Source organism: Conger conger, chromosome 5 (assembly GCF_963514075.1).
Source record: "Conger conger chromosome 5, fConCon1.1, whole genome shotgun sequence".
Taxonomy (NCBI): domain Eukaryota; kingdom Metazoa; phylum Chordata; class Actinopteri; order Anguilliformes; family Congridae; genus Conger; species Conger conger.
Window position 1 is genome coordinate 35,966,868 of NC_083764.1, and position 126,464 is coordinate 36,093,331.

The 126,464-nt window shown below is 39.5% G+C and overlaps 3 protein-coding genes across 7 annotated transcripts; 1 reads left to right on the top strand and 2 right to left on the bottom strand.

Annotated features, from left to right (window-relative positions):
- Positions 1 to 19,161: 19,161 nt before the first annotated feature.
- On the top strand, positions 19,162 to 37,987 carry si:ch211-225h24.2 (uncharacterized protein LOC564539 homolog). Its single transcript, XM_061242472.1, has 4 exons — positions 19,162 to 19,543; positions 26,626 to 26,673; positions 34,680 to 34,795; positions 35,714 to 37,987. Exons 1-4 carry the CDS (start codon positions 19,457 to 19,459, stop codon positions 36,075 to 36,077), a joined length of 615 nt encoding a protein of 204 aa, XP_061098456.1. The 5' UTR covers positions 19,162 to 19,456; the 3' UTR covers positions 36,078 to 37,987.
- Positions 37,988 to 38,148: 161 nt separating this feature from the next.
- Positions 38,149 to 61,940, bottom strand: fbxo25 (F-box protein 25). Of its 5 annotated transcripts, none has more exons than XM_061242475.1 (11): positions 61,851 to 61,940; positions 61,205 to 61,343; positions 54,149 to 54,255; positions 53,961 to 54,010; positions 53,575 to 53,667; positions 53,112 to 53,205; positions 50,976 to 51,160; positions 48,814 to 48,996; positions 45,177 to 45,320; positions 39,305 to 39,331; positions 38,149 to 38,937 (listed from the first exon to the last, which is right to left on the bottom strand). In XM_061242475.1, the coding sequence occupies exons 2-11, from the start codon at positions 61,330 to 61,332 to the stop codon at positions 38,848 to 38,850; spliced, it is 1,101 nt and encodes a 366-aa protein (XP_061098459.1). In that variant the 5' UTR covers positions 61,333 to 61,343; positions 61,851 to 61,940; the 3' UTR covers positions 38,149 to 38,847. The 5 variants fall into 5 exon arrangements, with proteins under 5 accessions (XP_061098459.1, XP_061098460.1, XP_061098458.1 ...); XM_061242476.1 differs by having other exon boundaries at positions 54,149 to 54,252; positions 61,205 to 61,339; positions 61,851 to 61,931; XM_061242474.1 differs by having other exon boundaries at positions 61,205 to 61,339; positions 61,851 to 61,931.
- A 10,885-nt stretch (positions 61,941 to 72,825) lies between these two features.
- fam110c (family with sequence similarity 110 member C) lies at positions 72,826 to 74,908 on the bottom strand. Its single transcript, XM_061243682.1, has one exon. It carries the CDS (start codon positions 74,786 to 74,788, stop codon positions 73,799 to 73,801), a length of 990 nt encoding a protein of 329 aa, XP_061099666.1. The 5' UTR covers positions 74,789 to 74,908; the 3' UTR covers positions 72,826 to 73,798.
- Positions 74,909 to 126,464: the final 51,556 nt, after the last annotated feature.

Sequence of the window (126,464 nt, forward strand, 5' to 3'; positions counted from 1 at the left end):
GCCATTTTTATGTCAACACTCTCATCTTCATCTTGCACTCTCTAGTAGTACTAATATTTTAATATATTTTTCTTTCTGCAGCTGCCGTATTTATACCTCAAAGTGTTGCATCTATACAGTAACCTGTATTTAATGTGGGAAGTGATTAGGGTATTCATTGCTTCATTGTTTGTGCACGTCTTTACAATTTCATGATTTCAGTTTTATTTATTTAAGTGTCACTATTGTCACAGCCCACAGACTTGAAACTCTTGCCTCAATCCAATTGTTTATTTTCCTCTTTTTTCTTTTCTTCCTCAACCAGAAATCATTTGAGGCCCGCCATCTTTAAGATCTTTATTCCAACCCTGTAATTGTTACTTCTAGGAGCAAGGGAACATTTTTTTGGAAAGGCTGATGTATAAATGAACGCCCTGTGGATCCACCTCACACCATTTGTAACTGACAAGGCTTCGAACTGATGTTTGAAAGAGCAAGGACATTCCAATTTCCTGATTCACATTTTCTCGATTTCCCTGTCTTCATTTATTTTCCTTGCCTCTTTTTCTCGCCTCTCCCGATGGGTGGAGCTAGGAGTAGACTCCACTCTGACCCTTCCTCACCAGTGGCTGATGGGCTGGTTTTCATACCTAGCTCTCCCCCAGGTGAGAAACTGTCACAATCTCTCACAAAACAGAGTAGGAAAACCACTTCTCTCAGACACACATAGCCTACTGAAACAAGCCATATCTAAAGCACATGGCTCATTACACCAAAAGGGGCTAGGTGAGAGTTGAAAGTCATACACGGTAATACAGAAAGTCAACAAAGTAATCAATACAATATCCACAATTCACATGCAATGGTTCACAGAGCTAGTCTACCCAGATCAATGCAAATGGCGGCCTTTTCAAATAGAAGAAGCGGAAGCAGAAATTGCCCATCTAGGGCAAGCCAGAAGTAAAGCAAATATAGTCCAGCACAGAGCAAAGATACACCACAGCAAAACACAATGATTGGTTCAAACCTGTGAGTCATTTCCTTGAAATGACATGGTTTTGTCAAGCCTCACTGTCCCATTACTAACATATACTATAGGCCACAATCATGCATTTAATCAGTCATGTATACTGCTGTACTGTAGGGCAATCTCACAGGAAGAAACAGATGGCTTGGCTTGGCTTTAGTGGATAAAGGTCCCAAGTTCACTGGTTAGTTTTATTACTCTCCTCGAATGCCAAAGTTCAAATTCAGTTCTTTGTTGGGGGCTGCTGGAGCAGGTAACCAGAATCTTGTTGCTAGTAGACTTTGAGAAGGATACACAATGAGTCAGTGTGTGTCTCTCTCCCCCATAGCCAAATAATAACCTGATCCACTGCAGTGGGCCTCATGGAAACAGTGGGCACTCATGAAATCCCACTGAAAATGTGATCTTGACTGAGCTTGCATTTGACGGAGACAATTATATCGCAGAAGAAGCTGTGCTGTCAAAGGCAAAAACTGAAAGAGAATGTGTTCCACTTGTGCCAGGAATTGTTCTTTGAATATCTCCCCAGAAACATTTTATATTAAGCTTCTGCAGTAATCAATTCTTATTTTTAAGCAATGTAGTAGGTCCTAGCAGAAATAATGCATTCTGTACAAATGTATTTTGAAAACATACACACCCATTTGGCCATTGTATACAGTGGGGTGCAAAAATGTGGGCACTCCTGGTTTAAATGTCTGTTAAAATGAATCTGTAATCTGTGATTGAAAGCAAACCTCTAAATGCGTTCAACAGGATACCTTTCTGCAGATTTTAAAGCAAGATTGCTTTTTATTTTAACTTTGTACTCTTTATAAATTATAAATATTGTGCGAGTGGTAGGAAGAATGGATTCCATCAAATATTCAGAGGGTAAAGTTCAAAGGTCAGTCCAAACATTGAAGTTGAAGAGAGGTTGGGTATTCTGGCAAGACAATGATCCAAAGCATTCCTCAAAAACTATCTCCAGGAAATCATCCTCAATGTGTCATGGTGGGAGGTAGTACCCGGTGGGTCCACCAGAGGGCTGAGGATCATTAGTTCCACCTGTTCCTCATTAACTCCTGGGGAATTACCTTCCCCAAGAGTATTTAAAGCCAGTGCTGACTCCCTTCAGTGCTTTTGTGTTCAACGTTTGCACGTGCACAAAGCCGGTAAGACACCAGGTAGACGCTGTACTGGTAGAGTCAGGTACGGTGTTGGTTATTTATCAAAAATCTCTGAGACTACCAAAAAATAGGTAAGGAAGGCGCTCGGTTGTGGTGTTTGTTCACCGACGCCTTCCTGAAAGGTTTTCATTTCTTCCTTTTTGTTTGGGGCTCGTATGAGCCGGTGGTAGAGGGACGTTGTCCCCGGTATTGTATTTTAGTTTGTGTTTTTCTTCCTGAGCTGCGCCTCATGGGTTTTTGTTTTGTGCCTAGCGGTTTTTGCTAGGTTGTACTTTTATTTGGGGAATTCACTATTATTACTCAGTGCTCACTTCCCAGCACTATATCTGGTTTGTGTATTTGCCCTGTTTTCTGAGGGTTGTTTTTATTTTCTACAGCCGTTTTTTGGGCTTAATTTCTGTTCTTTCCAATTACCGCCTACGGGTTCGTTTCTGTTCCTCCCTGTGTCCTGGGAGAAGGTCTTATTGTTGTATCCCACTTTCTTTATTGTGAGTTCGCCTTCAAGGGTCGAACCTCAGTCGCTACTGGCCCTCCACCCTGCCCCTACCCTACACAATGGATGATTCCCCAGTCCCCAGACTTGAATATTATTGAAAATTTGGAGAGATTTCAAACATGCCATATGTGCAAGGAGGCCGAAGAATATTTCTGAGCAATAGGTGCCAGGAAGAATGGGGTAAAATTCCAAAAGCGAGAATTGAAAGATTCTTAGCTGGCTACAGGAAGCATTTACAAGTTGTTATAGTTGCTTGAGGAGGAGTTACAAAGTCCTAACTGACAGGGTTCTCAAACTTTTGCTCAGGGCCTTTTTCCTTTTTATTATTATTTTGAAACTCTAACATTGTTTTATAAAAAGTAATTTAGGGATTTTATTTGTCTGTCATCTGCAGTTGTCTTATTTGGCTGAATTATTATAACGTGCTTAGGTATGTGGCACACAGGTACTTTATGTAGCCTGTATAAACAAGTAGGGTAATTAGCAACAAACTATGGTTAGATGTTAATTTGGCACATTAACATCTTATGAGAATCTCCAACAGTGACGGTGACGGCGAGTCTAGCTCTTTATGCTTCTCCTGCAGGACAATCAGCTTAACAGAATAAACAACAAACAATAATCGCAAACAACTGTTAAAGTAGTTACAAAGTAGCTGGAGCACACACAGTCATATAATGATTTAAAAATCATGTATAGGCAACATAGCATTTTAAAGCAATGTTCTTTCATCTTTTCTCAGTTATCTCTTTAAATTGTCTGAAACATAATTCCATGGTCCTTATAAGATATTTCCTGTGCACACACTTTTTTGGTCATAACTGATCATTATTTATCAGCATGCATGCATGGATATGAAGAAAAAATAAATAAATTCACACATAAATGTACGAAAATATTGATAAATAAGGCCCATTGGACCGCAGTTTGTTTCAGAGGAATTCCACGCTTTCGCAAAGAAAAATGGAATCAAACACTTCACATCTGAGCCACACCATCCCACGACCAATGGCCTAGAGGAAAGATTTGTACAGAGCTTTAAAAAAGCAATCGAAGCGATGACATATCACTGCAACACAAAATAGATCATTTCCTTTTCGGAATGCAGTGCACACAACTGTCAGATTTCGTGTTTCCACTGTTTAGTTTTTTGTCTATGTGCGTTGCATTTCCGTGTCTTAGTACCCTCTGTGCACACCGTAGTCACCATGGCAGTTTGTTCATTAATTGTTATGCGTTTCACCTGTGTTTTCACTTCCTGATTGTTTCCCACACCTGATTGCCATTCCCTCTTGTTATATGTCTTATATAAGCCCCTCTGTTTGTTCAGTACATTGCCAGATTGTTATGTGTTTAGACCTTACCTTCCAGTGTTTATACCTGATTGATTCCTGTTACGACCCGTTTTGTCTCCGACTTCTGCATTCTGATTTACCTGTCTGTCTTGTTTTGAACCGCAGTTTTCGGACTTTGGATTATCTTCACTGTTCCTGTTTGGTAAATGGTAAATGGTTGGCATTTATATAGTGCCTTTATAAAGCGCTGTACAATTGATGCTTCTCATTCACCCATTCACACCCAAATGGCGATTGGCTGCCATGCAAGGCACCAACCAGCTCGTCGGAAGCATCAGCGGTTAGGTGTCTTGCTCACGGATACTTTGACACACCCAGGGCGGGAATCGAATTGGCAACCCTCTGACTGCCAGACGACTGCTCTTACCACCTGAGCCAATGTCGCCCCATTGCATGTTTACTGGTGTATTGACCCATTGCTTGAACATTTAACCACGGACTGCCTTATCCCTGCTGATTCTGTTTGCTGGCTACTGACCCACGCTTGTGTGACTCGTCTTCATTATAATGAAGACTCTGAAAGAACGTCTGTTTGCTGGATTACTGTGACTAGGTTCAGTTGTTCTAAACCCCTGATAGCAGCTACAAATCACACTCCAGCGATGATGTATCTAAAAAGGAACTTGAGATCTCTCTTGGACCTCCTTGGTCCTAATATTAGATAAGATGTGGATAACAATCCGTACAAACATTTTAATCAGAAGTCAACTAGAAGCTTCAGTGTGGGACAAGACGTTCTTGTGACTAATGATTGACAATCAGGGTCAATACCCACCATAACTGATGCACACTGTGGATGTAGGAGACAGGAGATTGCATCACCATATTGATCAGGTCATTGACAATCAGGTGAAGAGCAAACCAACACTGACCCACCTTACTTGAGAAATTATCCCCCCATATCAGTGTCAGTATCAGCTCTGGCCATGTTACTGACTTACCTGATGGAAAACTTTCCAAAGAGACACTACCTTGAGAGGCCAAGGGCACCTCCAATGAGATTTGGACTGTAAAAAAAAGATAGTAATGTTACAACTGTTGATTGTTTGAAATGGTTGGAATGTTATGGTAATAACTGTTATACTGCAAGCAAAGAAACATTAATACAGGTTATTGGATACCCGCTATGTAAGTGCAAATACATTTCTGAGGAGCTATTACACATTAACCCCTCAAGTATCATCCCTTTCCTTGACACAAGCTTGAAAATGTACCTTTAGTTAACTTTCAGAATACACTGGGATTATGCCTGTAGTCAAAAGAATAGGAACTATTTTACTATTCTTTTGACTATAGGCATAATCCCAGTGTCTTCTGAAAGGTAACATTTAGCAGTTTGTTTTCCATTAGTTTTCCACAAGTATTACTAAAAAAAGTTTCAGAAGCTCAAACACAGATTGTTTCTCACTGAAAATATTTTCTGTTTTTGAGAGGATACAGTAACTGGCGTGCTTTGAAATACAATAGAGATACAGCCAAAACACTGAAAAAGGCCTCTTTCAAATGTGATGACAATATCTCCAAAAACAAGCATTCTGCATGGTTTTTTTAAACTATGTCTATGCAGTTTTCCAAAAAGGGCATTTGGAGGCTCCAAAAGAACACATGGAAACGAAATGATATTGTGGATTTCATGACATGTAGAATACTGTATTTTGCTTACTAAAGCATACAACACTTTATCCTGAAAAAAAGTGTTTGCACTTTGCCCCACCTGTCACCTTCCCCGACCACTCCCTCTCCTTGTGCTTTCCTCAGACAGCAACAGGTCGATTAGTTAGTGCAATAATCACAATAATAATATCTTGTATACTAATATATTGACTGAGGTCCATTGATTGAAGTTGTTGTCAAATTTTTTGTCAAAAACATCCATCAACAAGTCAAACACCTTCCTGTCACGGTGGAGTACCTCTTTGGACCACTGGAGGGTGGTGTGGTCGGTTGACTGCCTTTTCAGCAGCTCAAGCTGGTAATGCTGTCGTTGGTTCACTGAGATAAGTGTTTGTGGGAGTCTAACTCTCCCTTTGTTAGACTACTCTTCTATTTTCACTGAAAATAGTGTTTGTCGGAGTCTAACTCTGTTAGAGTATTAGTTTATTTTCACAAAGAGAAGAGTTTGATTCCCCTTTGTTAGTTTATTTGTTGTTTGTATTTTCACCTGTCTCTTTGATCCCGTCTCTGTACTGGGGTTCAGTTTATTTGCCAGGTTGTCTTTCGGCCCGTTTTGGATAGATTTAAGTTTGGCCTCTTGATACTTCCCTTTGAGAGAAGTGTTTTGCCCGGTGGGGTAGTTTTTTTTCTGCCCATTTGGGTAGCTTTCAGTTTACAGGTAATTCTTATTTTTATTCTTTCATTTTCCTGTCCCTTTAGTCTGCTTTGCAGATCTAGTGGTTGTTTGCTTGCGAATAGCTTTTAGAAACCCTGATGTCTACGTGTAGCCTTATACCTCACGTCCCACCTCACAATTACACAATTTCACATGCTATTTATTATTCAAAAGCAGGCTTGTTCCTTATATATAAACATACTGAATAATAATAATACTGAAAATGCCAATCTGTATTGGAGCCAAAGGTGTTTTCACAGTCTTCCTCAGAAATATTCACTCGACGACACTCGAGATGAGAGATTCCTTGGAAGTACTCCAGAAGAAGTCCTCTCTCGGCATTGAAAGGCTGCTTTTTAACTACATAGTGATTGTTTTATTCCAACTGTTAGTTTGCTGGCGTACAGAGCAAAAACAAGAACACATGTGCCACTGTCCAAATATTAATGGACTGCACTGTAAGAAATAACAATAAAAAACTAAAATTCAGTTAAATTAATTGGCCTACTTCCATTATTTAAAATCAGTTTTTTACTTGATGGTCTTACAGGCCTGGTATGTGGCCTTCATGCCCTCAAAAAATTGGCCCCACCAAAGGCCAAGTGGCCTCGGATTATCGTTTTGAAACTGCTTTGCCTACTACACTCCTGTTTGCCAGCAGTCGTCCATCGCCTGTCTAACCTGCCCAAAATTCAAAAAATAATTTCTGTGAGTTCGCTATTGGGTTCATTATTCTGAAGCCTGCCAGAACAAGTCTGAACCCAGCGAACCGACCCAGACCCAAGAAGCCCTGTGACTCCAGGGACAGAGTCCGAGCTCCGATCCTTGAACTAAAATCTGGCAAACCTACACAGTAAGATGGCTACTCTGGCAGATTCCGTGGCATGCACCCAAGCTACTCACTCCCAGACTGTCCCTGCTCCCGAGACTGTCCACGCCCATCCGGAACCCCGTCTGCCCCCACCTGAGTGCTACACTGGAGAACCCGACTCGTCAAATCTTTCCTGTCACAATGTTCCCTCATCTTCAAGCTGCAAGCATCATCCTTCCCAACTGAGCGGTCCCGAGTTGCCTATGCCATCACCCTGCTGGCTGGGAGAGCGCGAGAGTGTGGGACAGCGTTATGGGAGTCGGGCGCTTCTGAGTGCAACAGTTTTTCCCTCTTTGCATCAGCCTGATCCCGAGAAGCAGTTCACCCTCAAGGTAGACGCCTCCGACACCGGTGTCGGAGCGGTACTTTTCCAAAGAAAAGATACATCCCTGCGCATTCTTCTCTCGCCGCCTCACACCCACGGAGAGAAATTTCTCCCGTCAAGTTGCTGTTTGAAGAGTGCCGCAACCTGTTTGAAGGGACAGCTGTCCCGTTTATTGTCTGGACTGACCACCGTAATTTTGAGCACCTATGGTCGGCCAAGAGTGTTAACCCCCACCAGGCCCGGTGGTCCCTGTTTCTTAACAGGTTTTATTTTTTTTAAAGATATTTTTTAGGCCTTTTCCAGCTTTATTGGACAGTAGTATAAAGGGAAAGACAAATGTCAGATGGTCGGATTCGAACCGCCGACGTCGCGGCCCACAATGAGCATGCGGTCAGTGCTCTACAGGCTGCGCCACCGAGACACCCCTTCTTAACAGTTTTAATTTTAACCTTCCAGCTCCAAGAACGTCAAGCCTGACACACTTCCGGCCCTGCTCCAAGAACGTCAAGCCTGACACACTCTCCTGTCTGTACTCACCTTCCAAAGCTGATGAAGAGCCAGCTACTATCCTGCCTCCCGGTTCCCTGGTCGCCGCTACCCAACTGGACATCGTCAGCACGGTGGAGGAAGCCTTGAGGTTCTGTCCAGCCCCTGATGACACGCCTGCTGACCGCATGTTTGTGCCGGAGGCTGTGCGGTTTCAGGTACTGGAGTGGGCTCACTCTTCCCCTCTCGCCTGCTACCCTGGGGTCAGCCGCATGCTGGCTCTCCTGGGCCGCCATTTCTGGTGGCCGTCTGCCAAAGAAGATGTAGCTGAGTTTGTTGCTGTGTGCCCTGAGTGTCTTCCAGTGTCCTCTGTTCCTCTTTAGCCCTGGTCTCAAATGTCTGTTTAACCTGCCCAAAATTCAATAAAGACTTTTATTGGAATTACTGTGAGTTCGTAATTAGGTTCTGTTATGATTATGCCGGAAAAGGATCCAATTGCAGACCAGAAATGGAGCGCCAAAAACAGGGTTTATTAAGTCTTCAAAAATAGACAATGCTCAAAGGCCAACCACCGGAAAAAGGGTAAAACACAAAAATCCAAAGCTCAGAAGTTACAGGGAACGTGGAACCAAAATATTCTCCAAAATTCAGAACAAAAAAAAAAAATCACCGAACAGAACGGCGAAAAGGTAAGCAGAGCAAAAAGTTTAGACAGCGTTTCTCACCAGGCTTACAGGCAGATACTGGTACAATCTGACAAAGAACACCAAACAAAGGGGAGCTTAAATACCCAGAGGAGGCAACTAAAAGGCAGAGAAAACGAGGAACAGGGGGAACCAATCAGGGCAATGATTATATAAATTAACTGAGGGGAGTGGCAGACAGAGGTAGGTGAGGGCGGGGTCAGGACAAGGAAAACAAGAGCACATGGTGAGGCAGACAATCACAGGCAAACTAAGACATACATACCATGAAACATAAATATGAAAAATAATGAATTACAAAAAAATAAAGGATAATAAACAATGAAATAAACTCACAAAACACAGATCATGACAGTACCCCCCCCTTAACGGACGCCTCCAGGCGTCTCTTTGGATGGATGCCGGCGACGGAAGTCCCTGATGAGTGTTGGATCCAGGATGTGCCGAGCCGGGACCCAGCACCTCTCCTCGGGGCCATAGCCCTCCCAGTCCACGAGGTACTGAAGTCCTCGGCCCCGGCGCCGAACATCCAGCAGTTGCCGGACGGAGTACGCCTCTGAACCATCAATGAGGCGTGGGGGTGGGGGGGATTTAGGGCCAGGGTGTAAGGAGCTACGGATGACTGGCTTGATTCTGGAGACATGGAAAGTGGGGTGAATACGGCGGAGGGGGGCAGGGAGCTTGAGGCGGACTGCGGTGGGGCTGATGACTTTAGTAATGGGAAAGGGGCCAATAAAACGGGGGGAGAGCTTACAGGATTCGGTCTTGAGGGGCAGGTCATTAGTGGAGAGCCAGACCCGTTGTCCTGGGCGATAACGCGGTGGTCGAGAGCAGTGTTTGTCCGCTTGAGCCATCATTCTGGCTGAAGCGCGAAGGAGGGCTGAACGTGTGCGTCTCCATGTCCGGCGGCAACGACAAATGAATGCCTCGGCCGATGGCATGCCCACCTCCTTCTCCTGGTCTGGAAAGAGAGGCGGCTGGTAGCCCAGTGAGCACTCGAACGGAGACCGACCTGTAGAGGACGAAATATGGGCGTTGATGGCATATTCGGCCCATGGCAACTGCTGGCTCCAGGTGGTGGGGTTCTGCGCCATGCAGCGCAGCACTGTCTCCAACTGTTGGTTCGCCCTCTCTGTCTGGCCATTAGTCTGTGGATGGAACCCAGAAGACAAACAGACAGAAGCCCCAAGCAATCTGCAGAACGCCCTCCAGAAGGTGGACGTAAACTGTGGCCCTCTATCGGAGACTACTTCCACAGGTAGGCCATGTAGTCTAAATACATGTTGGACCATTAACAGGGCTGTGGCTTTGGCAATGGGAGGTTCGGTAGGGGAATGAAGTGGACGGATTTGGAAAACCGATCAACAACTGTGAGGATAGTGGTGTTACCATCGGATGGGGGTAGGCCAGTGACGAAGTCCAGGGAAATATGGGACCAGGGTCTTTTAGGGACAGATGACAGCCGGCCGGCAGGTGGTCGGGTGGACGTTTTGTTTTGGGCGCAGACAGAACAGGCTTGAACGTACTCCCTGATGTCCCTCTCCATGGTCGGCCACCAGAACCGTCAACCAATGAAGGCCTGAGTCCGGCTGATTCCAGGGTGACCGGAGAGTTGGGACGAATGACCCCACTGCAGAACCTGTGAGCGAATAGAGCTGGGGACATACAGACGGTTAGTGGGCATTACATTGGGGACATACATTGGCTGGGCCCAGCCTCACTGGCCTGGGCTGCGACGACAACGGACTCGATTTCAAATAGTGCTGCTCCTACAATACAATGTGGGGGAAGGATGGTGTCCGGGAGCTGGGGTCGGCCTGTTGGTTTGAATCTGCGCGATAGTGCGTCCGGCTTCTGATTCTTGTGGCCAGGGAGGTAGGACAGGGTGAAACTGAATCTAGAAAAGAACATAGACCAACGAGCCTGACGGGGATTGAGTCTTTTGGCAGTGCGGATATATTCTAAGTTCTTGTGGTCAGTCCAGACTAGGAAGGGCACCGTGGCCCCCTCTAACCAATGCCTCCACTCCGAGGGCCAGCTTCACGGGCAATAATTCTCTATCGCCCACATCATAATTTCGTTCAGCAGGGGTGAGGCGGTGGGAGTAGAAGGCGCATGGATGGACCTTGTTGTCTTTGGGAGAACGTTGAGACAGGACTGCCCCGACACCGACATCGGAGGCATCAACCTCCACTATAAATTGCCGCTTGGGGTCTGGCTGGGTGAGGATAGGGGCTGAGGTGAACCGCTGTTTTAAGGTGTGAAATGCCTCCTCGGCAGCGGGAGACCAGGTGAATTTAACGGAGGGTGAAGTTAGGGCAGTGAGGGGAGCCGCCAACGCGCTATAGCTTAGAACAAAGCGGCGGTAGAAGTTGGCAAAGCCAAGAAAGCGCTGTAGCTCCCGCCGGTTAGCGGGCGCCGGCCACTCAGCCACAGCTTGGACCTTACCTTGGTCCATTTGGATGGCTCCAGGTGAGATCACGTACCCCAGGAATGAGACCGTGTTCTGATGGAAAGCGCACTTCTCCGCCTTTACGAACAGCTGGTTCTCCAGGAGGCGCTGCAGGACTCTACGGACATGGGAGATATGCTCGGGAAGGGACTTGGAAAAAATTTGTATGTCATCCAGGTATACAAAGACAAAGTGATTAAGCATGTCCCTGAGTACATCATTTACAAGGGCCTAGAAAACTGCTGGAGCATTGGTTAGACCAAAGGGCATGACAAGGTACTCATAATGACCAGAGGCGGTATTAAAGGCGGTCTTCCACTCGTCCCCCTCGCGGATACGGACCAGGTGGTAGGCGTTCCGAAGGTCGAGCTTGGTGAAGACGGATGCCTCCTGAAGCATATCGAAGGCGGAGGACATGAGAGGAAGAGGGTAACGATTCTTGAGGGTTATGTCGTTGAGGCCCCGGTAGTCAATACAGGGGCGCAAGGAACCGTCCTTCTTTTTAACAAAGAAGAAGCCGGCTCCTGCAGGGGAGAAGGATGGGCAGATTAAACCAGCTGCCAGGGAGTCTTGAATGTAGTTACCCATGGCCTCGGTTTCAGGTCGGGACAGAGAATACAGGCGACCCTTAGGGGGAGATGTGCCCGGCAGGAGGTCTATGGCACAATCATAGGGGCGATGCGGCGGTAATGAGGAAGCCCTGGACTTACTAAAAACTGCCTGGAGATCCCCATAGTCCGGAGGGACACCCGATAGATCCGGAAGCTCCTCTGCGGGTCTGGCGGCCGAGGGTGATGGAGTCTGAGCTTGGAGGAAACAGTTAGAGTGGCAGAAAGGGCTCCAACCCACAATTCTCTTATTAGTCCAGTCTATGTGTGGGTTGTGTCTCATTAACCAGGGGTGACCAAGAACCAAAGGAGCATGTGTGGAATCAATTACGTGAAAGGTTATTTGTTCGTGATGATCGCCCGACAGGCATAGACTCACCGGAACACTGGCTTGAGTAATGTGGGCCAGCCGCTGGCCGTTCAAGGCGTTGGCCACTAGGGGGGTCTTGAGGCCTCTAGTCGGCAAGTCCCAGTGGGCCACAACGCCGGAGTCAATAAAATTCTCCTCAGCCACAGAGTCTATGAATGCCACCACCTCCTGTCGTTGGTCTCCCCACTCTAGAATGGCAGAGAGGAGAGGGCGTTGTCTTGGAAAGGGTGTTAGTGATGTTCCGCTCACCAGTACCCCTCTCCTCACTGGTGAGCGTTGGCTTTTGCCGGACAGGTGGCGATGAAGTGGCCTGGCTGTCCGCAGTACAGGCAGGAACGTGAATGGATTCTATGCTGACGCTCCGCCGGGGTTAACCGGGTGCGACCTATCTGCATAGGCTCCGTCTTGGGAAACTCAGGGACGGCCGGGGCAGCGTGTTGGAAGGCTGGGGGTTCGGAGGTCCCTCGACGTGGGCTCCCCATGGCTCGCAGGCGCCGGCGCTGCTGGTGTCAATTCGGATGGCCAGCTTGATCAGCTCCTCGCAGGTGGAGGGCAGGTTTTTTGAAAACGATTAGCTCGCTTTGAGCAACCATAAACTGTGCAGAAATTAATCATAATGAACATGTGTTATCACTGTATTTATATGCGTTGTCGTTGACGTGAGATTTAAAAAAACTATATTTTTTGGCAAAACAATACATTGAGTTTTAAGGGCAGATTGTCCTCCAACATAGCAGATGAGTCAATGTCACATAGTTTGTGAAACGTATTAAGAACAATCCATATTTTTACTGGACGTTAGATATATCCCGCCTTAAAAGTGAATGGATTTCGATTATGGACATGTCGAGCTCCAATCATGTTAAAGATTTTGAGTGATGGCATAAGATTAGGCAGCAAATAACAATGCTGAATCCTTCTGCGCTAATTTACATAGCAGCTGTACACCCAGATTGTGCTGTTTCACTCACAGTGGGCAAGTGAAATCGATGATGATTCAGACAATATATAAATTAACGATTTATATTTATTTATATTTATATTTATATTAATCTTATTGGACTTTTGATGTTTATGGAAGGTGTGACAGAAATTTTTGTGCCGTTGACTGTAAAGGAATGCTTTCATTTGTATCATTTGACTGATCATTTACCGATGTGACAGATTGGGTAAACTGAATAAATATTTAATTCAGAAAGCCACTACATACTGTATGGTGTTAGTCATGAAATACAGACATGAAATTATTATTGTTATTATCAATATAATAATTAAATTTGACCTGTACATTTATAAAAACACATCTGCTCTAGTGGTTACTTAATTGCACATTGTTGCAAACTCAAGTCTGTTGACTACCCCTCACTGTTTCACAATAGTTGTGAACATTTCAGAGACTTCAATCTTTGCACAACAAGAACCTAAACAAAAGGCGAATAAACTATATGTTGACTGAAGGGAGTTTCTAAAAAAAGCTTTCTTTGGGGTTGGGGGGAAAGGTTAAATGAGGATCAAAACTGAAGTTGCCCCCTGTCGAGAGGAAGAGGGATTGATTGTCTTGCCGACTGCAGCTGATCCTGAGCAGTTGAGGTTTGGCCATTTCACAGTTGCAAGTATGAAAGCAATAGATTGCTTAAGACAGCTGATCTCCTGCACTACAGCTGCCAAACAAGGCCAGTGAGGGCTGACTTGACCTTAGTGCTGTAAAACCAAGGGATTTATCTAAACTGCTGTCTTTATCAATCTGTTCTGTTGCTGTGCTGGCAAAAATAGAACAGTACTCACAGACATTCAGGATTATCCTCTACCAGGATGCCCATCAGTGACTCAGTATGCCCATCAGTGACTCAGTATTCTCTGGGTATACACTCAGTGAGCACTTTATTAGGTATTTATAAAAATTTTTTTGACTTATTAAGTCTTCTGCTGCTGTAGTCTAACCACTAAGAGGTTTGACACGTTCAGTGTTCAGAGATGCTCTTCTGCATACCACTGTTGTAATGTGTGGTTATTTGGGTCACTGTCACCTTCCTGTCAGCTTTGACCAGTCTGGCCCTTCTCCTCTGACCTCTCTCATTAACAAGGCATTTCAGTAAAAGCTTGCAGTTTTTCCGGTTGGTCACATGAAGCTCAGTTAACAAGACTAAAAGTGGAAATATTTGCGAGCTATTGAGTTTGCTGTTGCAGACCTTAGGTTTAGGTTTTATCTGAGAAGGCATTTAATATAGCCTAACGTCAACGTTATCTTCAATAATTCACTAGTTTGGATTCCATGTTACCTGGGTAGCTATAGCTCAGTTAAACTGGGTAACGTTAGCTTAATAGGGTAGGCAGTAAGCAAATACCTAGGCTAGCTAATGTAAATATTAAGTGCATTTTATGTAGAATTTTACACTGATTGGTCAGGATCTTACAACACAGTGCAGGTTCTGATTTCATCAAATAGCTAGGTAACATGAGACTGCAAAAAAGCATAACAATTTTTTATTAGTTCGGTGAATTCAATTAAGAGCTAATGTATATTATATTAATGGCATTTTGGCAAACCAGAGTAATGTACAGTTGATTAGACTAAGCAGAAGACAATCCCCCCTGAAGCAATGCAGGGTTAAGGGCCCAACAGCTGTGTGGATGTTATTGTGGCTACACCGGGGATTGAACCACCGACCTTGCGGGTCCCAGTCATGTACCTTAACCACTACGCTACAGGCCCTGTACTAATGTAGCTAGAAGAACACCGTCTGCTGAGATCTGAATATTTCAACCCAATGTGAGATACCAAATTGGTGTGTAATCAGTGTAGTTATCATGGACACATCTATGGAAACACCTAGTACCACCAATTCATTAATTCCCATTCATTACCTCGAACTTAAAGCCCCAGACGAACTTACTAAATTGGCATTGTTTATATATACAGATGGCCGTACGTCTTACCTTTCCTGACTTTGCTTTCTGACCGTAGTCAGTGGCAGGGACGTTTCAACTAATGTAGAAACTCCAGGTTTAGAAGGCATGCCTAGTCGAATTCTGAGGTTACAAACTGTGTTGATTCCATGAAGCAGATGGATTTATTTGGTGACTTGTTTGCTTCCACAGTATTCCTGTTATAGCTAATAGAATCATTACATTAAAAACCATATGTAGCGGCAACTTGTCCTCTGCCACGGCAATCTCAAAGCCCAAGTGCCCTATTGCAACCAAATCCACAATGTAATGCCACAAAATAAGTTTTCTAACATTGTGTAATAAAAGTAGCCTCCTGAGATGGAAATGATCAATGCTCAATTCAAATGCAAGGAGTTTTAGTATTATTGGATGTCGGTAGGTCACAGACATCAGGAAGTCATGGCATGCAACAAAATACTAAACATGACTACTTTCATTCACATAACATTGCTGTGTCCCTAACATTATGGTACTATGTATAAACACTGCTGTAATTTCTACATGGTGAGACCAAAATATATCCCTTCATCCCTTTATAAATGCACTTAACTACATGTAATTTGCTCATCTTCTCATTATTTTATATTTTAGACTGTTTTTAATATCAGGCTGAGCTTGTCCAGCTCAATTATTTTTCTTATACTTTGTTATAAGAAAAGAATATATTGAACAAATGTTTACAAAACATAAATTCTATTTTTGGAAAGCATGAGAGATTTTCTTTTTTAAGTTGCGACAGATGGTTTCTGCTTAGTAGGGACCTACGGCCATTATTAGACATTTTCTTCAACCCAGTAATATTAAACTCCATCTCACTTTTTACCATGAAAGAGCATAACACCTGTTGCCGTTACTTGACAGTTATTATAATTTTCATCAATGATTACATATTGCTTGTAGCACACAAGTTGTAATTCATTAGCTTTCACTTGGAATTAATTGATTGTTGATTGTCTCATCAACTCTGTTACATTATGGATTTGTGTTATTTTCACAATAATAAAAAATATTTTTGGTTCCCAATACTGTATTACATCTGAACCCCTAACAACCATCTCATCTGGAGTCAGTCACTTAGTGTAGGCTACTTGCGGCATTGCTGACAGTCCTTGGTCACCACCTGTTTTCCACTTCAACATATTATTACTACCTCATTGTCCTCTAGAATTGCTCTGCCCTTTATTAACATTGATTAAGATTACTTTGAAGTTCATCTGAAAATTAGTCGCTGAAAGGTAAGGACAAAGCTCATTGTGGTTAACCTGAATGATAGCCTTGTTGACATACATCCATATTATACATTTTAACACAAACAAGATTATGTGCTCCCTGTTTTGTCTTCACCTCTTGTTTGGGCTACAAATGTTCTTCAACACACTGGTGCCATATGTTATATAATCAAACAGAGACAAAAGAAACACAAATAGTTATCAATAGACTAAATTCTCAATAGAGCTTTCCAAGAACCAATTTCTCCTTTAGAGTGGGCATTTCCTTTGAAAGGTGAGTGATTAATATGAAACATAGAGGTGCTGTAAACTGTACATATTAATGAAAGACTGAAAGTTAACTGTCCTGAGCATTATTTGGCAAGAAATGTTGATTAATTTAACAACCATGAAATGTTGTATCAAAATATTTGTCATTTTGTGAGGCAACAAAGACCTGGGATGTACATTATCCAGCAGAATTTCAACCTATCAACTTGGGTCCTGCGCAAAATGCTGGTTCCTAACAGTCACAAATGCAAATATTGTAAGCAACTGAAGAAGATTTCTAAGATTTACCTAAAAATGATTTGTTTATGCAGACATGCTGCCACCCATTCCAAAGCAATAGTGATAAGCTACAAATGCAGACCCAAGTTTTCCTAATCAACAGAGATCAATTATTCAAGAACTCCATGATTAGGTATTATTAGCAAGCCTGGTGTAGAGGGTTCTTTGTTGACATGATTAGAGGTAGAATTCAAGAATGGCACAGCTTCAGTTGTCATATTGCACCTCACTTGTTGTTTTTTATTTCCCACTCAAAATCAAGTAAAATATATTAAACGCTATCTGGATGGGATTGACCATTACACTGTAAATACCTGCTATTAACTGAAAAAAGAACCTGTAAACAACACTGCATTTTTCAACTTTTAAGTTCCATAATTGGTTGGACAGCACCAGTGCATTTGAAACAAAATGAGGGAAGATAATCCCTCTAGGGCTTTATAAAAGAAAAGAATTACATCAATGGGCTCCACAGATGTAACTATTTCAGTTGTCACTGCTTTAGAATAGGTAGAAATAAAATGTACATTTCAAAATTTAAACAATTGAATAACACTGACAAAGCTTTATGTAGCTACCTGTAATATTACATTTTCAAGGAGTATACTCATTCATCAGAATTAGTGCACTTGGACAAATACATGAAAACAATGATTATTCATGACTTTGCACTGCAGGACTACTTAAGTGTTTGTACATTAAAGGACACATTTTTTTTTAATGCTCAGTCTGTTTGGTCCATGTTATATTACATTGTTTCCATCAGCCACAAAACTGTCTTATCCCAACATACTAGAATCTGATGAGTCCTGTCTCCCATTTACAAAACCATTGATGATGTCAAGGTTTGTAATTGATACAACACTAATTCAAACTAGGCTAATAAGGAAATTCTCACACAGCACGTAAAATGTGCGATACTTTACTTTTTTTTTGTATTGTGTACTTACCAATGACTACATTATAATGTACTTTCTGTTACTAAATATGCTCTTTGGATTATTCAGATAGTGAATAATGTGTAGAATATTACTGTTTTAGAAATCTCACAATTCCTTGTCATATGTAATGACAATGAAAGGTACAGGAGCTGTTCTCTGGCAAACAATGTCATAACTCAACCCTGTTGGTTATACTGCACCTACTCTGAATTTATGATGATTAACAGGTGATTAAGACAATATCCATGAATAGTGTATTAGGAGGTAACATCCATGGAAATGACAGGTACAATAATCCTATACTGTGACTTACACACTGTTATAAAAAATATTAAATTTGAATCATTCAATTTAATCATTGAATCATTTGTGAAATATATTATGTGAGGTTTCACCATTTAATAACAAACAACATCAGTGACTTGCTGAACTGTACACTAAATCACGAAGATATACAATATCATGAAAGGGAGCCAGTGGGACTGGAGCAGTTTCATGCTGTTTACAGACAACATTCAGTAGGATATCTTCAGATCTCGTTCTGTTTTGGAATCAAGGAACCATAATAATTTCAAATGAACAACTGGTGCTGCAACAGTTTTCAAGGAGAAATCAGCATTTCAATACACTTAAAATATTCACAGAACAATACGTAATTTGTTGGTCTGATGGCTATGTTTTCTGTGTTACAGAAATTGGATGTAAGTCAAAACCTCAGGTTAAATTGGTATTACTATGGGGCTACTCTCAGACACTGAGGCCATAGGTATGCAACTCCTCTCTCACTTAATCAAATGATCTTGGTGATGTTACCTCAATATCCATCCAATACCATTTGTGGTCTTATGGATACTTTTTTTAAAATATATTGACATAATAAAATAGAATACAACTGCCATCATTTTCTGTAACTGAACTGCATACTGCATAGTTGTGTCTATTAAAACGGACAGTGCTAATACGTGGGCGATCATTCTAAACCGCACTGTCAAATGAGCAATCTTAATTTTATTTTCACATTATGAATATTTTTGGCTATGCTCAACTTTAACAATTACAAAATTGAAGCCACAAAAATAAACAATAAAAGAGTGTCAAAGTTAAGGGTAACGTAACTGCCTTTTACGTCACGGTATTGATTGCAGAAAATGTTTTAGCTAAAGACAATTGTTATACCCCTCTCAAAAATTGACAAGAAAGTAACAGCCCTCTGCAACTTACCATGGCAACCATAAAACTGGGGTTGTTTGGCAACACGGTAAGAGGGGGAGAACCGCGAGAGAAATGGGAGGGGCGATTTTTAAAGGACCAGGTGTTGGTTACAATTCCACAGTCAAACATCACATAAACTAATTAATTTCGCTCTGTCTGTGGAACACAGTCACCAAAGCGCCTCCGCTCAAAGCGTGTAAGGGGGGAAATTATTTTTGCAGAAACTTTCCGAGATCTTCTACAGCAAGCAAGCACTTTCGTTAGGTGGTGCTTCATTGCGATCTCTCCTGAAACTAATCTCCCTCCCCCTACCCTAGATGCTGCCAAGTTGACAGCACTCAGCCTGTTAAACATTCTTTTACCAGCGAAAATAGACTCGAAGGTGCAAAACGGATAAAAACAAAAATGTTTAAGAAGAGCAGGGGTAAAGTGTTAGTAGAATACGCATCGGAGGAGGACGACATGTCATGGCATCACCGACACACGTATAAGGTAAGATATTCGCTAGCTACTGTATGGCGATAACTAACAAAGAAAGTAGTCTGCATAGTGTAATTAAAATTTCTAGATTTTTCTGAGCAATATAAATACTAACTGGCCGTTTTGAATCATTGTGTATGAATTGTATAACTTGATGGATGCAAATTACATAAAGGGAGGTATGTTTGCATTTCGGTTACTAGTTTCTGTTCTAAACTAAAAGTTATGGTACATTGACTCACGGCAATGAACAATGGTTAACCCCTAAGAAGTGCCTGTGTGGCCAAAGAGCAATCAGGTTCTGTAGGTTAGCATACAGCCATGTCATACTTCACTGCTAACAGGAAAACGGTTGTTGACTAGATTTGGTGCGATACGGTTCAGTTAGCTAGTAGGTTTACGTTTCAATGGGAAAGCACAATGCATTTATTTTTAGTTCACAAGTGGTGTTCAAACTCATTTTGAAACTCATTTTTGAACCTCTACCACTATGTAATCACGAATTGTTTGCGCAAAAAGTTGAAAGAAGGATGAAACCGGTAAATTGCTTTGTCGGATGTCGATGGGTGTAGTAGCCTACGTAGTAATATGAACGTCATTTTGTGGGCATTTCATTGCATTTCAACCACAATTCTCTGTCTTTAGAATGTTTAAATATAACGTGTCATGGCAGTATACCAGGGGTTAAGATTATTTTTATTGGCAAAACTGGAAATCTTTCTTTTGCTGACGGCTCTAATCTTCGGTTAATCCCCAGTGAATTCCAACGTGTTGATGAGTAGTCCAGTCAATTGCCATGTTTCACATTACAGTCTTAGTTCAAACATCATCTTAGATGTGGGGGGGAAATGGAACCCATTTCATGGAACCAATAGCAATGGGAAAATCTTGCAGGTTCTGCCTGCAAAAAGAGGACAGTTCATTCTTTCAACTCTTTCAGTTCACTCAATTTGTGTCAATTCGCAGATTCCTCATTTGCAGGTGTAGATTCTGCTTCAGGAATGACCACTCACAGGATTAGCCTGATTGAATTGAGTTGTAACCGAACACATTCTTACCATGGCTGCAACCTTAGACCTCCTGGGCCACAGTTGGCCAGTACCCCAATCAAGCGCTTGATACAGAAGTATTATGTTTTATGTTAGGCCAATCCAAGCATATTTGTCATTATTTGTAATTTACAGCAGTGACCTGAAGAAACTAGCTAAGGCAGGGGTGTCAAACTCCAGTCCTGGAGGGCTGCAGTGTCTGCTGGTTTTTGGTGTGCATCAGCATGAGAGATGAATTTGAAGTCTTTCATTGGCTAAAGAGTCCACACACCTTGTTCTCAAGGCCTTAATTGGCTGCTGATTGAAAGGAAACCAGAAATACTAGCAGACACTGCAGCCCTCCAGGACTGGAGTTCGACACCCCTGAGCTAAGGTAAGGAACGTAAAGATTACATGGGAAAAACTCTCATTGAGCACTTACCTTGTCAAGAAGAGTTTAGTCAAGAGGCCTGTTACCATTAAAATGTCTGTTTCAGTATTTGTAGAGACAAAATAATTACTTCATTCTCATTTATCCAGTAAGCGGTTGGAATGGCAGATATGCTTTCTAGGGAAACAGAAGGCATGCTTCATATTTTAATGCTCCTCTTAGACAGATCCAAAAGTCAGCTGTCCAGCCAGTACAGCAGTGTCATGGTTTACTTGATCCATGCTCCATAAAAACAAATATTGCGTCTCTTTCCTCGGCCAAAGGGCCAAGCAAATTTGGTGATTTGCATCCAAAGCCTTTCCTACATCAAATGGATTTTTCTTTAAAATTGGAATGTTGTGTTGTTGCCATTTTATTCATAAATATAATGTTTTATGTACCTAGTAGGATGTATTCTGAGGCTATATTGGGTATGCTTATGGGATTATTTGGTATGCTTATACTGGCAAAAGAATGTCAGGAAGATGGCCACCAACAAAAAAACCCACAAAGAAAACCACACATGATGTTGACAAATTGTTGTACTGATGACCTTTGCATGCTCCCACCATGTCCAGTCAATATAGACAAACACATGAAGATAAACTAAACTGAAAAAACACTTATGTCGATCATGGACCTGGCTTTTTTTTCTATAGAAATCTGTCTTATGTAAAAAGTTGGTGAAGTAACCTATTCAAGTGTGGTGATACTGTAACTCCTATCCTGGAGTAAAATTAAAAGGGCATGTCAAGGCTGGTCCTCATTTTTCATAAATGGTTCCTAATCTGCTCCTTAGTGTGAAAGTCTAAAAAAAGTAGAAATGAGTGCACTTTTCATTTCCATCTAAATCCATCCATGTCCAACAAAAACATAGTTCCAAGACTATAACTAAAACCAAGTGATTCGTTTCATAGAAATAATTTGACACCAGTTTAGTTAACTAACCTGAAAACTCACTGAACTCTTGTAAGAGAGGCAACAATTCTGTTGTCAGTGCTGGGTGGGAGTGAGTTTGGTGGCTTCCTGGCCTTTGATCTTCTGTGGCAGCAGCTGAAGTAGGCACTGCATAGACGGTTCTTAAACCTCTTCGATTTGCCTTAGCTGAAGTGTGCACTGCACAGACACATCTCGGACTTCTTCGATTTACCCTCGCTGAAGTGAGCATAGATGCATCTTAAACATCTTCAGTTGGTCATAGCTGAATGTTCACTGCACAGACATGTCTTAGACCTCATGATTTGCCTTCGCTGAAACGAGCACGACTCATGTCTCAGACTTTAACCTTTTTAAAATGATTTTTCACATGGCACAACTGAGCTTGTCTGACGGCACAACGGTTGGGAAACACTGGATAAACTTTGTGACTCTTTTCTTTGCGCTTAATCACTGATACCTTTGGAGGCTATGTTGTCAATATTTTTGGTAAAGAACAAAATGGAGACTCATGTCCCAACATGAATAACAATTGCACAAGTCATTATTTTGTCTCTTCCTGACAGGGATCAACTAAAACTCAAAAGATTGAGTGTTTGTGTTGCAACTATAACTTCAAATTAAAACACACATCTCTTGAAACACGATCACATAAGAGTAATTGAAGTAATAGCAATGTAACTGGTTTTATGCTTCAATGAAAATAATATGAAAAATTCTCCCCTGTGAACCAATTTGAACATGGTGAAGGTAAAATTATGCTGATCTTGTTTTTCTTGCTTCCACATTGGGGGATTTTTGCTTTTGTCCTAGAAAAAGTGATATTGTACATGTGAATATGACTTTCGGCATTGATGGTGTGTATTACTATAATTCTACTGCTTAGAATTGCCATTTAATTCAAAAGAATCCCTTTATGAACAAAGTGTCTGTGGTCCATGTATGCTAATGCCAGCTCCTATCCCAGATTGCAGAAAATCAGTAGGTATCCAAACTTACCATATGGACAGAGTAACCAGAAGAATGGTGTTAAATGGTTAATGTCCTGATTGGGATGTCATAATGCTCTTTTTGTTGGGGAATTATTTTCCCTGCATGCTTAGCTAGAACTTTCCAACTCTATGTAGATCTGTGTAGGGCGAAGGCAGTATTATTACTCGTTTACCTCAAGTAATAAATCTGGTCCTGCTTTAGTTTCCTCATTAGACACTCATATCTAATGGATGCGATTCATTAATTTATTTAGAAATGTCTACGTCCATCTATATCTCTCTATATCTATATTAATGATTTGGAGCTTCTGCGGAAGGGGTCTGATTTGAGTTTGTCTTATAGGGATTTAAGTAAACTAACAAATAATAAGCCACATTTAATAAGACAACTTAAAGTGAATGGAATAAAGGACTCAATGGATTATTTTTTCATCAGAGAGGTGGATGAAGCCTAATACATAAACGAACAAATTCTAAGACCAAAGTTTTTAATCTAGATTTGTTAAACAACTTTGAACATATCACCTTTTTTATTAGGCCACCAAATTTTTAGGTGAGCAAAGGTATTGGAACATGTGACTGACTGGTGCTTCCTGTTGCCCAGATGTGTCCTGTTAGATTGATTGGTTAAACAATAAATAGTTCTGAATGTCTGCTCTTGGTTTTAGCCTTGGGATTTGCCTGTAAAGACTGCATTTATGTTAGAAAAGATAAATCAACATGAAAACTTAGGGAGAAAAGGAAGCCATTTTTAGAAAAGAGGGTTTATCGATCAGAGCCAAGCATTTGAGATAGTACGACTTGGAATGTCTTGAAAAATAAATAAACTGCTTGTGCATCAGACAGGTTGACCAAGGAAAACAACAGCAGTTGATGACTGAAACATTGTGAGAGATGTGAATAAAAACCCCAAAACATCAGTCAGTCATCACAAACAATCTCCACAGGGCAGGGGTGAAGGTATCTCAAATGGCTGATTCTGGAGTGGCCTCACTAATATTTATTGATAATGTCACTTATGGTGGTAGCAGCAGAATTAATTCAGAAGTCTGCAAAAACTTTCTGCCAACTTACGGAGAAATGCGTCCAAACTAATTTTGGACAAACTTTATCATGCAGCAAGACAATGACCCAAAACACGCTGTCAGCACAACAAAATAATTCAGGAGAGGAAGAGGAAGGTTTTAGACTGGCCAAGTCAATCACCAGACCTTAACCCAATTGAGCAGCGGAAGCGGAAGCGGAGATTGAAAGGGAACCCCCCCCCCCCCCCCAGAAGAATGCAACAGTTTGGCGATGTCAGTGCGTTGCAGGCTTGATGCATTTATTGCAAGCAAGGGATATGCTACCAAATATTAAGTGTTTTTCATTTACTTAAATACTCTCTGTTCCAATACTTTTGCACACCTAAGAATTGGGTGGTCTGATCGCAAAGGTGCTATGTTCTAAGTAGTTTAGCACAGTGGTTCCCAAACTCAGTCCTTTGCTTGTTTTTTTTGCAACCAGCTGTTCATTTTTCTTATTTGCCTTCTATGTTCAGAGGGATTATTTACCCGCTTAAACCACATTTTCTCAGACATAGCTATGCATGCCATGAAGAATAAAACCCCCATGTTTTGATTGTGCTATATTGCAAACAATCACATAAAAAGAGGTCACAATATTTGATCAAATGTGAGACTGAGGTTAAACAATTTTATTATTCATGGCTATGTCTGACATAACGTGGTTTAAGAGGTTTAATAGCCCCTTGAAACACCAATAGCACATAATTAAGAAAGAATTAACAGCTTGTTAAAGTTCTGTAATTGCAATTGTGGTTGGAACAAAAACCAGCATACACAGGGGTCCCGCAGGACTGAGTTTGGGAACCACTGGTTTAACACATCTAGGTATGAATACCAGGAAATAAAAGCTGAAATTCTAAACTCTTGTTTCATGTTCATTTTTTAATTTTCATTATCTCAAACCGATGTGTATTCAGTGTATTGCAAAAACAAAGGAATTGGCCTTTCTGTTCCAATACTATTGGAGGGGACTGTATATTTAAATCTGGTGAAATTGATTTAGCATGCAATTGCCATTCAATTTTTATTCTTCCTGTCCTATATAAGGTACTTGAAAAAGCAGTGGCGGAACAATTAATCTATGATCTTGAGTCAAAACAACTGTTACAGTCACAACAATTTGGTTTTAGGTCAGGTTATTCTACAGAAATGGCTATCTGCTGCATCCTTAAAAATGTGAAGGCCTTGCTGGATGGGGGAAATGTCGTGGGAGCAGTGTTTCTTGACCTGAGAAGGCCACTTGACAACCACGACAATCTTGTGTCTAAGTTATGTAAATTCAATTTCTTTGATACAAGCCTCAAGATGGGTGGTCTCATTTTTACAATCCAGAGAGCAGTGTGTTCTGCAAAGTCATCCCTTGAACCTATTCAGATAAGCATTCCACAAGGATCAGTCTTAGAACAATTTAAATTGTTTTAAATTTATAAGACACTATATTCCCAAAAGATCTGCACAATTATATTTGCATGCCATGATTTACTCACATATCTCTTACTGTATAAATTAGTTCAAAGGTCAAATGTTGGCTATAACAGAAAAGACCTGCTCGCATTTTTAGTCCTCATATCAAGTTAGATTTTTATGAAATACTCTTCTACTAGCATTCAATGTAATGTATAACACACATGTATCCTTTTTTGTAATATTGTGGTTTGTGTACCTATATAACAATAATTGAATGTTTGTATTTTAACAGCCTATGTTTCTTATATCCTATTATTAACATTCATGTTTTTCTCCATTTTACACTTTGTGTCTTATTTAATCCTTTGCCTTTATTTATATATATATATAAATAATATATATATATATTTATATATTAAAAAAAGGAACGGCCATTGGAAACTAGCAATAGCTATAATCTCTGTCTGCAGAAGCATCTCTCATGCTGCTGCACACCAAAAACCAGGAGACACTGCGGCCCTCCAGGACTGGAGTTTGACACCCCTGCCTTAGCAAATTTCTTCAGGTCACTGCTGTAAATGACAAATGATGACACGTATGCTTGGATTGGCCTTACATAAAACATAATACTTCTGTATCAAGCGCTTGATTGGGGTACTGGCCAACTGTGGCCCAGGAGGTCTAAGGTTGCAGACACGGCAAGAATGTGTTCGGTTTCAACTCAATTAAATTAGGCTAGTCCTGTGAGTGGTCAGCTACATGAACCTGGTGTTAACTTGCAGTAATGATGCTATGTCTCTTGGTATTGTCCCTATTCAGATAAAAATTAATTAAAAAATACAAATATTTTTGGCCCTAGGTTAAGGGGGAGGGGTGGCAGAATTGATTATCTTGAGTTATGTGTTTGTGTACTTTATGTATGATGGTCATAAACAAAGTGAAAAACTGGTATTCTCAACAAGAAAAAAAGGAGAAATGACACAAAACTGAACACAACTGCACATGGTTGTATCACAACCACGATACTGGACGATACTCTTTGTTACATTTAACATTTCTGTATAAATAGCATCCACCGATCCTGCCAGCTCTCCCAGCTTTTCAAAGCTGGGCTGTTTATTTTACTGTTCCAGAAATACTTTTCGCCAAGCACAGGAAGGCATGTGCGCGTCGTGGTGTTTGTGTGTGTACGCTGAGGTTCCTCTCTGATAACTCAATGCTTTTCTGCTTTCAGGATAAAGACCCAGATGGTGAGGAGGAAGCCGGGAGCCCTGCTTCGAAGGTAAACACGCCGCTGTTCTGCTCTGCCAGGCCTGTTGACTTAACAGTGCTTTCTAAAAACAGCATTAACATGGTGTCACTTCCCTGCCCAGTGCTAATGCTCCTGCCTCCAGTCTGATCCAACCATTGTCCAAAGTAATGGCCGCTGTAACAATTTCACTGTGCCTGGTTTCCTTTAAGCTTTGGAAAAACAATGTTATGCAAGGTCCAGAAATGGTTTCAACAACACAAAAAGAGTCATCAGTCATTAAGACTATTTCGTATTGAAGTTTTATTAACCGCATATGTTGTGTGCTGTATAAATGCATATCAAAACATTGGAATTGTGATAAAGGTGGAATACCTCACTTTTGGAATCTAATCAGCTAAATAACTACATAATCAATTCAAAGACATGTAATATTTTATGATGAGAATAGATGTTCTTGCCTAGGGAAAAGTCATATTTAGCCACACATCCTGGCCTAACACCATATTAAGGAATTTTTTTTTTTTTTTTTTTTTTTTTTTTTTACTTGGTTGTTTATTTAGCAGCTGTCCAAACTCAGAAAGGTACCATGTTTACATATGACATTTCCAGTAATCTGCAGATTTAAAAAGAGAACAAGAGAACAGAACATGAGCAGTTCATGAAAGCTAATAATAGACTAATGCTACCTTCGTTAATTGGGCATCTACCCCAAGATCAGACAGCTATAGTTATAAGTTATAAATGCCTGGTCTTTGGGTGGAAGTTTGGAGGTTTGCCCACAGCACAAGGCCAATATATCAGTTCCAAAACACCAATGAAAACAAGTAAGCAGCCAAGGGGCATTAGTTGTATCCAAACAAAATGTGCTTTTAGTGCAATGGTTCATTGAATTATTTTAAGCATCAGAGTTGTGGGTCAGTTTTTAAATTCAGGAGATGAATTCTCTAGTAACTTTTCTAATAACTACTGGAAAATCTTTATTCCTTTATACTATTTTCAATTCATGAATATAATTTTAGTTCATTTAAATGGTATTGACCCAATCTCTGAAAAGAATTAGTTATTCATTTTAATAACATTTTAATAACCCAGATTGATGAAATTTCATCTTTAACTTTTTTTTGTTGTTGCTACTTTTAGCTTGTTTATGTGTGACACTGCTGCATATGACATTTTATGGTGTCTATGAAGATACACACTGGGCAAATTGACATAACAGTACCTTGAACAATCTTATCTTCCTGTCCCAGGGGACTTTGTGTTATAGTTGTCAGTATTAATGTAAACTAAGTTTTTCTACACAATTTTTTCTGATTAGGAAAACCACAGTTGTGGAAAGATTTCTTTCCAATAAGCCCTCCATTATTCACTCCAGCAAGCTTAAGTAGTCACAGAGAGCTGGTGAAAAGAACTGCTTAAATGAGCAAATTTGCGATTACTGCTGGGGTATTTTGGCTGTGGGTCTGAGATTTGAATGTCAGAAAGAGAAATAACGGGAGCCGCCTCCCACCCTTGGTATGAAGCAAGGAGGGGAGAAGTTTAGAAAACTGGAGCAGCACTGTGTACCACTGACTCCCACTTACAGAGAGAACCTTGCATTTTGTTTCCACTGCATTCCTGTACTAGGGTCAGAACTTTGCATCTTAAAAAGGTAATAAACCCTAAATTGAGTGTCTTGCCTCCGTTTTATAGATCCTATTGTTAAAAAAATAAAAATAGAAAATATATATACACTCACCGAGCACTTTATTAGGAACATTTTTACTTTATTACACAAGCTGCATGTATTGGATATAACAGGGGTTATTGTTTATATTGTTTATTATGCTTAGAAATGGTAATTGACAGGTGTGGGCTGTGCAGAGATTCGTTTTTTCAAAGTTTTCATATCAACTATTTGAGGTCAAGATAAATGGATCCAGACATCACCCACCTGCTCAATGTATTCTATTTATTACAATGGATGCTGTGGCCCCTGGATTTTCTACAGATCTCCATAAAGCATGCTTATTGCCCCTCCCTGGACACGTCTCTATAGAGCATGTTGTTGCCTCTTACTGCAAACGAAGACACCCTTTATCCCTGTCCTTATTATTTTAAAAATGTATATCATAGGACCACAAATGACAGAAAGGCAGCCTAACTACGTACGGGCAATTCCATTAGATTTTATAGTTTATAGGGCCATATTTTCCAGAATGAGCTTTGCAAGGTGCATTCGCTATTGAATATTGGCATTTTCGGACACAACACGGTGCGTGGTGCACTGGGCATGGCTATTGAACATTACCATTTTCGGACGCAGCAAGGCACGTGGCACAGGTGTAAACTGGGCTGGATTATGCTGGATTATATTGTCAGTTGGTGCGGTGCACCTTGATTGATTCATATCCAATCAAATCAACTCTTTTCATTACTTTTAAGACTTTAAAGCAGGTGTTTCTCCCAAAATGTTATTTTGCGGCAGGTGCAGACTTGATTTTTCTAATGAATCTCATAAATAAGAGAAATCTACTTGAAAATCCATTTGTACGTCATTTCAATAAGACGTTGCCTAAACGTTTATTTTGGGCTGTTTTTCATTCCCCATTAAATCTGTAGCTCTATAATTTAAACACGGTAATCAATAACTAAGAAATATTGGCACGTTTTAAAGTATTTCTTAAAGGTACAATAGGTAATTTCGGACTTCTAACGGTCAAGAGAGGAATTGCAGCAACAAACACGCTTGAACCACAACACTGTTTATCCCACCCCTTCTCTGTGAAGGTGCTGAAGTTGAAACGCAATTGGCTGTGGCAATTAGAACCAATTTTCAACCAATGAGCTTGAATTATTGTACAGCTATACAATGTTTTGTTACCGGCCTGTCGACTGCGTATTTTGAAACCTGAATTTAAGGACTATAAACACACGTAGCGGGTGAGTCAATATGTCAGTATGCCTTTTCCAATGATAGGAAGGGATTTACAGTGGTCTTGTAACAATTTAGTAACACAAAAATCTTACCTACTGTACCTTTAAATTTGATTAATCAAAATTAAACCATATCTGAAGATTACATCTGTTCGCCGCAGTGAATGAATGATTTAAAAATGCAGAACGTACAATTCAATTATTAATTTACATGAATGATATTGCTTATTAAACTGAACTGAGCGATTTTCTGTTGCCATCGGAAAATACAGCCCAATACGTGTCAATGCCAGTTCCAGAATATTTGGTCTTGGAAATTTGAGTCATTGCCAAGATATTGTGACTTATTTGAAGTAGCACGACACGGTTTTGTATCACTAATTTCTGGTTTCATGAAGTCACGCAAAAGAGTACAAATTTATTAGCCCATAGCTCCTAGATTAAGAATGTCATTTTGGTTCCAGGGGTTTCTTATGGGGCTAAATCACCATGCCAAATCTCATTAAAATCTGTGATGATTCAGTCCAAAAGTGTCTTGAGTTGAGGAGGAATTACCCATACATATCCTGACCCTACCATCAAAGCATGAGAGGAGAATGTTTAGAGTTAATTTTGAGCCATTTTCCATAGGACATTCATCAATTTTTTTAAAAATGTTTTATTAAAATGTTCCACAAACTCAAAAGGTACAAATCTCAAGCTACAGCAGCATAAATCTGTATAACTGTAGAACATATCAGCTGGTGTGATCTGCTCAAATGCCATAATAAATGGGTACTCTATTAAAGTAAGTTTCTATTTTAAAGAAGGGAGTTTGTGATCACTTTGAGAGCATTGAGGTGGTTTGCATATGTATATGTGTGCCTGCATTTATGCAGTTTGACTTTGACTTTTAATGTGTCATTTAAACAAATAAATGTCATGATTTCAGTCACTTAATTTTGTACCGGTGACCATAGAAGTTTGTCACCAGTACAACAAGCTTTTAGAAAGTTATTTTTATTATTTGTTTGATGCAAGTGAGAACTGACACTGGAATGTATTTATTTATAAATATATGCATAGCAATTTGAGTCAGGACATTTTTAAGAAAAGAGATCAAAACATTTTGAGACAGGTTTGCTGATTTTGTTTTCAAGCTTCAAAGTTTCATCGAAAGGAAGCAGACTTGCTTTGTCTGTCCCTCTTGCATTTATTTTTGGCAGATTTGTACTTACCGAAGTGTGTTTCGTCATATCCTGCCTTAGAAAAGGGGGGTGGGGGAATATTGTCTGCTGAGATTATAACTAACAAGGACTTGGGCTACAATACTGCAAGCCTCTTAAACTGTGGTTGAAATAAACCTCAGGTATAGCCGAAACACTATGCACATGTATATTTAAAATGAAAATGGACTGGAAGAAAACAATAACCAAAAATGTAGAATAGTACTAAGGATGGATGAGGAAATTTCCATGTGAATATCCCTGTCCTGTGAATATCCCTTCCCTGTGACTGTGAATAGAGTTGTCCTCAAGTAACTAGAGCCAAATGGTTTGCATCATTTCCAAAAGACTGCCTCCTCAGTAAAGTAAACTGTGATTCATCTGACTGAAATTCCTGTGTGACAGCGGAGCTGTGGTGGATGGGATGCTTCTGAGAAACTGGCCTGGCCTGTATACAGTGTCTGTCATTAGAGGAGCCAGGAAAACTGCACTTTAATTGTGTGCTATACCGAATCCAACACCGCATGGTTGGTTTTTGTACAGTTTAAATGATTGATGAGTTACAACACTGACAGTCCTGTTATAATAAACGGTGTATTTACACTCTTGTGTGTTAAGGCATGGAAGGCCTTTCATACCAAAATTTTAAATCATTTTGCATTGGATGTAGCTAATCCAAACAAGGAAAAAGAAGAATGTAAAACAAGCTATGAAATGTGAGAAAGGAGTGAACTAAGTTGGAAGGCTAAACAAAGAAAATAAAGAAAATAAATAAATTGCTTGGCCTTGTTATTATTAATTCCTAAATTTTTCAAGTTTCCACCATTGGCATTCTTTTTCCATATTTCACATTGTTGTGGTTTTATTTTCCAGAACAAATCACTATCATTTATCATTCACTCATTGGGGGCAGTGTTTATGATTAGATGCGTTATGGTTACATTTTATGATAAGTACACCTTTGAAGCCCTCCCATCTTTTTTGACCCTCAGCCTCTGACTAGCTTTTCTTTTCTCATAATGACCCCTCCGTTTTCAGACTTGTTTATTTATTGGTGCCCTGACAAAATGTCAGTGATTTAAAAAAAGCTGGCAGTTTCCCAGACGTGGCATTAGCATTCCCCCAGGTGAAAGTTTCCCCAGTTTTCACCCATTGGGAATAACTTTTTAGCACCATGCACCCGTTAGTGCTTACAGTGAATACCCTGGATTACCCTGGGCAGTCAACATGTATTTACAGGGTACTGCACCTTATTCAGGTGTTTTCAAGATGGCTGCCAAATATCATTGATTTCAATGGTAATGGGACTAATAAATCAATTTTTAAGCCTACCATTTCAAAATGGTCACAATCCACTGTTTGAGACATAATAAGTTTAATTTGAAAGTAAGTTTATTTTTTTCATGCTCAGGTTGACATTACTATGGAGTTGCCCTTATCTTTCGGCAGTCATGTATTTCACAGATGAGGTGGTATGCTTTGGTTTGCATTTGGTTGGCTTTGGATTTTGGGCAGTTCCTTATCTCCTCCATACTTTGCTCTTGGCATCCCTGATATAAGTTACCTTCTTATCTGTCTATAAGACCTTTTCCCAGAACTGTGCTTGCTCTTAAGTACATTTTGGCAAACTGTAACCCAGCCATCCGGTGGTTTGCATCTTGCAGTGTAGCTTCTGTATTTCTGTCCATGAAGTCTTCTGTGGACAGTGGTCACTGGTAAATCCACACCTGAAGAGTGTTTCTGATCTGCTGGACAGGTGTTTGGGGGTTCTTCTTCATTATGGAGATAATTCTTCTGTCATCAGCTGTGGAGGTCTTCCTTGGCCTGCCAGTCCCTTTGCAATTAGTAAGCTCACCAGTGCTCTCTTTCTTTTTAATTATGTTCGAAACAGTCAATTTTGGTAAGCCTAAGGTTTGGCCGATGTCTCTAACCGTTTTATACTTGTATCTCAGTCTCATAATGGCTTCTTTGACTTTCATTGACTCAGCTTTGGTCCTCATGTTGATAAACAGCAATCATAGTCTCCAAAGGTAATCAAAAGACGAGAGGAAAGTTTAGGTGCAGAGAGCTCTTGTATACGTGCATTAAGGAGACAATTAAACACACCTGAGCAATTACAAACACCTGTGAAGCCATGTGTCCCAAGCAGTATGGTGCCCTGAAATGGGGGGAGTATGTATGAACACCTCTCTCATTTCTACATAGTGAAACCAAAATGTATTAGATTCTCAAAAACATCTGAATGTTAATTGTGTGATTTAAAATCTAAAATTGTAGCAAATCAGAGGCAAATCAAGACATAATGGGTCTTTTTTTTGTCTATATTTCAATTCTCAAACACATGGAACATATTCTACTTTAATAATGGTTCAGTCAGAATCCAACAAAATAGCACTCTCCTTAACCATACCATGGTTCATTGTGAGGTAAGCTAGGGAACATTGTTGTGCAGAAAGATCGATTTGCAGAATGTGGGAAGAGCGAGAGATTTTAGACCAAAGCGTCTTTGATGATGTTCATGATTCCATTGGCCTTGCCAAGAGTCCCATGACCAATAGCTACAGAACAAACCCATAACATCAAAGATCCACCATGATATTACACTGTGGGTATTATGTCCTTTTCAACATAAGCATTCTTCTGATGCCAAACCACTGCTGCATGGTCTAAAAGCTTAATTTTTGTTTCATCTCACCATATCATATTGCCATGGAAGTGGTGCCTGATTTGGATATTTTTTATCCCCAAGATGCAACCAAGTTTTGTGTCTTAACAGCCGTGGCCCTTTGATTTTCATTTTCTCCCAATTCATCTGCTTTGCTGTTTGTAGGAACAAGATACACATGTGTCCTCCTCTACCGGGCATGTATACCACTGTTCCAGTGGCTTTTAATGTATTATTGACCAAATAGCGGAAAGTGATATCTTTATCTTTATCTTTTTGTCTATAGCCATACCATAAGTTGAAGGTCAATAACCATTTGTCTAATTTCCTTGTAATTTTTGTGGTGATAGATGATGCATAGATTTAACATGTTACCCCCTTTTCATACCCCAGTTGAACAGAAAGCCATGATAGGCCACAGTACAGTTCCCTAAGACTAGAAATAACTAGAAGAAGTAGAAGTTAATGCAGATTTATTGTTGTTGGAGTTCATTTAATTACTAGGGGTGTAAATAATTTGGACATGTTTTAATATAACAGAACATTATTTCCCATTTTTGAACACAACATAAACAATACAGCTATGTTGGATGGCAGTTTCTTTACTCTTATTTATGATTGAATAAGTTTGGAGAGGACTGCACTTGCCTCAGTCACAGCAATAGTTTAAAACTGAAAACATGGGGTTTCACTCCATAGCTAGAGGAAATAAATAAAAGGGAAGGGTGCCATGTATAGTAATACTCCTCAATGTTGGAACACGCTCCCTCCTTATGCATCAAACAATTATTTAAAAAGTGCCGTAGACACACACACACACACACACACACTGCAGTGTTTTAGTTCTCTGCAAGAAAGTAAATATGCATTTTAAAATGAAATGCAGGGAAAGTGCCATGTTGAATGTGCCAGGCATGTGCTAAATAGGTGGCCCTTTTAGTCAATGAGTGTACTGTATGTCTAACCCAGCTTGTTCTTGGATTTATTGCCTCAGAGTGTAATCCGAGGCCTTTAATTAAATTGCTGTATTTTGGATGCTTCAGCTGTTGTGATGCATCAATTTTAAATAAGCTCCCTTGTAATCTTCAGTCACAGACAAATCTATGGTCTCCTTTTTGAAAGGTTTCCTCCTGCAGTGTGATATTTGAATTAGAATTAAGAGCTTTGTTTCTGTTCAGATCTTTTAAAAAATGTTTAAATGTACACCGAAGTTCTCATCATATCCTACCTTTATTTCCTGTCAAAAACAGGATGGAAAAGTTAAGAAAGTGAAGTCCAAGAAGGAGAAGCGGGATAAGAAGATGTTTTTCGCTCCAGACGATGAACACCTTTTGCTGACTGGTGTCACTGCAGCTGAGGGAAAAGGGTAAAGGCTTGTTGTTTCTATGTGCTACTATAATGCTCTCATCTAACAGAAAGATGTGATGTGCTCACTCCTGTGTTCCTGAGATCTTACTTTTTGTCCATAGTCAAAAGTAGAGAATTCATATGAAGTTCACCCTGAGTCTTTGTGTCAGACAGATATAGCCTGGGGAGGGAGTTTGTGTTTGAGCCCACTGAAATACCGGAGATGCGTGTGGACTTGATTGGAAAGAACCCAAATCCCCTCCACAAAATGTGAATACATACTGAATGTATATATATATTGCATATATACATATACATATATATACATGTTGACACATGCCTCTGTGCATGTGTCAACATAAGCCAATCACTTCATCGCCCCATCCCTTTCTCATGTATCCCAACTGTATTTGACAATGCATGGTAAAGTACAGTAATTTCCTCCAATTCTTCTGGCATTCATAACAGCGATACATTTTGAAAACCAGCAGACAATGTGACCCTCCAACAGATGAGTCTGAGATCCCCGCTAAAGGGCAGTGGTAACCTTTTAAATATTTACGTACCACGCCCTAACAAGGATGTTATATTGTCTGAGAAATACCCCCTGGAGGTCTTTTCGGCCCCCGACTGGGTGAAATGCATGGAATGCCCCCCCCTCCATTTCCGCCGACCCCGCCCCACCCCCCCTCCGTTTCACCCTCCCTGGAAGAACAGGGCCGTCAGATTCACCACAGGCACATCCTGTTACACCACTTTCTGGAGAAAGAGCCGGAGAGCTCTGAGGTCAACCCAGACCAATAAATTTTCCCTGTGCCTCCCAGAAAGGCTCTCCGTTTAACGTGGCGTGCAAGTTCCGCTGCGGGAGATTCTCTAGCTGCACGCTCCCGTTCATAACTTCCCGCGGCTGAACCGTCTCTTCCGTCCATCTGAACAGGTCCAGCAAAAAGAGCAAGGAGGAGGAGAAGAGCAGCGCGTTCATGGAGAAGAGTCACTGCTTCTGGGACAGCGTCACCATGACCATGAAACAGATCACACCCACGAGGAAGATGGACAAGATGGAGGGCTGGGAGCCGCCCCACATCAGCGAGGCGACAGAGGAAGAGGAGGAGGACTCAGCGGCCGTGACCGAGAAGAGCCGCCCCTGGCCCGGCCTGGAGGAAGACTCTTCCCGGTACGCCAATCTGTCCACGTCACATGACTCCGGGATCCGGTGGACTGCCAGGGCCAAGGGCAAGTTGGCTGGCATTCGGAGACGGAGTCGCGGGAGTGTCTCGGAAAACTGGGAGGGGCTCAAATAATGCTAGACTTATGGTTTGACAAAGAGAATACAAATGCCTGCCTGACTCTGTGCTGCTGTTTTGAACCGTTTCATAATGTTCTTATGAGCGGTATGCAGATTCCCATTGGTTTGCATACACACTAGTGAATTTCAAGCTAGTTTCTGAAGGTAAATTTTTAGCTTGTCAGTTAAACAGCCTCTCCTGAAAACAACCCTGGTTCTGGAGAGCTATATTAAAACCAGCAACCAGCTTACACCACAGGTGAAGTTAACTGTAATCAACTGTATTGATTAATCTATTAACTGCTGAGTAACACGTAAAACATAAAACCCTGGGACCAGCATTGAGGATGCCCGACTTGACTTCAAATTGTTACATTAAACTTTTTTCTAGAATATCTGAAAATAACTCATTTAAATTCTCATTTAATATAAGCATTTATTTAAATGTACCAAGTCAGTTACTATTTAGACAAATATTTAAATGCTGGATATATCCAGCTTTAAATGTAAACCCACTTCACTGTTCAACCTCAGACACCCCAGGTTTGTTAATTTCACACTGAAGCATACTGTACAATTTACAAAAGAAAAAAAGGATGTTGTGCCATGGGATCTTGACTGGTTCCTGCTGTATCTCTAGACTGGAAAGAGGAAAGACTAGGTAGGAAAGAGAGAAAACAATAGAGGTTTAAATATTGTGAAAACCCACCAAAAGAAAACACGTACATGCATACCTTATACTACCTTTAAGACAGGTTCTGGCCTTTATAATTTGATAAAATAAGTATTTTGCATTTGGAATGAACCTTGAAAGGAAAAAGGACTTGCTACTGTATGTAAAGTGTATGTGCCAGGTAAATGGTCTCTGCCCTTGGGAGCAGAGCAGAACGGAACAAACATGGAGCCTTGGCTCACTGTGTGTGCAGCTTATGGGCTAAATATGCTCTGTGCAATTATATTTAACTTAACCTTTCCTGTGTGTGTGAGTGTGTGTATGTGTGCATGCGAGCGTGAGTGTATGTTTTCTTTGAAGACACCTTTGTGCCTAAGCTTTAGTTTATTTAAGGGCACTGATTTTTGGCATTTTAAAATCTAATAAAGTGGCACCAGCAAAAGTGTTAGACACAGCATATGATAACACCAAATGTGATAATGGTAAATATTATTAATGTCATTTTACAGACTGCGAAGTGAAATGTATATACGATTGCTGGAAATGAATGTAGCTGTAATGAAATGTAGCACTGTGGATAGAGGGTAACTGACGTGTGATCGCTGGAATGGCAAGTAGGGTTTTGTTTACTGCGTTAGAAAGCACACTGGATCAAGCCTTTTCTGAATGCAATACCGTTAGAGTGCCGCTCCTTGCTTACGTAGACCTTCCTGTTTTCCAGGTTGTACCATTTGAGCTACAGCATAGTAATAAACCCGCTGCCAAGTAGAGAAAGAGTGCTATGTTACTATACCGATACGTAAGCTCACATTGCAACATTTTGGGAGTTGCATTTAACTTAATATATGGAGCAATTTTCAGAGATTGTAGTTGGCTACATGTTTTTTTATGCCGTATTAATTTGTTGACTTGTCATGCTTATTCCCTGGCATTTGCTGAAGAAGTTTAAAATGAGCTTTTCATTCATTTTGTTTGCCAGCTCAGCCTCCATTTACTGTACGTGCAAAATGCATTTCACTGAAGTTCTTGCCACCCAAGTGGTGGAGACTGACTACTTGACCTAAATTCCATTGTATGAATTCAATGCAATAGGGTCTTTGTCTTGTACTTTGTAAAGCTACTGATTCTTCCAGCCCTAAATCAATCATGTGATTAACAGAAATACGGGTAGACTGCAGAGAAGGGCAGTCCTCTGAACCCACTGAAAGCCTAAGTCATATATTTTTCAATCACAATAAAAAAAATGTTTTGAACATCTGGCTCTTTTGAATTTTATTTCTGGGCAACAACATATGTTTTTATATTATCATGTAGATTTTATGTTATGTAAATAACCTTTCCACTTAAAATGAAAAAAGCACAATGACTGGAACCACACTTTTCAAACACTACAATAAGACTGCAAGAAACCAAATGCATTTCTTTCTTTTTTTATTACATTTGGTCACAGTCCTAGCAAATTTCTGAGTACCAATTGTTTAGGTCATTCATACAACTACATGTATAAGTTATTGGAATGATAAAGTAATATTACAAAATTCAAAGAAAGAATACAAAATACATTTCATAAATAGTACTGTTTACATCTCAAAACAGCCAACAGTTTTGTAAAAAGTCTGGTTATACAGTGACCTCAAATTTACACTTAAGTGTCAATTCCTCAAGACATTTGCACAGCACAGCCAGATACACAAAACACAGAGGATAGAGACCTACAATTCTACTCATGATGTGCATTCCATTACAAAATGAGAATAAAGTCATAGACAACTGACAGACCGTAGAATCATCAGAAATACATCTTTCTCGTTAACCTCCAAAATTAGCACTTGTGTCCTTTTCAAATGACGTTGCTCATGATTCGATAAGTACTCAAAGTCCCACAGTGGTTTAGACACCATCCCCTGACAATTTCTCGACTTGCTACAACAATCATCCCTTTCTTTTTTTCTAACATTACTTGTATTATTCCTTCATTTTATATAGTGTGTGGGGAAGGAAAACATTTTTTCTGAGCCCTTTTGTATTTAGGCAAAGTGAAAACCATTGTGCGTAGAGCAGGTGAAGAAACGCGTTTCCCCTCTGCAAAAATCAACAGACGGATTAGCATGGTCTAAAACTTGAAGAGGTCAATGAAGTGTTGTGGAGAGATGGGCGTGAAGCAGTTGTCTGGATCATTGGCTGTGCAGGGGTGCCCAGAATCCTGAAAGAAAACAGACGTGTGTCAAGTAACAACACAAGTTTCAGGGTGGAGCTACAGAATCTGCCTGTAAAAGCTGTAGTGTTTGAAAGGTGCAACCCTTAGGCTACAACCCTTATGCCTTTACTTTGGAGCCTGAGGAGTGTACAGTGCATCATGTAGAGGACTCCCCAAATTGAATTTGGTGTGCAAAAGAGGCATTTACTTAGACATATTTGTGGAATGCTTTCTCTGACACACTCTGCTAATGGGAAAGTCAGATAAAAAAAAGTATTGAGGATCAAAGAGAAGACAACAAAGACAGCACAGAGCAACGTTAGCACCACATTTTGACAGACAGGAAAGACGACAAGGAGGACATTTCAGGTACCTTGAATAACAAAGCCAGATGGCAGTCCTTGAGGAAATCAGGGAGGAGGGGGCAGGAGGAGGGGAAAACATGGATGGAAAAGGTCAAAGGTTAAAGATTAGCCAGGAAGGGAGAGCTTTTCTACTGCTGCTTAACATTCCCAGTCATTAATATCTAAATGCACAAGCTCATAATACAGGCCTGGATTAAAACAGCAGGATAAAGCTGCTGTTTTTTTAATATTGTATTTACTTGTAAGGTAAAGACTGAAAAGTATTCCAGTTCCATACTATAGCTAACACACTACATATAGTCAGCATGCAGTGTGTTAGCTGTATGTTTAAAATTATGGACTAGCTCCTTAAAAGAAGCATCTGGGTTCATTCCCAGGTTAAATTGAATAAATCTTCAAACTCTTCATAATAACTTCTACTTCCCTGGTTATGCTTATGATTTAAAAAAATAACTGGCCAGTTTTCAAATAGACCTGTCTTTACTACGCATACATTTCATTAATAAAAACTCCTTTTTACATTTACTCACCTCAGTACTGGACACACAAAAATGTTTTATTTTTTGCAGTTAATATCAATTTCAAATTTAAATAACTTTTACGTATATAAGACTATATAGTCAAACAGGATCGTTGGAATAAAGTGAATTTGAAGTTTAAAGTCTGCATGGTCCAAACCATAATTTAAATAGAGGCAGAGCTCAGCAGACATGGTGGGACATTAAGTACGGAGTGTAGCCTTAATTACAGCAGTATGACTTCTATTCTTAACTCTATTCTTAAGGCTACAAACTATGCATAACATTCCATTTCTAGAATGAACCAAAAAGAGTACAGACTTGTTTCCCGACCAATTAATGGATACCTTTCCAAAAGGATTATTTTACTGGGCCTTTTTTTTTTTTTTTTTTTTTTTTTTTTTTTATAATCCCCATCTCCATTTTATGAAGGCAACTAAACTCACTTACACATGACCTGGGGTGGTTTCGAGAGATTAAATTTAGCCGCTAGTTCAGAACTTGGCTTCTTTAAAAAGATCAACCCCCCCCATGTAATGAAGGTAATACATCTGGATTTGCAGCAGGGGGCAGGATTAGTGAGACACTGAAGAGGAAAGAGTTTGGAGATTGGAGAGGACAGAGGTTGGAGAGGCTGGAATGTAAGTACAGAAAGGTTGGGGAAGCCTGTTTCTGGAGAGCTCTACTAGTTTCTGCCCCCCATTACTCTAGCTCAATTAGCCTATGCTCCACCAACATAGATCACTAGCAGAAAAGCCCCCAGTACAACACATTGTGCCCTATTTCGACAGTCAGGGTGCAACTATGCCCTAACACAAGGTGCAGGTGAATTAGACTGTGTCTGACTCAATTTTTGACATTTTGTGACAACAGGCTTTAGTTTAGATCAGAGCAAGCGAGCGAACCTCCGAAAATCCCTGACCATGAGAGCTTCCCAGAGCTGCTCCTGGTGACGAGGCATGTAGTGTGGCCAGTTCTTTATGTACCCTGTCCTGCTGAACTAGACTGACAGCACGTTGCGAACCAGAGTCTGATCTAGAAAGTCCAAGGACACTGTGCGGAAACAGCTCATAACACGCTTCAAGCTGGAGTCTGATGGATTGGCATCCCGACCGTGACTTGCATGTCAGACCCCCAGTTTAAGCATTTACAATTTCTCCTAGAGAAAACCAGAGATGAGGCCCAGATGCATCTGACACAGCTGGTACGAGAAGAAGGCGGAGGAGAGGAACAGCCTGAAGCTACAGGTAGGCTATCTAGCAATTTATAATAATGGGTATTCTGTCTTTGCTAATTGGACCGTGTTACTCAAATAATTGTAACTAGATACATAGTTAAAATATAATTCTGCCAATAATGTGTCTAACTTCCACCGTAGATGAACATGATGATGCCGAGATCGACAACGTGGACGGTGCTGATCACAACAGAGCGGAATCGGAGATGTCAAGAACCAAAAAAGCGAGACTTTTGGACCTCACTACGAAAGCAAGAAGAAGACCAGCACCGGTGCAGACAAGGTACGGGATTACTTTCAGACGCCCCGTATCCCCACGATGGAGCCCCATATCCCACGATGGAGCCCTATATCCCCACGATGGAGCCCCGTATCCCCACGATGGAGCCCCGTATCTCCACGATGGAGCCCCGTATCCCCACGATGGAACCCCGTATCCCCACGATGGAACCCCGTATCCCCACGATGGAACCCCGTATCCCCACGATGGAGCCCCGTATCCCCACGATGGAACCCCGTATCCCCACGATGGAACCCCGTATCCCCACGATGGAACCCCGTATCCCCACGATGGAGCCCCGTATCCCCACGATGGAGCCCCGTATCCCCACGATGGAACCCCGTATCCCCACGATGGAGCCCCGTATCCCCACGAGGGAACCCCGTATCCCCACGATGGAAAACCCACTGGAGTGGTGGGCATAAAGAGGACGGGTTCCCCAGTCTAGCCAAGTTTTCCAAAAGCTACTATCCCAGCCACCAGCACCCCAAGCGAAAAAGTTTTTTCCTTGGCTGCGCTCAAGCCTGCATCCAGCCCATGTTGATGCCCTCATCTTTCTGAACGTAAACAACGAATGTAGGGCGAGAGTTTTACAAGAGGAGGACACTGGCAATGGCTGCGAGTAACGTTAGTATGTTGACCACACTGGATTTATTTGCTGGTTTTACCACATGCCAGAGTCCAGTTTTCGCTCTTGCTAGCTATAAGGATGCGGATAAAGAAATAATGCGGTTGTATATATAATGTTAGTTGTACATTATTTTTATTTGGAATTTTGATGAGCTTTAAATCACTTGTGCTGCTATGTGTTAGCCTATATAGGCCTAAGATGGTAGCCTGTAAGTGTAAACGCGTGTTGATGGAATTGCTACCCGCCAAAGGGTAGCAATTTATTTCCTTTTAATTGTTGCCCAGAATTTATACCATACAAGTACTGTGCTGTACTTGTATGATATAAACTTTAATAAGATTCAATGAAATCAAACTAAATTTATTTTATAAAATTCAAGTCAAGTCAAAGCATCAGAAATATTAGTATTAGTTCACCCTCCCTTCTCAAAGATAAGACTGAGACAAAGAATATTTGATTGTTTTGAGATATTTGTGGGAATCTTTCATCATTCCTCAAAACAGAATGTTTCAAAATCCTTTCATCTGTACCTGCCCGCTTTCACACGATAATTTGTATTAGTATAAAATATCTAATTTATATATATCTTTGTGCATACAATAGTGCTCATTATCTTCATTATTTATTTCATATGGCCTTTTTTGCTCATCTTTCTCAACAGCGAATTTATGTATCCATGTATATCTACAGTATGTATTTATTAATTTAGGAAGTTAAGGAACAATAAGGAAGCTGTTGTCTCTCCAGGACGCTGAACAGATGGTGCATGCATTTGTTACCTCACGGTTGGATTATTGCAATATTTTACGGTCTGGTTGCACTAGCTCAGCTTTGAAACTTGTACAGAATGCAGTAGAATGTAGTAGGGATCTTACTAGAACTAATCAGTCTGGTACTCAAAACACTTCATTGGCTGCCTATTAAATTTACAATTGATTACAAGATCCTGTTGTTAATTTATAAAGCTTTAAAAGGCTTCGCTCCAGAATATCTCAGTGAGCAACTCATTCTTTACTCTCCTCCAAGATTACTTTGCTCTCAAGATGCTGGCTATTTAAAAAATCCAAGTATATCTAAAATTATGATGGGAGGAACAGCTTTCACGTGTAGAGCTCCTATTTTATGGAATAATCTCCCCAGGCATATTCAGGCTTCAGACACACGTGTCTTTAAATGCAGGCTCAAAACTAATCTCTTTAGTGAATCGTATAGCTAAATGGTGTATAGATCTGGAGGTAGGTGCAATAGTGCATATTTAACAATCCACACGTGACCGGTGACACTGAACATGCCAGTGAATGCTGCCAGTGAGGTTAGCCACAACCTTAGTCACCGAGGAGGTTTGTGTGGTACTGGCATTTTGGGCATGGTCGGCAGGTCAGGTTACTAGTTCTGTGAATGAGCACATTTTACTCTGTCCTGATACATTTTCTGGTGCCTAACCAGTTTTTTCTTCCTGGGTCATCTGCCCCCACCCCTTTCCTGAGCTCTTGGACCATTGGACCACTCCAACTGGACCCTCACCCTGAGGTCGAGGACTGGTGAAGCCCTGCTCCTCCTTCATGCTCACACTTTGACACATCCCGGAGCTACAGATTCACCCCCCTCCCCTCTGAACTGCATACTCTACATCCATCCATGAGGACTTTCTAGATTACCTACTCGCTCAGTACCTGAACTGTTACCATCTTAACCTTTAGGCCAATGGAGGATGAGCATTGCCCTATTGCCAGGTTCCTCTCGAGATTTCTTCCTATCGGGCAGTTTTTTCTCCTACTAGGAAGTTGTTTACCCGATATGCTATTTGGGGGCTTTGGGCTGATATTTCCCATGTTTCTTCCCTTCTGTAAAGTGTCTTTGTGACTGTGAAATGCGCTATAAAAATAAAACTGGTTTGAATTGAGTTAATGTTATAACACGTTTCCATTATACGGATGGGCCCTGCGGTCTTGTATTAAATCCTGACTGTGCCAGTGCCAACTATCTGTACACTCAATGCCATAATGCATTGGACAGTGACACATTTTTAGTTATTTTGGTTCTGTACTCTACCATTTTGAGTTTCAAAGGATATGATGTTAAAGTCAGACTGTCGGCTTTAATTTGAGGGTATTTTCATCCATATTGGATGGACCCTTGAAACATAGCCTCCACCTCATTTCTGGGCATCAAAAATATTGGACAGTGTAACATAATGTAGAATAAAGTAATGATTTTTTTATATTTAGTCACATATCATTTACATGCAATGACTGCTTGAAGTCTGTGACGCATTTTTGTAGACTTCAGAATTCATTGTTCTACTTCTGTCTGCAGTCACATCGATGAAAACAAGTGAGCCCATTCCACTGCTAGCCATACAGGCCTAAGCCATAACACAAGTTGGTATGCTTTGGATCGTGGGCATTTCCGTTCCTTTTTAGCAAACTGTAATTTTGCCTTGCTATTCTTCAGGCTTATCAGTGCTTTGCATCTTGTAGTGTACACACTGTAATCCTGCTGGTTCAGTCTTCTACTCATGGTAGACTTTGAAACACCTACACCTGCATTCAGAAGAGTGTTTCTGATCTGTAGGGCATCCACTACAGTGGTCTTCCTCAGTCTACCAGGTCTTGTGACGTAGTTTTTTTTTCTCTTGTTAATAGTGAACCAAACAGTTGACTTGGGAATGCCCAGGGTTTTTGCAATGTTCCTGATTGATTGATTTTCATTTCTGAGCCTTATGACCGCCAGCTTAATGTGCATTGACAAGCCGTTTTCCTCATGTTGTCACACCCCAACAACAATCTCCAAAGGCTAAATCTTGAATCAAGACTAGACATCACCAGCTGTTTTCTGCATTCACTAACAACACAAATTAATCAACCTAACGAAACACATCTGTGAAGCCAATTCAATAAATACTTGTAGTATCTTAAAATGGAGCCGCCATGTACTGGAGCCACCAGGTGTTGTCATTTCTAAATGGCTCATGGATGAAAATACCTTCAAATTAAAGGTGACAGTCTGCATTTCAACCTCGCTGTATCCTTTCAAACTCAAAGTGCTAGAGTACAGAACCAAAATAACGAAACGTGTTACAGTCCAATTAGTTATCGTGCTGACTGTATATTTACAACATGCACAATATGTGCATTTTTTTTTCCAACTTTCCCAAACAGGATTAACATGTTATTTTCTGCCTATGCAACTGATGCAGTACACAGGAACTTACCTTCCAGAAGAGAATGCTACAGTGTCTGCAGAAGTGCAGTGTGTCCCCATACTGCTCTCGTTTAGGGTAATACTTCTGTAGGGTGAAGTACATCAGCTTCCAGTCAACGAGGCCCTTCTCGGACAGAATTAAATGTCTACAGAACTGAAAGACAAAACAAGACAAAACATTTTTTCTCTGTTCATCCTGATGACAAGGCTTTTATTTTTCAACATGTTACGAGATATGCTTTGCACAATGATGACTGTACACAAAGCGTACAAATCTCCCAGTATGCCGGCTGCTTCTGAGCTAAAATAAGTGCTCCTGTAAGCATCCACACTGCAAAAACATCGGTTTTAACAGGTGTTTTGGTCTTGTAATGACACTGAATATCTGAACATCAGTCAAACTCTCACCTCTTTGCCAATATTTTTAGAAATAAGATTTTTTTTTGTCTAAAATTCTTGCTGAGATTGACTTTTTGGTTTTTGCAGTTCATTTCAATTCATTACTGTAACCTTCGGTCTGGTTTAATAGTGTGCACCTTATTTGGTATTTATTAGAAATATTTTTTAGACTTATTGAGTATTCTGCTGCTGCAGTCTATCCACTTAAGAGGTTTAACATGTTGTGTGTTCAGATATGTCACTTAGATCACATTTCTTCCCCATTATGACATTTGGTCTGAACAACAGCTGAACCTCTTGACCACATCTGCATGCTTTTATGCATTTAGTTGCTGCCACATGATTGGCTGAGTAAATATTTGCATTTACAAGCTGGTGTACAGGTCGACTTAATAAAGTGGTCACAGTGCATATAGCATGTATAGGGGTCACAAGCAGAATCGTTACTTGTTCTTTAGTTTGGAAAGTGCTTTGAATCTAATGTATGAAAAAAAACTTCCTCTATTAAGTGTGCATTGTGACAATCTTTTTAGAAAGAACTAACAATCAGCCCCAGTTTATGCAAGTATCAACCAGGGCAGCTAATGGCAGCTGAGGACTGAGGATCTGAGTCAAGTCTTTCATCCTCTCTCAAGACAATGGCTTGTCCACCATCTGGTGGCCATTCTGTGTAACACATTTCATGACAGTATGCGTTGCCCCATTGTTTTCCAACTTTCCAAAAATTACACACCTGTTGCGTCTTATAATTATGCTATAATCAGGGCTGTTTTAGTTATTAGATTGCTTGGAGAAGGCATTTGTTATTCCACAAATCTTGTATTATTCGAGTTTACTACTGTTTTTAACTCCTTAAATATCACCCCTTTTCTTGACACAAGCTTGAAAATGAGTGAAAATGATTATTGAACCCTTCTGAACTCTTTTGTTACAGAAACCCAGTGAAAAGATTTTATGTTTTTCAATGGGTACAGATGCGGTTAGAAACACTGGAGCCACAGCCACAACACTGGACAAATTCCCTTTCAAAATTGATGACAATAACAACAAAAATGAGCATTCTGTATTGTTTTTCTAAGCTATGTCTAGGCAGTTTTCCAAAAAGGACATTTTGACATCTTGAGACTGCAAAAGGACACATGGAAACAAAATGATATTATCGGTCTTATGAGGTGTAAAATACTGCATTTTGCTTATTAAACTATACAACACTTTTTATGCTGTGTTTGCACTTCCCCCCCATTTGTCAGCCTCCCCCTACCACTCCATCTCCTTGTGCTCTCCTCAGACAGCAACAGGTCGAGAAAATCATAAAAAAATAAGTACAATAATGAATCCTAATATATTCCAATATAGGTCCATTGATTGAAGAAAATACCCAACCCCCATCAACAAGTCAAACACGTTCCACAATTTCACATGCTATTTATTATTCAAAAATGGCTCCTTATTTATAAGCTTAGTGAATAATAACATATTTTAGAATGTATTTGGAAAATGGAGTCAGTTTTTTGTAATTTGAAATGTAAATAACGTGGCAGCCAATTTGTCAGATGCAAGACCCCCATTTGTCCGGCTCATTAATAATGATCAAGGTTAAGATGTGCGTGGGAGTGTTTATGTACATAGTAGATCAAAGATGACTGGTTGCTTTGACTGAAAGCCAGAATCTATGTCAGATCTGGAGCCAAATCTAACTTGCATCACGTCCGGTAATTTTTCTGGAAGCAAATGTGGCGCAATGTCACGTTTTGTATTCTTGCATAAACCAGTTAAATTGGGACAGGTTAGATAAAGCATGCATTTCATAAAACGTGAAACAAATAAGCGGGAGCCTTTAATGTACTTGCCATTCAAAGCTTAGGAAATTGACTCGGGCACTTGCTCATTTTTAACCATTTTTAAGATAAAATCTTTATCCGTTTGATGAGTGCATTATTTAGTAAATCCGACACTGTATTGATATGGAGCACTTTTCCTTCATAATGATAATGTAATGTACAAGTATGATCAGTGGTGGCTGGTGGTAATACGCATACATTTTTCAGCAAGGCTCCACAAAATTGAATACAATCCACAATTCTTGACAGTGAGTGCGTTTTCGTTGTTTGTCCTGTTGCCTAATCTGCACATTGTTTGTTCCCAATCTCTTTATTTCAAGTTTTTCCCTCCAAAGACATCTTAGAAAATAGATGATAAGCAAAGAATATAGTCCACCTTGTTCATATTTGTGCCTGCCATTTAATTCATTCGCCACTACTCACACGTCCTCAGGGGCTAACACACTGAGGGGGCGTGTCACTATATGTAAAGCACATCACACACTTGACACTGTAATATGCTGAATGGCGTAGCCCGGTAGCTAAAATATTGGTCATACCCTTTGTTTTTCTTACTTCATCTACTGACATGAAAAAAGACAATAAACTAGACCTGCACAAGGGTAATTTCTAAAAACGTATTTTGCTGTTGTTTTCTTCAAAAGATAGGGCTTTGCTCATTTATACCAGCTGCCACTGGCTGTGATACTATATTGTATTCCAGTTACCACCTGTTGTTTTCCACAAATGTTTTATGTTATCCCCTGACTACCAGCAGCGTTATCATTACTACCACTACCAGTAAGCCTTGAACCCTGGTCTCCTGCATGAGAGACAATCGCACTAACCACAAAACCAAAGCTGCTCGGAGCCAGAGCTACCTTTTTGGTATAGAAGGCTGTTCGCTTAAAAAAAAAAAATTCCTGATTGTTTAACAAACATGCAGGCGCGAGAGGCAAAAATATAGCTAACCTTTAATTAACCTGTACAGTTAACCGGTAACAATTTACAATAGGCTTACATTAATTGGCATGAACTAATGTAGTTGTTAATTATCTAACTACTGAAACATTAAGCTGTTCAGCTTTGTTTATGTATTTGCACATCATGAATACATGCGAACAACGACATTAGGTGATTTCAATTCATATTGGAATGAGGAAACCAGTTAATGTATCTGTTAATGCTTTATCCTATGGCTTGCTACTGTATAAATATTCATCCAACTAATACATTAGTTAGGAGATAAGAAATACATTAACAAATTAAAAGTGAATATCATGTTTAAATAATGCATTTGTAACTCATTACTTCATGTTACAACTACAGTGGTTTATGCCAAAAGTGTTACCAATAAAGCCTAGGAACCAGGCATGCAAGGTGGTTTCCTGAGGTCTGCTTGGGATTTTGGAACGCTGCAGTTTGTACCTGTTTCTCCGCAAAGTGAAACTGACAGAGTTTCTTCCACAGCTGCCGGTCCTCACTGAGCATGTGCAGAGTAGGCGTGGTCTGTCCCAGGTTGATGATGTCCCAGGCATCTGTGAACTTGTACAGGATGTTATTCTGCATGTGCAGCGGAAGGTCGCTAAGTGTCACACCATTGGCCATTTGCTGAAAGACACAAAGAACAATTACTTTGCAATGCAGCTCAATGCACTTGAATTCCTAATCATATAAAGGGGAAAGATTCAAATCGTTATGTTAAATGCATATGTTGTTACTTATTGTGGCATGGACACAGTCTGCGGGAAGGAAAGACTAGTTAAATCAGCACACACCTAGACTATGTCTCTAATTAGTCCAGGGCTGCGTTTCCCGAAGCCTTCTTAACACTACGTTGTTCGTAAGTTGTACTTTAAGCTCTACCTTAACGTTTCAGTGTGTTTCCCGAAACGTTCTTAGCTAAGTATACCTTCTGTAAGTGGTACTTTCGGAAGGTTGGTCTGGACCACTCTTAGCTATACCTCATCAATGTTCTCAGCTCACTCCGCTAGTGGCCACCACTGTTACGACCACAAGCTCTGAAATCAGCTGTTGCTCTTAGTTACATCTCAATCTGTTAAGCAATATGTACACTAATAATTCTACAGTTGTAGTTGGCTAATAATATTATTAAAATACCACATTAATGGGACTGTTGTCATGCAAAGAATGAAATTGTACATTACGAAGGATACATGTTGCCTAATTGCCTTTTAAATGATATTTATAAACTGACAATTTAAAATATCATCAACTGTGGCTTGGAGTGATGTTTAACCATAGTTCTTTCTTTGTTTTGTTGGACACCGTAATCCTAATACTGGAAAATAATTTCCACACCACAACCTCTAATAATATCTCCATTTTGTTTGCTGTGAAGCTGTGGAATGGCTTCTTTCTTAGTTTTTTTTCCGCCATAGCTTATGTTGTTTTCGTGTTGGTGCGTTTTGCTTGTTGGTGCGCTTTTATTGAAAACGTTGGCTAATCAGAGAAAATAGTGAATTACACCAGTAATGTGATGGTGCTTCTGGCAAATCAACCCTGATTGCAAAGTAATTTAAAGCACCATGACAAAGATATTGAAATAATGTAAATAAAACATGACATACCAAAGAAGGCGTTTTGCTAGGTAGCGTAGCGGGACAAGGTTTGATACCACAATCTAATATCACAAACCATACATATAATTTAGCAAAAATTATATATATACACGGTTGGATAATTTAGTTTGTAAGTTTTTAATTATATTAATACATTCTCAACAGTCGTGATAAATGCAACATTTGTAAGTATTCCTGCAGTGTTTTATTCATAAAGAACACTAATTTATCTCATAATGCAGTCAAGCAGTCGCTGCATGGAGTGAATATTCAACCTTAGTAAGGTTGATGGGCCTAATAACTTTGCACGCCTAGAAAAGTAAACAACTTTAGTAAGGTATACCTTTCGAGTCTTCGTCAAACGTTAAGAGACACCATTATCTGGAAACGCGGCCCAGGCTGTTAAATGTGTGCTCTTTTTCTCAGTATGCATCTGAGACTGAGGAAACATGGACTAGAGAGTGGATGTTCAAGAGAGACGGGTCTGAACATTGACAGAACGAAAGCCAAAGCTTGGTTTATTATCTATTATTTTAGTTTAATAGGGTGATGGGCAAAGGCCTCCAGCTCTCTCTCCCTCTCTCCCTAAACCACCGGTGCAATCCGGACTTTAGATATCTCCCCGCCTCAAGCTCATTTATCCTCTCAGGGGGATGTCACAGTGTGTGACACTTAAGTTTATTGTTGTAAAACATACATATTATACAGTATATAGTGCTGTGAAAAACTATTTACCCCCTTCCTAATTCCTTCTATTACTGCATATTTGTCATATCGAATGCTTTCAGAAATTTGGACAAAATGTAATTTTGACAAAGTGAACCCAAGGAAACACAAAACACATTTGTAAAAATTATTATTACATTTACTGAATTAAAAAGTTATCAAACACCCATATCACCCCTGTGAAAGAGTAATTGCCCCCTTACACTTAAAAACTGGTTTTACCACCTTTAACAGAACTCCCCCTGCCATCAGGAGTTGAGGAGCTCCTCTCTAAGCACACACCTTAGGGATCTGAAGGTTGTCGAGTTGCTGTTGCCAGTTGAGAATGGTCTCTAGTCTACAGACCCAGATATTGATGTTCCCCACCAGCACAGATTTCCCAACTTCCCGAATTAAGATACAGAGAGTGGAGCTCAGGTCCTGGAGGAGGTCTTTGATAAGTCGAGGGTTCTGTTGGTCTTCAAGTACTATGTTAAAGAGAAAATAATAGCACAGCTCATATTAGATTAATAAACTTTAGTCACTCATTATATTACATTACAATCACTTTGCAGGAACTCATCCAGAGCGGTATACAGAAGTGGAGACATCAGAATAACTCTCAAAACAGTCAAAGCCACTGTTTGCTGAATAACATTTTGGGTGTGACTGAACTAATATCCTTATTTCTTCTTAACAGGGCTTATTTAAGTTGACAAACACCTCAATTCACGAAAATGGTTCACAAGCTGTTTTTTTGGTAAACTGTGGCCAATATTTGAGTGTCTATTACCCCTGCCAATATGACAGCCAGCAATCATGAAACAATCTAATGTCATGACACTGTGGTTTGTGTCTATCCCAAACAGGAAGTCTGTGGGCTCAATCCCAAACCAAAAAATGAATCAGATGTGCAGAGACTGGTAGAGGTGTGGCCCAGAACCAGGGGAGTGCCTGTGCACCATAATGCTTCAAGCCATAGCAACCATTCATACATTGAATGATTCAAACTTTTAATCGTTCATCCTTTTTATTTATTTATTTTTTATTTTTTTACTTGAAACGCAAAGTGGGGCTGAGCATATCCAATTGCCACTCTGTCAGTTTGGGAAGACCAATCATCTGCAAGCACAGCCGCATACGTGCTAACCCCCCATGCCAATTCAGGACATATTCTGTAGATATCCATGATTCTCCTCCCCTAAAGCACATGGCGCCGGATTTACGTACACAAAGCTTGCAGCTGAAAATGCGGCCTGACGAGAGTGTGTTGGTGCGGTCTCAGTCTGTCTGAAATTAACGTCTTATTTACGAAGGCTACAGCTCATTACGAAATCAGCGAATGGGACTGCCTTCAAACCGCATTTTGACAAACCGTGTTTGTCACAGAAGTCGCATGGGATTTTCTCTGTTTTGGTAGTGCCTTTAATTCTCTGTTTCTTTTCCGTTTGTTTGGGATGTTAACTAATCAAAGCAAACATACGCTCTTTCCGCGACGGACAAAAACGATTAAAAGCAGCATATCATCACATTTAGCCTACTCATAGTTTTTACTCGCTGCAACACTTTAAAAAATTTTTTTACTCCAGATACTGTCACTACGGTTGAGCACGTTATTTCAGTCACTTCCCACTGCTTCGCATGACATATTGGTTAATTTAATAAATTGTTTTGTAAATAATTTCTGTGACACCCAGCCTTAATTGTTGCTTGAGACACCCAGATTATTAATAATCTGTTTCATTATTTCTTGCTCTGAGGTAGAAATAGTCTGATTCTTGTTGCAAAGATTATTTCAGTGCATCTTTGAGGCCTAGATTTGTGTCTCTGTCTCACATGCACCTCGATTTACGCCTGCTGTATAGAAGTCGAGAAATTTCACACACAATTCCACACTTAACTGCGTGAACTTTAGTAAATTAAACGGAATACATACATAGCCACATACTGCATACTGCGGTTCTAGCCCTGTGCACCAGTTTGATACATACAGCGCATGTTTCCTGGGCAGAATGTGTCATATATGTACCTTAAAATCATAAGACAAGTTTATAGTCCCACTACGTTTGCAGATTGAGCTTCACAGATGAGCTCTAACGAACTCTATTCAGGCACAGCAATTGCTGGACTCAGCAGCACAGTCATAGCTTTGGGGCAATTCCAGTGTAATGGATGTGACATTTGAACACGAAAAACAAAATCCCTCAGGAAACTGACTCTTCTTGCATGATAAAAAATGTTATGAATATTTTCATAGCACCCACTTGGCTGAGTGGAAGGGCCAATGGATGACGCCATTGCGTTATGGATGTGACCCTTCTGAAATGAACATTGTTTGACAATCTACTTCCTAATCAACTTCAATCATAAACCATTTGTTGTCATCTGAAAAGGTTCTGAATGTCAACCTTTGGAAATGTGCACACCCTAGTCTCTCACCCTTTTTAACGATCTTCTCCAGGACGTTGAAGTAGTTCTTCTGAGCTGCTCCACTCAGCGATGTCAGCTGAGACTTTGTTATCAGCTGCAGCAGCTGGACATGGAGAAAGAGTTTTAGAGCGAGGCACATTGCTCAAGCAGAATGAAGAATGTTCAAATGTTAATGCTTTTAAAGTGCACACAGGGCTGTGCTGTGAAATATAACGACAGTGTCTGATTAAAACGGTTAGAACACAGATTCATATTTTACATTATGTCATAAGATATATTTCTGGCATGTCCAGCCAAACATATTACCAGCCTCTAAGGTATGCATTGCAGGTCCAGTTCAAGGGTATAACAATCAGTGTAATTAGAATGAGGTCATGCCCACATAATGATTCATAGAATACAGACTGTCATTACTAATACCAGTAGTGCTAGCAGCAAGCAAGGCCAAAAAATCAAATACGCTGGGTCTTACTTTCACCACATAGTTGAACCTCCGGGTGTCTTGTATAGCACTGGAAAAATCCAGACGGTTAAAGGCCTCTCCTAATGTACAGTAACCATGTCTCTGTGAAACAGAATATAAACAAAAAATGATACTTGCTTCATGTTGGAGGGGACAGAAATTATTTTTCATTATGATATGCTTTTGAATGGACAGAGTAATGAATGCTCTAAGCTCACACATCAAGTTTTCTAGCCAAGTAGTTTTCAGAAAGTCATAAGGCTTACAGCACTGCCGTTTAAGCTTTAAAATTGCTCAGGCCGCAGATCCTGAGAAACTTAAAATAAATATGCAAAAGAATATGCCAACCATAATTGAAATGGCACAGGTTTGAAGATTTCCAGGCTGATACTTACTTCTCTAGTGCTTTCCTTCTGAACATAGATCCACTTCTCTTGATAGAAAACTTTAAAAAGGAGAATAAAATATGAAGAAGATTGTTTTGCCATTGTCACTAAAACAAGACAAACGTAATTACATAATTTAATGTAATTTTTTCTCAGTAGTATTGACTAAATTAAAGACCATTTCATTTTATGCTTACACTGTGATTTGGTGTTGTTGTTGAAAAAATCTTTTTTCCTCTTTTTGGTGCCTACTTCGCAGACATCTCCAACAAAGAGGTTCTCTTTATTTTCCTCCTGCAGCCTGCTTGAAAAGAGAAGATTTAGTATTAGTATTAATACAAGAACAGATGTTTTTAGCTTCTTGTTCAGCTTTAAATTGGTATTTGCATTCACCAAAATATGCATTAGACAGCCCTATCCAGAGCGGCATGCATTGTACATTGTTGCTTGATAGGTCGCTCTGGATAGGTAAAACCGTGAACCTTTAAATTATGATTTATTTTAATATTAAATAAGTTAATTAATTATTATTATTAGTAGTAGTAGTAGTAGCAGCCGCAGCAGCAGCAGTAGTAGTAGTATCCGGTGGGGGACAATTGCTTGACGGCTGATGTTGGTAGTAGCTATGAAGCAAAGCGTTTAAAGGATAATTGGTACACTAACTTCAAGCAAGTAGCTAGCTAAAATCGCATGACACGATCCCGAAAGAGTGGAACAGCGGTTGACAAATGCCACATAGGTGATTGCAGGACTTAGCACAGTCATCTAATAGCATATTGGTTGCTACAATCCAATCACTAAAAAACTAACATCCCATCTGCCTACCTAGGCTAGTAGTTTACTTTACAGTAAACGTTACCTGTATTTACTATACAGTTCTATTATCCAGAGCAACTTACAACGCAACAATGTACAATTTCTGTAACTCTGGATAGGGCTGTCTAATGCATTCGGCCATTCAGCCTGATTAAAATGAGCAATACAGTAGCCTACTAACAACATTACCAGACCCTGACTGGAAAGTTAGGAAGCCCAGAGTAGCCTAACGTTAAAACATCAGTGCACGTTAACTACAGACAGAAACCAAGAACCAATGTACAAATTCTGAATGCGTACCCATAATATATTGATTATACTTTGTAATGAAGGATACTGGTTTGGTGTAACACTCATGTGTTATCACTGGTTTTGTGCTTTTATAATATTTAGCAAAGCATAAAAAATCCACTTCATTGGGGCTGTTTTTCTAAAGCTAAATAAATAAGGAAAGGAAAATGTTGATTGAGTCACGGGCTGTGGTAATTGCATTGGCTAATCTAATCTATTGCCTAATCTAAGCAACATGTATCTGACCTACAATATTAAATCTAGCTAGCTACTGATCAAACCCGTTCATTCCGGAACTGAAAACAGCTCAAACTATGTTTTGAAACAGCTGGTATGTGGTATTTGAAGCTGGTCATAGCTGGAGTTTACACCAGGGATATGTTAATTCATAGGTTACCTGGTGAAACTAAGTCACTGTACAAACACTAGCATTGAAAGCAAACAAAATGGTGTAGCCCTCTTCTGGACTGGTACATAGTCTAGCCATTTCATGATCCATCCATCCATTATCTTAACCTGCTTATCCTGAACAGGGTCGCAGGGGGGCTGGAGCTTATGCCAGCATACATTGGGTGAAAGGCAGGAATACACCCTGGACAGGTCGCCAGTCCATCGCAGGGCACACACACCATTCACTCACACACTCATACCTACGGGCAATTTAGACTCTCCAATCAGCCTAACCTGCATGTCTTTGGACTGTGGGAGGAAACCGGAGTACCCGGAGGAAACCCACGCAAACACGGGGAGAACATGCAAACTCCACACAGAGAGGCCCCGGCCGACCGGGATTCGAACCCAGGACCTCCTTGCTGTGAGGCAGCAGTGCTACCCACTGCACCATCCGTGCCACCCTGCCATTTCATGATGGCTAAACAAAATAAATGAATATTTAAACATGATGCATGCTAGATCTGGGACCTAGCCTACTGAAAACAATCCCTGGGTGCTAGCGGGGGTGCTAGCGGGAGCTAAGCCAATCCGAGTGCCAAGTCAAACCAAGTGCCAAGTCAAACCAAACAAAGTTATAATGGCTTCCTCATCCAATTGTGGTGGGCACATAATACCACAGTGGCAGGAACAAATGACTGACCGACCAAACAAATGAACGGACTGATGGAGACTGATCCATAGTCCTCATACCATACTCATACCTCATACCTCATTGCCAGGAAACCTAAAAACTATATTTTGTTGTCCTCCAATTTAAAAACAGGAAAATAATAAAAATGTTCCTGTTCATGTAAAGTGTGTAATTTTTAAACTGGAGATCTGAAGGTCTGACATGGCATGTCCTGTATAGACAGACACTTCCAATTCATTTGCAATGACACAGCCTCTACATGACCAACCCTGTGGTTGGGAGTATAAACATTTGCTTTCAGGATAAAAAAAGTGACTCTCAACTGAATAAAATATTTGATATCACAGTATTGTGTTATGTTTTTATGTAAAACAAGCCGCACCCCAACTATTAATAACTACGATTTTGTTTGTATAGCACTATTCAATTAGCACTCCTTCCAACAATATTCATCCAATATCCCATTGCCATTTCAAGAAAAAACATATAAATAAAAATTTTCAAGGACATTATGAGTATGTCCACAGCCAGGCCTTAATTTTATCCACTGATTTCTGTTCCAGAGCTTTTCCAAAATATTTAAAAACACTGAAAGCACACTTGTTCTGATATTTTTCGGTGGCATTACCCAAACTTACAGCAAAAGAAGCAAATTTACTTGCTCAAGGGCCGCACAGCCATTGGGCCCTTGAGCAATGCCCATAACCCTGTATTCCTCCAGGGGAGGATTGTCTCCTGCTAAGTCTAATCAACTGTAAGTCGCTTTGGATAAAAGCGTCAGCCAAATGACACATAATGTAATGCAATGCATACCAGCAATGCAATGATACTGGAGATCAAAGGCCCACTGATGATCAATGCATCGAACCCTTCACTTAATTATTTTCACCCGACACCCCCGCCAACTACCTATTACATGAGTGAGTGTGATAGAAATCTAACTGTCCACCCTCCTACATACTTCCAAATGTACTTATCCCAATCAGCAAGGTCTGAGTATAAAGCAGCCAGGGTGCACTGGGTTTAAACCTATTCAGGTTTTGTGAGAGGGTGAGGAGCCTTCCTGTCCAAGGCGATCGGACACTGTGAAAATATACAACAGGCCAACACATCAGGGTCAGATGAAATCAATGCTTGATCATCCAGCAAATGGTGAAAGAAATGCTATTTCCAGTAGTTTCCATTGCGGTTTCCAAGTTTGAGAGGGACAGTGTCATGTTGGCCAGCTGTGGACATAGTCCTGAGTCACGCAGCCAGACTGCCATTTTCTTTGCAAGCAGCACAATAGAGATGGACCAGGGGAACTATGCCTGCAGTAGCAATTACGCCGGAATTAATTATAAATTAATCGGAAATAGGAAGGCTCCATGCTAACACAAACAGGCCAGACTGGCCAGCGCAGATCACACAAACACATTCAAACTGCTCATTCCAAAAGCAGTAGGGAGTCAGTGGTGCTAACACATGTTCTTCATAACCAAAGACACTCTGTACAAGTGAACAATTTTTTGTACGGAGCTATGAGCTAAAATAGACAATTTAACCACAAGTTTACTTTTTACACTTTCAGGAGCCAGTTCTGAAGTTATTTCAAATGCTGAGCAAGAGAACAATAAAAAATATAAACAGGTCTATGCAAAAGAAAATTCTGGTAATGAACATTAACAAAAGTCTATAATATTGCTGCATAAAAATAAAAATGCAACCAACGGTGCATACAGCTTCATCCCAAGTTCATCCCAAAACACTGAACACTGTGTTTGTTTGTTACATAAACCTAGACATTTTTTAAAGAAATATTCAAGTGCTAACAATACAAACAAATTAACAATGAACAATTGTTAACTATTCTGGAGAAAACTGGACCATGAATATTGAAGAATGATTTGTCAGGGGAACTGCTTGTATAATGTACACTAAACCAACATTTCACTGAGAATTCCTGAATCAAGCCCAAGGACAACAGGTACTAGAAAAAATACACTTTTTCCATCTGTTTTGTCAGTCCCTGGTGATCTCAGGGCTCCACTGGTAAAGACATTGTGATGTGCTCATCAGTTTAGTGCCCCTTTCTACAAGAACACAATACTTTCTAGAAGGAAGTACGAACTGTGTCCATAACACCAGCAGGGCTGGAGTTTTTTTGCATTCATTCCATTTTTAACGGCGCAATTTTCAATCACTATGGTAACGGGATATACTATATTTGAAACTTACGGTTCTATATGTATAACCTATTTTAGGATGCCATTGCTTTAGGAATAACGGTTCCTTATTTTGTAACCTGTGGGTGGCAAAACAAGCTTGGAGGGACCTCGCCTTCTCTGCATTTTGGAAATTCACATACTACACGAAAAAAGTAATGTCAGTGTCCTTTTCACGGCAAGGGTCCAGTGAACCAAATACATAATAATGCAGTTCTAAAAACATGCTAATAACGTTGATAGAATGTCTATTGTTCTCTGCAGAAATTATCATTGTCCGTTTCGCCGCTGCATACTTCTACAAAAGTACTTGTACATAGGGATGCTATCACCTATGTCTTGTATAGGTTCTCCGGAACAAGAAGAGCCGAAGTACAAACTTTTCCAACCAGTATCGCTAATCCTGTTGTACAGTAAATGCCTGATCCCCATCTGTGAGCAAAACACACAGTATAACTTCAGCTGAACCTAAAACTGGCTGGTGGTATAGCATTGAAGTAATCACTGAAAATAATTTTAGCAAATGACATTGCGTTTCCAATGGTGTATAGTTTGTTAGGTTTTCACTAAACAACACCGCATCTTTTTGCTTGTGTAACAGTAGCATTTTCCATATGCATGCTGAGAATATTATGCTATGGCAAAAACTGTTTTTTTGATTTTATGGCCAAAAAGGTTGACTTTTTACAACACATTTGCGATGCCTACATCTAAATAGAGGACTTCCTTGGGGGAACGTCCAAGGAATCTCTCATCTTGCTCTAGCCTCTCCAGTATTCTCGAGTTAAAGCTGGACTTTCAATGCTAAGAACACAGAGCTGAGCATCTAGTCTAGAGAATATGTGGTAGAACTACTTCTGGTTGCCATCTTGTCCAGATTTGTCATGCTCCCATGTCAGAAGTCATGTTCCCATTTAATTTATTTTTTTACATGTTAAGAAATAGGGATGACCTCTCTTGGATGGCAGCTAAAATACCTACTTGTTACAATAACATACTGTGCTTCCATCGATTAGAATGATGTAAAGAGTCAGCGTGAGTCAGTACACAGTTTAGCTTGAATGGAAATAGTTTTATGAGTAGAGTTTGGTCTGCACAATAATTTAACAAAGTCAAAAACATTAATGCTGTTATTCTAAAACTTCCAAGCTATATTTTCAACAATTGCTGTATACAGCAGTATCAAATGCCATTAAATTCTTTAATGTATTTATTATGTTTCAGTAGCCACATGAAGATGCTACTGAAACATAGCCATCTTCAAATCTGTTTAAAGTCATATAACTCAAAGATTGGAAATAATTAAACCAAATGACAAATTGAAACAAAAAACAAAACCAATGTAACATGTGGGTATGATGCAGGAGAGCCAACTTCTCAGAACAAATGGAGTCAAGATCAAGGATAAATTCTTTCAATTCTTCAGAGGTACAAGGGCTTGTTTAGTAAATCCCAAGCTTGCTATGCCAAGATACGTGCTCTCAGAAAACTGTCTGCAGGCCCTGCGACCTGATCTACTACAGTGTCATGCACCCATTCTAACATAAATCGCACACATACATACATGATGACACACTAGCAGAGGTAACCTTAGCCAACTTATTGTTTAGCGAATCCATTGTTCACCTGTATTTGACTGGTTTTTATGCAGTTTACTTCCTCCCTCTACCAAACAGGCTAGATCCTGCCTCCATTCTGCTGCTGCAATTACAGGATGTGCTTAGCTCTTGATTTTTTTTTGGATGGCCTGCTTTGACACTTTGGCAGTGATTAGAATGTGTGCTGCACTCTACCATACAACGCACCACTTAATTGGCATCAGTCCCTTGCTCAAATATGGGACACAACACATTTAATGTTGTTTATTTATCAAATCAATTACATAAGTGGCACATGGTAACAATATAGCAATCTGATTTTGGTATAATATTTGGGAGCTCCATCTAGTGGTTTGATTTTTCAGTCACCTCTTGTTTTTCTTAGTGTGTGACACATAAATGATTCCCTCACAGACAAAATCTGAAGGGGATGGGGACACACAAGGCAATGTCTGTCCATACTTGAGGGAAAAATCACTTTTGGCTGAAATATTAGGTGCCCGGCCCACTGACCACTCGCACAGTTGCACACAGACAAATCCATAAGTTTGTGTTTCCATTTCAAGTCAACTGTGCTTACTGCATCAAAATCTCATTACAGGACCACCAGCCTTGTATGCAATAGTAGTAGTTACAAAAATACTATTATTATTATTATTATTATTATTATTACCACTACTACTACTACTACTACTACTAATAATAATAATAATAATAATAATAAAAACTCAGCTGTGTCTAACAACTCCATTTAATTTATTTAAATTGTCAGGTAATCTCAAAAGACTTGTCTCACTGCAACGAGCCATTTTCTCACTCGTAAAACACGAATGCACGAACTTCACTAATTATTGTCGGTGTAACACTACAGCTAGATAACCCGCCCTAAGCACATAGTCGCATACGCATTTAAATACAATAACACGTAACGTTATACACATTTTAAGCGCATTTCAATTTGACGTTTGAGCGTTAATCGTGCGGAACCAATAATCATTTAATCCCTTCCCCCTTTCGTTGAAGTCAAGTTTTGCGAAGCATCAGTGAGTAGCTGCTACCCACAGAAACGGATTGTAGTACTGTCAACGTCATTTACTGCCCTGGGGTGAAATCCAGCTATGACCAGCCTGAAATTACCAGCTACCAGCTGTTTCAAAACCCATCTTGAGCTGTTTTTTTTTTTTTTTTTTTCAGCAGGGTGTGAAAGTAAATGGAACTAAAAACAAGTGCGAGCTTTTAAAGGGCATGGCTAGTTCTTACTCTTCCAAATCAAGTTCGTTATTGTTGTCTCCCAAATCATGGTCATAAAACTCGAAACGCTTCCATCCGTCTTCGGTCTTTATCCAACTCCATCCTGGCGACCTCCAGTCCTGGCCCAAGAAAGGCATGCTTAAACTAGCTCATGAATGAAAAGATCAAAAATACACCAGAATTAGCCAAGACAAAATGAGCATATTTTTAACTTAGCTAGCTTGCCAACTAGACAAAGAGCTACGAATTTGGTGCATTAATAAGCAAGCTACTTGTAGTTAGCTACTTCAGCATCAATTGAAGAGAAAAAACTATTTCCCTAGCTACAACTGCCATCATTGATAGATAATGATTAGTCAACACAAAATCACAAAACAGAAATCTTAAACTATGTCAAAAATTGGCTAGAATGTTCTAGATAAATAGTTATAATTAGCGATACATCGGTAAAAACCAGCTGTTAGTCGACCTAGCCAGACACATTTAGCAAGCTATCTTGTGAGGATAAACGCAAAGACAGCTTTGGAAAAGCCTTTCTAGTAAATATAGCTACTTAGTAAATGCTGAGAAACCGTTCCGATTCTGGTATTCATCATTTTTTGTGTATGACAGACACCTCAAATAGTCTAATAAATGAAAACGTATTTTTCCTCACCAAACGTTCTCCCTGTTATAATTGAAATTCAGTCTCCCCCAAGAAATATTCACGGAAGTAAACAGTCTCTTTATTGGAATATGGAACGCCTCTTCGGATTATTTGATTGGATACTTTGTTTGTATTTACCTTGTTGCTACCCAATATCTCGCCGTTGATTGGTCTGTGTGGCTTTCAATCAGACGGTATTTTGTCCGCTGTGTTTTGCTAAGGCATCTATCAACACGTGACTGAGAAGGCTGCACATGTCCTCGTGTTTTGGTTTTGGAATGGGGGATGGGAATAGTGAGCTGGCATCTCTGACAGAACTCAATATGCAAATTTAAAGAAAACATATTTTTCTTCTTCCCCATCAGTTAGACGAAATTACACGCCACTGTGGTCGGCACAGCCTCCGCTACCCCTTCATTTGTTTAATTATGGAAGAAAACGTGTTTTTTAAATGCGGAACTGGGTGGAAATAAGTCGACAGTAATACATTGTGCTTTTCTGAAGACCTGTCTGACAGCGTACACGTAGGCTAAAAAAGCATCTTACGCAGACCAGTGACTCCATTAATTCAACATTAAGCCACGTACTGGGCTTTGTTTAGAAAAGGGAGAAACTATATAAAGCATGTGACCAATTATTTTTGTTGTGGTTTTTTTTGTGTGTGTTTTTGTATCGCTTGCTTTCATTGTTTACTGTGAACGCAAATACAAGCGGCACAGCTAGCAAATTACGTAAATATACAGTGGCGTTCATGCGCAACAGAAACACTCATAATGCTACAGAAATGTTACAGAGGTTAGTTGACCGTTTCCAGCTTACTTACGTTTCTCAGGATTAATATTTGGTAGTTATTAATCACAAAAAAACCTACATTTTAAGTGAAATATTTGCATTTGCTGAAAGCCCCAAAAGAGGAAATTGATCAGCCCTGTAAGAACTGATAATGTAACAATGACGCATAATGTAACAACTGCGCATAATGTAATAACACATTTATTTTCTCATAAAAACACCCAGTGATACCCAGTTGATAATGTAATAAAACTGCTGAGTGGATAACATAATAACTTTTTGTGCATGTAGTAATAACTTATTACATTATACACAAGTTATTACATTATAAAGCTGGTAAAATATTTTTGAGTTAATAGTGAGTAATTGCTTCAAGATAAGAGTGTAAGAACACAATAAAAATCAGTCTTTTAATGGATTTTAATGTCATTCAAGAATCAAATTCAAGATTTATTTCAAGAAGAGTTGACATCACCAACTAAAGCCCTCTGCTGACTATTCTAATATAGTACACATTACCTGATAAGAGAAAACTACCAACTGTATGGTTTTGATTCTGCAATATGTTATCAGGTGTGTGAGAGTAAGTGTACCCATGTGAGATGAGGGAAAGTGTAGGCCAGAAGTGACCCTCCTTTTGGAACAAGTTAAATGTTTGCAGCTCAAAAGACAGGAAATTAAATTGATCTGCCTAACATCAGCCTGCTCATCATCAAGGTGTGTCAGCACAGATCTCTTACAACTGCTATAGCCATGTATAATGCCGACTGTACTGTACATGTGCTTACCACTGGGCAGATTGTTGAAGATTCTTCGCAAATAATTCATTATTTTAGAGTAATGCACTGTAAGGTGTATTGTGTATTGGCAATATACACTCACCGAGCACTTTATTAGGTATTTATTAGACTTAATTTTTAGACTTCTACTGCTGTAGCCTATCCACTTAGAGTAATGATGCGTTGTGTTCAGAGCTCTTCTGCATACCACTGTTGTAATGTGTGGTTATTTGCTTTACTGTCACCACAGTCTGGCCATTCTCCTATGACATCTCTCATTAACAAGGCATTTCTGTCAGCAGAACTGCTGCTCACTGGATTTGTTTTGGTTCTTTGCAAACTCTAGAGACTAGTGTGTGTGAAAATCCCAGGAGATCAGCAGTTTATGAGATACTCAAACCACCCTGTCTGCCACCAACAACCATTCCACGCTCAAAGTCACTTAGATTACATTTTTCCCTATTCTGATGGTTGATGTGAACATTAACTAAAGCTTCTGACCCGTATCTACTTTATTGTATGCATTGCACTGCTGCCACACAATTGGCTGATTAGATAATCGCATGAATATGTAGGTGTAATAAAGTAAAAATGTTCCTAATAAAATGCACGGTGAGTGTACTTATTTTGTGCTTTTCCAAAGCATGTTTTATTTCCGACATGCCCATGTGTCCTATTTCAGACCATATATCTTGTATCAGTATTTCAACATAGGTTGTCCATGAAGTGTGTCAATACATAGTATTGTTTTTAAACTTGTGTGATTAAATGATATATCCTGCATTAAAGTGTATATTGTCGTAGAGCATGTTTTGCTTTGATCCCATTCATACTGTATGTTGTTCTGGACAAGTGTGAAATCATATATGTATGACCCTTTCCTCTAGGGTCCTCATCACACTTCGTCCTTAGGTTTGATTTGTACTTCATTGTACATCGCTCTGGATAAGAGCATCTACTAAATGCCTGTAATGTATACACTACCGTTCAAAAGTTTGAGGTCACCTTGTCTTTTTCTGCTTTTTCTGATTTTTCTGATTTAATATTTTATTTTCTCTGTTTGTAATCAAACAATTCATACATGGTCAAAGGGTATTTTAGACATTTTGGTTTCACCATGTAGTAATAACAGCAGTTCTTATTTGTAGTCCCCCATGTTTGAGACAAATTAACAGACAGATTTGTATTTGGTTGCATATCCTTTGCATGCCATGACTTCCTCATGTCTGTGACCCATCAACATTATCAGAGTCTGGATATCTTATTTTCAGGTTGTCCTACAAGCAATACTAAAACTCTTTGCATTTGAATGCATCTCTATGGGAATTGGGGGGTGGGACTAGATTCAGCTGTAAATTATGCTGATACAGTAAGAAACACATTTGTTGGCTAAATGGCTTTAAGTCATCAAAGGTCCAAGGTATCAAATGAGCCTCAAACACTGCTGCTTTTAAATATGCTGTAGATACTATGAATTCTGTATGTCTGAATAGCTCAACTGGAAAATTTGATGATGATTTGAGACTCATTTGAGTTATAGTTATGGGTTGAGATAAAAAAGATGAACATGATGTGATATTTACACCTAGATGTGTTTAACTACTTAGAACATAGCACCTTTGGTATGAGACCACCCATATTTTAGGTGAGTAAAAACAGAGAGTATTTAAGTAAATAAAAGTAAATAACACTTAATATTTGGTAGCATATCCCTTGCTTGCAATAACTGCATCAAGCCTGTGACCCACTGACATCACCAAACTGTTGCATTCTTCTTTTGTGATGCTTTTTTAAGGTTTTACTGCAGCCTCTTTCAGGTGTTGTTTTTTGTTTTTTGTTTTTGGGGCGGGGGGTTCCCCTTCAATCTCCGCTTCAGGAGGTGAAATGCATGCTCAATTAGGTTAAGGTCTGGTGATTGACTTGGCCAGTCTAATACCTTCCACTTTTTCTCCCTTATCATTTGTTGTGTTGGCAGTGTGTTTTGGGTCATTGTCTTGCTCCATGATGCAATTTAGACACATTTCTCTGTAAGTTGGCTGAGAGAATGTTTTTGCAGACTTCTGAACTCATCCTGCTGCTACCATCATGAGCAAATCCCTTCTTTCTCCACACTTTGGCCTTTCCATCACTTTGGTAGAGGTTAATCTTGGTCTCATCAGTTCCAGAACTTTTGTGCCTCATCGCTGTACTTCTTTGCAAATTTTTATCTCACCTTCCGACTCTTACAACTGATGAGTGGTTTGCATCTTGTGGTATAGCCTCTTTATTGCTGCTCACTCTTCTTTGAATGGTTGATTCAGATACCTTCACCCCTGATCTGTGGAGATTGTTTGTGATGTCACTGACTGATGTTTTGTGGTTTTTCTTCACAGCTCTCACAATGTTTCTGTCATCAACTGCTGTTGTTTTCCGTGGTCGACCAGTTTGATGTCTGTTGCTTAGTACGCCAGTGGTTTCTTTCTTTTTCAGGACATTCCAAGTAGTTGTACAGGCTATGCCAAATGCTTGTGCAAGTTCCCTCTTTTCTAAGCTTCAAAATGGCTGGCTTTTCTCTCAAATATAGCTGTCTGGCCTTCATGTTGGTTTATCTTTTCTAACACAAAAGCAGTCTTCACAGGCAAAACCCAAGGCTAAAACCAAGAATAGACATTCAGACTTTTGCTCACCTAAAATTGGGTGGTCTGATACAAAAGGTGATATGTTCTCAGTTGTTTAACAAATCTAGATAAAAATACCAGGAAATAAAAGCTGAAATTCGGATCCGTCATCTCATGTTTTAACCTCAAACTTAATTGTCTTCAGTGTATAGCATAACAAAGGAATTTACCTTTCTGTTCCAATAATTTTGGAGGAGTCTGTATTTTTTATGCTATTTTAAAATGTTTTATCCACAACACAGAAATAGAGCAACATAGCTATACCAAAATCAGTAGATGGTGAGCCTGTTGCCATTGTAGTAGACCTGCGGAATGGCATTGAGATTGGTTTTGAAATGGGTGAGATATTGAGGTTAAAAAGAGCCAATCAATGAAAACATATACATATAGCACTACTGCTCATAATACTTGTTCTTATTTTAGGCTGACACTAATTATTTAAAATCGCTTCATGCAATTACTTTCAGATAAGGCACCAACACACGACAACCTCTGATAGCTGCAGTTTGCACCTCAATAATCAGACACTGACCTCTACTGGTAATTTGAAGGGGTATCTTAGTTCTGTTTATATACAGTGCAGTCCTTAAGTATTTGGACAGTGGTACAATTTCAGTTCTTTTGGATCTGTACAGCACATTGGATTTGAAATGAAACAATGAATATGAGGTTAAAGTGTAGATTGTCGCCTTTAATTTCACGGTATGTACATCCGTATCGGGTGATCAGTGTAGGAATTACATCTCTCAACTTGGGGGGACTATGTATAAAAAGGGCTGTAATTCCTACATGAAGGTCTGCACTTTATTTATGTTTGTTTGCTGGAGTGCAAACAGTAGAAATAAAAAGTGGAATTAAAACACCAAATAGTTACGAACTATACAAATATATTTATTTTCCAACATGCATAAGCTAGTGTGCTTTATTAATAATTCCATGGAATCAACCAAAGTCTTACATTTTTAAAATAAGAAATATATTCCCAAAAAACTGGTTTCATAATTATTGGAACCCCTGGTGTAATACTTTGGCTATACCCCTGGCAAAGACTTTTCCTATTAACTTGTGACAAGGTTAGGGTACACATTTGATGGGATTTTTGAACATTCCTCTATGCAGAACTTTTCAGAATCCTTCATATCATTTGGTTTGTGCTTATGGACCCCCCTCTTCAGTTCAGACCATGGGATTTAAGTGTGGAGAATGAGATGGCCATTGCAGAACATGGATATTGTTTTCACTAAACCATTTGTGTGCGGATTGTGATACATGTTTGGACTCATTGTCCTGCTGGACAATCCTCAACCAACAACAACTTCAAGTCTCCATTTCCAAGCAGAGATTTGCTGGAAAAATATCCTGGTACTTGAATTTATTGTGTTATTATTATATCCAAATGAGAGGTTTCAGTCTAAAGAGTTTATTGGTATCGAAGTGCTATTTTATGGTTCTTTTTCAGTAATTTAGGGGCTCCCTCACCATCTTCCTTACCATCCATGGGACATGCACATGCACTTGCGTACTCTTCCTGGCAAGTTTGCATGCCATATGTTCTATACCTTTTTATTATTGCCCTTACAGTGCTATGCTTAATTGTTTATGCATTTTTTTAACCTATTACCAGACTTGTGACAGTCAATTACCATCTGTCTCTTCTGAATTGACAGCTCTTTGGCTTTTCTCATGGTGATGGATGCCAAAGGGATTTTTTTGTGGAACTATATTTACTATATTAAGTAAAATTGTATTGCCAATTTCAGTTTGATTTCATTTACAATAATTGTTAGGAGTGCCAATCATTTTGAATATATATTTTCTTGAAATAAAGAATGACACAACTGATTTTAAATTAAAACCTGATTAAAAACAAACCTTGTTGCTGACATAGCCTACTAGTGCATCTCCTGTCGTAACCAATGAGGTTCCTTGACTGAGTAACCCGGGATTCCCCGTTTCATACCAAAGATGAGCAGTGTCTTAATCCTGGGTTGACCCTCTCACACCAACAGCAAACACGGGACATTCCTGGGTCATTGCTTCTGTGTGAAAGGGGTATAACTGTCAGTGTTAATACTGTTTTTTTGTGCCATCTCTCTTATGATTGTCCCTTTGCCCAGGTCCTCAGTCCACTATACTGATATGTTGGGTCTGGGCACCATCACTGGCTGTATTGTAGAGACTGAAACACCCAACAAACAGTTCCACCCAGACATTGGTCATGCTTCAACATGACCATAACTAATCCCAAAGAGTGCTGACTGTGGAATAAAGTAAGCCAGTGAAGTCAGTCTCCTTACTTTAGTATGACATAATTTCCATAGACAATCTATTATCTCAATCAAAATGATTGCCTCTCCTTGATATATCAGGGGAGATCCTTCCTGACAGATCCATCAAATGTATAAAACTGAGTGCAACTCTGCTTTGCATTTTTTCATCTTTGTAACTAAGCATAAGTATTTTCACAAATCCACCTTTTCCAAGGCTATTACGGCTAAAGAATACATTTATCCCAAGGCAACTACACTGTGGGCATGTATCCTCTTTTGTAACTAGTTAAGCCAAGCAGATTGCCTCAGGAAAATTGAAAAAAGACTAGCTAAAACATTAGTAAAATAATATATATAATATTATTTTACAGTTATTTTCTATTTTGAACATATTACTTCTGATTATATTTGTTATTACTTAATTTAGCCTTTGTCCTTTCTCATCACTGTACACATTTAACAACATTAAATGATAAGAATATGAATATCATTGATTAACACAGAACCTCTCAGGAGGTGGAGGAATTAGTTGTGAATGGATGCACCTGGAGCTGTGTGCACAGAGCCATCCTTTGTATGAGTGGTCCCAACCTATCGTATGGATCATGTAAACAACACATTCCATTAATTTCTTATGGGGAGGCTTCCAATGTATTTCAACGCCACTAGCCTGGCACATAGATCTCAGGGTAAACTTTCAAACTAAGCATTGCAGATAAAATATGAATCAAGAACAACTGCATTGCTTATTTCTCACCTCAACTCTATTCAGAAATGTATTTTAATGAAGTGTTTCGGATGAATAAGAAAACGTTTATCAATAGTCTGCATTTTATTATGTTTTGCCAAAAACCAATGAACCGCAGTCTACCCAATCAGGTACCGACTATGTGGCCGATTTCCCTTGTTCTTGTTCATCATATTGGCCATCTATTCGATGGAAATTACCGACAGTACTATATATATTGTTGTCTGAAGTTAAGTGCTTTGAATCGGACGTGGTACACTTACGGAAGCCTTTCGTACAAAAACAATTACGATACATTTATAATACAAAAATGTTATTGCATGAAGCCCATGGTTTACTGAATATTGACATGTAACATTGTGTATCATTTGCATAAAAAAATAATTATCAGTTGATGTCTCTTCATGGCTTGCACCCATATGTATGACAGGATAGCTCTGGATGTGTTCGCTGGGTGAAATGAGTGCGGTGGAGTTAGACGAGATATCATTTTTGTATAAAGCCTGATATTTATTACAACTATATTCAGATTTTTGTTCCTAATGGCTGATTAGGAACATGGGTGATGGGCATACCATAATGTTCAGACCAATAATACAGAATAATAAGAGGTAACAAAATAATACACTCCTACATACATTATGGACTGGACAGCACTTGACCTTAAAGGTGTATTTATTAAAACCAGGGGTTATTGTTTTCAATGATCATTCACATTTCACATTTACATTCCATTTAAATGTTGGACAATGTTGAATATAGTACTATTAGACTCAATAAATAGTTTTTAATAGATAAATGCCATTAAATCCAAGTCTGTGTGATCTTTTGAGTGCTTGATAGTCTTTTGTGACCCTTGCTTCACATTCCATTAACTTCTTGTCTTTTTCTTTGAATCGGGGTCATCATCCTCTGTGGAATCTGAACTCCCTTCTCCTTTCCAACAAAAATGTTCATGATTATATCATGTCATATCTCATAACTTGCCTATCTTTCTTTGGCATTAACTACCTTTCCAACTCTCTGTTCTGGAAAGCCTTAAATGCATTTTTATGAAGTCAACCACAGCACACATTGATACATTGCAGAATACCCAACAAAAGGTTTGGCTGTAGGCCAATCCACTTCAATATACTAACCAAATGTAATTCTTACTGAACTTTTCTTCTCTTCTTGACAACTTTATATACGCACACAGCAGTAGATTCTCTTCACCTATATAATCCCAACCAATCACTGGACACTGTAAAGTGCTGATTCAGTGGTGTAGCCCCAGTCTCAGTCCAAACATGCAATTTCAGGACAGACGAGTAGGAGAAAGCGAGGCTGCTATTCTGGTGGCTGTGAGTCATGTATTCTATCATACAGTGGCTAAGGGCAGTACACAGGCCTTCAGACCTGAGGGCCAGGATACACTGCATGTAGCACTCACAAGTTGCTCAAATGTGCTAGAAGAAATTAAGGTTTGTACTGTAGAGCCCCAAGGATTTTGTGTTGATTTTTGCTTACATTATATATTTCACATTTTAGTCTCTTTATATTTCTTCTGTGTCTTTTATCACTGCACTATTTCTCTCATTACGTATTTATTATTTATCCATTTCCCATTTGATTTATTCATATTTCTGTAAATGCAAACACTTGTCTGTGGACAAGTGTTTCAGCCCACTGTATGGAAGCTACAAAGTCTCCATGATATAACTAAGAGGCAGGTGAAGGCAGGATGCAACTTGCCAAAGTCAACCCCCACAAAATTTCTTAAGAGGACCAGAATATGTTCAGCTTCAGAATATTTAAGAGGATGTTCCAACATGTCTGGGAGGTGTGGTTCTTAGTAAAGGAGTGGCTTCAGACCTGAAGTATGAAGACCTACGTGTGGGACACATGCCTGTGTCATGGCAAGGTACAATTGGGGGTTCTGTGTTCTATAGGAGGGATCGGGACTAACGCACTATGGTTGAGTTATCACAAACAGTAATTGTTTCTCATGTGTATGAAAAAAGTAACTGCTAAATACATGCATATGAACTGGCCTGAAACTGTCAACATTCTTACCTATTTAAAATTTTCACGCACAACAGTCCTGTGAGCAGTAGTTCTGCCGGCATAAAACGCTTTTGCAACAGGGTTTTTGCAGAAGAGAATCTCTGAACTCACAATGTGTCAAACCTCTAAAGTGAATAGGCTACAGCAGCAGAAGTATAAGTAAAAAAAACAATAAGTAAAAAAATAAGTCTAATAAATACCTAATAAAATGTGTATTGAGTGTATCATTTTGGAAAAATCGCCTTTTAATTGCCTTAGCTTTCTGTCCCAAATTTGGAATGACCCAATTTTGTTATAAACCTGATCAACCACTGTCAATTCAGGAGAGTGCAAACAAGTCAAAATACATGCAGCCACAGAAAAGACACTTATTTTGTACAACAGGTCAGCTTAATTCCTGTTGCAACAGAGAACTACACTACTTAAGCAACTGATGCAGGTATAAGGTGTCACTCTTGAGCAATTCCCTTTAACTGTATGCACCACCTAACACCACACGTTTTGTGGAAATCACATTAATAGGACACATGAAATTAATCTAAAACTGGAAAAATATAACCATCCAAAGAAAAGCTAATATGTACCATGGATATTTCAAGTCAATAGACCTTATTCATTTAAAATACTTATTTTAGATTTAGTGGCCATCCGTGGCGACTGCCAGTTATAAGAGGTCTATTCTATACTTCAATTCCCATAGATCCCCGCAGCGCTCATACAGCCTTCTCACACGTTTTTCTTCTTTGATCATCGGGTTGGTTTACTTTTTTTGGTCACTTTACTTGACGGGTTATGATCAGAATGTGTTGAGTACGTGTCACGCAAACTATGTACAGTCAGGTCCATAAATATTTGGACATTGACAAAGTTATTGTTATTTTAGCTATCTACCACAAGATATCGGAGTTGGAAGTAAATAATGAATATGTGCATACAAAGGACATGCAACAAAGTATTTAAAAAAGACAATTTAATCTATGATTAGGTTCATTTGTCCAATTATTTTTGAGTCCATAAAATTGGGGGGGACTACATATAAAAAGGGCTCATTCCTACACCGTTCACACGATTTAGATGTAAATACCCTCCAATTAAAGCTGAAAGTCTGCACACTCATATTCATTATTTACATCAAACTCCAATATCCTCCAATATCTCCGCAGTTGCAACACTTGTTTCTTCCATAGATCTGTGCCTACACTAACTTTAAAATTTGAAAATGTAGAAATAGAATTAAACAATTCAAATGGTCTCAATGGTCATTGCATATTTTTTACAATAAGTTCCCAATCACATAACATCTGTATGGCTCCTTAGACTTACTCTAAAAAGACTGTTAAAGACAGCTCTGTCAGTCCCTGACCTTTCACCCATTTGCCTTTTCAAAAACACACTAAATTTTCTGCCCATTTTTTTTATAGTTGGATTTTGTGCTTAAGGAATCTCAACCTTTTCATGTCATCTAAAGCGTGGCCCTTTCCATAACTTCTTACAGTGACATCAGATTTTACACAGCAGCTGCTTTCTTAAACTCAAGCTAGGAGGTCACAGCATTATGACACATTCTAATGAAAGTCAGGTAGGTGTGTGTAATTTAACAGGCACATATTTAATACAATGTTATCACATCCATACCACGCACATATTTTTGTGATAAATGATCTGATTTATTAGACAAATATCTATGTGGTTACATCCATCCATACATGACAATCAACAAGACAGCATTCAGAATATATTCACATAAACTTTAACTGATACAATGCAAAACATGTCAGATGTAATTTTTTCCCAGAAGTTAATAGCTAATAGACAATAAACTAACGATGTCATGACCAAGCTCACACATTACATTACATTACATTATTGGCATTTGGCAGACGCTCTTATCCAGAGCGACGTACAGTTGATTAGACTAAGCAGGAGACAATCCTCCCCTGGAGCAATGCAGGGTTAAGGGCCTTGCTCAAGGGCCCAACGGCTGTGCGGATCTTATTGTGGCTATACCGGGATTAGAACCATTGACCTTGCGTGTCCCAGTCATTTACCCTAACCACTACGCTACAGGCCGACACATTTATCTAACACCTATTTTTCTGGACTTTATGCCATGTGACTATGCAGAAACCGCACAAACACTGTGAAATGGAATGGAATTTTCCTTCCTCATGCAATAGGTCTAACAAATCAGACACAGCCACATTGTCGGCCGTTTGTGATTGATTTTTCCAGTACTTATCGTTTTCATTTCTTTTCAGGCAAATATATGCTGTCAATTAAAATGCCACTGCTTTCTAGAGAACCTGTACAAAGCAGTTCATATGTTGAGTAAAAGTGTTCTGAGAAAATGTCCAATTCCATAGCCTATACTCACCAATATGCCATATGTGGATAATGCAGGCTATGTACTTTATGTAACATGTACAGAAATAAATCAGTTAAATACAACACAAGGGTGTAACAGGCCTAACGTAAACTCACTGTGAACTTGAACTTGAGAACTTGAAATTGAGCAATAATTATAGAGAAAATCACTACACAACTTCCCTGTGTAGCTCGAGTTAGCTCACAATGACAATGACAATAACAGCACCTGAAGCACAACGACTAGAGTCTACGTTACTAGTTTTCATTGGATAAAATTGTTGCTGTTGGGCACAGCATTCTAGTCGAGATCCCTTAATGCTTTGCCTGACTCTTGGGCGTTTTTACAACTATACAACCATTTTATAATTCGTGCATTGCGTTCAATTACCGAAGTCCCCTGGCGAATATTTTCATGAAGTTCCTCCTCCAATAGTCCATCGCTATCTCCGCTTTCTCTTGTGAATCCATCATCTGAAGCTGACACGCTCACACTTCGAATTTTTAAAGACAGGTCGTCCGAACGAGCAGAAAAGTTCTCTTTCCCCAGTGATTCGATTACGTCACCGTCCAATCCACAATATTTGAAAAAAATGTCGAACTCGGAAAAGTTTTTGGAGTACCTTGAACTTATATCAGAATGTGAACGGGCAACACCTTTCCTGGATTTACCCTCAATTTCTGAGACTCTGTCATGTCTCAGTTTCCTTACATCGACCGATAATGTTTGCTGGGCCCGTGTGTTTGAGGTCATTGTTTTTATAGCTCCAGGTTCTGTTTCTTCTGCGCCGCATGTTTTAACTGTTGCCTCAGGTACAGTTGGTTTGTCTTTTAAAGAGTTCAGAAGAGCTCTACGAATAAAACTTTCCTTGGCCTTTTCATTCGACGCTTTCACCAGTTCACATTTCTGTCTGTACATTAAAAGTGAATCTGGACGTTGTCTTTTGGAACTGCTCCGACGCACAACATTGGCTCCGTCAGGGGACTGCTCACCTTGTTCATCGATATTCTGCTGGGCAGTGCCTTTTCCATTCTTGATGTCCATGCTCCGTCTTGAACTCCGGTTGGAAGACCCATTGCTGCTCACCGAGGCCGAACTGAACGTGATCACTGGAATCTGCTTAGAATTGATTACCCGTTGAGTTTTTACATACTTTGGTTTGGTAGCAGCCAGCCTCTCCACGGCGCTTAGCCCCCCCTTGGCCTCCCCCTCCAACTCCATCTGTTTTCGAAGGTACTCAGGACCTTTTTCTAAAAATCTAGAGGTGTCTATGTCTGCTGTTGGTTCCATTTTTGAAAAATTTCAGATTTCAGATTCTCAAACGGAACATGCCCAGTTTATACACGCTTATATTCAGTGGCACCCTTCTAGAAAAAGCACGTCTGACTCAGAGAACGCTCACCTTTCTGTTTAAACACACCCCTCCCTTTTGATAAGACCGAAAGTTGAACCAAACAACCATGCAAAGTACACTTAATGACATCACGGGGAACTGCGGAAAGACACTCCTGTTAGCATTTCTCTGAAATGGAGTGGATTCGCTTATCGCAACTTTGTGGCATTATTGCTATGTATACGAGTGTATTGTAAAAAAAAAAAAAAGATTAGTTGGCATTATGTTGATTGGGAAAGAGCTGCATGTAATGCATTATGTATTCGTGTGGTCTTTCAATAAGAGACCCACTTAAAACAAAAAAACTAGTCTTTATTCTTGTTCCCAGTGTTTTGCCGTTCTTAGGCAAGTAGGCCTGGGCTACAGAGGGAAACCATTCTAACCCTAAGTTCAGACGGCGTACTGATGCCACGGATATTTATGAATCACAAATATCCGTAAAAGTGAGCAGACGTGAACGACCTCCTCAATTTTCCTTATATGGTGGCTTAGCGCGTCTTACTGCGCTACTTATGTTGCTTTCAAATGGCAGCGAAACTATGCCAAATTACACATGTGTAACTGTAGTAAAACATAAGCGAAGATAATGGCAGAATGAAAAAATGACAGCAAGTAAGTGGAGGCAGCTAGTTAGAATGGGCACCAGTGCAGTTGCAAGATTTTTTTATGGGCCCCTCCTCTAAGACGCAGGCACGCGCACGCGCACGCATATAACCTACCACGCACACAAACACACAAAGCACCATTAGACAGATATTTTACAGACAATACTTTGGATTTTATTTGGCTCATTGGTATCGTTGGTTATTGGGACACAGACTACATCGTTTGCAATACTTTAGAACATTTTTATAAATCAAGTCAGAACCATGGACCAACGTGGATGGCATAAAAGTCAACAAATCAACTGACGATAGTTGGGATGTTCACGTAACTAAAGCTTAGGCCCATAGGCTACTCATGTGACAGTATCAGAGGAAAAGTACAACGTAATACATTCACTGTTCACTGTATTCTTATGCCCAATTCACTCAATTTTTTTTTACAATACATTATTTTACAATATGAATTAATGTATGACAATCAGTTAATTTCTTAGCTTTTGTTTTTAACTTTCAACTTGTCATTATTATTTTAAAAATTAATAGTATATTTCTATTTATTTCAGGCACTTATTCTTATTATGGATGTAACTCCTCCTGCAGTTGATAAAACTAAACGGACCAAACTTGCCAATCAAACGTCCACACACCTATTTGGTCCCTTCCTCTTTGTTAAGCAATACAATTTATACTTTCTATATCATAAGGTTTTCAAAAATAGACCCGACTTCACAATGGTGGAACACTGAGTTTAAAGCAAAAAACCAGTCCAGAAATTGAACAAACAAATCTAATTGCTGGGAGAATGAGCAGCTTTCTTGGCTAATTTGAATGCAATGCGAGTGAAGTACATTTACGGACTTTGACTAATGTTAATTAATGATTACAAGCAATGTAAGAATGAACCTTACTGCGTTGAGCAAAACAGGAATCTACGCGTCTAGGTGGTAGAAAGATGTTGAGAGACAGTTTGACATATAGATGGACTAGGTTAACCCCAATACAGCTCAGGGTTTACCGGGATATAGCATGGCTACGTCGTAGTTGCTAGAAAGGTAGTTTTATTGGTTTTTATAATTTCTCTGAACAATTTAAAATCTTTTTTCTTTTTTAAAACACACTCAATAACACAAAACAAATCATTTAGAACAAACACTTAAACCAAAAGGAACAAAGACATCAAAATCAAAATGAATGAAAAACAAATTTTAAGAAAAAGTGATTCAAAAAATAGTCACAAAACACAAAATCAATATGTGATTCAAGGAAAACAAAGGTGGATTAAAACACCAAGAAAAAGGAAAGTCCATTTCGCTCAGGTTTGCTGTGCTGAGAGGCTTCTGTGTCCCTTGGGGGGGGGGGGGGTGGACTATATGATGAGCTCTTTCCAGTGGTCCACCCCCCACTTCTCTCTCGCCAGGTTCTTATTAGCGTGCATGTCCACCACAATGCCGTCCTGGAGGAGGTTTTGGATCCTCCTCCGGAGAGTGACCAGGTCTACAGATGTTTTCTGGTAGACCTTGATGTTCCTCGTCTCCCACAGGACCTGCTTCACGGTGTTGATGATCCTCCACTGACGCTGGAGCACGGTGGTCTTGCATCCCCCCGGCGGACCGTAGAGGATGCCCTCAGCCATCAGGGAGGACCTCGGCAGGAACCTGCTTAGGGAGACAGAGGAACAAACAAGGCCCCAGACCCGCCTGGCCACGGAGCACTCCCAGAACAGGTGGTGAATGTGTTCTGAGTCAGTGCATCCGTGGGGGCAGCGTTCAGTCAGGGCTAAGTGCCGGCGATACATAAATGTTCTGGTGGGGAGACACCTATGGGCTGTCATCCAGGCAATGTCTTTTTGTTTGTTTGTGAGACACTTATGTGTCACATTTGCCCAGATGACTTGCGGGTCCAGGTCTGGCCCCCCCCTCGGGAGCGTTACTATTTGGCCAGATCTTAAATGAGCCATAATCATTTTATAGCTCCACGAGGTTAGGCCAGCCCTGGGCAGATCCGTCCTGTAGGCAAAGTCCTTCAGGGCTCGGTAGACGTAGGGGGGGTCCCAGCTATAAGGTATGGTGAGGTCCAGCACACCCAAGCCCATTGCTCTGAGGAAGGGGGTGGCATAGTACTTTATGTAACTTCCCATATTCTCAAACCTTGTGATTTGTTTGCATCTTTATTTTGACTGTTTTATAAAGTATTGTCAGTTTGGTATAATACAATTTGAATTAACTGTTGTTTCATTGTAATATTTATCAGAGAAAGAAGGATCTCCTTGAAATAGGAATGGTAGGTTTGGGTAAGAGATTCAATGTGTTTATGCATGCTTTGTACCTTTGTCCTGTCATCCATCCATCGCTGCCTAGCTGTGGCTTTCACCCTGCGCGTAACTGCAACTTTTGCATTTCCCTGTCTTAGAGGCTCATCTTTCTTTTTGATCACACCCATCTTCTCCTGCACCCCCTGGTATACTGGCACTGGGCAAATTTATGGCATTACTGTAGATGCACTTTCTAATGTACATCACTGACAACCATAATAACTATGGCACTTATTTGGGCTGAGCTGCTTGTAATCATAGTTAAAAAGCATCTCATTTCAATGCTTGATTGACACAAACACATAGGTTTTTGTTTTAAAATGTTTTTTATTTTTTTGGTACGTCTCTGCAAAGGCGATCCTGCTGTCGTAGAGGTCCCACACCCGCTCCCCCCGCCTGCACCTCCCACCACCGCCGCCGGAGGAGAAGAGGAGGGACGGGCCGAAGCCACAGCCTCTTTGAGCTGAACCAGCGCACTCTCTCCCAGTGGTAAGTGGTGGCACGATGCAGAAATTGTATGCCGTAACCCTGTGATGTGTAGCTTTCTGCTGACTGACATGCTAACATGTGGTGTTTATTGCTCTCAGGTTCTCCCGGAGGCAGAAGGCGTGTGAGAGAGCTGTGCTTCAGCAGGACGTGGTGGGTACCCGCATCCCTGACAGCGTGAGGAGAAGTACATCTGCCTAAAGTGCGGACAGCCGAAACAGCGGCAATTTGGCCATAGCCATTTGGGCAACATCGTGTTCTGATCCACTGCTGCCGGCAAATCGGTGCAGGAGTGGTTGGCAGAGATGAAGGACACTCAGGGACGCTGATCCACTGGCTGGGTGGAGGACGCCTTTATTGTATATAAATAACCGGACTCTGCTTGGCGAGGTGTAGAGGCTTGCGTGTGCTGAAGACCCTCAGAGCTACATTGCCTGCAGTCCTTGGACTGAGGTGAAGCACCAGACAAAAGCCGGTCCTGCAATGGGAACATTGAAATGTCAAAAGTGTGCCCTTGGCTGCATTTGTAATGGACACTTTTTTATATGGACACAGTAAAGCTCCCAGTGGTGTGCATCAATGTTTCCCAGTTTGTATAGTGCTGTTACTTTATGTCTAAAGTTCAGCATAATTAAGTATGTATGTTTTTTAAACACAATTGTATTACAGTGAAGCAGCTTGTGCGTCAATGTTTGGATCATTGCATATTGCAATCATTTAAGGAAATGCTTGTGAAAGGAAATGCTTGTCTTTTGTTTCTGAATTTAACAATACTTGATTTGAGTCTTTGAAAGTGAGAACGATTTCCTTCCTTCTCATGCATACAAGTCAAAGCTTCAAAGCTTTTAATGTCCTTCCTTCTCCTGCATCACTGACTGTCTAGACAGGCAGGCAAGCAGGCAGTCAGTCAGTCCCAAGCCAATTATCCCTGCCAAATGTGTTTTGGATTGTGTACTGCAATCGCTGTTTTATCTAACAAAAGTAACTAAAAAAGTCATCAATAGAGTCAGTGAAAAGCAAACTCTTTTCTCTGTCTTTTTTAATTTTGTCTTTTTATTTCAGTTAGTTAATACATTGCATTGATGTTCACAATTACAACATCTCTGTATAATTCATTTCTGCTGCAGAAATCAACGTGTTGTATAAGAATAAAACATGCACAGAAAGCCAATAGTCTCTCTGCATTATTCTGACAAGTTACATTTTCTGACATTCTGCATTTGAAGTGACCGTTCATTTAAAATTCTACACATTACAATTCCTGACATTCAAATTATGTGCATTTACAATTAAAATTTCTGACAATCTGCATATTCATAGTTCCAATGCAGTTAATGCCAATACGTGTACATATAGCGCCAGTTACTAATGTAGTGCCAATACATGTACAGAAATAGTTCCTATACTATTTGGCCCTTGAATTCTGCATATACTCAACGCAACAGATAATTCGGCAATTTGGCTGGGGTCAGATTCGAACCTCCAACCAGGTGCAGGGCGCGGGGGGCCCTGCGGGCCCCTCCTTTCTCCACTGAGAAGAATGAATGGTGGCTTTTGCGCACAAATGTAGTCATTGTTTTATTTTCCGGTTAGTGGTTAAAATATTAAGACCTGTAAAAAAAACGGACGTACTGATATAAGACATGGTGAGACATGGGCCCTCCTAAACCACGGGCCCCGGTGCTGCTGCACAACCTATATGACTGCCACTGTAGTGATAGGCTCGTGACATGTGATACGTCATGCTGTTGACTGTATGTGTGGTCATGCAGCTGTCAATAAAGTTAGTTGATTGAATGGCACTAACGGTTTGAGACGTTTGTCAGCCTCTAGGTTTATCATTGTACCTTTTAAACAACACAACAGCCACTGCAGCAAGTACAAAAAAATAATAATCTGAATGTGACATTGCAATGCTGTTAATGGAGGTGCAGGAAAGAGCACAACTTTGGTTTGGCAATACGCCTGATGGCCACAGCCGCAGCTGGACTGACAGTGGAGCTGTCAACAGTGCAGCTGATCACACTCCAGCCCAGTAGGTGGCAGTAATGCAATTTGCATATATTAGCCATACCTTTTGCTAAAGCTTTTACATTGCCAACAAGAGAAGGGTGGACCACTGCAATTAGATAGCCTTTCTATCACTAATAATATATTATATTAATCAAAAATGTATATTATATTCTTACAGACCTCATAGACAAGATATTGGAGACAGAGCTTTCTTTGGTTGTTAAATCAGCTTGGCTTTTTACATTGAAGTCAATGGGCAGATAGTCCTTTTGTGCTCAGCAGACATTATTCCGGGCGCTTCACTGCCTGGACCCTAGCACCCTCTATGTACACTCTTTGCCAGGATGTGCAGTTGAGTAGAACCTGCTCTGTGCGGTCCAGAGCGTGTATAAGAACTGGAGAGGCAGGCGGAGCCAGAAGTTGCAGAAACCAATATGGCGTCAAGTCCACTGTAACTCTCAATTTCCCTATTGGGTATAATGGTAAAATCCTTGCCTTTTCTACCAAACTAAGGGGGTTACAGTCACATTTTTAACCCAAAATACATAAAAGAATAAGAATCAAGATGTGATTTTACTTGACATGAATCCAGAATGAACTTATAAGGCCATTGTTTTATTTGTTGCGAGTCAACACTAGACTCTTGGTTGGTAAAAATATGACTCAACATATGAAAATATGATGAATAGCCTACAAAGTGAATGGTCGTAAAGTATGGTTGAACTAAAGTAAAGTAGTGCCATGGTAACTGAACTAGCATTTGCCAGTCATAGTGCTAGTGCGGTGGTAACTAAGGTAAGGTACTTTTCTCCCTCAGCGACGACTGGAATTCAGCGGCTTTTAGAAGTACATTACATTAATGGCATTTGAACCAGACCTAGTAAACTAATAGCGACAGACTAGCAAACTAGCTGTTTTATTAACGTAACCATTAACGGTTAGCTAATTAGATCATAATATAGCTCAAATAGGTTAAATGTTATCTAGCTACTTTATTTGCAAAAATATATAGCGAACCCAGTCGCAGAATAGCCAGCTAGATTTTGTTATCACTTTTGTTTTGCTTCCTGGCTAGCTGGCCAGCTTGCCACTCTCAGGTGGCATTAGCTAGTTTAGCAAATGTTAAATTGTATGTTAAATATTGGACAATGTCCATAGATGCAGTTACACCATGTTGTTTCTGAGTTTAATTAAAATTTTCCTGCAGCTAAGTTAGCTACCCTGTCATGCGAGCTCAGACTTCACTTGAGTGAAACTGAAATACACCGTGTTTTTGGGAATAACTGGCCATCGTTAAGTGGCTGGAGCTGTCATAACTCGGCAGTGGAAATAGGGCTTTGTAATGTGGCATTATAACAATTCCAACAGTCCAGTCCAATTCGAACAATTATCATGGCTGTATTTACATTAATACGAGAGCTCTAGATTTCAGACATGACATTAGGTTAATTTCACTAAAATCACACAATCAACACACTATAATTTAATACAGCTCATTCAATCACATGTCTGAGAATAGCAATGTTGACACCATTACAGAGCTACAAATACATAACAATAGCAAGCTCGATAACCTAGCATCACAGCTCCTGGATGCTTCCTTTTAAGGTGTTTGTGCATGGCCGTCGTGCTGTTGTGATCTGCCGTTTCAGGTTTGCACAGCAAGCAAAGCATCATAAGAATTCCCACACTTTGGATGCTCCGGGTTTTTGGATGAAGTCTCTCCCGTACTCTCTTCTGGGTTTGCCGCCGTCATGTTCAAAACGACAAATATGCAATATGAATATGCAAATCGACAAAATTACATGGTTGACGTCATCAACAACGTCGTCCAATCGTTGCAGCCCTAATTACAACAGAGCATCTCTGAACACACAATATATCAAACCTCTACGTGGATAGGCTACAGCAGCGGAAGACTTAAGTCTAAAAAATAGATATAAAAATAGGTGACTCGCGACAAGTAAAGCCACAGCCCCATAAGTTTGCTCTTGAATTGTGTAAAGTAAAATCACATCTTCATTCTTATTCTTATATGTATTTCGGGTATAACTGGGTTAAAAATGTGACTGTAATTTGTCCACTTTTTTACTTCACAGTAGTGGTGTTCAAACTTACAAGAACTAAGTCCTAGTGTGTTCCTTTACTGGTTAGCCTTTACTGGTCCCCATACGAGGTTAGTATGATGTAGCTAGCATAAGCAAATAGCGCAAACCCATACAATTCGCTTTTTAACTTTATAATAGAAGGACTCGAGTCTGAGATCTTGCTGCTGTCATCCTCAAAAAATGTATTGTCTTGACAGTTTTCTCCAAATTAAAAACATCAAAAGCAAATATATGTAGGTGATTCCACGATTGGCGTGCCATTTGTGTCCCACTTATATTAAATGTACAAATATGCACATTTAATATATATATATATTGTTGTGTATGGCCCTATTACAGACACACATTCAACCTTAACTGTAATAATGGACACCGAGATATTGCTTGTTAACTTGAGCTTGCAGCTCTCTTTACTGAACTTATCAAGGCACGTAACTGTTATTACATATCAATGCGCATGTCTTACATTAACCAATAATATGGATGCGGCGCAACCATACAGTGGTGGTATGACTGAACACAAAAACTTGTACATGAAATCACATACATAACATATATATATATATATATATATATATATATATATATATATATATATACTCAGTGAGCACTTTATTAGGTATTCATTAGACCTATTTTTTTTATTTATTTATCTGCTGTAGCCTATCCACTGCATTGTGGGTCCAGAGATATGCTCTTCTGCATGCCACTCTGTAATAATGTGTGGTTATTTGCATTACTGTCACCTTCCTGTCAGCTTGGACCAGTCTTCTTTTTTGCACCATTCTCTGCAATCTCTAGTGACAGTTGTGTATGAAAATCCCAGGAGATCAGCGGTTTCTGAGATACTCAAACCACCCTGTCTAGCACCAACAATGATTTCACAGGCAAAGTCACTTATAGATATATATATATTAAGATGCTTATCTAACCGGTTTATACCTATTCCTATCTGTATTATAAGGGTTATAAGGAGACGTATGGTGTCATCCTGTGACAGATGGTAAATTTGACTTGCCACTGAGCTGTTGGGATGGAGACAATTAAGATTTAATCCATTATTTATATGCCATTATTGATTCTGCTTATTGATTCGATTTTGTTTTGAATTTCAACTGTAGTAGTTGTGCTTCAGGTGCTGTTGTCGTAACATCGTAAATAGGCATTCGGAACATTGTGAGAGAACAATGTTCTATAATTAAGTGTTTTAGCTAATAGCAACTATAATCATAAACCACATTCCTCAGGAGAAAAACTACCATTTGTGGTAGGAACACTGGTTTCCAGATCAATGTTGTAGTCTTGACACACCCACACAGCCTTCCTGGTCCTGCCCTCTAAGTAGCTCGTTAGGACATTTAAGGCAGCTGTGGCAGCATGGCTGCTTCTGCTTTTCTCTGGCTGTTTGGCTAGTTGCTAATATTGGCTCCTCTCTGTGACTGGGGTAGGTGATGCAGGCATGTGTTTGGTTTTTAAGATTCTTTTTTTTACATACTCAATGACTGAGTTTTAATTTATTTGATAGTGTCCTGTTTACCTGGTCTGCTATTAACCGATTGGTGATTTAAGTCCCGGCCTGCCCTTTGGTGCTGGGGATTGTTACCCTGAGGCTGCTTGGCCAACGTATATTTTACCCAAGGTATAACCCAATGTTTAGGGGTAAGTAGGGTTTGAGCAACACCTGAGGTAATTTATGTACTAATGTGCCTTTTTGATTGTAGGTCTATCAGCTGCTGTTTTGCCTAGATAGATTTTATATTCAAGGTGTGTGTTTTATCTAGTCAGTTGTCTGGTATTTTGTGAGCTGGTGTACTTTTCTGATTAATATTTCTTTCATTTCTTTGAAGTGGAACTGAGTGCTGGCTTGGTTGCGAGGCTAGACACCTGGGTGCGGTTCCCCTCACCGGTTGGTAGTGTTAAAAAAACACTGGGACACTTGTTTTTCACCGGTTTGCCGTGGTAGCCATTTTGTAGTGAATAAACGTGTGGTAGGTAAGTGGTTGCACCCCTGGACACACTCAGCTAGTCTGCCTCCCCATTGCTGGCCTCAGTCCACTTTCCCCTTAGGAAGGGGAAGTTTAGGAAAATATTGTATTTTATATATTGATTAAATTTGTAATAAACCTTTGTTACTTCCTTTCACCTAGGTTTGGTTTATTTCCCAGTCTTTCCACAGACCCTTTTAGTTATTAATAATTCAATAAATTTGCATTTCTTTTGGAATCACGTCTGTCTTTCTTCAGTTATCGAACTTGTGTAGCCTGTGTATCATCAAGGTATTACTCCAAGCCCCCCCCATATACTTCCTGGGGTGAAATTCCCTAGGTGGCGTAGTCGGATGAATGGTATTTTCTTTGTTTCTATCACCACCTCGCCCACACATTCAACGGACGCTAACTTCTAGTGGAACTGGCCGCTTCCCTGTGTTCTGTTCGTAACACGGTAAGTTAAGTTTGAAGTAGGCTCAGCATTCCACTGCCAGAAAATGGCATTCTTTTATCACCTTTTACCAGTATGTGCTCTTTAGACAAGGATGTCTTCACCTTTACTCACACTCGCAGATGTTATTTTCTTCCAATTCTAAAATCCAAATGAATGCAGCTAAATTTGTTAGCTAATAGGTTAACGTTGAGCTAGCCAACTCAAGTCTCTAGACTTTGATTGGTCTTTGAATTTCAAAATGCCAGTTGCAACAATGAATTACAACAATATATTAAACACAGACAACGCCTCAACCACCGTAAAATGAAAACAATTGCTATAATCACTTTTACTCACTATCTTTCTTGATCTCAATTCTCAATTCAATACACGCAAGCCCTTTACAACCCAAAAAATAAAAATGGTGGAGCAAGCGCCGACTGGGTTGAACTGTGATGTTCTGATTGGTTAGACTTTGTCAATCATGTCGAACGAGCACAAGAGCATGCATAATTAGAAGACATTAGTGAAGCATGCTTCACAGGAGTGCTTAAAAACGTGTCATAAATTCACAAATATCCGATCAATGACTTTTATGCCTTATAAGGTTGCTCATTGAAATGTATAGGCCTAGTGAAGCAAAAATGCATTTGCCTCACAAGCGGAGGTGCTGTTTTCCTGACATTTTGAACAGAGGCAAAATCACAAAGGGAACAGTAATTGTTATAATTTAACATTAAAGAAGTATTTTTATATTTATGATATGCATGTTCTTTTTTCCACTTTCTTTTTTTGGTGAAGCACTGCTCTGAGCTACACATGTCTGTTAGATCATGGGCATACAACAGAATGTGGTAGCATAGGGTGTTAGTATGTGAACTGACAGTCTGTATAGCTAACGTTAGAGTTATACACCATACATTTAGGTGACTTAACTAATATAGGTAGAATGGCTGTTGTCAGGTCTAAAACTAAGTTACTTGCTACACTGTATGTTAAATTAATAAAACGCATTTGTTTTAGGTAGTTTGGCTAGTTGAACAAGATTACATTACATTACATTACATTATTGGCATTTGGCAGACGCTCTTATCCAGAGCGACGTACAACAAAGTGCATACCCATAACCAGGGATAAGTTCGCTGAAAGACCCTAGAGGTAAGTACAATTTCAACTGCTACCTGTACAACAAAGATAGCTAGCACTTTGATAAATTGGTCTAACTGGCTAACAAAATTTGGATAAAACAAACTAATTATGAAAGGGAATGGTTAAGCTATGTTAAGGGACTATGTTAAGCTTTGCCGTTGGTGCTGGCCAAATCGAATGACGAATGCATAACATAGTCAACACTGTTTCGTCATAGGCCAGTTCCTCCCTGGTTCCCCCTTAGATGAGTAAAAATTACTGTCTGCTCCAGCTTTTCCTCACTTCTCTCTTGTGCATGTCAAGAGACTGTTGTGTGAACTTGTTCCAATCATAGTTTATGGATATAACTACTTAACTAGTATCTTGTCATAGTGTGACCAGAGGTGCGTTCGAGATCGCAAACGTTAGCGAACATATTCAGACTTTTTTCTGTTCGCCACAAATGTTAGCTTACAATTTGAAAAAGTAGTGCACCATGAACTGAAATGTTATAATACTTTATATAACGGATAGGTCTGGTCCATTGTCTCTATTGGTCAGTTTGCATTCCAGCTGTGCCAATATCCATGATATATGCACAGCTAAATGGAATGTTCACACATCTTTTAAAAATTACTAGGCCTTTGTATATCACCGATATCTACTTTGTAATCGAAATGAATTTAACTTTATCATCATCTTGCCTCATACCAAAGTAAAGTGAAATAAAATGAATGAGTTTAAAGAGTTGTTTCAATACCTGCACGTTATCTGGCTGTGTCCCGATAAACGTCTTCAACAAAAGCAAATGACTTGTGTTTGTCAGTGTCGTCTGGTGTAACGTAAACTAGCAAGCTAGCTAACGTTAATGCAGTGGGGATACATTATTGCAATAGCATTGCTTAGTTAAGGTTAGTGCAGTGGGGATACATTATTGAAAGCTAACATCCGCAATATCGTCGCTTAGCAACCAATAAACTATTGTTCAGTGGAAGAATATATTTACCATAAAACATAGTTCCATTAAATACATGAATTTAAAGTTTTTCTTGTCCTTCTTTAGTGAAATTTGGAAAGATAAATGTGGTAACCATTTTAGAAAAGTGTATCGAACCTGTGGTATATTGTGGATATTGGGACAGCTAGCAGGGTGGTTCGGCATGACACCCCCTAGCTGTGCCAATATCCACAATATTTCATTATTATTATTATTGGCATTCGGCAGACGCTCTTATCCAGAGCGATGTACAGTTGATTAGACTAAGAAAGAGACAATCCTCCCCTGGAGCAATGCAGGGTTAAGGGCCTTGCTCAAGGGCACAACGGCTGTGCAGATCTTATTGTGGCTACACCAGGATTAGAACCATCAACCTTGCGTGTCCCAGTTATTTACCTTAACCACTACGCTACAGGCCACCCCGCCCCAATATACCATGGGTTCTCATTCCATAACGCTTAATTAATCAATGTAATATTTGTTATTACTGTTACGTGCTGCTCTACTTTGCTTGTTCTCTTTCCCTCTCCCATTTACAGGTGCTGGTGGTTATCCCTGATTGGTGTGCCTATTTAAGGTTCCAGGTGCCTGGAAGAAGAGAGCAACCCCACTTGTGTAGCATTTATTGGTAGTGTCTGTTAAGGTTTATGGTTCCTTACTGGGGAAGAGGAATAAATGTTTGTTTTAAACTAAAGTTTGGTCTAAATATTATGAGCCTCAAAAGTAAATGATTTATGTTTCAGGAGTGTGGTCGCTGGTAACACAAGTGTTTCTGATTTACAGTGTGTTATTTGAGTGATTTTTATCTGCATTATTTATTTATGTAACAAACTGGGACGGACGTCTTGCTTAAAAGTGTAGTGCTTTAGGGTGTGAGTTTAAAGGGTAAGTGTGATGGCGACACAGATAGTGGTGCTGATACGAACGAGGAGGCAGCGACAGTATGGTGGGGAAGCTGTTGCTAACAAGAGACTGCAAACCGGGCAGGCTTATACGGCTCAGCCAAAAGTGTTCCTTGTAAAATTGTTCAGACACCCACATTGTTTTATGTATAGACGGTTTTTATGTTAAGATGAACCAGATAAAGATTTAATAGAGATTTACCAAAACTATAGTAATTGTGCTTCAGTGAAAGTCTTGGTTTCAATGTACTGCAAATTGCGATGTAGTACAGGGGACTGCTTAAACAACATCACTTCTGGGTTAGGTCACGCCAATTCACGAGTTCGAGTACCCTGGATACGGATATGGATAATTTAATAGGTTGAACGGATGTGGATACAGATACAGGGAATGCAGTACTTGCTCACTCCTAGTTGGTTCACAATGTTCCAAACTTCAAATTTCATAACGAATAAATGAGAAATGACTTCCAGATCAGTTAAGTTTTCCTTCCGTTTTCAGAAACTTGGTATGAGTCACGTACGCGATCCATTTCAGCATACAGTGCCATGGTAATGGTGCTCCCCAGTGACATGGTGGGGAAGCTGTTGCTAATGAGTGACTACAAATTGTGGCAGGCTTGTACAGCTCAGCCAAAAGTGTTCCTTATAGATTGTTCACACATGTACACACATCGTTTTATATAGATGGTATGGTAGCCCTGCGTGGAGAGCTATTTAAGTCTCTATTTATGTGCACTGAGCCAGTAAAGAGGTACTTGGAGGACTGGACTGCCTTTAGCCTTGAAAAGGCATTCAGGAACCTCAATGAATTACAAGCATAGGGGACTGGTAGTTCTGCTTCTGCTTATCGTTTGGAGATTCCTTATTTTTGGCTTCATACGCACTCTTAAACTTAGAGGTGCGAGAGGCGGAGTTTGCCTCTGGGGATTTCGTTCCACTTCTCTGGGGGAACCCTGAGAGAACCTTAGCGAGACTTTTCCACTGCTTCGGAGGAATTTAGTTTATCCCTGACCAATGTTTTCTCACAGGTCGATTTTCTGTCAGCAAAACGCCGGGAAGTTTTGGTTCCCTCTTTTCATTTATTTGTCAAAATGAGACTCAACCTTTTCTTTGAGAATTCTGTGCTAGTCTGTTCGACCGATTTTACGGTTTTGTTTCAGTTGGCGTTTCGCCAGGGGAGTTTCTTTCCAGTTTTCGGTTTCTTCCCTGTCCTCTAGTGACCCCACACACTCGTGAGGGGTTCCTAGATTATATCAGTGGTTATCCGACTTATCTTGGGTAACTTTGCGATCCCGCCCCCGCTCCCTTACACAACCATAATCACAAACCTAATTTATCAGGAGAAAAACTACCATTGAAGGGACGTCAACTTCTGGTGTAAGCGGTCGCTTCCCCATATTCTGTTCGGCCCACAGTGAGTTCACATTACTCACACCATTAAGCCAGCTACCGCAAGAAAATAGATTGTTGTCGGAGTTCAGATACCATTTCTTCAAGCTGACAGCAAGCCTTACATTATACTGTTGAACTCCTCATTTGGGCATCCAGTCACAAAGTGCTTTGACAATGACAACATTAAGGCGAGACACGGCAGGCAAAAATATCGGTTTTTCATGCACTGGTCAATTTTGAGATTTGGTATGGGATGTTGTGGGCTTCCATAACATGTCTTTTTTCAGACTAGTGGAAAGGAAACATCCAAAATACACATTTAGATGTTTATTTTACTACACTTTGTCTATTTGCATCTGTATATTTCTCCTTACTTCACCAAAGGTTAGCATTCTAACGCAGCATACAGTACTGTGACCGTTGTATGCACCATGCTGTCATTGGTATCATTGGAAAGCTCTCTTTCTCCTATCAGATCAAAATATGGCCATTGTCCTTGAATGAAATCTCATTGGCTAATGAAGTTTTGATTCGTTAAAACGCATCACGTGAGGTGTAATACATTTTGTTCTTAAAAACATGCCCAAAACACATTTTTTGTACCTGTACATAGTATTTTCAGATTTATAAAATGAAAAAAGGATGTCTCCAAAATCTGTTCTGTAAAAACTTTTGTCTCTAATATGTTGTCAAAATGAAATAAGGATTTTAAGTCTGGCTTTATCCAATATCTCGATTTTATTTTTTTAAATATATGCAAATCTACGCATAATTAATTAGATATTGCCTCATTTGCATATTCAACATAACATTCCAGAAAATTTGCAATACAGAAAATAATTGTCTTAATGTAAGTAATCAACTGCAGAAGTTTCATGGTGATATCTATTATTTAAAAAATGTACTTTATTCACCTGCCATGTCTTGCCTTAATTTCAATAGTGAATAAAAAGACGTAGCTAGCATGGCTATATACTTCCACTAGATTGGGGTATATTGTGTCATTATTGTGTCATAGTTCCCCAGGCTTATCTATTTTACTATTTATTCTATTTTTATGAGTGTGTGAGTGAATGGTGTGTGTGCCCTGCGATGGACTGGCGCAAACATTTCCTCCATATCCAGAAGATTGAAATAATGCATTATTTTCTTGTTATAAGTTTTAGGGGCGGGTACAGCATCACAAATCTCTTTGTTTGATCCTGAAATTTCATCATTTGTCTTCATGAAAAATAAAATATTTCTAGAAAAATTACTATTGGGTACTGGTGATAAAAGAATGGTTAGAATCTTCAGACATGTCTTATTTAGAATCTAAAGGCATTATTACGATATCTTCAGATTATAGACTGCTACAAAAATGTTCAAATTTGTCATTTCTACCATCTTGAATAATTTTAACATTACTTGTTGGAATTTATCTTTTCAAGTCCATACCTCGTGATAATTGAAGTATGAACCTTTGAGATGATCTGGAAGACCAATGATGCATTTTCGGTGGAACTATACGCAAATATATAATTAATTTTGCAGAGATAGGGACTCCAGACTCGACCCGGACTCGTCCAAAAATGACTTGAGACTCGGACTCATCAATAAGGACTTGTGAACAATAAGTCTGCCAAATGGCATCATGAAAATGACAAAGTGAATAATATCAGCCAATTTAAATTATTTATATGAAAGATACACTGTATTTCTTGCAGCATAGCTCACTGAGATTAGCTACAGTTCCGCATGTTGTGACATCTGAGTTTAAATAATAAAAAATTAATTTAAAAAAAGCTCATCAAGCCAAACATTGCAATTAGCAAAATGTGGAGAATTAAAATAAAAGATGCAGGAGCAACCATGTCACATTTGAAAAGTCATACGGAAAGGTAAGTCAGTTTACTAGCACCGGAGCTGATCCCACAGCTGTTCAGTGTTGCATTAATGTAACTTGGCTAAACTGTTGTGTCAAATGACGCGTGTCAGACTCAGTATAATGTTCGTGCCACCATTCAATCAGCATGACAGAAGTGTATATGTTCTTATTTTGTTGACTGCCAAGTTGTAGCAATGTTGGTTTGAACTTCAAATGGTTGATCTTGATATGGTTGAAAAGCTATGCAAGCTAGAGAACCACGAATGTAAGGTACAGTAACGTTAAAACAAACTTCTTCAGGTTGGCTTGAAAAGCCCCGTGCATTTTCATTGTCAATGTAGTTCACACAAGCAGCAGTGTGACTGGCCATGTAATGGGATTTTGATCTGGAGCCTGATCAAATGTTGCACTACTTTAAAAACCTTTCAGTATGGTCTTTAAGATCGATATGCAAGCAATACAGCAAGTGATTTTGAATGTCTTGTTAGATGACATTATGCACTAGTTGTGGAGACATTGTTTGGTATTCCAGTGTCATAGAAATATGAACTGTATTTTTGAGAGCGCTTGTTTGTAATTGACCACAGAAGCCGAGTTTCGCATGTACTGTAGTTGCATGCGGTTTTGAAAAGTTTTATAATTTTACTATGCAATAGTGCAATGGCATTCCTTAGGATTCAAGGTTTTCTTATAGCATAATGTAGATCTAGTCCTAAATTCATAGCTCTCGATTTCTTGAATAAACAATATCTAGCCTTATTAGATTTTTTTTGAATGATTAAACTAAATGCTTAACAGTTACCTTTCATTTAAAAATTAAAAAGTAATTCAAAGTGATTCAAATTTCAACAATTTGTAACTTTTAAAATAAAGTTATAATTAGAATTACTGAGTTGCAGATGCAGTTTAAGCCTAGTCCTAGACTAAATTTAATTGGAGATTATCCATACAAAGCTGCATTTAGTCCAGGATTAAGATTAACCTGTGTTCATGCAAACGGCCCCTATTTTGTCCTGTGGCACACCCACAACCACAATAACCTGTATTCACTGAAAAACAGAAAAATCTTTTAAGTGTGAAAAAAGCTGCATTTGAGCTTCTGTCACTTTGTTTCAGTAACATTTAGAATAGTTACTGGAAAACAAACCCAGAAGGGCTACCTTTCAGAAGAGAATAGTAGCCATTTTATTTTGCTTATGTCATGTTAAAGCTTCTGTTAAGAAAAGGGACAATATTTAAGGGGTTAATCACATGTGCACTGTTTGAATCTAAAATTGTGGAGCACAGACCCAAATCAAAAGAAAAATAGTTAATACGACAATGAGATTGGGACAAAGACATATTTTCTTGATTTGTAATCCATTGTGCTGCCCCCAATACTAAATCGCTTTCAATATACGTAGGAAAACAAGGCATTGCTTTTCTCTAGCTTCTGTGATTTGTAGTTCTTATTTTAATTTATAAAAAATATTTTGTCATTTATTGATTTATTTATTTTATTATTTTCATTTCTTTGCATGTCAGGAAAAGGAGGGATGGTAAAGCCAGGAAGATGATAACAACTTCATTAACATTTCAAATGAAAAATTGAGTCAATATTGTAAAAATAATTAATCACGCTGAATTTTATCGTAAATAGTAGTAACTGCACATATCTTGACAGGGTGATGATTCAGCTGGTGCCGAGCGAAAGGGTGTATTCACACTCAAAGGTAAAATGAGTGCATACACTGTGGAATAAAGTGATCAACTCTTTGGGCAGTTTCTCAAATTAAATTATAAGCATGTTAGGCTTGGAACAAAAATGATGTTTTGCAGAGTCTTGAGTTTCCTTCTGAAGAAAAAGTAAACTTGCATGCTCTTGCCTTTGTTGTTATAGTTGGACTGCCTATGTTTGAATTAAGCTCAAACATTATCAGAGTTCTTGAACTCTTTGACCAAGCACATTTTTATGATTTGGCCAATCTCACATTTTTCTACCTTCTCAACAGCATTGACTGAGACGATTGCATCATAGTGGAATGTGTCCTATTGACAAAGTATCTGGTGAGAAGCGTTCAAGCAGGCAGCACTGCCTACACACTCAGTGAGAACATTATTAGGTATTTATTAGACTTAAGTCTTCTGCTGCTGTAGCATATCCACTTAGAGGTTTGATGCGTTGTGTGTTGAGATACATACCACTGTTGTAATGCATGGTTATTTGCCAGCCTGTCAGCTTCAACCAGTCTAGCCCTTCTCCTCTGACCTCTCTCATTAACAATACATTTTTGCCCACAGAACTGCTGCTCACTGGATGTTTTTTTGTTTTTCACACCATTCTCTGCAAACTAAAAAAATATTCAAACCACCCTGTCTGGCACCAACGATCATTCTGCAGTCACTTAGATCACATTTCTATCCCATTCTGAAAAACATCTGAACCTCTTGACCATGTCTGCATGCTTGTATGCATTTAGTTTTGCCACATGATTGGCTGATTAAATATTTGCATTAACAAGCTGGTGTACCGGTATATCTAAAAGTGCAAAGAGTGTATGTGTGAAATTAGTAAAATATTTTCAGATGTTTAAAATTATTTTTTTATTTCATTATTTTGAGAGGAAGCCAAGTTTATAATTGAGAAGGTAATAGAAACCACTGAGCATAACTGTCCCAGCTGTGGTACTACTATTTAGGGAAGGCAGAATGTAACACGATTACAAGGCTGGGTTTTCCAATTGAAAACATCTTCATTTTCTTCAAATGTTTTCAGGAAAAATTGTTTTCTATTTTGTGAAGATGTTGAGACCATTAAAGGGATATTTAACACTGTTTTCTTACCTCACATCGGCTCAGGGCCCACAGAAGTACACAAGCCATGGTTAATGGTTAGCAAAAATTCCTTTTCCCCTAGCTTCTGATGACATTAGGCTGTCAGCAAGTTTCTAAAACAACTGAACTGCAACTCCAGCCTCTGAGTGACTTACTGGCACAAATAATGGCATTTATTAGGGGTCCAAACAGCACAGCAGTAAGCCTATTGTTTTTGTTCCGTTTTCTATTATATTTTTTTTCTCCATGGAAAATGTTCATATCTCCCAGGTGGAAACTCTTCAAATTTGTTTGGCATGTTAGGGATGTGTAACATTGCAATCTATTTGAATATTACACCAATTTAGCAAGTGGTGGCGATATAGAGCACATTTTCCAATTTCCAATTTTGAAAGTTCATAACTCATAAACCATTTGTCCTAGTGACACCAAGACTGTTAGATGCTCCTCCTCACAAGGAACAAATAATATTGGGCCAAGAGAAATTTTCCGCTCTTTTGAATTTCTTGAAAAACACTAAAAAATCTTCTCATGAACCATAAATCCTATTGATGTCAGATTCAGTGTGTACCATCTTTGGACTTGCTAACCAAATAACTAATATTTCATACATCAAAAAATGGATAAATGGTGAGCCAATCAAATTTACCCATACGGCCTTGTCCATTAAAAGCACTGCTTGAGAAATAAATAATTGGACATTATTAGCCACCGTTATTCTAAAAACAATTTCTTAAAACTTTCATGAAAGATAGTTTTTTTTTTCCATAGTCAAAGATGGAAAAATTACAACCAATTATGTTTCAATATCTGAAAATTAGCATATGTTGCTAAATGAGCACTTTCATTCTTGGTCTGTTTAATTCCAGACCCTGGAATTACTGCTTTGCAGCTATATTTTCATTTGAGGCTATTTTAAAGCACAACCGTAGTTAATTTATTTTAGAAATAAGGCCTTGTGTAGAAATATGCTGCAAAGACCTACCATTGCTGGGTAAGAAAACATTGCTTTACCAATTATGGACTAAGGCGTCCTATAGGAAACCCATAGAAAAGCCTAGGGCTCACAATGCATTTCAACGGTCATGTGACTTGAAAAACGGTCATATGATCAAATTCAATGGTGGCGTTGCATCCGTATGTTAAGGAAGATGTAACGCACAGGTCACAACAGTCTGTTAAGGGAGATGTAACGTGCAGGCCCATAAGGGATTAAGATATGAACATGAATGAATAACACATTTTAGAATAAACTCTCTGGTTAATGCTGTTGTGAATGTTTCAGAATTTGAGAATGGTTATTGTGTATTAATTAGCAATGACCTACACTCCTGTTGTAGGACTTGATTATCTTTCAGCTTGGTGTGTGGTCTGTTGGCAAAGCTGGACTGATTGTAAAATTTTACTCTAACAGCACAAACTATTTCACACATTTGCTGTACTACACTGGCTACAAGAGCAGTGTGTTCTGACACTGAGGTAGCAGAAAGTTCTACTCAGATCTTCCATCATGCTACTGACGTGCTGAAGAAGTCTCCCTGACAATAGTTTTTTTAATCTCGAAATAATCCACATTTGGCAAATAAAATCTAGTTTCATGGATCACTGCTGGATCACATATCATGCCTTGGAATATTTATATTGTCTTGTTGTCAAAGCTAATTGTGTTCAAATTTAGTTTCCAAGGCACCATTGAAAACACAAACACTGAGGTGGATGTCAACACTTAATTATTAGATAAGAGCATGTTTGGTTTTCTGGCATTCACTCTGGGCATGGAGCCATTTACTCCAATGCCAATAAATAATTACTTCAAAATGAAATACTGGAACCCATTCCAGGCAGAGATTGCAATTTTTGTGGCAAGAAAACATTCTATCGGAATTAACAAAACAGAAACTCTCCAAATACAAGTTTTACTCATTTCCATTTACTCACTACTTAATCAATGTATGTTCTTTGTTTTTCACTAATACATACTATACATTTATGAATACAATAAACAAGCAAAAGAAAAAAACAACAAAATAAATTGTGTTCCAGTTATCCAACACAGAACCATTTTTGATGTCATGTAACTGAATTTTGACCACATAATTGATGATACGGGAACATATGTTTCCTTTCATCCTAAGTACAACTGTAATAAACAAGCAAAAACATCTGTCCACCAGTCATCCAACTGGAAAGTGAGTTGTGTTGCCACTAGATGGCAGCATGTATGTTACAATGACATTAAAACTGCGGGTTTGAACAAGTTGTCTGTTTTATGCTGGAGTTCAATAATCTCATTAAGTGATATCCACCGACAAACTCAAGCACCATTCCCAGGGGAAAGCACTAACTGTTTAATAACAGCAAATGTCGGGATTAATATTCTCCCTATCATGTTAGGTAATATCTGATTCAATGAATTATTTGAAATAAGATACACTTAAGGAAGCCCACTGAAAAATAAACTATGGATTGTTGCCCCCAATTAAACTCAAGATTTTCTCATGAGAATGTATGTTTGAATAGACCACCCATGAAAATATCAGAATGAGTGTACCTTAAATGAGCCCATGTGGATTTTAAGCAAAATCACTGAAAGAAGCACAATGTCCAACAACCTTTAGAATATTTCTTCTAACATAGAAAGTATTTTGTAACTGATGCTCACAGTCACAGGGTTTTGGTGGCTCATCATGACAGCAGAGGTGGACCCAAAGAGAGGTGGGCCCACCCAATGCCTATGATTGGCACACAGTTCTGTTATCATAAGGAGGAAGTCTTAGCTTTCCATCTGGATCTCAGCCAAACTCCCTTGCCCAACTTCAGTAAAAATTTAGCTGAACTGGGAGGGAGCTATGATCTAACAAGACACATAGAAATGCAGTTATAGCAGATGAGGTCATCCACAGCTGTGGGTTTGAGGTTGTAACTGAAAATGTGTGGATCAAAGATGGTGCTAGTGCTGAGCAAAAATATGTCTTACATGGAATGTGGAGGTTACCAGAAATCATGTGGCTCATAGTAGTTGTGTTACATTCTCCAAAGCCTTTGAGTTATTATTCATAGGCAGGGAACAATTACGACTATGGTCCACACAATAAAAGGTCCATCGGAATCCAGTATCACTTCAAGTAAAAATAACAAAATAGGGAGGACTGCATTTTCATCCTCACCTGTAGTCACTGTTATTAGCTTTACATTTGAATGGAGGCTGTAGTGGAAGAACTAAGACAAAGAAGTCCAACATTACCTATGGGACTTCATTGAAGAGAGATGTCAAGGAAGAACCTACAAGGCAGCATGTGTCTTCCATTTCCTGTTTCTTTTCCCTGGACAGCAGAAGTTCTTGCACAGACAGAAGACTCACCTCTTTGAACTACGCCTTGGAATTCATCTGGCACCTCCCTAGTCTCACCTCCTAGCACTTGTGTTAGTACATGGTTGTATAACATGCATCATTCCTTAGAATGGCTGTTAGCTATATCACTGTGTAATGAATTTCTAATCACTCACTGAGCACTTTTTTTTAGGAACACCTACTTAATCATGCAAATTTCTAATCAGCCAATCATGTGGCAGCAGTACAATGCTGCAGATATGGGTCAGGAGCTTCAGTTAATGTTCACATCAACCATCAGAACCATTAGAGGGGCGACATGGCTCAGGCAGTAAGAGCAGTTGTCTGGCAGTCGGAGGGTTGCCTGTTCGATCCGCTGCCCGGGCTGTGTCGAAGTGTCCCTGAGCAAGACACCTAACCCCCAAATGCTCCTGACAAGCTGGTCGGCGCCTTGCATGGCAGCCAATCACCGTTGGTGTGTGAGTGTGTGTATGAATGGGTGAATGAGAAGCATCAATTGTACAGCGCTTTGGATAAAGGTGCTATATAAATGCCAACCATTTACCATTTACCATTAGAGGCATACAGATGGTAGGGTCAGAATTTGGAACCAACAGCATGAATCCATGGACCCAACGTGCCTTGTATCAATAGTCCAGGCTGGTGGCGGTGGTGTAATGGTGTGGGGAATGCTTTCTTGGCACACTTTGGGCCTGGTAATACCAGTTAATCATTGCTTGAATGCCACAGCCTATTTGAGTATTGTTGCTGACCATGTGCATCCCTTCCTGACCACAGTGTACCCATCTTCTAATGGCTACTTGCCACGAGATAATGCACCACGTCACAAGGCAAAAGTAATCTCAAACTGGTTTCATGAACATGACAATGAATTCAATGATCTGAATCTAATAGAACATCTTTGGGATGTGGTTATGCGGTAGAACGGGAGATTCACATCATGAATGTGCAGCTGACAAATCGGCAGAAATTGCATGATGCAATCATGTCAACAGGTCAGCAGGTTTTGATAATTTCAAAGAGAAGCTTAATTCACAATAAAACATACTTTGATGGCTTTGATGGTATGGTATCCGGACTTGAAATACAAGTAAATATCCTGGTTTAACAGAATAGAATAGATCATTTATTCAAAAATTATATAATGCCGAAGATGGGTCCGGCCAGAAAATGACCAAAAAGTGTGTTCAATCAAGTAGATGGTAAGGTATAAAGTTTCCGATCAATATGAAACTTTATGTTCTTCAAAATGTACAATAGGCCTACATACAGTAGTGTGTGGTGATGATTATACACTTAACACAATGAAGATAAATCAGAAACAAAGTACTATTCAAATATTTATTTCATGTAATATTGGTTAATGTAGATAAAAATAAGTAAACAGAGAGCTCCTCTTGTCGTGCCATTGTGTTTAACACTGTGACACTGCTCAAAGTTTGTGTTACCTTAAATACTGGAACAACTGACCATCAGAAGTAATTTTGCAGAATAATGTTGCTTCAAACCAGTTTAAACAAATTGTTTAGCATCAACAATCATGGAATGAGCCTTCAAATATGCATTTATGCTATGCAAAAGTAAGAAAATAACAATTGTGACACTGTGAAACAATTGTTTTCTAAAAAAATGATATTTTCAGTGTTTCTGTTTAATAGCCATACTTTTACCCCAATGTAATTGTGGAAAAGGGTGCAGAAGGTGTGTGAAAGATTGGTATTAGGCAGAAGCATAGAATAGAAAAGGGAACCGAAGAAAGAACAGGATAGAGATGGAACAGGGGGGAAATATCAAGGGAGAAAACACAATGTCAAAAATGAACGTGATATTCGACAATCTCAGGACAGCACTATGACAGAATTGAGACGTTGCTGTATTATGGTGATTCCCTGCTGTGTATTTGAATTTTTTTGGCAACCCAATTTTCAAATTAGCACACCCTCACGCTATGAAAGCAGTGTCATTAAATGCGGTTATGCTAGATGCAAATAACCTGTATGCAAAGCACAACATTCGGGGCCTTAGTCTGAATATTCTGGCTGCTATTTAGCTTCTGGAATTTGATACTAGCCAGCTTGGAATAGGTGTTTATCTGTCACTTTGGGTTGGCTGATGCCTTTTTCGGCAATACAAAGTGTTTTTTGTAAACACTAACGCCATTTGCTTTCATTCTTTTTGACTTCATCACCATCATCCTGGTAGCTAGCAGTAGCATCAGTTGGGGGATTTGTTTCCAAAATTACTTCAAAGAATATAGCTAGTAATTCTTATTTTCTACAAAAAAAGTGTAGCATTCGTTCTGATATTGTGGCGGCTGCTGCAAACCCGCCTTCCTGTCCTGATGCATTATGGAACATACAGTTTTAAACTGTAGACAAATCCCTGCAGTTGCTTTATTTTAATTTTAGTTGTACAAATTTGTGTATTTAATTTATTAAAAATACTAAATACTAAAACTATAAACTAAATGATTTCAAATTTTGAAAATTTAGGAATTAGAAATCACTACTCTCAGTTTCCCAATAGAAAAATTTTATCTGTCATTTTATGAAAGAAAATAAATACAATTTTCAGAAATTTCCACAGCAAGCTACCTTCAGTCTCTAAGACAGCGCATACTCCCCAACATGACCAAAACAATTTAAAGATGTTGTAGTTTATTTTGCTTCCTGAGGATACACCCATTCCTAGCTATTTCAGCATTTTCTTAGTCAATTGCTCATTTACATACACCCCAGTACCCTTAAGTTTTCTGGAACGTCTCAGCATTTCAACCTTATGCTTTTGATTTGCAAACTGAACAACAATTGTGGGCTTGTTTCTTTTATCCTTGCTTGTGACAGAATATGACAGGCTTGTCTCTCAAAGTGAATGTTCTTACTGCTCAGGAATTGAATCAGTGCTTTAAAGTGTGCAGCTCCTTGCATAATGTTACGTTGCAGTCCTTGCATAACTGCGATGCTTAGTATCCAGCCCAGTGATGACAGGGTCATCAGCATGGAGTACTGCTCCAAGTCCTTTGTTTTAGCAAAATCATTTTGATTATTATTGCATATCAGGATATATAGATTATTTGAAGACCAATTTGGTGGAGGTGGGTCAAAAAGCCAGACTAGTTCATGAAAGTTGGTTTTGCAAATAAGTCAAAATAGTGGAAAATCTAAATGGTGTCAATGATGCTTATTGAGGCTGGAAGATCAAATGATGTATGGTTTATCATTTTCCACTAATCACAGCCATTGATACACTCTTTAAAACCTGAATATTTGCTATAGCGCCCCCTAATGGCTGACTGATTCCAAATGTTACACAGTCGTAGCAAGTTTAGAGGTCAATATACCCACCAAGATTCATGATGACCCGCCATTGCTAAGCCTGTGAAATGGCAGCTGAATTCTGATTGACTGATGGCAGCCATGTTTTTTGAGTCTTCCTTGGATTCTTAGGGACTTTGGCACAGATGGAGTATGTTGGATTTTTCAACATGATTGCTCAAATGGTTCAAGTGATAAAGGCATTTATACATTTTTTATTGCCATAGCGCCACCTATGGGCCCAGTGGCACCATATTTGGTGGGCTTCCCTTCAGTGTTGGGCCCCCTAATTATAAACACTGTGGAAATATATCCATGCAACAAACAAATAACACTGAAATGTTTCAGAAATTAAAGATTAAAGACGGATATTCATGTTTACTGTAAAGGGGAAGGAAAGACATACCTTCCTTTCCCGCTATCATATCTGAACCAATGACATTTGAGTATTTTCTGTGTAGAGGTAATAGCATGTCTCTTAAACAAGTATCCATTGTCTGGACAAGGAAGAATCCACAGGAAGAAATTCTTGTCGTGGCTGACTTTTTGAAGTCAAATCGAGACATGGTAATTAATAAAAAATATAATCTCAATTTTCTAATAGAGATTCATTGCGATGAATGAATATGATCCTAATGAGCTGGACAGCTGAATAACTCACCAAATTACCGACAAGTTACAGTATGGAAGGTGTTGCTGAGAATTAACCCAATCATATCTCACAGAGGCTGATAGCAATTATACAAGAGATTACTGTACATGTTGTCACTACTGGTACATTGTCAGATCGCTGAATAAAGAAATGACTTTCATATCACCGCTGAATTTATGAAAAGAAAGTTAACATAGTAAACATAGCTGGAATTAACCGGTTTGAGATTTCCACTTCAATCCTGGCAGAATTATTTGGATTATAGTGGGGTAGGCCTACTATCTATTCACAGAACACATTGACGGTCTGAGACTGATAAACTTCAATGTCAATGTTTATAGAATGTCTTTCAGGAATTAGATATTGTACATTTAACTCTTGTATTGCTATTGCACATGCATGCATTTAAATTAGCCATGGTGTTTAGAGTGTGTAATACATTATGTTTCTTTAAAGTATCAAATGCAAAAGCAGGTCTACTTCTCATATTTTTTGCATTGTGCAGCTGGTTCAGCATGCCTTCTAGCCTTTAGTCGTTACCCAATCAATGTTTTACATCAATGGTTTAAGTAAGTAAATATGTACATAACACAGTCATGCTATAGTGATTACAATGATTGGTATTCTAAAGGTTAAGTGAGAACATTCTTTGATCAGATAATTAGAATACATTCTACATTCATACATTCTAACTTTAATAGACAGGGCACTGTGTATCTCATTATGCTTGTGTGCTTACTTCATACTCCAAGACGCTTGTTAGATTATGAATGAACCATTCTGAGTCATTCATTAGATTCATCACAGACAATTGAGATTTAATTGCTATGCAGTGGCATCAATACTGTTTTCTGTCTCATATTATTTTACCCTAATGAGTAATTATGCGTACAGTAATTTCAAGACTTGTATTTTTTCCAAAATAGAGTTTTTTTCTCTTTAGGGTGCTTTGGGAACTCATTATATGAATTAATTGTTTATATATCTTATTGAATTAAAATAATTTTAATTGCAAGCCTTGGTCATAATTATACCACTGTTGTTTTCAGCCTTTCCTTTCCGTTTTGTGACTAGCCAAGAGAAATCACATTCAATGCCACCTTTCTGTTTTAAAAGTTAAAGTACACCTGTAAAGTCAACATTAATGATTCTCAATCACACCTGGGAGAAAGGTATTCCATTCGATATGTCAAAGTACACTACCAACAATGACCATGGGAAGTTACCACCTGGGTTATTGATGTGATGCCCCTGAAGAGAGATTTAAAACAAAAGCATGTTTACTTTGTCTAATTATTTGGTGATTCCAAAAATCAATTCACCATGTGCATCCCCCCTTAAGCTGTTTTTCTTTCCTTTCTCAATTCTTCAGTCAATAGATTTTACTGGAAAAACAAGATTCCCCAAATCAAACTGCCTACCCTCCAGAAACCCAAGGAGCAGCACATTTATCCTCATATCACTCACAATAGCTAAAAAGGTTATTTTACTCAACTGGAAAGACAGAACACAACTACCCATAATCGATTGACTCAATTTATTAACAGAACACTCAACCATAGAAAACTATGCAAACTCACTGCAACATTAAGAGAAAACATCCGATAATTCCTTGAGGCCTGGACTTGCAATACCTTGAGAGCTGACTCCTCTGTACACCCCTCTCCATTCCCCTTGTACCATATCCAGCCATTTCAATATATCCTTACCAATATTACAATTATATTACATTACATTACAATGTGTACTGTCTTGTATTGTTTTGTTTCTATTTTTAGTTTTGCATTTCTTTTGGTGAAAAAGAAAAAAAATCAAAATAACAAAATGATTTGGTGATATTACTTTTCGAGAAAATTTGATTAATTACATTACATTCCATTATAATCACTTAACAGAAACTATTATCCAGAGCGACATACAAAAGTGAACGTACATCATTTTTGGTCTGTGGAATATAAAAATGTAGTATTACCAAGAAGGTACAGAAGGCCCATTTATAATCAATAAGTGTAACATGAATGTGTAAAAGTGTAATGTTAATTAGTAGTGACTGCATGCTATTTCTGACATAGCTTTATGAAGAACACATCCTTTAAAGGTGTCAGATCCTGTTTTATGTTGATTTATGTTGTTTGTCAATCAGTAGTGTATTTAAACTTGTCATTTTCTGTTTCTTGTTGCTAGCTTGTCTTTCTGTTATTCTGTTCCCTACCCCGGTTCTAGCTTCCCCATACCCGTGCCCTGTTCTTTTCCGTCTAGTTTTGTCCCTTGTCATTAAAGCCTGCCTTATTCATGCTATCCCTGAGTCTTGGTTCCTCTGTCCCCCAAACCTGACAAAGCGCCTAATTAAGAACTTACGTAGGTGTTACAAATGTGTCTAATTAAGAACTACAAATTAGGTGCAATTGCAGATTTGGTTGAAATTAAATACACAATGTTTCCTAAGGCCAAGTTTGACAGTCCATACTTTAGTGTCAGACTGCACAGAATAGAACAGACAAAAATGGGTTACATGGGTTCCATTAACTATAATTATCAAATGCCTTCTAAAACAGAAATAAGTACATTCTCAAACATTGCAATCAACAAATTGAGATCTATGAGCCTCATGCTATGTACTGTAAATGTTGCTGCTTTGTGAATGAATGACAAAATGGTTTTAAATCAGTGTCCGTTGAACTGCAGACATGAATAGATGGTTGATTTCTGACCAGTACCCTTTGTGCCGTCTGTGGGAATTACTCACTCCTTCTCTCTCATTGCTATCTGTTACATTGGGTGCTGAAAATGAGGTGAGATCCCAGCTGAACTCCCACTAATGATTGCATTCAAAATCCATCAGTTGTTCAATATCTCATGACTGTTTGATTAATGGCTGCTTCTCCTCTTCATTTCCAGAGATTTCTTTAGTTCTGGTAGAATAGGATACACACAATTAAAATGTTCTGTGGTGACACCTGAACCATCAGAAAACAAAGTGCCTTGAATTTTGCAGGCACTTTGGTAACTATTCAAAGGCATGCAGAGTTGTTCTGGGAAAAAAATACACATCAAAATTTAACCAGACAAAAGTGTCTGCAATGTGCAGAGAAAATTCTGTCGGGGAACTCTACCGCAGCTGACTAATAGTTGGCTTCAGCAATCACAGTCACAAACAAATCACATTATAGGGGATATGTCACTACACAGTATGTGAAGAGTTGCGAGGATTGATAATTAAGATTTTTCCATCTTAATAATTCTCACGTAGGGCGCCAATTATGTTGGATATATAATTAAACCATCCTTCTACAAATGGTGGCATAAGGTAGTATTTTATAATAACTATAAATTGGCAATAATTAAAGTAATTATTATTAAAGACGCTATGTTTTCTTCCTGGTAACAGGCTGAGCTGTCATTTGTAGCAAGATTACCCATGATTCTTGGGTTGTTTTTCACACAACCACCATCAGGTGGCAGATGTGAGCACTCTATGCCAGAGTCCATGTCCCACGGTGCGGATTCTACCATTCATTTTGGTTGCATATATAATTCTTTCAGAGTTACTGAAATTAATCTTAATTTAAATATGATATTGGTTAAGTAATAGTTTAATCATCGCAATCTGACTCATTGAATAAGGCTGAAGTTTGATTGCCACCAAACTGGCAGTTTTTCAGGTTATGATACAGGTAGCTGGGATAACAGGAGATATATTGTAAAATATTCACAAGCTAACTATTTTTTAACTTGCGGTTGCTAAAGTTTGCTAGAATGTTCATTTATATCACAAATATTTATTTCATATTGTATTAGTTCATTGTCATCTGCTTGTTATCTAGTTTAGATTTCATATCTAGTGTTTTTTCTGAAAATAGCTAGCAGCAAAACGGGTAGCACACTAGTCTACAGTCTTGGTTGCAGCTAGAAACACTGCTGAAACAGTTCTCTGTCAGATGTAGGCAGGGTCAAAGTAGAATGGCAAGAAACTATGGTCTTTACTTTTATTCCTTTAACTTGCCGTTGCTACTGTTAGTGTGGCAAGTGGGGCACAGTTTGCGGGAAGAAGGCAGGGCAATCTGAGAAGCACACCTACTGGTTAAGTAGGCACATGCCTGAACTACATTACCAATCAATCCAGGTGCTTATAAATGTATGCTTCTTTCCACAGTAGGCGGCTGAGGCCAGGGAACCACTATACGGGAGTCCGAGCAGTGTGCGCTAATGACTGTAGAAGCTACGGGCAGAAAAGCAAGAGTTTGGTTTTGTTTGCCTTTATTATTTTAGTTTGTTGTTTTGACCCTGATGCCATGAGGGTGAAGACTTTTTGTTTATTTTCAGAGTTTGCTCTCACTCCTTCTCCCTTCCCCACTACGCATTGAGAATAAAACGCCGGTGAAAACTGACATTTATCCTACCTCCCAGTGTCCATCTCTTCTGTCCGCCCAGGGATGTGTCACGGCGTGCGACAGTTAGATACCTCATTTGTTTTCATATCCCAAATATTTTCATCATAGAGCTGGCTTGGTTTTGTGTCACCTAGCTGGCTTTGTCATCTGGCCATTGCCGGAATCACGGAAAACCGAAGGTTCTAATGTTTCTCTATTTCAGTTAAAAAGTCAATATCAAAGTGATAAGTAGCCTGTTTTTAATCGTGTGTGTAGGCGTTTGAGACCAGGGAACTACGGACGGCAGAGAGCTGTTGTACAAGAGAACCGGGGTGGAAAGCCACAGAGCTGCCAAACGTCAGAGCGGAAGCTGCAGAGCGAAAACTACAGTTTGGTTTGTCATTATTATTTTAGTTAGTTTGCAGTTTTGATCCCAATCTCAGGAGGGTGACGGACAAAGACCTTTTTTTTTATTTATAGTTTGCATTCGATCTGTCTGTCCACCTAGGGATGTATCACAGCCTGTGACTATTAGGGGTACATGTGACGGAAGTGGGTGTTCTCCTAAAGCACTATACTCTTAAGCAACACATCCATCACAGTTTGTTACATACAATTGTGGTAAAACGTTAACATACACCTGTACAGAACATGTATGTCATGGCAGTCTTGAGTTTCCAATAATTTCGAAAACCCTTATTTATCTGTGAGGGAATGATTGGAGCACATACTTCTTTGTCACACAAAAAAAATTAATGAATTTTGGTTCTTTAATTAATTTATAATGGGTCTTCTGAAAATGTGACCTAATCTACTGGGTCAAAAATATACATAAAGCTAATGTTAATATTAATATATATTAAATGTCATTTCCACCTTAATTAGGCACTTTTGGTAGCCTTTGTTTCTGGTTGAATCTTTGACCACTCCTCTTGACAGAATTGGTGCAGTTCAATTAATTAGTTGGCTTTCTGATACGGACTTTTAATGTGTGTTTGGGGTCATTGTCCTATTGGAACACCCAACTGCGTCCAAGACCCAACCTTCTGGCTGACGATTTTAGGTTTTCCTGAAGAATGTGGAGGTAATCCTTCTTCATTACTTTCTGTAAAGCACCAGTTCCACTGACAGGAAAACAGGCCCAGAGCACAATACTACTACCACCACGCTTCATGGTAGGTATGGTGTTCTTGGGGTTAAAGGCCTCACCTTGTCTCAACCAAACATATTTCTGGTCATTGTGGCCAACTATTTGTTTCATCTGACCACAGAACTTTCCTCCAGAAGGCCTTTTCTTTGTCCGTGTGATCAGCAGCAAACTTCAGTTGAGGCTTAAGGTGCCGCTTCTGGAGCAAGGGCTTCCTTTTTTGCGGCTGCCTCTCAGCCCATGGTGATGTAAAACATACTCGACTGTGGACACTGATGCCTGTGTTCCATCAGCTTCTAATTCAACACAGACGTGCTTTTTGGTGGTTCTTGGTTGGCTCTCAGCAGCAGGTTTTATTCCTGATCATGGCAGTGACACTATGCCATGCACCTTATACTTACAAACAATTGTTTGCACAGTTGATCTTGGGACATTTGAAATGGCTCCAAGTAACTTTCCTGACTTGTTTAAATCAATTATGCTTTTTCAGATCCGTGCTGTGCTCCTTAGACTTTCTCATTGTTGCGTGTGTGGCTGAGTCTAATGAGTGTATCAAACGAGCCCTATTTAAATGGGCTCAGAGAAGTCACCAGCTGTACTCAATCATAATCACTCAGAAGAAGTTAAGAGGCCATGCCACAAAGAAAATTTGATTGACAACTTTCTACATCACCAAAATTGATCATTCAAGTTACTGTATGTATATTTTTGACCCAGCAGATTCTGTCATATTTCCAGAAGACCTATAATAAATTCATAAAAGAACCAAAATGCATGAATGTTTTTTGTGACAGTATGTGTTCCAATCATTCCATCACAGAAAAATAAGAGTTGTAGAAATAATTTGACACTCAAGACTGCTATGATATACTTGTTTTTTACAAGTGTATATAAACTTTTGACCACAACTGTAAATAAAATAATGCAGATAAAAATCACACAAATAACATGCCGTGAATTACAAACACTTGTGTGACCAGCGACCACACTCCCTTCCAGATCCCCGGTCCGCTAACTCTCACGGCAATCTGTGACAGAGGCATGGATTATCGGTGCATTTCAAAATAAGTTTGGAACATAAATGCCATACCTTACTATCTATCCGTCACCCACAGGACAGTACATTTAGCCTAAATTAGCCAGCTAGGCTACCAACCATCACCTAAGGTTACAATAAAGGCTTATTTTAATTCAACTACTTAACCAGTTTAGGAGCTATACATTTATTAATTGACATGATCGAAGTACGATCGATTTCCAACCCCGTCCGGAGAATGTGTCCGAATGCAAAGTATAATAGTGGAATCCAGGTAGAAAGCTCACTCCATACAAAGTGCCGCCATTCATGCTTTGAAAGGTTTGGGGTATGTCTATTTAATACACATATCTTTACCAATCCGGAACATGCACGTTATAAGGTTCAGTCAGGAACACCCAGTGACTATAGTTCCTACCAGAGGTGCGTTCAACACAACTTGCATCTGACAATGTTCTTGATATTTGGTGGAATCCATTCTTCCTTCCACTCGCACAACATTTCCTGTGCCCCCTGCTGATTTAGGTGTTTGTTGTTTAAAGTATGTTGTAATTTTTTCCTGTGAATGCAGGCAGACTGGTACAACTGAGGCAATCAAGTGGTCACAGGCAAAAACAAAATAAGGCATACAGAATAAGCGATGATTCAGAACGTGATCAAAGAATCAAAATGTTTGCTTTTTGCTTGAAAAACAAAGTCTGGTTGCAAGTGATTAAAGAGAGAACAGAAGGGTAATCCAAAAAACAGAGGTCGGGGTACACAGGGCAGGCAGGCATAAAAAACATTGGAGAGAATGGAGCGAACACATTACAATCTGGCAAAAGACAGCAGCTGTACAGCAGCTGTGCTGCACTGTGCTGCATGCGAAGTAAAATGGGGAGTTGATCTTAAGGGAGATCTGGAAACTTCTCTGCACTGAAAACACATCCCAGGACCCTCTGTTTCCACCCATGCTTTGCACACTGTCTCAGTTGCATTCTCTGTCCTCTCTTTCATCAAGCCACCTATGGTTTTCTGTCAGGGCCAGTAGATAGCTGTGAAGTATGCAGGTCGCCATCACAAGCACATCCACTTTTCTGGGCAGCTGATTAATCCTACTGTGCAGCATTATCCACCTTGAAATGGCAAATGCATTTTCAACCACCATCCTGGCTCTTGATTGGAAAGGCTGTGCCCATTGTGGGGAAGGGTACATTACATTACATTATTAGCATTTGGCAGTCGCTCTTATCCAGAGCGACATACAGTTGATTAGACTAAGCAGGAGACAATCTTCCCCTGGAGCAATGCAGGGTTAAGGGCCTTGCTCAAGGACCCAACGGCTGTGCCTCTTATTGTGGCTACACCGAGATTAGAACCACCGACCTTGCGTGTCCCAGTCATTTACCTTAACCACTACGCTACATGCCGCCCCCCACCCACATCCCCCACCATACCGAATGGCATTTTAGCCAGGTGACCAACTGCAGGTAAAAAGTAATACTCATGTACATGCATAGTTTTAGCCTCCATCCCTCTCCTCGGAGCAGAGCCCCCCCCCCTCACTGGTTCTCCCAAATTCCCCAACCTGGACCACCCTAAAGTGGTAGTCATCCACCAAGGCCATGAGTACAATTGAAAATGTCTTCTTGTAAGTAAAGTACTGGCTTCCAGACCAGGGTGGTGCCTGGATGTTGACAAGCTTGCCATTTAATGCTCTGAAGCAGTTGGGAATGTTCCATTTCTTCCAAAACCTCTTTCCAACAGTTTTCCAGGCTACTTCTGTAGGTCTGGGCAAATAGCTGTGTGTAATTTGTGCATGGCATTTCTATACAGTCTGCAACAGTCTTGATTCCTAGGTGGTAACTGAGGGCTAGGCTGATTATCGAGTCACCTGATGCAAGATACCTGGGGAAAGAAGAAAAATATCAGAATTACATTTTAATTGTGTGCCCATGACCAAATCCTTTGTAATATCATTATTTACAAAAGATGAATGCAAAACCAAATGGAGGATAGTCTGTGATGGTTTTGTGCGAAACAGGAGAAAACATGGACCCAGTGGGTCAGCAAGCAGTCAGCAGCATTGGAAATGCACAAATAATGTCCTTCCTACTGCCTCATTTGCAGCCTAGAAAGTTTGTACGCAATTCCTGCTTTACCCTTGCTTGACCCACCACTTCCTGTCACTAGACCAGAAGCAAAGAGAACGACGATGGGGAGGATACACAGATGTGGTAGAGAGACTGTTATATATTATCAGCCAGCCACCACCCACTGAACCAGCTCAGCCTATTTCACAGCAGCTTGATGAGGTACAGCTGCTTGATGTTAGCCTGGCGCCTGTCACCATAGGCGGAGCAGAGGAACTGTGCGCAGACACTGGGATGTTGAAAAATGGCAGGTTTAATGGCAGATGAATGTGCAGACAGAGCGTAATCAAAAACAGGCAAAGTTAAAAAACCGGGAGGTCAGTCAACAAGGCAGAAGTCCAAAAGCGTGATCCAATGAGAAGAGACAAAAGAAGGGGTAGGCAGGGGTCATAAATAAGAAATCCAGAGACAAAACAAAAAACAACAGGAAAAACCAGGACAGAATGCCACAAGGGCAAAGGCACGGGAATGAGGAGGCTAGAACAAGGGGGAAGGAATTAAATGGCTCGGGACTCAAAAACAGGACAAGACAAACTAGCAAGGTGCAACTGAAAAGGACAGGTATAAATACACAGGGGAATGAGACAAACTAATAACACAATAATGAGGGGGAAACGAAAACGTGGACTGGATTCACAAAGACACACATGTAACACAAACAGCTCCAGACTAGGGAGTAGACAATTGCACAGAATCAGGAGATGTAGTGATACGAGAGACAGGTGCGAACACTTCGCTGAGTAGTAATCAGTGATGGAATAGGGAGGCAGAGTTACAGAACAGAATTGAAACTGGTTTCAGGTTTAAAATGGAAAATGTGTGAAATAAAAGACATTCTGAACCAAGCGCGTTTTGTCAAATTGATCATAGAAATTGAAAGCGTACCTCAATGTAACAGCCTGGTGAGGTCGGTTTCCATCTGCTCTGCAGTCATGCATAAATACTGTCAGTGACATTCGCTATCCAAAGGAATTGTCTTCTTCAAAGATTGAGAGGACGCACCCAAATCCTCCTAATTCTCTGGAGCTGCTGAAGCAGGAGATAAAGCACAATTGCTTTTCTTCTATCGACTACACAAACAGCAAACTCCCATCTTAGAATTTACTTTCATGTAATAAAACAATATTATTAAATTAACTACCAAAGGAAAATCAGTCTCACACAAATGCTTCCCATAATCAGCAATCGCAGACAAACGTTAAACTTTCAATGCTAACAGGAAACAAAACCCTTGCGTCATGTGCGTTCTGTTTTGATGAAGAGACCCTGATCAGGATATGCTTTCCATTCTTCTCCTGTAGGTCTGGGCAAACAGGTGTGTGCCATTTGTCTGTGCATGTCATTCCTATCCGTTACTCTGACAAAGAGATCCATAACAAAATCCTTTGGTTAATCGTGATCATAATTGAGCCCCTCTCCCAAGGAGTACAAACAACAAAAGTGTTTAGCAGATTATGTTGCAGTCAATACATTAAAACACAGAAAACATACGTGAAAACAAGGTAAATAAAAGTAAATAAAATTAAAATTACACAAATTAAATGATACAGGATGTTAGCATACTACACAATACATGTAAACTAACAAGTAAACTTATAGACGTAATTTAACAGAAAGACCACAATGTCTCTTACCTCTCCCACTGAGTACAATCAACGAAAGGCGGGGGGCAGACATGCACGTAGGAGTAGAGAAACTAAGTCTCAAACGTTCCACATATTGACTTTGGAGGCCTTGCATGTCAGGTTGTAATTATTTACACATATTTTGTGGAATTATAATACTATATATTACTAATGTATGTTTGACTTACTGCTGTATAATTGATTTTGCCCAAGCCTTGCTGCAACATGAACAGAGTCATATGTGGTGCAGCTTGCTGTGCTTATGTGCTGCATACATACCGCTGCTGTGCTGCATACTCATGCGGTGTAAAATGGGAGTAAGACTGGCAAGCACGGACAAACAACTTCATTCTGACATCCTTTGACAACTGTGTAGAGGAACCCATGGTTGTTAACACCAGACAGAACGGCCACTGCAGCTGGGTACTTTAGAAGGCATGGAGTAAATTCAGAATAAAAAGTTCAGCCCTCCTGCCAAAAGCCAAGTTTGGCCGGCTCACGTGGGGCAGCAATAATTGGCTCGCTGCTCCAGAGGGAGGGACTTGGCAGGGTTATTAGATCGCCGCACAATAAGCACCTCGGGCGCCTCGGAATCACGGCAACGGGCACGAGACAAGACGGCACGAGACGAGACGGCTTGAAGAAGGCGTGTCGCTCTCATTCGGGCCGCCGAGGGACGGGGTACGGGCGGTACATCTAATACGACTACCTCTAATTGAATCAGACGAGGTACAATTGGCTACCAAATTGGGAGAAAAAGGGAAAAATCTGAAAAAAAAAAAAAAAAAAAAAAGTTCAGCCCTGGAATTATACTCACCTGACTCATTGAAGCATTAACGAGTAAATCACCTGGTTCTAGGCCTTGGTAATCATCTTTTTAAAAAGTAACGCAGGACCCTTTTCTTTTTTTATATCATTTATAAACAGTAAAAAATGAATTATATTAAATTCAATTTGCAGAACGATCTCATGTTTAACTCTGTATGTTAGGTTATTTTGTGTTTTTGAAATGTCTGGTTTTCTGTTTACATTCATTATTACCCTTTCATGTTTCTCACCTGATGTTTGTTTGTTTGACCGGCCTCACTCCCATGCCCCACCTAGGTTGTTTTATTCCCCAGTGTATTTATACCTGTCCTTCTCAGTTGCACTTTGCTAGTTTTTCTTATCCTGTTTTTGAGTCCTGAGCCCTTGTATTCCTTTACCTTTGTTCTAGCCTCCTTGTTCCCGAGCCTTTGCCCTTGTGGCATTCTGTCCTGGTTTTTTGTAGTTTTTGTTTTCTGGATTTCTTGTTTATGACCCCTGCCTGCTTCTCTGGGCTCTCCTCTTGTTTTCTGACTTTCGTACCTCTGCCCTGCTTCTGGACTGCCTACCTGGTTTTGAACTATTGCCTGTTTGGATTATGCTCTGTCTGCCCCTTAGCCACCTGCTCATTAAACCAGCTGTTTTTTCAATACCTCTGAGTCTGCTATTGGTTCCTCTGCCCTGCTGATGTGACCGCAGATTTATTTCATTTTGAGGAAGTACAGTGACCTTGCATCGCTGTTTGTGCTTTCCAATGGGCGATGTAATTTTGTTTCTTGCTATAATTTGCTTGACTCTTGTGTCGTGAGGCTGATTTTGTGTTATGAGGGGTTAATGAACTAAGCCTCAAGACTAGCTGGCTTCTATGGGGGTGTTTGTCCCAGTTTGCAAAATCTTGCTCTGCGAGCAGACCCCACGCTTCACTGCTATATAATGGAGTTGGCTGAATGACTGATTGGAATATTAAGCCAACTTGAGAGTATAATTTGGGTATTTTTCTTTATGGCATAGAATGCCCAGCATGCTTTCTCCTTCAGTTAATTTACCAAGTACATTTTTACAAGTTAAAGCTTACTGTTGAGCTTATTTTTGATGTCAGGGCCCAGGTTTGACAGTGTTTCTCTAGCCTCTGCGGCAGTTGTTCTTTTGGCGAAAGCAGGACGAGGTCATCTGCATAGAGAAGGAATTGTATTATGAATTCCGTTATTTTGTTTCCAATTTTGACTCCACATTTATTTTTGGTGTACATTGATTTAATTATCATACTTTACCCCCTACACCATTCTGAATAATTATTTTTATTATGGTAGACGTTTTGGTTTTTCTCCTAGTGTGTGTCAGGTATAAATATGATCAGTTGTATGGTGTTTACTGTTTAGGAATACATCAAATTTGACTTTTATTCAAGACATTGTGCTCTAAGGAAGTTTCAAAGTTCTATTTTACTGCATAGAGCCATCCCGGAAATACCATCTGGTCTGCTGGTTTTTCCAGATTGATCGACACAAGTTTGTCAATCAATTCCTGCTCAGTGATTGGAGTGTAACATATTCCTATTGTCTTTTATGCTTATTGTTCCTTATTTCTTTGCTGTCTGTAAAACCATGTTTCTGCTTTGATCTTTTTGGGGGCATTATTTTTATTTATTTATTCGATAATAAAGCTGGCTTTTTAAATATGTTCACCTTTTGTTGTTTATATTGGCTGCTACATTTAATCCTCCTTTACTTTGAGTGTATGTACTAACCAAAAAGGTATCCAATAGTGTTTGAATTTCTTGATTATTGACAGTGGCATAGCGCACCTCCCGAGACATGAGGCCCCTCCCATATTGGTTTACAATTAAATACTTAGCCCATAGAATAATAACATGCTGCAATAACTAACTTGATTGAATATTAGGGAAGTGGAATGTAGCTGGAGAATGGCTACGGGGTCTATGGGGGTCCGGGGCATGCTCCCCAGAAGAACGTTTTTAAAGGGACAGCTAGGAAATGTGCATTTCTGGTTAATTTTAAGGGGAAAATATGACTGATTTCTGATCAATATGATTTCTGATCAATAATGGTGGGTCTTATATATAGTAGAAAATACTTGCTGAAGTGGCAGTGCAGTCACGCAAAGAAATGTTTAAAAAAAAAAGGTAAATCGAATAAAATTAGGAGATCTAATATGCGTAGGGGAAATCAGGGTGCGTTGTGACACTTTTTGTCATTTACCCTATTGCTCAGAGACAATTTATGATGTTTATTAAACTTAATTGGAAATGTGAAAGGTTTGACTTCAAAGAGAACTCGTAAATTGCAACAATGGACCCTGTCGGAGGGGTTGTGTGTTACCACAGGTGAGGTCTGTTGTCACAGTTGTTTACAAATGAAAATAGAAGTTTAGGAAATTAATACATTTAAAAATGAATTGTACGTAATTGGTTCTTTTCCTTATTCTCTTGTTAAAGATGGAGTTAATATGAGATACAACGAGGTTATTCAAAATACTTCTAGTTGAGTTTACAATGGCAGTGTATGTTTGCGTAAAATAAATAGCCTCTAAAATGTTCCTTGGCATTTTGTATTCACAGGCCTGCCAGCCAAGAGGGTATAGGTGGAACCAAGTGACTGTTGGTCACTAAACCTATTGCTACACCTATTAGCTATATGCATTCATTTTTTTTGTTATTTTCTTTGGCTGACTGAAAGCAACATAGACGGGGAGCATACAAAGTACATAGTTTGTAACCTCTATTGTATTAGCGGGGGTGTCCGCTAAGCCAGTGATTATTGATTGCTTTCTGGTATTCTTCTGTGCTGTTTGGCTGCCATTTGTAGGATTGTTTGATGTTGTACAGCTTACTGGGTGCTGGTGTTTGAGATACACTCTGATTTGGTAGTGGGCTAGTGGCTTGATGGCTTGATGGTAAATGCTCTGAGGGAGAATGGATCTATGTCTGTGACTGCATAATCTACTGTACTGTTTCCAGGTAAGCTGCAGGTGTATCTTCCCAAAGAATCACCTCATACCCTACAATTGGCAATATATAGACTCGGGTCTTGACAGAGTTGCAGTGGATGTCTTCCGTGTTTATCTATATGGTGGTTTCTGGGTAGGTTTGTTAAATTTTGTCCAAATATGTGCTTGTTCCCGTCTTCATTGATGAAATCTGCCTGTTTGGGCATAAATGCTCTCTCTCTCTTCCTGACAGAATAGAGTCTTCAATAATGCAGTTGAGATTTACAATGAGAATACAATTTTTGTCATTACAACTGTACCAATAATGGCTGTTTACGTAGGTCTGGAGAATGAATTAACTCCTGATGAGTAAATAAAGCGATTAAACAATGAAAAATGCAAATGTTTGCTAAACTGCAATTATGCTCTAATTGATACTTGGTAGAGATAATGAAAGATTAGCAATGCATCATCCATTTAGACAGGAACGTGAACGTCTGTTGTGATTAATGCTGATTAATTTAGGCCTAAATCATACCTCAAAATGTATATTCAATGTTGGGTATAAATATAGTAAGGAAGATACAATGATACAGGAAAACTGAATGACAAAGTGTTGGCCACAAAGAGAAGGGTCAAAGGGAAAATGTTGCATATATGCTACAACCTATAAATCGTATCGGGACTTCTCAGATTTCAAATATATTTTAACAGTAATATATATTGTGCAATGAATACATTTAATACAACAAAAGTACATGTTTTGAAACATTAAGCTAATGAAAAATTATTGGGGTTGAAGGGCTACTTAGGCTATCACTCTATATCACACTATAAATGGAAATACTAAAACAACTATCTGGGTAAAGACTTCCACACGCTGAATTTTGTATATATATTGACTTCAGATTCAGACCCTTCTGTTTTTTAACACTTTATTGTCTTGTAGATTTACAGTTCTTTTAAATGCATAAAATTGGCATTTTTGCCAATGTAGGCTACTGTGATGCGCCTGCGGCCCATTTAAAGGCTGGATGGTGAGTGTATTTAGTGAACACCCACCGCTTACAGTTGCGCTGGTGGTTCTTTAAGGCACATTTTAAGGCATTTTTCCCTTAGTGGGGTTGGTTTAGACTTGTCTTTGTTTAGTTCTTTTTGTTGGTTTGTACCACAATGACATGGCAAATTCATTAAAAATCTAAAACTGAAATCTCTCATTTATTCAGACCCTTAATTCAGTACTTTGTAGAAGCCCCTTTGGCAGCAATTATAGCTTCAAGTCTTCTTGTGTAAGTCTCTACAAGCTTTGCACACCTGGATTTGGGCAGTTTATCCCATTCTTCTTGGCAGATCCTCTCAAACTCCGTCAGATAAGATGGGAAACATCTGTGAACTGCCATCTTCAGGTCTCTCCACAGATGTTCTATGAGGTTTAAGGCTGGGCTTTGGCTGGGCTACTCAAAGACTGCCCTGAAGCCAGTCTTGGCTGTATGCTTTGGGTCATTGTTGTGCTGAAAGGTGAACTGTCGCACCAGTCTGAGGTCACGTTCACTCTGGAGCAGATTTTCTTCATGGACCTCTCTGTATTTGGCTGCATTCATCCTTACTTTAATTCTGACCAGTCTACCTGTCCCTGCCTCTGAGAAGCACTCCAATAGCATGATGCTGCCACTACCATGCTTCATAGACATGGTATTAGCCAGGTGATGAGCAGTACCTGGTATTTGCCACACATAGTGCTGATGGTTAGTCCAGGTACGGTTAATTCACGGGATTACGTATAGGACTCCCCTGCTATTGTGTGTCTGGATCTCTGGTCTGAGTGAATATTTCTGAGGAAGACAGTGAAAACACCTTTGACTCCACAATAGAGTGACCCCATTTTATGTTGGCAAACCTAATCTGAGACTAAATTAAATTTTCCTAAACAAAACTCTATTTAGTCCAGGACTAAACTTAATCTATGAGTCTGTGAAACCGACCAAGAAATTATTGTGATTATTTGACATTTTTTACAATCATCTCCCTGTTGTTGCCTGAGGAGAGTGCAAGGAGAGGGAGGTTGAGAGGGAGAGGTAGGGGGAGGGTGACAGGCGGGGGTGGGGGAAGTGCGGGATCAGTTTAGAATAAAAAGTGTTGTATAATTCTGTAAGCAAAATATAGTGTTTTACACCTCATAAGACCCATAATATCATTTCCGTGTCCTTTTGGAGTCTCCAAATGCTTAGATATAGTTCAGAAGAAACAATGCAGAATGTCATTTTTTGTGATATTGTCATCGAATCTGAAAGGGGAAGCTTCCACATCCACTGTGTTTGAGCATCTGTAACTTTGTTTGAATTTTTTTTGTAGTAATATTTAGAGTAATTGGATTACCTTTCAGAAAAGACCAGAATTACGGGTTAAAAAATAGTAACCTTTTATTTTTGGTCAGTCATTTTCAAGCTTGTGTTAAGATAAGGACTGATACATAAGGGGTTTATTTATACCTACATTATGAAATTAAACTGAAATACCAAAAACAAAAACAAAGTCAGCGAAAATGCAAGAATGAAGTTGTTCTCATTTATTTTGCAATAAATTACTGAGAATCAAAAGTGTAAAACAGGTAAACCTATACATCATCTGAATCATAAACTCATTGACGAGTTTAGGGGGAGTGAATGTTTGCTTAGGATGCATTAAGATTGCCTCCTATACATTTCATTTCTATACAGTCCAGTCCATAAATATTTGGACTGTGGTACAATTTATTTTGTTCTGGCTCTGTATTCCAGCACATTGGGTTTGAAATATCAGCCTCCACAGGCCGCTTGGCACCTCCCCCTCTCCGAACCTCCACCTCACGTTCACGACTACTGTCTGTTCTGGCTCCACGGTGGTGGAATGAACTCCCCGTTGAGGTCAGAACTGTAGAATCTCTCCCCACCTTCAAGCGCAAGCTGAAGACACACCTCTTCAAGCAGCACATCTCCCCATCCCTCCCTACCTCCCTGTGAACTTTAATTGTTGTCTCTGTGACTTGCTTTGTGTATCAGTATTTTTAGTTGGCTAGGTAAGCAGTGTTTGGATAGTTAACTTTGTTCACTTTTGCTCTGTTGTTTGTTTCTTTGTTGTACAGGTAGCAGTTGAAATTGTACTTCCCTCGAGGGTCTTTCAGCGAACTTATCCCTGGTTATGGGTATGCACTTTGTTGTATGTCGCTCTAGATAAGAGCGTCTGCCAAATGCCAATAATGTAATGTAATGTAATGAAATGAAATAATTCATATGAGGTTAAAGGGAAGATTGTATTCGAGGGTATTTACATTCATACTGGGTGATCCCTGTAGGAATTACGTCAGAACTCAACCTCAACCTCTTTACAACCTTTCCCACACAACATTATCACTAAACAACACAAACTCCCATTGGTTATACTGCAGTGATTCATTGTCTACCACACAAGGCCAGTCTGTGTCATTATAAGCATTCCAAAGCTTAACCCAAATCCCCACCCTTGTAGGCAAACCATTTCTCTCTGACTCCCTATTTTGTCTAGTGCTTGCAAAATATCCATTGCATTTAGCCACTCAATTAATCAGGTTAAAGCAAGGACATATGTCGTAGCAATAGATTGTAGCAACTCTACAGAGAGACTAGCAGGTCTAGGACAACACACATTTTTATCAATAGAACAAGTACCAAGGCCAGGAAAGGTTCATAGTACCAGAGAATGGTAAAGGGAGATCACGTGACTTATTAGGAAGATGGTTGCCTAATAGGGTTTGTTATTAAACGTTGTTTTACCTTTGCAAATGTAGCAATCCAATGTAAACACCAGTCGCATCATGTGAGCTCAATCATTGATCTCAATCTGTTTTCTTTAATTCTCATTTATTAACAAGTGTGCTGATGATCTGACTAATCATTCAGAAATTAACACACAATGATGCATACAATTGATAAAAATCAGTTTTAATCACTAAGCAGCGCCATAGTCAGTCGGGGTGATCGAGTACAGCATGATTTGTATCTGTATCTGTTCAACCAATAATATTGTCTGCATCCTTATCTGCACTCAGAAGTGGGTGTGGTTGAAAGTGGCTGGAGCATTGTCCCAACATTTTCTTTGATAACTTTTAAACTATTTTACATGCAATTTGCAGTGAATGCATTGCAAAGCCAAGACTTTCACCTTTACTACGAGCAGTAGGACATTTGCTTGCTACTCGACATCAAAATCAGGTGATTCTTTTATCAATGTTGGGAAGTTTTAACTAGCAGAAAAATAAGATGCAAATTAGGTGGAAAGTTAGGGCAAAGGCCCCAAAACACCATAAACATAAGAAGAAAAAAAGAAAAGTCCTTATAGAAGTGATAGGGTGAAAGGCATAGGCCAAAACTGCCACAGCTGAGTAACATGAGCAGGTGCCTTATGTTTTACTGACTACAGGCCAGCCTGTTGTTTGGCCTATATCTTTGACCGTTTTCGCCCCCCTGAATTCTCAGCCTCATGTTGACAAATGTCAATAACAGACTGCAAAGGCAATCAAAAGCGTAGAATCAAGACTAGATACTAAAAGCTATACCTGCACCAAGGAACAACTGAATACACAGTTTAAAAACAGCTGAGAAGCTGACTGTCTGATTACTTTTAGTCCCCTACAATAGGGGGACTATGCATAAAAAGTGATTATTCCTACATGAATCACCCAAAATGGATGTAAATACAAATTAAAGGTGACAGTCTGCACTTCAACCTCATAGTCGTTTTTTCATTTTAAATCCTACGCAGTACAGAGGCAAAACAACAGAAACTGTACCACTGTCCAAAAACGGACTGCACTGTATACATACAACCAGTGAGCACTTTATTAGGTAGACCTGTACAGCAGCTTGTTAATGCAAGAAGAAGAAATGTGATATAAGTGACTTTGACTGTGGAATGATTGTTGATGCCAGACAGGGTGGTTTGAGTATCTCAGAAACTGCTGATCTCCTGGACATTGTTATGTGCAACGCATTGTTAATGAGAAAGGTCAGAAGAGAATGACTGGTCAAATCTGACAGGAAGGTGACAACAATGCAAATAACCACACATTACAACAGTGGTATGCAGAAGAGCATCTCTGAACACACAATGCATCATAACTCGAAGTGGATAGGCTAAAGCAGTAGAAGACCAATAAATTGAAAAAATAATCATAAATTACATTACATTATTGGCATTTGGCAGACACTCTTATCCAGAGTGGCGTACAGTTGATTAGACTAAGCAGGAGACAATCCTCCCCTGGAGCAATGCTGGGTTAAGGGCCTTGCTCAAAGGCCCAATGGCTGTGCGGATCTTATTGTGGCTAGACTGGGGATCAAACCACTGACCTTGCGGGTCCCAGTCATGTACCTTAACCACCATGCTATAGGCTGCCCAACAACAAGATGAAATATTCTGATTTTGTATTTTTTATCAATGAGCAGCAATTATTTCTTAGTTTTTTTCAATCCAGCCCGTCAGATTGCGACTGGATTTCCTTTGCTTTCACCCATGCTTCATACCTGATGCGTAGTTCAGTGGATAAGGCACTCGATAACCAAGGATTGCAGCACAATTAAATACAGTAGTACTTGCTATGTATGGACTCCCTTAGGTTTATCAGTTATCAGTTTTTTGTTTTGTTTCGCCTGTTTGGACTGCCTGTTGGTTTTTGATCCTCTGCCTGTGACTGTGACCATTCGGTGGATTACTGGTATTGTTTCCTATTTGCCGGTGTAGGGACTACAACTTCCACATTCCCACAGGAAAATTCTGCGACGTCCACCACGAATGACGTCTAACTTGGTTCAGCCAATCCCGTAATGGCGGGAGCAATAAACGGTCCCGTATAAGAGCAAGACACGTTCTTGGGATCTCTCTTCTGCTTTTTCTGCTTCTTCTGCTTCTTCTGCTTCTACTCTTCGACGCACCCTTTTTGGCCATTCGCTTCAGCTCATCTGCTCCGAGACTCGGACAGAGGCTGAATGCTGCACAGCGCACTACCAGGCCTACGGACACACCCAGTTACCTCGCGGTAACTACGTGGCCTATAGTGAGTGGAAATTGTTGTACGCGGAACGCTACATCAGTTTACCCCAATAAAGCTCAACAACGAAACAGCAACGAACTTTTACACCTGGAAAAGGACCAGCGGATCAGACGACAACGCGCTGCTAAGACGGGAACACCCCAGCCTGCGCATCTCTCCCGGACACCATTCACAGCACCATCGCCGCTTCTACAAGGACAGCATGTCTTTTGGATCCAGCAATGCGTATGGACTCAGTAAGAAAACAAACATTCAGGCATAGCCAGTGTTTAGTTTAGTCTTAACTGTTCTTGTGAATCTGTGTTTCAATATTTACCATCCAACCATTGTAATGTGTTTGGTTAGCTACATATATATGTACGTGAATTGATTGGCCGTCTTTTGCGCATATATAGAGTAAAACTACGCAAGTAGTCCCTTCTCACAGCTAACTCTAATTTATTACCACACCCAGAACTCTAGCTTACTCAAGCTAGCTACTCCCACCTTTCCTTTGTTCAAGCGACACGCGCGATCGCGCGCACCCACACATACACGCCCTAACTTAACATAATAACTTCCCCTACTAATTCCCGTTCGTTTATCTGTTATGTGTTTGTATGTTTGTTTAATAAATATATTTTATTAAACCCCGGTGTCCGTTTTGGAATCGCATAGACATTAAAGAGTTAAAGAAGTCTTTCGAAGAACTTCCAACCTTCAGGTTATCGGCATGTTCAATCATTAATATTGGTTATTTTAATTAATTAAAATACTAAATTTGTGGTTTGATATTTCTGATAACAGTAATTTTATGAGACTGATTACTTTTCGCAGTTATACTGCTACACAACGTTTAACTGGCGCCCCGGTTTCGTAGAGAGTAAAATCCCTGCGTTATTTGGCGGCCCGTGCGAGGACCCTACATAATTTGGAGTCGCGTGCGAGGACCCCTACACCGGACACCAAACCTTTGCCTGGACTATCGATTATGAACTGCCTATTATGCATCATTCCTGTTTGCTGGATAAAGACTTTAACTTCTGTGGTCTCGCAATTGGGTTTGTTGTTCTGGTGCCTGACAAAACCCAAATGAAACTGCACAAAATTTACACACATACAAAGGCCAAAGATCACCTGGAGCAAAGTTGGCAATCAGAACATCTTGCCTACATTGTCTATATTACCTACATTCAATGGATCACTAGAGCTAGCCAGTCAGCCACAATAATCTGTATCCATTCAAAAACAAAAAAATATTTTCAGATTGAATAAAAGTCTTTCACTGTGTTTAGGCTTCTGTAATTTTGCTTTAGTAATACTTTGCTCTTGAAAAACAAACTCGAAAGGGTCATCTTTCAGGAGGGAACAGATGCCTGTAGTCAAAATGGTTTAAGAATAGTAATCATTTTATTTTGGGGTATGCCATTTTCAAGCTTGTGTCAAGAAAAGGGCGATACTTGAGGGGCTAATTGACCATGTTGCTTTTAAGTACTGCTCGAGATATTGCATACTTTGTAAATGGTAAATGTGTGCATTTATATAGCGCCTTTATCCATAGCTCTGTACAATTGATGCTTCTCATTCACCCATACACACACTCACACAGCCAACAGCCATACAAGGCACCATCCAGCTTGTCAGGAGCTGTTAGGCTAGGTGTCTTGCTCAGGGACACTTCGACACACCCAGGGATTGAAACGGCAACCCTCCAACAGCCAGAAACTGTTCTACTTCCTAAGACACGTCACTTCTCTCTTTCGTAGACCTTTTCAGAATATTCCAAACATTAGGTCCTCCCATATCCCCTGCAAACTCATTCTCAATACTCTCCTTTCCCTACTATATCTATTACTGTTATTGATAACATGGGAAATAGTTTCTATCCTCCACAGAAATCACACCTACCTGACTCATGCTTCTTCTTTAGTGAGCTACTTAATCCTAACAGTGAGCTATTAAGTAGCCCAAGTCTTAATCTAGATAAAACTTCATCCTCATTCCTGTTTCCACCTCCAGCCTTTGTACCAGTGGGTGGATGGCAAATAACTGCTTTCTTGGCTCCATTCCTCCTCCCATTTCCTTTGACTATAATCTTTGATTAGTCCTTCTGCTTCTGATACATACCTCAATTTGTATTTTATCTGTCGTTAAAGCACGTTTACAATTGCACACACACCAACTATCTTATTACCTAGTCCTCCTATGTGAGCTGGTATCCAACCAGACTTAATATATAGCTCCAATCTCTGGGTTCTATGTAAAGACATTAATATCCCAGAGCAAATCTTGCCTATATCCTACATTTAGCTGTTCTTAGTGGTGTTACCTCCTCCACCCATTGCAATGCCATAATTATCGCAACATATTTACCGATATGTCATATCCTTCTGGCTTGCTTTACATCAAACTCTGGAATAAGAAAAGCAGCATGCTCTACCTCTCTTTGGATCTTTAGGCCCATCTGTAAATATTTGTAGAAAGCCATAATATTTATTGATGTAGGTGGGAGGCAATTATTCCATAGTTTCCACCCTCCTGATCCCTTACCTGTTTTGCCAGGTTATTGCCTCTTCCTCTGGCTGAGGCAAAAACCAAGGAGGAATTGCCAGAAGTGTTGTTGGAAGTCTTATTTAAAATACTGAACATTTTTGCTTTTTCTTTCACTACCCAACTAAAACTATTTACCATATTTTTCATGTGTTCCCAACAGAGTTCAGTTACATTCAGTTCAGTTCTAAAAGCACCACATTCCCAATGCTTGAACTTGATTATGGTCAAGTTTTCCCAGCAGTGACTTTGATGATAAACTATAAGCTATACACCCAAAATCAAAAAATGATGATTGATTTGTTTTCAGAGCTGATCAGTCTGCACCCAACTCCTTGCCAACATTTTGTAATATTTTTTTCCATATGAATTTTTCATGTGGGCCTGGAATGAAACCAGACCCACAGAAATCTAAAAATATTAACTCTTTCAACTCATGTCCATATCATTTTGTGTTTGTATTAAATTTGTATTCTCTGCAATTTTTTTCCTTGAGAAAAATACAGCATTTCTTTTTTCTACTGAGAATCTAAAGCCCTATTTCAAGGACTACATTGTCCGGTCTCTGTGTTCTCTCTCTTCACTCTTCTCCAACTATGTCTCGCCCTGCTGCTCCCAATGCTCGGACAGAGGCCAAGTTCTCCACAGCAACTAGGCCTCACAAACATGCATTATTTACCTCATTGTAACTATGTTTATAGGCCTTAACAAAGTGAAATCTGGCAAACACACATCACTGCATCAGCTGACCACAAGGAAGTGCAGAACAAACTTTTCCACACGGAAAAAGGACCAGCTGACATCTTTCAAAGACCGAACGGACCAGGCGACATTGCACAGCACACAGGAAAGATCCCAGCTTTGCACATATCCCTGCTGAAGACATCCACAGCATTCACGGCTCCCCATTCCTTTTGAACACCCACAGCCATTCTGGAGACAACAACATGTATGAACGGACTCAGTAAGACTCAACAAATTTGCTTATTTATAGAGTTAAACTACACACATTGTCTCTCTCCTCTCGCAGCTAACCATCTGACTCACCCACTCGGAACTCTAGCTAAGTAACCATATTGGTCTATTTGGTGAATAACCGAGAAGTTACTTCTATCACTTCCCTCTCTGATGAGTGATACTTGAAACAAAGTTAGGTTATTCCACCACGCTGATGGGCCCACTAACGCTACCTTTACCCTTTCCTAGCTTTGTTCAGATATAGGACACGTGTGCTTACATGCGTGCATCTCACCTAGCTCTGCCTGTTAGCACTTACAACCTTCAAGTTATCTGAATATATTTGACCATTAATATTGGTAACTGAAATGAAATTAAATGAAATTTCCACAGGTTAGAGGGTTATAAGACTGATTACTTTTTGCAGTTGCTACACCACATAATTGTCGCAATACGTGAGGATTACTGCAATTCTACACATATAGTTAAGACATATGGGAAAACTATATACTTTTATTTCAATATATTTATGAAATAAAAAACATTGAAACATGATAGTAATTGCACTTGGTCATCAGTAAATTGTCCAGCAGGGCAATCACTCCAAACATACATTAAAGTCAAGGGTTAAGTAAAAACAACATCCATGCTCTGCAAGACTGCAAGTCTCCGGACTTAAATCCCACCAAAACCTGAATTGGTCTGAACTGACCAATCAATGATTCTGAAAAGTTCTGCATGGAGGAATGGCCAAAAATCCCTCCAAATAGGAAAAGACTCATGGCTGCCATCTTTGCCAGGGGTGTTTGCACAAAGTATTAAACCTGGGGGGCCAATAATGGTGGAACCTGTTTTTCAGGGAAATACATTTTTAAAATGTAAGACTTTGGTTGATTCTATTGAGTCATTAATAAAGCACACTACTTTACACATGTTGGAGAATAAAGCTCATGCCAATGCACTGTATTATTATTATTATTATTTTGTTTACATATCTACATTCTTTGTGCATATTTATCAAGGGTGCTAATAATTCTGGAGCCCCCTGTATATCTCTGTCAATGTTTGAATACACATCATAAATTACATGATTACACTTCCCTGCAGGGTACCATTCTCTACATTTAGATATTTAATTCTATTTAAGGCTCTATTATTCCCAATCTTTTAATCTTGATTAATGAACCATCTTTCCACATTAAGTCATAGGCATTTTCACAGCAGCAAGTATCTTCCTATTAATTAATTTCTGACTCTTATTTCTGAGAATTGAGTCTGTGGTGCCTCTACCTTTTTCGGAAACCGCTTTGATAACAAGATATAAGATTCCAAATAATAGGTAGGCTAAATATTTCTGTTATCATACATTCTATTATTTTACAGATGGGATGTTGGTGCTCTAGTTATTGGGCATGGTGTGATTAAGCTTCCTAATTGGTACAATTACTGCTTATTTCCAGCTTCAGTCTACCTTTCACCCTTCCAGTCCAAGTCTAACAGAACTTCTAATGAAATGTCACACAGGTCGTTCAACATGATTAACTTCATCCGTGAATATATTCTATCTCACACATTTTCACTCTTAGGTCATGTTCTCA

Bases quoted from the DNA above. Each gene is read 5' to 3' on its own strand.
- si:ch211-225h24.2 (XM_061242472.1), top strand. From the start codon at position 19,457: ATGTTTAAGAAGAGCAGGGGTAAAGTGTTAGTAGAATACGCATCGGAG. The intron at 26,674-34,679 runs GTAAACACGCCG...TGTCAAAAACAG, and splicing joins CCGGGAGCCCTGCTTCGAAG to GATGGAAAAGTTAAGAAAGT. The intron at 34,796-35,713 runs GTAAAGGCTTGT...CCATCTGAACAG, and splicing joins ACTGCAGCTGAGGGAAAAGG to GTCCAGCAAAAAGAGCAAGG.
- fbxo25 (XM_061242475.1), bottom strand. From the start codon at position 61,332: ATGCCTTTCTTGGGCCAGGACTGGAGGTCGCCAGGATGGAGTTGGATA. The intron at 53,206-53,574 runs GTAAGACCCAGC...CTCCATGTCCAG, and splicing joins GGTTCAACTATGTGGTGAAA to CTGCTGCAGCTGATAACAAA. The intron at 51,161-53,111 runs GTGAGAGACTAG...TCTTTAACATAG, and splicing joins GGAGAAGATCGTTAAAAAGG to TACTTGAAGACCAACAGAAC.
- fam110c (XM_061243682.1), bottom strand. From the start codon at position 74,788: ATGGAACCAACAGCAGACATAGACACCTCTAGATTTTTAGAAAAAGGT.